Below are 144179 nucleotides of genomic sequence, written 5' to 3' on the forward strand. Positions count from 1 at the left end.
TGTGCCACCCTGTATGTGTGTGAAGGTCAGGGAACAATTTTGGAAGTTGTTACTCTCCTTCTGCTATGTGGGTCCTAGGGATTGAACTCAGTTCATCAAGCATGGCGGCAAGTGTCTTTACCTTCGGAATCATCTCCCTGGCCCTATCCATTTCAAGGGAGACATTCCCAAGGCGAGAATGGCCAAATACCAATGATGGCATTTTAGCTCTGAGTCTGGCTATGGCGCCTGTGAACATGGAGAACATCAGTTACCTTTCCCCTCTGGTTACTTCACGTGCACAGGGAGAAGATGCTTGGTTTACACATGTCACGGATTTGTTCTGAGAATCTCTCGTGGAAAACCACTTTTGCACACAGCAACACACTATCTAAGGGCAGGGTTTTGTCTTTAGGAGACCAGGGTACCTGCCTACCAGAGAGAGCTCCTCATAGGTCTACCAACCCCCACCCAACCCTTACCATTTTGCTGCTCTGTTTAGAGAAACTTGTTTTATGGAAACACAGATACGGACCTGGGGTGTGGGTTTGCTGCTGTGTTTCCATTACGAACACAGGCTCCAGGCTTCAGCCCCTTCCACATGCTGAACCTCATCTGAGCCTCAAGTGTTGAGAGCCTTCTGGAAGAGACCCAACAATTAGAGAGGAGTATACCACACAGACTTGGCCTTTGCATAATTTCAGCCTGAACTTTGTGGGAGGATTGTTGTGGGGTTCCATCTTGCAGTCTTTCATCATGGGAAGCTCTCCTGGGTATGGAAAGTTTGGAAAGTCTTCAGATTTTAGAGGTACAACCTCTCACATTGAACATCAGGAAGGCTCTTCTAACCAAAAGGGAACTCAAATCTCACTTCCTGAGACTGTTTATTTTCTGTTTGTGTGTTTTTCTTTACTTGGAATAAATAAGCAAACCGTACAGTTTTAAATACAGTGGTTCCCACATGCCAGGACTGTCTCCCCCTTTGCTCTTTAACTTGATGGCAGGTCACACAGAGAGAAGCGGATTCAGGTGGCTTTTATAGATCAGCAAAAGCCATGCCAACATGGTTTGCTTTGTGCAGTAAGTGCAATGTAAAGACCTGCCAGAGAAGAGAAGATAGGATCCTGAGTTCATTATGGTTCCTCTTTAACATCAGTAAGTCACAGCTACACCGTTGCCTCAGCACCCAGTGTGACTGTGGAGAAGATGAGGAACTTATACACTGCACCTGCTCAGCAAAAGCAGACACATTGGTGATGTAGAAAGATGAATGGAACCAGAGTTGTGATCTTCAAGTGGGTCACATCTAACTGTAAGCTTCGGATCTTAAACATCAACTAGACTCGTGGGTGTGCTCCTTGGAGGAGGTAGGACTTGTGAGAGGTGACAGAGAGTGTATGAGGCCAGGAGGCTTAGGTCAGAGGGCAGGCCTTCAAAGGGGATTGGACAACCTCACTGCCATCCTTCTCTCTTCCCCTTCTAGTAATGAGTTCACCACATCATGACCCAAGATGTTGGGACCTCAGCACAAGCCCAGAAGCAATGGGTCAAAACCTCAGACACTTTTGTCTAAGTTAGCTAAATCAAGTTTTTGTTACACTCCTAGAAGCTAACAAGCCATGAAACCATCTCTCTGACACACCATGTAGTGACATTTTTCTCTGTTTTTGGAGCTGACACACAGAGACAGGGAAAGGGAAAAAAGACTAATACTCACCAACCTCCGGCAACTTAGAGGCCAGCACCTGGAAGTCAACAGGGATTCCCCGGCCATCCTCCCTATGACAGGATCATTTATGGTGCATTTTCAAGATGCCCACTGTGGCTACCAAAGTGTCTCTGTGCATCATAACCATCCTTGTGTTGTTTTTCTCCCTTTTTTTGAAAAACAAAAAAAACAAAAAAAAATTGTGGTTTAAATATGTAGTTTCCTGAGTGGAACGCTTGTTTTGCTCCTGATGGTGCCATTTTGGAAAGCTCTGGAAACCTTAGGAAGCGGTATATACTCGAAGAAATTAAATCACGGGAGTCAGCCGGCCCTTGCTCTCAGTCTCTCTCCACCTTTTCCCCGTCCGTCATGAAGTAGTGTTCTCTTTTGCCACACACCACTGTCACAATCAGATTCCATCCAAGCATTTGAGGATGAAACATACAGATGGAATGTGTTGGAACTGTGAGCACAAGTCAATCTTCCCTCATTTAAGGTGTTTCTACAGGCGGTTTGGTCTCTGTGATGCTAAGAGGAACAGTAGAAGCACTGAGTAAATAACTTCCATGTGGAAATAATGCGACGACAGTTGACCATAATACTGGAAAGAAAAAATAGGGATGCGCTTGAGAGGAAGGAGGAAATGGGTAACTCAGTTTTATGGGACAATATTTGGAAAAGAATAACAAAAACCTCTGTAAAGTCAGATAATAATTATTTTTGTCTTTGGGGAATCATAAGAGTTATCTCTTGAGAATACTGTATTCTTCCCTGTAGCACAAAATTATCAGTAGTCATATTTAAGCAAACAAGTATGGATTCTTAATCAAACTTTATTTACAAATATAAGCCACGGGCCAGATTTGGCTCACAGGGAATAATTCATCCCCTCTTACTGTGGGTTACTACGCATAATATCTCTGATGTGGGTCCTACACAAGTCGGCAGATAGTAATTAGTGCCTGTTGTGTGCTGCTGTAGATGCAGAAATGAGTTAAAGTTTAGGTACAGACATTGTTTTCTGGTAAGCAGATTCCCTGTTTGGAAAATGCACTCCTCATCGATAAGCCACTGGCTCATCATTTTCCTTTCCCAATGTGATTGTTGGTTCTCTGCTTCATCTGCCAGCTCCACACTGGGGCCAGCAAATGGCAGTTTTCTCCCCGGAACAGTTGCAGATTCATATTGAAGCTACTCACAGAGGCCTTATTTAACCTTCAAAAACAATGCAAAAACCTGGGTTGCTTGCTTTGAAATGAGGTGACACTGGTCTAGGAAGGGCAAGTCTCATCCCTAGTGAATTCTAAAGTAGTCGGGAAGGAGCTTGGGTCCCACCCAGACCGCAAGAATGTCATCACAGATGTCCTACACAATCCAGTTTCCTTAAGCACAGAGTCCAGTTCTCACTGGAAAAGATGGGAGGCACCTCAGATCTGAGGAGGAGCTGGGAGGAGGGCTGCCTGTGGCAAAGGCCATGTTTGGGGTTCTTGTTTGGTTGCTTTTCTCCACACCACCTTTTCAGCTGTGTGCTGGAAAGAACATCACATTCTTCATTCCTTTTTCATTACTTGAGAATTGCTGCAACCATTATGCAAAACCAATAAAAGGAAATGTTTTTTTTTTGTTTTTAAGTCATTTGGCAGGAAATGCCCTGCCCGAGAGCAGCTCTGGTCTCTGGGGACAACAATATGCATTTTGTAAAAAATTCTTAACAGACAATTTATGGTTTCTAGAAAACAAAACAGGAAATTAAATTAAAAGGAGAAACATATTTAAGTAATACATACATGATGATGTATCCAAGCAGATTCCAAAAAGCCTCAACTCTGCAGTAAGACAAGGTCATCTGCAGAAAGGCACTGGCCTTGGCTGCTGGACTTCAGAAATGAAGAAATGTATTACGTTTACCTGATGCCACACTACAGCTCATGAATCCATGAAAACTACCTACTTAAATTGCAACTATTGCCCTAATAGTAGGTCGTTGGCATCTCTTTGCAGTGAACAATAGGCTATGACTTTGATCTTGACCCTATGAATTTTGGTACCTGTCTCTGGGATAACTTTGGGGTAAGCCTAATAGAGAGCTATTCTTGTGTGCTCAATTCCTCTTGAAGAGCAGGAATTTTTAAAAATCAATTATAAGAAACTGGATTTTCTATCTGATGGGGTTGGTCTGGTGATGCTATGTGTTTAAATGCTAAATTCTGTACCCCAAGATCTCATCAAGATCTTACATCAAGATGAGCAAATTCTAACGTACACTAGCTTTTGTTGTGCAACCTTGCTCCCCAAGTTAATTGGTCAATAAAAGGCTAAAGCCTATGATTGACTACTAGAGAGAAGGCAGGACTTCCTGGAAGGGAAAAAGGAACTTTGGGAAGAAGAAAGAGGAAAGACCTTTTCTGATGAGACATGAGGGGAAATGGACTTGACTATGGGCCTAGAAGTTATAGCTAGTCACACGGCTAGATGTAGCTGGGTGATTGGGTTAACTTTCATGAACTAGTTGAAAGTCTGTCCAGCTAAATCCTAAGCTTTGAAATATTAAAGGTCTCTGTGTGGTTATTTGGGGAACTAGCTGGTTAAGGAATAACTGCCACCATATTAATTTCTAGCATCAATTAATATGTATAGAATATTAATAATAACTTTACATCTATCAGAGAGACAACACAGCCATTTGGTACAGTGACTATATACACATAGAAATCTTTTTCATAGTGTATTCATTTAAAAGTTCCTACAAGAGAAAATAGGTCTGCATCTAGCATCAATATACAACTATAATCTGCCTCTATTGACTTGGGTTTTGTTTTCCAGTGCTTTTGAACAGCAGATGGTAGAAAAGGCAAACGGTGGAGACTTGTTTAAAACCTGAATCTTTGAGGTTTCAAAAGCCCATGCTAATTACATTTAATGCTCACACATACTCTACCTCTTGTCCCTGTGCTTCCAACTTGTGAATGAGGGTGTAACCAATTTGTCTTAGTCAGGGTTTCTATTCCTGCACAAACATCAGGACCAAGAAGCAAGTTGGGGAGGAAAGGGTTTATTCAGCTTATACCTCCAAATCACTGTTCATAACTAAAAGAAGTCAGGACTGGAACTCAAGCAGGTCAGGAAGCAGGAGCTGATGCAGAGGCCATGGAGGGATGTTACTTACTGGCTTGATGCTCAGGACCTGCCATGCTCCCTCCATGATGGTCATGTATTCCCTATCTAAAACTGTAATGCCCCAATAAACTCTGCCGTGTGTGTGTGTGTGTGTGTGTGTGTGTGTGTGTGTATTTTTTCTGCCCTGGTTCTGGTGTTTTCTCAAGGCAGTAGAAAATTATGATAGTATCCATAGTCTGTGTCACATAGAAAATGGTCTTTAAAAAACATCAGCTATAGATCTACTGGGGTTCCTGTATGGCTACGGGGGGAATGGCCTCTTCTAGTTCCATATCCCCAGTGAGTTACAGCTAAGTTCAGCTCATTGATTTTTGGGCACCTCCCTTATCCGAGATCTCTGTTTCATCTTGGAGATGCCTTGACCTCCTCACCGCCCCCGCAGTTGTAGATTTTCATTCATTTTCTTGGCCATCGAGTCATCTCTCCTGTCATTCCCCACATCTGATCCCCTCCCTCCCTTCATTTGCCCCATGACTATTGTTCCTCCTTCTAAGTGAGAATCAAGCACCCTCACTTGGTCCTTTCTTCTTGTTTAGCTTCTTTGGGTCTGTGGAGTGTAACATGGTACCTGTGTTTTATGGCTAATATCCACTTATAAGTGAGTACGTACCATGCTTGTCCTTTTGGGTCTGGATGATATTGTCAAGTTCCATCCATTTGCTTGCAAAATTCATGATGTCTTGGTTTTTAATAGCTGAATAGTATTCCATTGTGTATATGTACCACATTTTCTTTATCTATTCTTTCAGTTGAAGGACATCTAGGTTCTTTGCAGTTTCTGGCTCTTATGAATAAAACTGCTATGAACATAGTTGAGTAAATGTCTTTGTGAGATGTTGGAGCACCAACCCACACATAAAACTTTCAACCCAAAATTTATCCTACCTATGAGTAATGCAGGCACAGGCGAGGGAGCAGAGAGAGACTGAGGGAATGGCCAACCAATAACAGGCCCAACTTGAAACCCTTCCCATGGGCAAGCACCAGTTCCTAACACTATTAGTGATACTCTGTTCTGCTTGCAGAGCAAGTTGTCCTCTGAGTGGCTTCACCCAGCAGCTGACTCAGACAGATACTGACACCCACAGTCAAACAGTAGATGGAGCTTGGGGACACTTATGGAAGACTAGGAGGAAGGATTATGGGCCTTGAAGGGGAGATAAACTCCACAGGAAGATCAAGAGAGTCAACTAACCTGGACCCTTGGGGCTCTCAGAGGCTGAACCACCAACCAAAGAACATACACGGGCTGGACCTCGGCCTCCCCACCCATATGCAGCAGATGTGCAGCTTGGATCATGTGGGTTCCAAAAACTGGAGCAGGGGCCATCCCAAAAGCTGTTGCCTATACATGAGATATGTTCTACTAGATGGGCTGCCTTGTCTGGCCTCAGTGGGAGAGGAAGCACCTCACCTCACAGAAACTTGAAATGCCACCGTGAGGTGATACCCAGATGGGCCCCACTCACTCAGATGAGAAGGGGAGGAGGAATGGAGGAAGGGGTAACCGGGAGTAGGGGGCAGTGAGCAGGATGCAAAGTGAATAAGTGAAAAAAGTAAGTTTAATTTTTTTTTTGTTTTGTTTTTGTAAAAAAGCATCAGCTAAGGTCTCCAGAATGTAGGGATAGAAATTAACAAGACCTAATTTGTTTTTACAAAAGATTTTTTTGTTTGTTTGTTTGGTTTTTTCCTGGCTTTCTTTTTTTAAATATTTTTTATTATGTATTTTCCTCAATTACATTTCCAATGCTTCCCCAAAAGTCCCCCATACCCCCCCACTCCCCTTCCCACCCATTCCCACTTTTCGGCCCTGGCGTTCCCCTGTACTGGGGCATATAAAGTTTGCGTGTCCAATGGGCCTCTCTTTCCAGTGATGGCCGACTAGGCCATCCTTTGATACATATGCAGCTAGAGTCAAAAGAAAGATTTTTAGACAAGGGGATTATCTGCAGCACACATAGTGCTGGTGACCTTCACTGACCGGTAGAGGTCAGCATGAATGGAACTGTGTGACCTTAAGTCAGAGAGCTTGTAATTCTGTTCTTGTCCTCTGAGAACCCACGCTCCTTCCTGCTGCACACAGACTGCCTTGATGACAGTGACCAGGAGATATTGCTGGAGTCACAGTAACCTGTAAAGCTACATTGAATCAAGTTTCTGGACCAAGGAGACTTTGTAGAAGATCCCACGTAATGTAAGCAGGAAACCTTCCCAGCCCAGATAGAGGGAGGAGTCACTAAGTTTTGGGATAGTTTTGTGTTCTATGAAATAGTAGAGAGCTGATCTCTTTGAGGTTTTGAAAGGGGAATCCTTTCATCTATCACATCTTGGCTTTCAGACCATCCGGACAACTTAGTCATAAGAAACCAAGGAGAGATGCCCACTGCCCACTTGAAAATCCTCTAAGTAGACACATCTCTGTTGCACCGTGTTCTCAAGAATAACCAGCTGGGGTATCATGATTCTGAGAGCCAAATACCAAATTTGTAAATCATCCTATAATTCAAAGATTTTTTTTTTCTTTTTTTCTTTTTCCCAGACTGAGCACATGTATTTAATTAACCTTTTGGTTTGTATTGGTTGATGATACATTTAGAGAGAAGAAATCCCCTGATAGTGCATTTCTTTGTAACTTGATTTACAACCAAAACAGTTCTGTGATAATAGAACTTGAACTTGAGGACTGGCTATTAAAATAAAAACAAAGCAAGGAGAAAGCCTATAAAGATACAAAAAGATCAGATGATGGGGCTGTGTACAGGAGAAAGAGAAGAGGAGGCTAGATTTACCATTTGAAAGAATCACAGTGCTGTATTGTCTGGGAGCAGGGAGGTCTTGAGCTGTTTGTGCACACAGGAAACTCATGGGCCATGTCCTGGTAGAAGGAAAGGGAGTATTCAGCGATAGGGCTTTATAGGTTTTCTTAAATCTTTAAAGACAGAAAAAAATCAGTCAAATATTAATTATACCATTGGTGCTATATCATCGGTGATTCATACTACCTCAGTTTGACCACAATCATAATGATGGAATTAATAGTGTTATGATTTCTATTTTTTAATGAGTAAGCTGAGGTTTAGGAAGGTTGAACAACTTCATAGGGTCACACAGGTACAAAAGATCAGTTGAGAACTGCAGCTAGGCTGTCTGACCTCAGAGAACCTTCACTGAACCACACTGCTGGATTATTCTATCCTTAAGAATTGGGATATGATGAGATACACCAGGAAGAAACCACGGGGAGCTAGCTACAAGAAACAACCATTGAACAGCAGGCCACTTGAACTCAAGGGTCATCTTATTCAGATCCCTGCCATCATGCAACCTAAACTCGCCCAGATAAAAATGTTACTTGTTCTACAGAGGAAGCTAATCCTTTCTAGTCCCATTTGGTCCCCTCTGTAACACCAATGGGGTAACTTTGGTTAAAAAAAAAACTTTTTTTTTCTTTTCAAACTAAAACAGCATCATTTTCAAGTACGATTTGCCATTGTGTGGAAATACGTTTTGTTCATTGTGTAGACTCTAATCAAGATTGAAACTAATTCAAAAATCTGTCCCCAGGATATTTGTTGACAAGTGCCAACAGACGTGAATTCCCCCCAAAATTTATGACTACAGTCAGCTATTCTTTTTAGTTCCAGTGAATTTGCAAGACCATATATGACAAAGTAAATTTTAAAAATTAACACACGTCCTAAACCATCACCAGTAAGAAAATACAGTTAGGCTGTATATATTTCATTCCTTTTGAACCTCAACTGGGAGGACCTGGGTGTGTGATCTAAAGTCCTTGGAAGGCAGACCACATAAACAGGAAGGAAACACAGAGCTGCTACTTTTGTCAGACATAATGAACTGAGAGGAGAAGCCTGTGAACTCTGTTTATTCCCTACCACATAAAGATTGCACAGCAAGCCGCTGTGGAGATGGTACATGGAGGTGGGGTTGGGGTAGCTAGGAGATACTTTGCACCTATGAGTTGCTTTTTAAGTTGATATTGCCCACAGAAATAGAAAAGGCTTCCAATTAAAAAAAACAATCAGCTGCTAATTGAGACGCTCATGCCCCAACCCGAAGCCCAAGTCTGTTGCAGTAGATCTTAAGATAGGAAATGGTCAGGATGAGCGCTGTTAATTAACAGGTTAAGGGCACCCCAACAGCACAAGGACGCTGACATCTGCTATCCTTTCTTCTTTGTCTTCCTTTTTGAAAGTTTTAATTGCTTCACTGGGGCAAGTGCTGACAACTCTAAGAGGAACAAAGGAGAGCTTGCAACTGGGGCAGGCTCAACCCCTGGAGTTAAGTCACAAAATAACATCTGCATGATTGAGAGGAACCTACATTGCTGGGAGGAGTTCAGTTTACCTTTATAAAATGACATCACAAAGCGTCTCTCAGGCCCAGGTGTGCTCAGCCACCTTGACCACGGAGAATAGGCAAGGACCTCTCAACTTCCAGGTTACTGTCACAACTGGCCTTGGGTTATTAATTTTATTCTCCAATTTTTGGCTTCACTCTGAGTGTTCTTTAATCCCTGCTTGATGTGTTCCCTTCAGAAAGTCATTTATGGGGAAACCCTTTCTCCCGAGCCATTCTGTTTGGTGACTGTTGAATAACGGGTGCAGTAGGCAATGACTCTTCGGGGTGGAGGGATGCTAAAGGTGGGAGAGCAAAGATGGGGTACAAGGGTGTGTGTTCTCTCCAGCATGGGCCCTGAAGCACAGAGGCCACCATTGTCTGTGATATATCTGGACTGGGAATTAGCATGACTGCGTTTGGCTGGGTTAGGAGGAGAAGAACAGCGTTCCTAAAACCCCACTCCATTTTTTTTTTTAATAAACTTGAATCCTTTGCACTGCCTGGGCACAAAATTACTGACTGACATGCTAAACCTATTAAAAAAGTATTTTGCAAATTCTGAAAGAAGGAAAAAGCACTATGAAAAAAAATTACAGATGCTGAGAGGTTGTAATGCGGTTAACATGGGGGACCAGATCCAGCTCTGTTCTGTGGATTGCTATTAGCTTACGCCTTAAATCTCTGCTGGCCATGTAGCTCACGTCGTTTCCCCAAACGCAATCATTCCTCTTTTATCTGATCTCCTACAGTCTCTCTGTTTTATCAATAACTGACAGCAATTCCCAAAGATCCAGTAGAGTCCACTGTAATAGCCTTGCGTGCACTCTTGTCTCCCTTTGAAATCCAATACCTTAGCAATGAAATAATTTATTGTGCTTTGTTTGGGGCTTTTATTTTTTGCATGTGTTTTGATACTATCCGTTTGAAAGGGATTGTTTGGAAATTTAAACCAACTGTTAGACTTGGAGTTATGAAAGCAAGATTAAGAATTTCTCTTTCTCCTAAAATCCCTCATAAGCCTTCATTGCTTAGTGTAGCAAATGTCACAGAGTCTCTGGGTCTAGCAATTATGGGAAAATGAAGAAAAATATGTCTTGGGGTCACAGCTGGTGGATGAAGCCATACAGGGGATCCAGTGAGCCAGAAAGAAAAAAAAACAATCAATGACAGTCCTATTTTTCTCAAAACTTCTGTAATGATATGGTTGTCAGAACCTGGCGATGTGTATTTCTCTGGTTTGACCTTCCGCTGGAGATGGCTAGGGTCCTGCTGTGAGTCCACATCCTGGGTCCTGCATTTCTATTCTTGAATCCTGAAAACTGCCTTTTATAGGCACGATCTGGGAATGTCTTTATGGGCACACCACAGTCTTATATGTGCATTGTGAAATTAAAAAGCAAGACTTGTTCCAGGGAAGCCGTCGGCAGAGAACTATAAATCTTGATGGGTAGGAAAATATGCATTTCAATCAAAAGAAGAGAAGCAGAGATGGGCAGCAGCAGAGTCCTCTGAGGAGGAGCTCCACAGCCTCCAGCCCCTGCCCCATCGCACCATAGCTACCCTTCCCAAGGCTTCTGACCCCATCACCCTCAGACCACCACTGCTCTTCACTGTCTAAAATCTCTGCCTCTTTCTTGGCTGGGCCACAGATTTGAGTCATGAATGAAAAGTGTTTTGTTTTCTTGCTAACCTGTGAAAATGTAGTTTTTGCCAGGGCTCTGACGAGGTTCCTCCTCTTCTTCTTCTCCCTTCATTCTCTTCCTTAGCAATGAAATAATTTATTGCGCTTTGGTTTGGGCTTTTATTTTGGCATGTGTTTTGATACTATCCATTTGAAAGGGACTGCCCTCTTTTTCTTCCTCTTCTTCCCACTCCTCCTTCCCCTCCTTTTCTTCCAGTTCCTCTCCCTCCTCCATTTCTTTCTCCTCCTCCTCTCTTTCTTCTCTTCATTCTTTTCTGCCTCTCTTCTCCCTCCATCATCTCTCCCTCCTTTTTCTCCTTCTCCTCTTCAACCATGCCCTCCTCTTCCTTTTCTTTCTTACATAGGCATACTTCTACCACGATAGACAATGACATGCAGTTGTAACTTCATAGAAGTAAGTCAACTATATTTCTCAGTTGGCATCTTTAAAAACAAAAAACTTCGTATTGTTCTTCTCAGGCAAGGTAGACATGGCTCTGCTTGCTTCTCAAGTTCATGTCTCATCACCAGAGTGGACAGATTAGGGAATAGTCAGGCAAGGGAAACCTCCCTGCTTCCTTAAAACAAGTAGAGGTGAAGCTGGTAGAATAAAGTGTAGGGAGGGTGGGGTATGGAGGTTCTTGCCAAGATGTGCCCCTGAGAAATGACACCATCCTACAGATAAGTGTAAGGTCTATTGGGGGAGGGGAGAGTGAAGCACCCATCTTGGAGTGGGGGCATGAGAGAGAAATAGAGGCAGACAGGAAGGGAAGATGGGAGAAAGAAGAGAGAAGCTAGAGAGAGATGTGTGTGTGTGTGTGTGTGTGTGTGTGAGAGAGAGAGAGAGAGAGAGAGAGAGAGAGAGAGAGAGAGAGATCTGGGGACCTTTTATGTGCAGCACACATCTGGAACACCTGGTGGTAGTGTAAACTGCTGTTAGGTCCCGAGGGCAGGCCAGTGGAAATGCCGGTTTGCTGCCAGAAGCCATCTCTGTCTATCCCATAGAGACAAGGCCACTTTCCTTCTTCCCTTGGGAGCTTGAGTGTCTCCAAGCTAAGGCTTGGAACTCATCAAGACAGCTGCTTTCCTGAAACTAGTCATGTTTTCAAAATATTTGGTCATTTTATTGTTGACCCACCAAGTAATTATTTGATAGTGTTGGCTAAACTTGAATTGTAGGTCATGGTATTCTAGTATATTAGCTGTTAGGAACCAGACTTGTTTCTAATGTTTCATTTTTTTTCTTATTCCTAAAATGCTTTTGATATAAATGCAATTATATCCCTTTTCTCTTTCCTCCCAACTCTTCATACTCAAAAATCTCTCCCATGTTTCCCCACTCTCAGGTTGACAGCCTCTTTTTCTATTTTATTATTATTATTACATGCACACACACACACACACACACACACACACACACACACACACAGAAACATACTCCACCCACACATGTGCACACACACACTCACGCATACACCTATTGAATCTGTCTTTTGTTGGTGGTATATGTATGGTCTCAGGGTTGACCATGATGCCTTGGACAGCCAGTAAGAGGGCTGATTCCCAGGAAAAATTAATTCTTCTCTTAGCAGTCATTGGTTGCCTGTAGTTCCTTGTCTAGGGTGGGACTCTAAATTTTTCCACCTTCCAGGTTAACATATTCACCCACCGGTAAATACCATTGTTCCATAAGTTTTGTTTACACAGCCATTTTCAGAGGAGACTGCTTTACACCAGATTTCCTGGTGTCCTGTCCTTTACATTCTTCTGAGATGTTCCCTGATATGTAGATGTGGGAACTGTGATGTATAGATCTGTGTGGCTCCCCACTGAGTTGTTTTCTCAGAGGGTCTCCTGACACTGTAAAGGGGAGCTTCTTAGATCGCAGGTGGCTGCTACACTTCTCCAGGAAAGATGACCTAGGCACTTTAGTTTCTAATCCTTAAGGCTCTTACCATATGTGAGAGAAGACTGACATCTAAGTCAGTGCATATAAACAATAAGGTATTTACCATAACCAGTCTTTAAGCAGCAGAGTCCTCAAATCCTGATGGTCCACGGAATATAGGTGGCCAGACTTTCTTAATCTGTAGCAGTCTGTATTCTCCCCAGACTTGTCATGTTAAAACCTGACGCTGACTGGATATGGCATCTCCCTTCACGTGTGCTCACCTGCACTCTACAAACTTTACATCATACACTCAAGTTGTTTCTCTACATCAAATTTAATTCATTCTCAGATGCAAACCGCCGGTTTAAATATTGCAGTGTTCCAGACGCCTGCTAGAGTAATTACTTTATTAGAGATTCAAAACGGAACTCTTGATTTGCATACACTAAGGTTTAGCAGCTGCAAAGACGCCTCTTGATAAGTTGTACCAACTACTTTCTATAGCACAAGAGCCGGCAGGCAGAGCCATGCAAGGAAGGGAAGGTCTGCATTGGCTCACAGTTTCAGATAGCTCTCAGTCCACCATGCCCAGGAGGTGAGCTTTCGGAAGCCTGTGATGAAGACACCTTACATGGCAACTTACCAGGACATGTGTTATGCAGGATTATAACCAGACTATAAGCTGTGAACCCCACTTCAGCCAGCCTACTCCACAGTTTACAAACTGGTGCCACAAACTGGTGACCAAGTATTCCAACATGAGCCTGCAGGGGGCACTTCAGATTCAAACCATTACATGGGTGTACATGTAGCCTCAGGAAAGACTGGCATCCTGGAGCCCAGGTTAGCTTTGCTATGTGGGTGGTAGTGTAATTCAGACATAGGATAGATGGGTGCAGTCATGCCTGAGCATAGCAACCAAACAAAACAAACGCCACCACTAGAGTCTGATGATGATAGTTAAAGATCAGCTCTTATGAGGATGCAGATTTTTCTAGAAAGAATGCAGCAGGATCAAGGTTGCTTTTGATCAGGAAATGTTTGGGAGTGCTTCTGGAACGGGTGTCTCGTCTACAAGCTGTCGGGTTCCATGTGTACCCCATACTAGTGCTCATCCCACAGCACTGAACTGGCTTCTGTGGGAATATCTCCCAGCAGTCTGCTAACAGTGAAGAGGTAGCAATATGAGGATAAATTAATTGAGTCAACAAACATTTATTTAGCCTTTACTGTGCACTCAGCACTGGGGTAGATACAGGAAATGGTGTGGTGAAGTCTATGCTTATGGAAACCGCATTCAAATTCAGGAAACAAAACCAAGTTCTTGTCTTTGAACTGGTTCACAGGGACGGTCTAGTCAAATGCTTAGATAGCATTCTGTTAATCTGTATGACAGTTTTGTGGGTATTTTTTTAAATATCAGTAGAAAAGGAAATAAATGGGACCCTGAGATTATCATTATCAGAGAATACTGGAGGTTAAAAGGTCCTGTTAATACTAAGAGAAGATTTAAAGATTTAATATAACTAAATTTGTTCTTATTACGTTCTTTAGCCAAGGCATTCTTTGATTTTAAAAGTCTGTACTGGTTTTGGCACCAGCTTGTCACCGGAAGTACCCCACTACTTCCTATAATCCTTTAAGACATGAAGAAATAACTTGAGCTGTTTGCAGAAGTTGGGAGAAAACGAGGGGTCCCGACATCAGTAGAGGGAGCACCACCTCTCAGCATCCAGTGGAAGGAATCGTGACTTCCTCCAGTAGACCCAAGGACAGAGAAACAAAACTCTTTCCCCGACAGGGTTGTATTTAGTAGTTCTTGAATATTCCATCTTGTCACAGATATGTCCTGGACCCTTAACAAGGCAAACTCAAAAGGGTTTTTGTTTTGTTGTTTTGTTTTTCCTGATAAATAATAGAATTATCCTTTGCTCAACATGGAGCAATATAACTCCCTCCCCTTAAGCTTTTTGATAAGGTAAGACAAAAACACTCTAGGTAGAAAATCTGTTCCGTCCACTAAGAACCATAGGGAAATGAAGACTTAAGTCCTGAATGTGGCCCTCTGCACCCCAGGATGAGGGTCTACTGTGTGGGAGACTTCTCCTGGGGGAGCCACATGCACATATCCTAAATCCAGAAATGGAGTTTGCAAAAGGCCAACATCCAACTTGGTGAACCAATGAGATTTCACTGGGGTTCCTCACAGGGCTGTGGGTCAGGGGTCACTTACGGGAACAGGGATAACTGGAAATTGGCTATAATACCACAAGCCCACCCCAGCATGGAAGCTGTGTCTCCCAGAGCTCTCTGCACAGCTTGCAGGAGCTCACAAGGTCTGAGAAATTGCCCCCACTAGACTTCTCAGAATTTTTCTGCTTGTATAAAACTGAGGAGTTGCCTTGTGGATCTTGCAAGTTTCAGCTTTTCTAGACATGTTTATTTCTCATCCTCTCAGGAACTTCTCCTTCCCTCCTGGACGGATTGTTTCAGTTCAGCATAAACTGCTGTACACCAGGTTTCTACACTAAGTAAAAAGGAGAGGGTGGCTTGACTATTAGTTGTCCGGCTCTGTAAGGATGCAACCAGCTGCCATACTTCTGCTACTACATAGGATGGCCTGTGCTCTCAAACTGTGAGCCACAGTAAAGCCTTCCTTTCTTAAGGAGCTCCAGTGGATGGAGAGACTCTAGCAGCAAAGGCATGGCCCTGGCAGGGCTTGCCCTTCTCCCCCATTCCCTCTGACTTGTTAAAAACTGTTAGATGGCCAGGCAGTGGTGGCACACGCCTTTAATCCCAGCACTTGGAAAGCAAAGGCAGGCGGATTTCTGAGTTCCAAGCCAGCCGGGTCTACAGAGTGAGATACAGGACAGCCAGGGCTACACAGAGAAACCCTGTCTTGAAAAACAAAAAACAAACAAACAAACAAAAACTGTTAGATGACATTCATTTTTTAGATATATAGTTTAAATTATTTTATTTTTACTTATATTTATTCTTTGCACACACTCACACACACACACACAGGATGAAACTGACAAATAACACAGAGACAATTTCTATGTTGGCTCAACCATGAAAGATTAAAAAAAAAAAAAATCAAAGCAGACATGATGTGCCTGCTGACATACGAATGCTTTTCATAAGGTGACTTCTTAGAACACATAAGAAAGTGACAGGAGACATATAAAATGAAGAGTCATATACCCACCTTCCTGCTTGAGCAACAGAACACAGTTGTCTCAGAAGGATTACAGTCTTAAAAGCTAGCGCCCATCGTTTATCACCCTTTTCCTCCCTGTGAGGCTGACCACCAAGGTCCAGCTACCAAAGTCTTGAAGTCCAGCAATCAAAAGCCCCCTTTAGCTCTCCTACTTAAAATTAAACACCTCACCCTAACATGGGCATTCCTCTCTTAACTTTATAAACTGCCATTTGCCTGTGGGGCCACAGTTGTCTCCTCTCTATCCAGAGCCAGTCCTTTGTCCCTCCCTACCCGGGGACACACTCCTCTTCTCAGTCCCATTTCTCCCTTCTCCTCTTTATCCCGTCTTTGTCTCTTATCCTCTGCCTTTTGTCTTTGTGGGACAAATAAATCTCTGTGCTGAGTACTTGGTCTTGCTCCCCCACCCCACTCCCCACTCCACCCCACCCCACCCCCTTGACAGATATCGAGATCTTTTCTCACAGAGATGGGGAAAACAGTCCTGGCTTTCTTTTAGGCTGTGCTGACCAGTGATTTGCACACAGGTCAGAGTGCTGTGTTTTCGTTTTCTCCTCCTTCCATTTATCAGGTTTGATCACACACTGCTGAGGTGATGAGACCATGCACACTCTTGCATAACTCTCAAAGAATAATTAATTAATCTAGGAAGAGGAAAATTTTGTTTTTATCTTACTGATCCCATAGCTCAAGGGCAGACTAGATTCTTGTCTATATCTCTCCACCTAAAAGGACCTCTAATGCCGATTCTTGCAGTAGAGAACCCTGGGAGCAGAATCAGGCAAAGATAATGGAACATCTAGGCATAAGAAATAAAAAACTTGACCGAGGTGGAATAATTAGAGATATGAACTAAAAGGAACAAAGTTTTCAGAACTTTAAATTAGAAGACATTTAAGAAAGAAAAATTAAATTAATAAATTCCCAAGCCCTCCTTAAAGAAAAATAGGGGCTTCTATGTGGGAGCATTCTGCAGTTCAAGGATATCATTGCTGTACAGTGAACTAAAGGTTAGCTGTGCACTAACTTAGAGACCTTGTCTGAAAAACAATGTTCTTTTAAAAAAGACAATAAGACCTAGGGATGTAGCTCACTGGTAGAGCATCTCCTCGGCATGTACAATGTCCTGGCTTCAGTCCCTAGTGCTGATTATATATATATATATATATATATATATATATATATATATATATATACATGTGTATATATACATACATACATATATATACACACGTATATGTATCAGATTTTACATGTATGTGTATCATATATATGTGTGTGTATGTATATGTATATATAATACATATATACATACATGTATATGCATCAGTTTTTCTTTCATACAGAGTCTCAAGTCTGTAATATATATATATTACAGAATCAAGACTTTGAATTGGGGCTCTGAATGAGAGAAAAATCTGAATTCCCTAACATATGTCTTGAGAATTATGTTGTAAGTTAAAGTGCATGACTCCATTTTGACAATTTCCCATGATTTTAGGTTTTGTATTTTATCTTGTAATGGTTTGAGTATTTGAGCCACAGGTGAACTCACCCTCCCTTCCTTAGATAAGAATAAAATGAAGAATTTGTAGGTGGGTGGGGCTCAGTGGTTTTTTTTAATAAATGTTAAATAAATCAGAGATTAAAAGCTGCCTCATTTTGTCCCCTGTTCTGTGGTATCAGGCAAAAGAAGGCAGAATTCTGCACATTATTTTTTTTTATTATATAAAACTTGGGAAGAAACAGTTAACAACATCTTAAAATGAGACAAAATTCTGATTTTTACTGGAGTAGATATGTAAACTTTAAAAACAAATTAGGGAAAGATGCAAAAACCAGAATCATTTTAGTGGTGAGGAAAAACATTGTCCTAAGGTCTTTGTAGACAATAAGGTGTGGTGGTACTGTGCTGATGTCTTAAAAAAAACTCATAATAAAATAATATTCACACTTTACGGGAAATATTTTTTGAAATGTATCATAACTGACAAGAAGTTTGTTTTGAAATATCCGCATGTTAGTACTGAACACTTATGTAAGCTAACAAAATTGACATGGTGATTGCAAACACCTTAAAACACCTCTTCTTCCAGAAAAAAAAAAATCTGAATACTTTGAAAATCTGGCAGTTGACACTGTGCGTTGATCTAAACAGGATATGTTGTGTGGCAGTGACATATTACTTCCCAACACCCAGGATGGACCACAATGGTTATTCCTGAATCACGTTGGTGTGTGGCCTTCTCACTAAAGACAAGTAGCCCCTGTTGGACAAGCCTTCCCTCCTGCAGGCAATATTTAAACAGAATCAAGGCTCTGAGTATAACACACACAAACAAACGCGCGCGCGCGTGCGCAGCCCAGCTGCGGTACCGTCCACAGTAAGCTGGGTTCTCTGAGATTATGTTTTCTCATGGAATGTTCCTTCTTTGCAAATGACTCTATCATTTGCCACAAAACCCACCCAGCACATGGGAGATATTTTCAAGTGTTTAAACAAGCCTAGCTTGCTACTGAGCTCCAGTCTGAGCTCAGAGTAAGAAAACTCAGATGGAAACTTACAAGATATCATGACTTCATGGATCCGACCCTAAGCAGTGTTGCAAAAACCAAAGGCACAGAATGAAATTGCTCTGTATGAGAGACTCAGAGAGTATTGTTTGGGTTCAATCAAGTTTAACTATCGGTCTAAAAAAATATATCAAGCTTCAATTTTTTAAGGAAATAACTGAATCTAGAAACCTTACAACAAAACATCTGTGATATTAAAACAAACTCAAGTGTATTTGATATATATGAAATTAGAAAAGAACTCAAATTTACAACTAACAGGAAAGGATTTCATTAACAGTTACAACTTTGCTTAAAGAAATAAATAAAAGTATGGCCATAATGAATGAAAATGTATAAAATCCTGGCACACACCATTAAGAATGAATAGGCATTCTAAAACAAAAAGCACAATATGGAAATTTTTAAAAAAAAATAATACTATGGGCTTACCACAGAGGAAAAAGATAATGAACAGGACAGTGGTCATCAAAACCATGCAATCTAGAGACAGAAGTTGAGAGCAAGATCTTAACTGTAGCATGCTTGACCACCATATGCAAAGAACTGGGCTCCATCCCACTACAGCAAAGCCCAAACCAAACAAAAAGAATAGGGAAATCAACATGTTTGAAAACAATGAACAATCTTTCAGGGATCTTTGGAACCTTTTAGAAATACCTAACATGTGCAACTGGAAGCCAGTGAGAAGAAGAAAAAAAGATAATAATAGAATTAAAAAGTTGAAGAAATTACTAAAAGTAATAAAAAATAAATCAAGTTTAGATGCAATTTTTTCTCAAAATAAATAAGATATAAAATATAAAAAATGGGCACATCATAGTTGGACTTTACAAACAAGAGAAAAAGTTTTCAAATAGATAATAGGCAGACATTTTATTAAAACTATAAATTATTATCGATCACAACAGATATCATAAAGTAGAATAGCATCTTTAAGGACTGAGTAGAAAGAGCCCTAAAGCTGGAATTTATATTGGATATAAATATTATTCAAATGTGGATTCAAAATGAAAAACATTTTCTGGTGAGCAAGCAAAAGAATCAATCACCAATGGATTTACCCCAATAAAAATATGAATTGGAATTTTTAAAAACAGTGACACAGTTGGAAACTCAGATCTTCAGTAATAATAATGAGCCGAGGACATCACCAATACAGAAGTCTACATTTCCTTTTAACTCAAAAGTCCATACAAACATAAAGCGATCTTTACAATAATAGGTTACAGTTTAGTAGGCTACAGAGATTTAGTGTCTGTGGCTCGTTGAGTTCGTAGAACAACAACAAAAGGCGTGGATGGCCACATGTGACCAGCTTCTTAGACCTGGCGGGAAGTAATACAAACACTAAGTAGACTAAGCAGTTGAAGGTGTTTATTATGATTCTAACCAATAAAACTAATGCAGCGGATATAATTAAAAAGGTAATAGGTAGATTAAAATGAGATATGAAGGATGCTCCTTTACTCTGAAAAGAAGTCAGGAAAGGAGTAACTGAGGGATAAAAACTAAGCTCGTGGAAAACAGTAGCAAGATCAGCTGTTTACAATTATACAAACGCAAGTGTTGTAAGCGCTCTAACTAAAAGGCAGAGGGTTTTTCAGGTAGAAGGATTGAAAAGATGGAAGTACATTTTATCAATAGTACATGATTTTAGATGTAGAAATATGCTCAAATGGAAGCACATCCAAAGACTGGAAGGATGATGGAGGGTGGCTCCAGATGATTGGAGAGAGAGAGAGATATCTGTGTTAGTGACCGTGTATTCCAAGTCATTAGAAAGATGTAAGAGTTTTGGATATGTAGGCACCCACTAACAGGATTTTGAAATCCAAAAAGCAAAAGTTGGAAGATTGAAGTAAACATTTTAATTTGTAGTAGATTTAAGACCCCTTTCCAAGCACTCAATACAACTACTTGGGAAGTCAACATTTAGAACACAAAAGATTACAGTGTGAAAAAATGCTTTCATTATCTTGACCTACTTAGTATCTAAAAACCACTTGGACCAATAGCACAGCCTACACTTTTCTGGCCTAAATGTCTGTACTAAAGGATAAACGTGTCTAAAAGTCAATGTCTCTATTCATCCTGGATAGAGAAAATTTTAAATTCATATCAAATAGATAGAAAATAATGTGATTTAAATAAAAAATAAAGCTAGCAAAATGCCAAGACAATTCACACAGATCCAGTATGAATATGGTGATTGGCACCTGATGAAGCAGATCTCCTGAGATCAACTCCTGAAATAAATACATGATGTGGTTTTCAGCAACATTTTAAAGTCAAGATACCTTTTCTAATAAAGGTACTGCCTGTGTTCATAAAGCATTCCACAAAGATCTAAACAAATGGTCTTCCTCTTGGATGGCTTTGAATGGTATCCCTCAGCCAGGTTCAGGTGAATCTGGGTGTAATCTTTTCCAGGGCTCAACGATGTCTCCACGCACCATCAAGGATATCCCTTGACCTCCAAGGTAGAGAAATTGGACATTGGAAGAGACATTGGATTTCCTTCTCATGGCCTTGTCCAAGAAGTGACTCTCATCCTTTGTACTCACAAATTATTAGGTCATCACATGGCTCCTCTTAGCTTTGAGGGGTCAGACGATGCTGTCTTTAGCATTTCCCAGCAGGAGAACTGTGAAACAGGATCTGGTGAACACTCCTTGGTGTTTGTGACCCAAAAAGTCCTTGCTACCGCCACTTTGAATTAATCAGAAAGTCTGGTGAGGTAAGGAATAATAAAGAATATTGATAACTTAGATGGAACTCTGAAATTTACATACGTTTCCCAACTCTGAACTTCTCCCTACACTGTTGACTCTACAAAATTACTTTTAAAAAGCAAATAAGATTTATGTTAGTTAAGGGTGATTTATTTTGCTGGACTTAGCATTCTAGTTTTTCACGCAAATCCTAAAAGATGTAGTGTAGAACAGCTATTTTCTATTCACAGTTCTCTCAGGGACCCACCCACATAAGGAACGAAATGAGAGCAGAAGACTAAGCAATGATCATTTCTTTCCTCTCCCATTGCTTACAGAAACTGGCTGAAATCCAGCTAGAAGGCACAGTTATAAACATTGGTATCTTGGAGGTACAGTTGGCAAATGCAGCTGGAGGACTGGTGTGGTACTGCAGTGCAGAACTGAAAGATGAACTGGAATTCAGAGTTTGTGTGGTGTCAGGGGTGTTTTCTGAAAGTGCCATCGCATTAGGAAAAGTATGGCAGCCAAATTTTGGAAGGGCTAGCTTGGGCTAGCTCATGTGATTTGGCAACAATCTTTAATCTGAAATATAACCGAAACAAAGCTTTGTAGTCTCTAACATGCATGAAGCATTCACAGAGACCCAGCAGCAGCCCTGGGGCAAGGGAGATGACACAGCATGGGAAGGCACTCTGGCTTCCAAGCTAGACAAACTGTCTGTGATCATGGCTTCTTTCTACCTCTTAGGAAACTTGACCAACTCAACCACTTATTCTGCATTTAGACATTAGCTGCCTTCTCTTCAAAATGATGGTGACCATGCTCATTATGTGACACTGTCAGAAGGGTTGGCTATTGCTACATCTGTGACATCAAGAAATATTTAACAAACCTAGTGTTTATGAGGAAAAAAGTATTAGATTTTTAGTTTTTGCCTTAAAAAAACTATATTAGAAAAAATGGCTGAGGCACTCTAATGACTGGGCTGATTTTATTTTTACTTAATAATGGACATGGCAGAACTAAAACAGGAAGCCTGTATTATTTATATTATTACATTTAAATTTCTACCACCACTGACTTACTTGTATTTTTAATGTGCACGTGTGCATATGTTCATTTATCCCATCTCCATCTTTTTCCTTTCCCGTTGTTGGCTGATGCTTGGCAGAAACGAGACTTGTTGAGACAAAAGGGAGACAGAATGGAGTCCTGAAATCAACAGTGTGAACATCAGTTAATGCTTTAATTTCCATGTTCCGTGGTTATGCAAGCCCACTGATTTGGAATTTCAACATAACCTTGAACCATCACCAACTTTAATTTTCCCCATGCCTCCACCAGTAGTAATTGGGCCTCCCTCCTGCCGCTGCTGTGGCTGCTGGCTTTGTAGTTACTGTCTTTCCTGGGCTTCCAGTGACTTTGTTTAATTCCTCTTGGCAGCTGTAAGGGCTGGATGCCAAACTCCTGTGCTTGTCACATCAGAACCAAGACTCCCACTGGCACACCATGGCTGGCTGAACTGAGCCTCTGAATTCTCAGCAAAGTTCCTTCGGTGAGATTTCTGGGCAGGCCGGGAGCTTTTCTCTCAAGCTAATGTTAAAAGCAGGGCTAATGGGTCAAATGCAACGGAATTCAAACCCTTGGCCATACTCTCACCATTCAATAAATGACTTAAATAACTTATTTGATCAACAGGACCTCAGCTTCCTCTTTGCTAACAAGAGAACAGAAATGCTATTTACTTCAAAGGTTGTTTGGGATTAAACTAATTAGGCTAGATAAGCTGTACCTGGACTCTATTAAGACTACATAAAGTTAGTAACTACTGTTTCACCTTTCCTCGAAGGATCCCCCTCCCCCTGGTGTGTTCCCCCATGAGATAACTAATTATATATTATTAGGCATGGAGTTTATCTAGAAGGGCCCCTCCCTTAAAATCAGAAGTCTGTGAAACTAAAGATTGAAACTGCAGGACTCTGCTGCCTGGCCAGAAGCGTGGGAGCTGTATCTTTACCTCTGGCTCTGGGTGGGGACAAGACATTCTCAACTTCCCAAAATATCATATGATTATTGTGTAGTTATAGTTTTTCTGGTAAAGATCAGGGAATTACATTGTTCTCTCCCTAACAGTCGAGTTTGAGGGGAACGTCAATTACCTGGATGCAAAACCCAGCTCAGGAAAGCCATGTGGTCTAGAGACTTTAGAATTAGTGTAAAACCTGCCTGCGCTACAGAGCCAGACCATGGCCCCTTTGGGCATCTCCTACCTTTACCCTTTAAAGTGTCTCACTTTACAATAAACCCTGTCTTCTACATGGCACTCTCTGCCCTGTCTGAACTCTTTCAGTGGCGATCACAAGGAGCAGGATGCTTGTGGGAGACCTGAGGCAGACCCTGATGAGCTGCAGTGCTTAGACATCCATGAGTTGTGGTCTGTCTGTGGGGCCTAGCAAATTTCTATGCCTAGCACTGTGGTTCCTTCTCAGGCACAAGGTGTATCTACATCTTTCACATCACAGGACAAATGGATTAAATGGATTAATAGATTAAAGCATTAGACATTTACTCTCACAGCTTAGACATCAGTAGCCAGCAAGGCCATGCTGTCTCTGGAAGCTGCAAGGAAAACTCCAGCCTTGCCTTTTCTTAGTTTTGCTCTGTTTCTAGAAACCCTTATGTGTAACTATATTGCTCCAGTGACTACATCCTCTCATGTTATATTTCCCTCTTTCTCTTTCTTTTATAACTATAAAGATACTAAAAATATTACTCTAAATGAGAAACACAACCCAGTTTTTCCATATCGACTAGTTACATGATTAATAACCCTATTTCTATTGTCTTGTTCTGCAATCCCGAGAGTTACAATTTCAATACATTTTTTTGGAAAGACATAGATCCAACCATAAATTTAGGGGCCTTTTGTTTCGTATCAGAACTAGTTATCTGTTTACATTCATGGTCAGCCCATTGCTAGTGGGATCTGCTAGGAGGAGGTAGCTGCGTCTCCCTTGGTTTCCTTGGCTTCCTGTGGCTCTGAGAAAAAAAGTCAGACCACAATGTAGTGTAGAACATAAACAGGATTTATTGTGGAGTTGAAGACATCACACTCTCAAGAGGGCAATTCAAAAGGGACACAACTGAATGGCACAAATTGAAGTTTTAGGCAAGTTTATATTATATTATTTCCAAAATCTCTTGAATAGACAGTTTTCCTGAAGGGTGTTTAGCCACTTGAAAGGGTGACTAGCCACTTGAAATTGGCTCTTGTGGGAGAGGATAATGGTATGCCCCTGTCCTTTATCAAAAATTGTGTGTATGTAGTAATTGTATGAGTGTCTGGGAAGCTCAGGATGTCATATCTTCATCCAGGGCCAGAGATATGACTGAACTAATTATTTTTACCAATAGCCAGAGTCCTGACGTTTCAGCTTCTGGTTTTATAAGTTGCTGACTCTGAGGAAGATGACCTCTAAGGCAACTGCCCTCTAACCAGTTATCTATGGTAGTTAGTATTGTTGCCAGCTCGACCAGCTGAGATGGATCATCTGATGAGATGGATCAGGAGAAGCCTTCAGCCACACCTGCCAGAGATGATCTAGATTAGTTTGGAGTCTCTTGTCTATAAAGGATTATCTAAATCACATTAATTAGGGTATAAAGACCCACTCTCAATGTGGATGGCACCGTTTCATTGGCCAGGGCTGTAGATAAAAGAGAAAGTGTCACTCAGCACTAATGTTCATTTTTCTCTCTTCCTGGAAGCAGATGCAACGGGATCAGTTGACTCAAGCATCCTGTGGCCACGGGTTCCCTGCTTCTGGAATCTTGAAGGGTTGCTTAGTAAACCCTCTCTTCTCTAAGTTCCCCTGTGTCTGGTATTTTATTGTAGCAGAGTAACTAATAAACTACTTAATAGCTGGGATGGACACCTCAGCCCCATTAGAAGGGAATGCCATCAGTGTCACCTGAATAGTTATTTCCCAGCTTCAGCCACTGCTGGAATTGGCTGCTGAACTTAGAAACAATGCCCACCCCTTGTGGTTCAGATTAAACTGTTTGGGGCTAAAGCCTAGCCATTTGTGTTATTAAAACTCCCTGAGTGATTTCAATGCAGAGACATGTTTGAAAGCCACTGGACTAGAGGAACCGAGAGCTCATCTTGGCAGATTTTCTACTTGATTTAGAAAAACCAGCTAAAGGAATAAAGCCGACTTAACTTGTTTATTTAAAACCCCGGGGGCCAGAAGTACTTATGAATTATATTCTAATTGTGCTAAAATTATAAAAAGCAATATAATGCATATATAGTACAGAATATAAAACTTGTGGTATGTTCTGGACTGCACCTATATCAAACAGTATTTCTGTACAGAAGCATGTTGGTCTCTACATTATAGGGAAGTTGATGTCAGTTCTAGCTAGCTTCTGGTAGTCAACATGGATTGATACTAAACTTTAGCCAAGAAAATCTGAGATTTCAGATTTTTACAGATCACTGAGTCGAAGACTACTGGATTGTAAATGGGATTAGAAAGCTCGGTGTTATAGAATCCAGGTTTTATGTATCTGCATTGTGCTCCTGGCCCTACTGTCCTAGACAGAAGAAAATTTGAAGAAGAATGTCGCTGTGGAGTCAGAAAGGTTAGCACCAGGCATCCAGCTCAGTTAAGCAGAACTGACCCCCGAAGCCTCTTCTCCTTTTGTAGAACTGTCTTAGTTATTCACAAACTCCCAGTCTAATAAGGAATACAGTTAAGATGTTGTCTTAGGCCTATTCTCTCAAGAGGAACCAGCACTGGTTTGAGTATTGTCTCCCAAATTCCTGGTTTTTCCTCAGTCTTAGTTCATGAACATAGATGGACATAGAGTTTTCAACCCTTTGGGGTTCTCATAAGAACTGGAAAAAATACACAAGGACAGACACACACAAGAAGGACATGTGGAGTCACTTGATGACAGAGGCAGGGGTTGGAGCTGTACCACACTGCTAGCCAAGGAAGAAGGAAGGGTGTTAATGGCATAGTGACAGCTGTAGGGAAAGCAAAGGTCAGGAAGAGAGGCCAGGTGACTTCAGAGTGAGCACGGTTCTACACTTGGTCTCTTATGTTCTCTAGAACTTCAATAGAGGAACTGTCTATCAGAAGCCTCCAGCGGCTTGTGTGTTAGCCTCCCTACAAAGTGTCTCTTGAACCTGAGCGGCGTCAGTCTTGAGAGCAGAGATACCCGCTGTGTTTTGTTTGACAAGAATCTTCTCCATTGGAATGCTTCCTCTATAGTGTGGGTGAATCCCACGCCATTTCTCAGGTGACTTTCGTTAAGCCATAACTAATGAAACATTGCTGCTGACTCTTGGTTGTTTTAGTAAAGTCACTCTCTGGTTCCTGGTTTTGGAGCTTATCATGGGATGTATGCTTTGCTTGAAGTAAATAATAAATAACCATAGTGAGGAGAAACGATTTCCTGCCTTATCGACTGAGAAGGAGCAATGTTGCCTGAGAAAAGATGTGATCTCAAAGAACCAGGGTGTTTCTGACTTAACTGATGAAATCATTACCTCTGAGTTTCAGGAGGTGTGGTGCACAGCTCCGCACAGGAGGCAGGGGAGAGGGAATTCCAGGAATGTTTGCAAGGTGGAGAACTTCACTTTTGTGCAAACAAAATTATCAGGGTATTTCCAAGGGCAGCTACCCCATCTTGGTCCAGACTGGGGGAAGAAAAATCAGAAGCCAATGGAGAAAGAAGATAAAGTTAGAGTAGTGATAGAGAAGGGAGATACAAAATAAAAGTATTACACAGTTGACGAATATGGGAAATTAAAGGTAATTTAGAGTAAACAGCTAAGGACTTTTCTTTTGAAACCTTAAGACTGTAAGATTTTATTTTTCTTTTTTCCTCCTTCCTCTCTCTCTCTCTCTCTCTCTCTCTCCTTATTCAGTATGGAAGGATAACATGCAGGAGAATTAAAATCTATGACTTGGTTTAGGGAAGAGGGATGGAGAGAAAATGAAAGGAGAGGAAAGAGGAACAGAAGGGATGTAGTTTGGAGGGAAGGGAGAGGGGAGGGAGGAAAAGGAAGGGGAGGAGGAGAAAGGAGAGAGAAGGAAGGAGAGGGGGAGGAAGGAGAGAGAAGGAAGGGCAGGGGAAGGAAGAAGAGAAGGGGAAGGGGGAAGAGGAGGGGAGGGAGGATGAAGAGGGGAAGGAAGAGAGAAAGGGGAGGGAAGAGAGGAAGAGAGGAAGGGGATAGGAGGGAACAGAGAGATGTCTTTTATAATATGTCAGAGGAGGGAGGCATAAATGAAACAACATCTTTATTTTCAACTACGCTTTCAGGGGAAAGCAAGCAAGAAACATTTCTCCAGGGCCATAGGGCCTGTATCAGCAGGAAACAGAGGTGGTTTGGCAACTGGAAGAATGGAAAGCTAATTATGCATTTAAACTGCAATAATCTCTGTTTTCATCTTTCAATTAGAGAGAATAGACCTAAATAATATATTTATCACAGAGAGGTGGGATATGGCTGCAGGCAGCTCTAGGAGGTTTGTCCAAATGTAAATTAGATGCCTCTCTTTAGTGGTCACAGCCCTAGGGACACAGGCTCAGATTGACTAGTTCCTGTAGACATACCACAAAGAAGAGACAAGTTGTCCTTGCCTGGTGTGTGTGTGTGTGTGTGTCTTGTCTGTCTGTATCTGTGTGTCTGTGTGATGGTTAATTTTATGTGCTGCTTTGCTTGGTTAAAGAGCCTTGCTATTGATCAAATACGTGACTAGATATTACTTTGGAGGTCGATTTTGGGTGTGATAAACATTTAAATCAATAGGCTTTGGATAATGCCGGTAACCCAACACAGCAAGGCCAGGCTTCATCTAATTAGTTACAGACCTCAGCAGCAAGGATTGGTGTTTTCCAAAAAAAAAAAAAAAAAAAAAAAATCACTCTGTCTGAGACTGAAATGTGATCCTGCAGGAGCTTGCAGCCTGCCAGCCTGGCCACACATTTCACCTTGCTGGCCCTCAAAATTGCATGAGATAATCCTGTAAAACATTACTTCTACACTATGGTGGGGTGGGGGTGGGCTGAGGGCTGGGATCCCTGATCTGAAAATGTGAAGTCCCAACCCTTTCCAAAGCAAAACCTGAGCACTGAGATGTCACAGATGGGAACATCCCAGGCCTGAATTCACATGGCAGTGTAGATGGCAATGCCTAAGATTTCACTGTGGTTAAGTATAAGGAAGTGCTTCCAATTTTGTTTTTAGCATTTAGAGCCATTTCCCAAGATAGGTCAGTGTATATTAGCAAATATTCTACCCCACCCACCCTAAGCTTTTAGATAAAAGACATTCATTCCAAGCAGAGAGAATGTGAAATGTGTGTGTGTGTGTGTGTGTGTGTTTGGTGTGTGTATGTTGTATGTTTGATGTGTATATTGTGTGCGTGTACATATTTGGTACATGTATGGTTATTTGTGTGTATATTTGGTATATGTGTGTATGGTGAGTGTTTGGTTTGTATATGGTGGGTATGGTATGTGTTTGACGTGAGCGTGCCTCTACTCTTGGTCCTGTTTATCTGAAAAAAAACATAGCACAATGGAAAGCCAGCATCTGTCACCTTGACCCCATGGAAGGCACCTCAGGAATCAAAGCTGTGGCTGTGGGTCACAGTTCTGAAGCACTTGTCAGGCATTCAGCACCTCTGGTTTCTGGCGAGTCATGAGAATGCTGGTTTCTGATCTGGTGAAGGGCACATGCAAAGTCCTCCACCCGTTCCCCTTCATCTGGAGGAAGTGCCCCTTACATCATCCACTCCCCTCAGAGTGTGTGGTAGGGTTTGCTAATGTTTGTTTGTTACTCCCCTCCTGCCAGAGGATCTACTGATAATTTTATCTTAGGTGTGGTGTTAATTTTGCTTGTCAACTTGGCTGGCTTGACGGATATCTAGAGAACTGGGAAGACACATTGGGCACGACCAGAGATGACTGGAAATGGGCAGCAGAGAACAGATATGAGTCCCAGCATGCAACAGGGCAGTGATGGAGTGGGAAAGCAGAGGAACTGGGAAGTTTGCTGTCACCTTAGCCCTGCATTCCCCAGCCTATACCTTTGCCTACAGCTGCCGTCCTGGGGCCTCACTGGGGCCTCACCCTGGTACTAGACCTCACATCTGAGCCACAGCGGTGGCTGGGTGGGGGCTCGGGGCCTTTTGTCGGTGGAGAAGCAGCATCTCTGGCCTCTCTTGCCCTGGAGCTCTGGCTTCTTCTTCCAGGACAGAGCAGTCTTTTGTTTCCCTGACTCTCCAGCCAGTAGGCAGCCAATTTGGGACATTTTAGGCCCTGCTCACATGAGATTATCCAGTTAATCCCCCTTTGTGAATTGAATTCTTAGTTCTGCTGCTCTGGAAGACTCCAGTGTAATAGGAACAGGATGACATAGTGATTACATATTTGAGAATGAAATGAGATGGATTTTTATGATTCAGTACTCTGGGGTAGCCAAGGATTGTGGACGGTAAAGAACAATTAAAGCCGGTGTTTGTGGTTCATTAAGTAGAATATCCCTTGGTCCTGATTTCAGGTGTAAAGAACTATCATCTACCAATTTTAACAAAAGTGAGGAATTTGTCAGGTCATACGAGAAGGAAGAAAAACACATGAGCTTTCAATAGCCTATGGCCTAGAAGTAGGCCTAAAAGGATAATCAGTTTAATGATAATGGGAACTGTCAATCACTCCCCAGGTGACTTGTCTTTTTATTTTGAAATTTACAATTGTTATAAAGACCAGTTGGCTTTTGCTTACCAACTTATTCTATTGTTATTTTTAGATCCTCAAAGTTTATTCTATAAATTCACTCCCTACAGAGAACCAAGGCACTCAGCTATTAATTAACAATCCAGGAGAAAATCAACAACTTCCTCTGAGTCCTTGTGGTTTCCCACTGAATAGGCTTTCTGGTCAACCTACATAGTTGATTTTTCTCTTGTGGCCAACCAAAACTGACTAACTAGTACATCCTTGTATCTTACAAGGGAAGAATACCTCAGAAAGGATGCTCAGACGTGGCAGACCTTCAAAGCCGTGTAGAAAATATACCAAAAGGAGTCAGGTATTTCATACGTTAGGCATGCTTCTAAGTTATCTAGAGATGGGCAGATGGATGTTACCATTTTGGTTGTTCAGGCATAGGCTGAATTTGAGCACAATTAGGATGCTCCCCCACCTACACCAGCCTTTTCTTCAGGATGCCTCTGCTGATCTGAAGGGGTCTTGTGCTATATTTTCTTCTGGGGTCAGCTCTGAATGCAAGCTTCTCACTCTGCCTTGCTCCAGCCAGCTCAGTGGTGCCAATAGTACCAGCCAGGCATCAGCCCATCACAGCCCATAGGTTATAAGGTCTGAATCATAGAAGCCAAACCCCGAGGCATACTTAGGATTATTACCTCTCCGTCTGGAGTCCTGTGGTCACATCCTGCTTTACCCACTCAGTTTTGTCCAAGAAATACCTTGCATTTGCTCTGTAAGGTAAAATGAGCTGCATCTGGGCGAGGGGGATGGGGAGGGCACTAAGAAGCTGGTACTAGGGAGGTGCTACTAACAGACGCCATGCTGAAGCATGTAACTGGAGATTTCTGACATCCATCTGAGGCAGCATGTGAGACAAGGAGCAGTGTGTAACTCCAAACCTATCTTTACTTATAATGCAAAACAAAAGACCACAGTGAGACAGTGAGTGTTGTCACTTCCAATCCTGGTCATGCTAGAAAAAAAAAATTGCATACAAGTGAACAATATCCATAGAAGCTTAGTACCCAAGGAGAGATATCATAAGCAGTCAGGAAAATAGACTTACATAGAGTACAGCACAGACTATATGAATATATATGAATATATAAATCTATAACCCCATTGAATTGTAAGCTATTATTATTAAACATCATTCATAGCTTGAGAATCCCCTAGAATGTAACCCCCTATTGACTTACGGGGGCACACTGGTGGGATACTCACTGTGAATGGGGATCTTCTCTGAGAGTATGTCCACAACATGCTAGAAGAAGTGACAACCCAATTATTCCCCAGACACACAGGTTGGAGAATAACAAGTGCTCAGGCTGTGTTGCCTTTGTTGTTCTTCTTTGTATTTTACAATTGTGAAGTTTACAAAGGCAATGGCAAGTCTCATAGACCTATCTAGTCTAGAGGCACTGACAGAATGCCTGGTGTGTGCTATGCATGAGCTGAACTGAGCTTAGATTCCAGAGAATGCATAGCTTCAGGGGGAGATTAAACAAATAGACCATATACCTTAGAGCTTTAAGTTCTATAACCAAAGAGAGGCTAAAGAAGATAACCCGTGAGTGGGCTGTATATTCTAGTTAATGACCATTTGCTTGCCTTCAATTCCCAGAGTAGAAATTGAAATTTATTAACTATATTGCACTGAAAAAATCTAAATTATAGACAATAAAACCCCAATAAAGGTGCATTTTGTGTCATCCAGAGATGAACATCAAGAACGAATCGTCTGAGGTTGAATGAGATGGTGTTAAACCTGGAGTCAGGAGGCTGTGATGGTTGGTGTTTTAAGAAACAGCAAGAACATAAAGAAAGGTGAACAGAGGTGTTAGGGAAGGGATGGTCATACAGGACCTTGTCAACTGATGTGTATGGATTTCCTTCCACTATAAAGAGGTCTCATTAGGCAGTTTAGACCTCAGGGGGAACACGGCTTGATTTTGTTTTTAGAGGTCCATGGTGACTCGATAGCTGAGTGTGGCCTGGTAAGTATGGCTGGAGCATAGAAGGCAGGAGGCACATGGTTACTGTTCAGGTGACCGAGTATGACAGCTTAGAAGGAGTGAGAAATGATTGGGTTCGCTGTGTACTTTGAAAACAGAGAGTAAACAGATGGTAGGTTCTGTGTGGAAGAGATGGAACTAAAGAATCTAAGATGGTTCCTGGCATCCCAGCTCTGCAAACTAAGAACATGGTGATGGCATGTTCTGAGGTGGGTAAGAATCCAGGAGCAGGTGTGGGGTGCAGAATAGCCCAGCTTGTGCCCTTTAACTGTGAGAGACTTATTAGAGATCCATGTTGTGTGCTGAAAGGCATTTAGGAGATTGATGCCAGAGCTTGTGAGGTCTGGGGGCCATTGCAGTACGTTTCAGGGAAGAACCCCCACCCCAAGACTCATAATGGAATCAACACGGGAAGCTGAAGTGTGAAGTGACTAGGAGAGGTGACCTTAGAAACATGACCAGCCACCTCACCCCAACTACCCTCTTTCCAAGAATTCTTGGAGATATCACAGGTGACGTTATATGGAGTGAAGAGTTCACAAACACACCCCCTTAATTATTAAAGAATTCCAGATGTCTGCCTGTTTGGGGGGGGCACTGAGGTGGCACACACTCGGGCTGGGATCAGAAAAGGAAACCTGGGACATGGGAACACACTTGTGCTTTTGATAAAAGGGACATTACTTAAACAGCTTCACCAAGGTGTTTCCAACGAGGCTCATCTAGACAGACAAGCCATGGATGCTAGAGTACTATATATTCGAAAATAGGTCTCTGGCCCAAGTCACAGTGTGAACTTGGGAATTATTCTTTGTAGGTGTGAGAGATGTGTTGTAATGTCTAGGGAAGAATTGATGGAGAACGAAGACAAGTGACCTTGGAAGGCATGTGGGCCCAGAGCTTAGAAACAGCAGAGATAACACAGATGGGGAAGAATACAGTCGACACACAGCATGTTTTCAATGAGAGGAGGAAGAAAAGATCCCACATTCTACAGGAGCAGCGCTAATGCAAATATACTACACTGGGGTCCTGAGCAAATCTGAATTATGTGCACTTTCAATTATGCTCATATTGTATTTGCAGTCAAAGTGCTGTGTGAGATTACGCCTCCAGATTGTACTTTCACAGGGAGAGCCATAAAGCACACTTTCTGGTCCAGCTTCTGTTTAGGGCTCGCCCACATTTAGAAAAAAAAAGAAGCCAAAAGCCAGCCCTTGCTTCTGGTGACTTTCACAATAGTGTTGAAATGGCATCCGCCCTTGTGATTCCACACAAGTGGTCCAAAATAGAAATGCAAGAAGTTGGGGTCCCACACCCATTCTCCACCCCATTCACATCTCCTTTTGTTTTTATGTGCCTGCTTCTGGGAGTCCTTGATCTACAGAGGGTTTCCATCCTCCTTGGCAACCCCTGACCTCTGGCAGTTTGCCCAGGGCTAAACAATGATCCAGAATCCCTTAGCCGAGAGATGAATAAAATGTGGAGAGGATAACTCACAGGCTGCTCTCTGGATCCTGGACTCCCCATTAGTCAACAAAGCCAGTTCCAGACCTCTGTCCTGGTGTTCTAAAACATACCAGAAGTTTCTACTTAAATGCATCTTCGATATTTCTGCTCTCTCTCTCTCTCTCTCTGTGTGTGCACATGTGTGTGTGTGTGTGTGTGTGTGTGTGTGTGTGTGCGCGCGCGTGCCTGGGCGTGCGTGTGCACTCATGAGCAGTTTCATGGGCATACAAAGGCCAGAGCTCAACATCAAGTGTCTTCCTTAACTTCTCTCCATCTTATTTTCTGAGTCAAGGTCTCTCATTGAACCTGTAGCAAATTGATTCCTCTCTATGGCTGGCCACTGGGCCCCAGAGAGCTCCCTGTCTCCTCTTGCCTGGTGCTGGGATCACAGTTGTAAACGCTGTGGGTTGTTTGGACTCAGGTTCTCGTGCAGTGCATGAGCAGCAAGCACTTAACAAGTGAGTCTCGGCCACCTGTTGCCATGCTGCCCCCTCTCCTGGAACTCAGCCTCTGAAACAGTAGCCAAAATCAACTCTTTCTTCATGAAGTTGCCTCTGGTAGTGGTTTACACAGCAAGAGAAAAGTAACCAAGACAGAAACAATTCAATTTTTGAGTCATCTGACTAGCCAGTTGGCTTCTTTTATCCCAAAGGGACAGGTCCACAGAGTCACAGATGTGCAGGAAACCTTGGACTTGCTGTGAGCATCTCTCAATTTTTTTTTAATCACACTCTCACATTACATGCCTGCTCTACTTCTGTGCAACAACATATTATGTGAACTTCATATAAACTATTTACTTGTATATGAAATATATATACATATATATGTATATATATATATATATATATACATATATAATGTCTGAAGTAGAAAAGAAAAGAAAGCAACTTTCAAAACTATATGCTAATTATGAGAAAACATTTAACCTCACAATTCTCTGGTATGTTTGAGAAAAGAAATGATAAAATGAAACAACCACTTGAACTTTTAAACCCAAACACTGTATTTCTTTGTAAATGTTTGTGCCTGTGGGCATACAGTGTGTGTGTCTGTGTGTGTCTGTGTGTGTGTCTGTGTGTGTGTGTGTGTGTCTGTGTGTATGTGTGCTTAAATTAAAGGGCAGGTACAGAATATTAAATGGGATAATTGTTAATAGCTTGGACCTTAAATATACTAAGTTATGGGAGAAACTGACCTCCATAAGAAAGAATTACAAGTCTGATCATTCATGTCCTTTCTCTAAGGGGCTGGAGTAGTTGGAGTTTATATTGGAACAAGTTTTAGATTTTCTTGTCAAGTCAAATGGATACACTGTTATTCTGTGATTTAAAATTTTTCCAAGGTAACTTAATCCTCACTCAAGTCCAGTGTCATACTTGTGAAAGGTCATAACTTCTATTGAGCATCAGAGCTGGATGTGGTGGCCACAATGACACTCTCCGTTCTCTTGTACTCCAAGCAGGAGGACTATGAGCTCAGGTTCAGCCTGTGTTGCAAAACAAAACAATGTCTCAAAAAAGGAGCAAACAAAACAGCAGCAGCAACAGCCACAGGAATTGTGTTGGGGAAGAAGGGGTCAGACTATTGCATAACTTGTGCACTTTGTCCCAAGAAAGTTTCTTTTCACTCTTAACTTCTGAGTTTCTTCGCATGTAAAATGGAGATTGTGGCTGAAAAGATGGCTCAGCTGCCACACAAACCTAAGGACCTGAGTTTGGATCCCCAACCTCTGTGCAAACAAAGCTGGACACTGGGTCCATACCTGTCATCCTAGCACTGAAGGGGAGGAGCCACGAGATTCCTGGGGCTTGCTAGGCAGCTAGATCTGGTCAACGGGTGAGGATTGCTGGGCATGAGAGATCCTCTTTCAGAAAGCAAATTACAGAAAGGCTAAGGAAGACAACTGCTACAGATCTCCAGCCTTCGCACACGTGCACATTCCTGCACATGCACAGGTGCACACAAACATGAAGATATAAACACATACCATATCCACAACTTAAATAAATATAGGAATAATTGCATAATTTTCACACTCTCCCTGAAAAACATATCAAGGTTAATGCATTGTTGATTAAGGGGCATAGTTTGAGATCTTAGAAGAAGGGGTTTCTGTAGATGAGGTATAGTGATGTCACTATTTCATGTGAGGTTGTGCTGCATGGGTGGGATGGTCCCCTCTTTGAAGGGTCACAGAAATGAGCAAGCCTGGCTTCCAAAATGACAGAACCTAATCCCCCCTACTGAACAAGCTCCCTGGGTTCTGACCATTGTTCCCTGTTTCCTGGCTCTCCACAAGCCCGACCCTTAAACATTGAGCAAGCTTCTGGCTTGGAGAAGAACTAAGTGCATATTTGCCTATATTCCAAAACCAAGATGACGTACACTTCCAATCGAACAGATGTGGTCAGCCGTTGATTAGACCCAGCGGAGGAGTCTGAAACTCAGCCAGAACAGCAGAGAGTAAGGAACGGGGGCGAGCAAAGGTGAACAGATATACAATGTTTCTTCCTTCTGATTACTGGATTTCCTCTCCTCTTCCTCCTCCTCCCGTTTTACTCCTCTTCTGGCTCCTCCCTCCCTCCCTCCCTCCCTCCCTCCCTCCCTCCCTCCCTCCCTCCCTCCCTCCCTTCCTTCTCCTCCTCCTCTTCTGCCTCCAAGTTTTCCCATTTTCTCTGTAAAAAATTTTTCCAAGTGTTTCCCTTCCTGGCTTTCTTTGTGGACATTAGCAAAGGTATGTCCACTGTTAGGGAAATTTTCCTATTACCTTCCAAGTGTTCACAAGTGAGTAGGATTTTTGAATGGAACTCAATAAGTATGGCCAATTTCAATAAATCAGAGACTTATGTATCCATTAATGGGCTCTCCAGGCTCCTTGATATTTCTCCCTTTGCTTCCGGTTGCTTCCTGTCTGTCAGCCATTTCCTGGAAACCTGCCAACCCAACTGCTTTCACAGAACCATGGAATAATTGAGTTGGAATAGGATATGAATCTTTGCTCCAAACTTCCTCTCTTCTTTAGCACAAATGGAAACGCCCCTCACAATATCTCTGCCACATTCCTTGCCGACTCAGCTCTGAAGACTGGGTTCCCATGCCCCAGGTCCCTTTTCATTTTCCTCCATCAGAGCCACATAGCTGCTGACATTTTGCCAGACAGAAGCCCTTCCTTTGCTGGAGGGCAGCCTTGGACTGTCTGAGCCCACATTTCCCATGCTCTTGGAGGCCCTTCCTGGGGACTCCCGAGCCTTCAGTAATGACTTTAGGATGCATAGGACCATAAAGAGTCTGGCTCTTTCATTTTGTGTCAACTGCACGGGGTCTGATAACTGACATCTACTGTTATCAGACCCCGTGTAGGATGAAACAGTAAGAGACTTCATAGATCGTTGTCTGGCATGCTGTTGTCTGGCCTTTCAGAGTATGTACGTGTGTGTAAATTACATAAAAAATTAAACACCCAATGTTTAGCCTGTTTCTGTGTAAGCCCAGAGGGTACAGACTGATCTCCATCTATATCCTTGTATTTGCTTCTCTAGTAATCTCTTTCATCATGTGTGAGGCAGACTTGCCATGTCAGTTCCAAACTAACAGAATTTGCCCAGCATTTTGAACTATATGATACATATGTCCATTCAGTTTTAAGACATTCTCTTTACCAGAGAATACACCAAACATGGAATAAATAAATCCGACCTTTTAAGTGTTTATTTCTTAATATTATAGCACATGCTTCTAGTCTCTAGGCTTGGCTTTTGTTTTGCTTTGAATATTGTTTTAGAGAACATTCCAGATATCAGTTAAGAACTGAAGTCATCACAACATATGCCATTCTTGACTTCTTTTACGACCTGACCTTAAAATGTCCAACAGAGCAAGTATAAGGGTGAGGTATGGGAGTTAACTAGTCCGGCTTCTGATTGTACATGTCTGTATGTACTTCCTCTTCTTCTTTTTTGATAATAACATGCACATTGCTGTATCATCTTCCTTCCCCTGTAGAAGACAAAAGCAACTTAACAAAGAAAGGTCCCACACTAGCTCCTACTTGAAGGGATCTAGTCCTTTGTGGTAGGGAAGTTGGCAGTGGAGTAGCTCACAGCTGTGTCAGCAGGAACATGACATGGCCACACCACAGTTGCTTAGGCCAGGAAGAGGGAGCATGATAGGATAGGCCAGGCTATGAACTTCAAGGCCTATCCCCACTGAGTCACTTCCTTCAGCCTGGTGCCTCCCAGAGCTTCTATATCTTCCCCAACACTATGGGGAATGCTTCACATAATACCTTGATGAAATTAATCTCTATAGTAAGTGCTTTCAATCATTATATTTAATAGTTTCCTTCTTCCTTTCCTACTTCCTTTCCACTTCTGTTGCCATGATTGAACATCCTGACAAAAACCCTTAAGGGAAGTCCTGGAGGCCCTTCCTAGGGACTCCTGATCCTTCAGTAATGACATTGGGATCCACTAGACTATAAAGAGCCTGGCTCTTTCACTTTGTGTAAACTGAAAACAAGGAAAAATGTTTATTTTGGCTCACAATTCTAGCTTTCAGTCCATTACTGTGGAAGAGTTGCAGTAAAAGAGGCTGGGGTCAGCTGGTCACATTATGTTCATTACCAGGAGAGAGAAATGGCTTCATGCACAGCTATTTGCTTGCTTTTGTTAGTCAGCCCAGCTCCTCATTTCTTACACAGTTCAAAACTGTCCTACCTAGGGAATAGGGCTGCCCACAGTGGGTCTGCCTAAGGAATAGTGCTCCTCACAGTGGTCTGGGTCTTCCCACATCAGTTATGACAGTTGAGTCAAGATAATCCTTCACAGACAAACCTACAGGCCAATGTAAGCAATCTCTCTTGAGACTCCCTTCTTGAGTGTTTCTAGAATATGGTGAGTTGACAGTTAAAGCTAACCATTATACTTCCCTATAGAAGATGCTTATATAACTGTTTGCAATAGTTTCTAAGCAATGGAATACAGTTAGCCCCTTCCTCCCTCTAACAGGTTTTCCGGGTTGAATTAGATACACTTCTCTGTTACCATTTGCTATCTCTCAGAATATTCCTGTGTTTTCGTCTTTGTACTTCCAGATAAGATCTGAGGGCTCCTATTTGGTCCCCAGACATTCCTATCTATGCAGTCTGACTCTGTTTTCCCTTAAGATTTCCCATTTCTAGATCACACCACTTACATTTTTATTTTTTTTAAAAAAATGACTTTTTATCTTGTGGTCCCATATAAAACAAAGTAAGTCACTTCAAATTTTCTCAGTGTGATAGAGGTATAAATATACATCTGAATGAATATATGCATGGGAGAGTAGAGAAGTATCGTATCTATGATTTTTAAATCATATCCAGCTTCATAGTGGGAATAAGTTATTTTTGTTTTTAATCAAAATTAAATATTATTGAATAATAGAATTTTAAACCTCAATAATACTTCAGATAAAATTTCACCAAATCCTCCGTATTTTTTCATATAAAATGAGGGAGATATAACATATTCATGTTAACAATTCATTATATTGAGGGGCTTACGTTTAGAATCTGGGGCTGGAGAAATTGCTCAGCAATCAAGAGCATTGGTTTCTCTTGCAAACAACCCAGGTCAATTCCAAGCATTTGACTACTCTAGAATGAAAAGCATAAGAGTTTGTGAGCAAGCTGAACCATTCCTAAGCAGAAATCAACTCTGGGCTTTTTGTCTACTTCCTGACAAATCAACAAATCATTTTTATGAGCCTTATGTGATTCATTGAGCCATTTGGGGAGGGTCAGAGGGTAAGGGTACCATTCACCACAGCAGGTTTAAGCAGGGGAAGGTGAGGTAGGAAATGAATAGAAGCCCTCGTTATTGCACGAGGAACCCGGGGCTAGCTATGTGCCTGCCCTGCTGGGTTAAGCTCACCCTGGATGTTTGTTAGAACACTGAGATGCAGATGTTCTGTGCAATACAGAATCTTCAAAGATCAGCTCATGTGTTTCTATTATTATAAAGATGATTTAAAAGATTTAAAATTATAGCAGACCTGTCTGTTAACCTATTTGCTAACACAGAAGAAAAGGGGTAAGTTATATCAGCCCTGGTACTTAGTGGGGACATGTTTGATAGATAGGTAGATGGAAAGGCAGATAGATGATAGAATAGATAGATAGATGATTGATAAATAGTGATGATAGATTGATACATAATAGATTGATAGATAGATGATTGATAGATATGGAGAGATGAGATAGATAGATAGATAGATAGATAGATAGATAGATAGATAGATAGTTTTCTCTCCTCTTTATCCCTCCTTTCTTCTCTCAGAATAGGGAATGGTTGTACTTCTTCAACTGGAACTCATTAAGAATTCATGGGGCAGAAAATATAAGGGGTTCTGGGAGCAGAGGCTTTGAAAGACCAGTATGAGCTATAAATAAGCCACTGTTGTTATTCTCTTTTTCCTCTGCTGCTTACATATGCTTTTTAAACCAGAGTGCATGCACAAAGGGAAGGGGAGGGGGAGGGGGAGGGGAGGGGAGGGGAGGGGAGGGGAGGGGAGGGGAGGGGAGGGGAGGGGAGGGGAGGGGAGGGGAGAAAGGAAAAAGAAGAAAAAGGAGAAAGGAAAGGAGAAAGGAAAAAAAGGAAAAAAGGAAAAAAGAAAAAAAGGAAAAAAGGGAAAAAAGGAAAAAGGAAAAAGGAAAAAGGAAAAAGGAAAAAGGAAAAAGGAAAAAGGAAAAAGGAAAAAGGAAAAAGGAAAAAGGAAAAAGGAAAGGAAAGGCAAGGAAAGCAGTTGTCCCGATCTAAAAGCCTGCTTTACATGATGAGGCCAAGTGACATAGGTGGACAGACTTAGTGCACATAGGTGGCACAACACATCTCACCCACACTTTGGCCATCCCACAAGGGCTGTAGATATTGACAGACATCACAAAGGCGAGTTTGCAAAGCCAGGCATCTTGAATTATTGGTTGGGAGCCCATGTTACTGCTCATTGTTAATGAGTTTCAAGATCAAATTCCAGTGTCTTTGCTTTAAACTTGGCCTAGTTTCAGTAATGTACCTGTGCTAGGTCTGGTTTCCCCACGAAGCATACTGGTTTGTAGCTAGGTACTCTGAGGGGGCAGGGTTTAGCTTTCTCATTGATCAGAGATTACAATATCCCCCTGGGGGGTATCTAACTCACAAGGCCCTGTGCTTCTGAAATGAGGATAAGAGCAGAACTAAAGCAGACTGGTAAAGAGGTTTGTGCTTACAGAGGCGAAGTGCAAGCAAACAGAAGCACTTGCAGAAGCACTCCCATCTCTTGGTTGCTAGAGTAGCCATGAGTGTGTTGGCTGCCATGCTGGAAGACCTTAGAGGACACGGCTGACGCTTTTGTTTGAATTCCTCATCACATTCTCTTTGTGCCAGGGGGGCAATAGGGCAAATACATTAGGCTCAAGTTGAGAGCATTCAAAGATGAGTTTGGCCAGCTCATTGACACAAGATGTGAGGTGTCCATACTCAGCTCTGAAGTTCAAATTGAACCTGGAGATGAAAAAATCTGGGTAATTTTGAGCAGGGAAATTCTTGATGGTAACAATATACTCAAAGCATTCATTTGGCTTATGTGGACAGACTGGAGACCTGTGAGGAGGGGCTGCAGTCAGGGACTGAGCTGGGAGCCACATCGATAATCAAGGTGTGAGGTGACGGGAACCTGCTCCAGGGTGGGAATATTTGGCGGAGGTGCGTGGGGACATTGTTTCCATCTTAATTGCTTATTTGCAGCGAGTTAAGCTCCCAACCACAGTTTGCTTTGGCCAGTAAATCTTCCTGACTCTGAAATACACACTCCAGTCTTCCAACAGGGAAAGGAAGCAAGAAGGGAGGGGAGAAGAAAAGGAAGGAAGGAGGGAGGGATTATTGAAGCAGGCAGATAGGAGTCTCTGCCATGAAGACCATATTGTGTAGATGCTTATTTGAATGTATTCAGCTTTGAAGTAGCCTCCTTGAAAAGACGCAATGAGAGAGCAGAATGAAAGACTACCTTCTGTTTATGTTGAAGAGTGTTAGTCCACACAGAGCGACACATGGGTTGTACCCTTCTAACTGAGCTTCATTATCATTTGAGTGACAGTTGTCAAACATTTTGAGCAAGTGTATAATTTTAAGAAACTAGTAAGGTCTAGGAATGGAGACACAGCTTGATGGTTAAGAACACTGGCTGGCTGCTCTTGCAGAGGACCCTGGTTCAGTTCCTTTCACCTGCCTGACAGCTCAAAATCATCTCTAACTCCAATTCCAGGGGATGCAGCACCTTTCTCTGGCCTCTGAAGACATCAGGAATGTACATAGTACATACACATAAACATATGTAGGCAGAACATCTATACACATAAAGCAAAATAATTAAAAGTTTACAAGATGAGTTTTATGTTACAAACACACATGTAAGCAAAATGACAGCCCTGTGGGACATCCTTGAGTTGATTTTCTGACCAATAAATGAACACCAAGATGTTCATTATAAAGCATAGACTTCTAAGAACCAGGGACTCAGCACTGGGTTTTGATGTTCATCAATTCACAAATGTAAGGTGTGTGTGTGTGTGTGTGTGTGTGTGTGTGTGTGTGTGTGTGTGTATGTGTATGAGAGAGTGTATGAGTGTGAGAGCATGTATGTGTGAGTATGTGTTTGTGAGTATGTGTATGTGAGAGTGTATGAGAGAGAGAGAGTGTGTGTGTGTGTGTAAGAGTATATGTGAGAGCATGTGTATATCTGTGTGTGTGTGCATTAAACAGTGTATGTGTGAAAGAGTGTGTGTGAGAGTATGTGTTTGTATGTGTGAGTGTGTTTATGAGAGTGTATGTGTCTGTGTGTAAGAGTGTGTGTGAGAGAGCATTGTGTGCCTGTGTGTGTGTCTGTTTCTATATGTGCCTGTGCATGAGCCAGTGGATGTGTGTGTGAGAGAGAGTGTGTGTGTGTGAGAGAGCTTGTGTGCCTATCTGTGTGTGTGTGTGTGTGTGTGTGTGTGTGTGTGTGTGTGTGTACTTGCATGCACAGGTGCATGGGATGGCAAGAGGACAACCTTGGATACCATTCCTTGCTGTCTACCTTATTTGATGAGACAGGGTTGGCCTAGAGCTTGCCAACTAGACTGACTGACTGTTCTCTGAGCCGCAAGGATATGACTATCTTCGCCGTCACAGCATGATAGCTACAGGAGCAGGCCACATCCTGTGCTGTTTCTCTGAGTAGACTTTGGGTCCTTGGGCTTTCAAGGCAAATGCTTTCCCAATGATCCCCTCAGCCCAAGGAACACGTTAATATTTTTCTATTTCCTACTTCATTGCCCCTTCTCTGCCTTTCACATCTCCAGAGTTTTGTGAACTAGGAAGAGCATTGTCTACCAGATAGACATCACTATCCAGGGAAACGGTTGATATCAGATTATGCAGAGCACTGTTTTTCAAAGATCAATGCCTACCACAAAATGCCAGATATCCATTCCTCACAATTTTAGTCATTTCTCAACAGGTGAGCACACAGGTAAGTTAGAACCTCAGAATCGAAATCTTTCTTCAGATTCGCAGATACCATCTGCCAATGCCAGCTGGTTTGCTGGCTCTATGACCCTCTCTTGGGACATAAGCCCACACACAAAGATCCTTCAGTAAGGCTGGCTTGCTAATGAGAGCTGAACCCAGACACAATGGCTGTAATTGGTGCAGACGTTTTAATGTCATAGGTTGGCTTTTTCTATTATCCTTGGCTCTGGTGAATCCAGGCACACACAGTCACATTCTTTACCTGTAGTTAGCTGTAATTTCAAACTAGAAGGAATTCTTTCCTACTTTCAAAACCACAAAATGAAATCAAAGAAATAAGATATTTTGCAGACCCAGGTTCCCCCTTGATGAGAGGGGTGAAAGCCAAGCACTGGCCTCCGGCTGGAAAGAACTTTAAAAACTTCTGATTTTTATCATAGGGCCAAATGACCTGGGCATATGGTAGCCATTACAGCCCCTGGCTCGAAGCCCTCTCATGGGCATGTGTATACCTGTGATTCAGCACCCAGGTGCAGCAGAGGGGGCGGGCGACAAAACAGAGACAGTAAGGAGAACCAAGAAAATGAAGACTGTCCTTGTTTGAGTTGGGTCTCCCTGTGGCCTCGGCTACTTTGGCAATAGTCTAGGAAGGCAAGCTCTGGAGTGTCAGTTCTAGTGGCTATTCATCGAAATGGGAGACACAAGTAACTCTGCCTATTTATTCACCATGGAAACCAAACCAAAACAAAAACAAGGGCTAAGAGATGGATGCCTGGTGTTTCTTAGTGGCCATTCTTCTTTGAGAAACAAGACTCTGAAAGTTTCCCTGGTTATTTGAGTTTATGTGGTAGACAGTGCTTAGTATTTATCAGGGCCCTGGTTTCCTTTATACTCTGAAGAAACTAGTGTCATGGTTTGCTTTCTATGTCTGTGCTCAATACCATGATCTTAAACAATTTAGGAGATGAGCTTGCTTGTCTTATACTTCCACGAGACAGTTCATCACTGGGAAAAGTCAGGGCAGGACTTCATGCAGAAACTTGGGATAGGAGCTGAAGAAGAACTATGGAGGAACCCTACCTACTAGCTCACAGCTTGCTCAGCCTGCTTTCTCAACCATTCTAGGATATTCTGCCCAGCTGTGGCATCACCCACAATATACTGTCCCCTCCCACATCAGTCATTAATCAAGAAAGTGCCTCCATTGACATGCCTACTACAAGTTGCTCTAATGGAGACAATTCCTCAACTGGAATCTCCTCTTCCCAGATGACATCAGCTCATGTTATTTTAGCAACAACAGCAAAACCTAACTAATATAATTGGGTAGCTCTGTCCTGTTCAGTTTCCTAGTCATGCCTCCAGTCAGATAGTTCTAGAACTATGGTGTTTTATCTCTAGAAGGAGTTTCCAAAGGAAAGATGAGTCTCACCACACAAGGGGAGCATTAACGTATGAGGCAGTGGCTACACGCCACAGTAGAAACAATCTTACAGGAATCAGAAGAAAAGCAGAGCAGAAGCACATGGCCTGGAGAAACTGCAAGTTCTAAGCTGTGGAAGATGATAGTATAGTAGTTGATCTGCCCAATCTAGGCACACATCATGTAATCATATTAACTGTGTTGTGTTTTCATTGCTGGGGCATATTTGGGAAGAGATTTATTCTTCAACAAGAACCAACCAGATGTTCCTGTCCAGCAATTGCAGATAGGACACATTCTTTGAATGACCTTGCAGAACCATGATGATCAATCAGACTGCATTTTGATCAAGACTGTTTAGTTATACAGATCTCTTCATCCCTATCCCAATTCCCTCCCTATTTAATCCCAAAGCTTATGCCTATGCCCCAAAGAGACAAGGGACATGAGCATAGTCCCTGAACCCCTTTAGTTGTACTCTCTAATGTGGCCAAACGAACCAAATCTCTTTGCTGAGCCTTTTACTGTTGGTTATGCCTTGGATTGACTTATGGACCTGGGTGGCACTAAAACTCTGAAAATTCAAGTTGATAGCCCCTCATGTCACCCACTTCCTTGCATAGTTTTCCTCTGCTTAATGCACAATGCTTGGTGCTGAAGAATATATTTCCTAGACATTGTTCAATTTGGGATGACTAGAGGGTGCAAATGTCTGGCTTGTGATAAATTCTTTAATTAGTTTAATCTCCCTTGTGACAAAAATAACCTGACCCCTCTTAAGAAATAAAATAAAAACAATACCTTAGGGGAGAAAGGGTTCGTTTCAGTTCACAGTTCCAGGCTATAGATCACCACTGTGAGGATATAACAATGGCATGAGTTTTGACATTATTACCCTTATCACACCCATCGTCAAGAGGAAAGAGTGAGTAAATACATCCTTGCTTGCTTGTGCTTAGCTAGGTTTTCCACTCATACAGTCCAGGACTTTCTGTTTAGGGAATGGTGTCTCCTAGAGTGGGCTGGGTCTTCCCATATCAATGCATTTGATTAAGGCATAGATATGACCACAGGTCAAGGAACTATGAAACATCTCCCACTGACTCTTTCTAGTTGGTTATTGGTTGTCAAATGGATAACTACAGGACTGTAATGGGGCATGCCCCATGGTGTGAGATTGAAACAAGACACCACCCCACCTGATGGCATATACTCATTGACTTCTTACCCATCCTCATCATCTGAGTCCACTCCTCCAATAAATTTCAGAAAAGGAATATTTGCCTTGAGTTCTGCTTTCAGGGAACTGCACTTAAAACAGCAATTGAAAACAGCAATCTTGAAACATCAATTTACTTCCAATGAACCATTACTGTTACTATTGTTATTACTAAGTAAGAAACATCTTTATTCACGGAGTATCTCAGGTAGAAAGCTCTGAGCCCTTTGGAGTCTGAAGACATACCTAAGTAGCAGATGTGCTCCCGAAATGGGTGTGAGCTTCTGGATTCTGTTCCCAGTACTAAAGTAAAATACTGACTCTCAATCTTCATTAACAAATTAAAGCAGCCTGTTCATTTTACTTCCAATGTAGGCACACATCTCTCTATACCTGTGTCTATGTTCTTACTGCTGCCGTCATAATTTCTCACATCCAAGATGGCCTTTACACTCCAGATACATTTCCTATAGTGTAATCAGGGCAGCAGGCTGAGGCTTGGTGGATACTTCTGAACATCCTCTAGCCGTTCCCTCTGAGCTGCTCAGTGGTGCTCAATGAAGCTTCCCTAAAGTTACACAAAGCAAAACATCACAGCTAATGCATAGATAAGAATCTAGAATGTTAGGAGACCTGCAAATCACACAAAGATAATGTTAAGCATTATCCATAAGATAATGTTGTTGCTTGACATATTGCTTATTGACATATTACTATTTGCTTATTTTTGAAAGCATAAAATACTGTTTTATAACAATGTTTATATATAGTGGATTCATGAATTTTTTTGTAAGTAAGCATCTTAAAGTACACGTGTCTCAGTACTAAATCGTAATATAGGGAAGTAACCCAGTGCGTTTCACTTGAGCAGAAGATCTGAAGGATTCATCAATTCTTTGGGTCTTTTGACCCTGGCCAAATTCTTTACCCTATTCTTTTGAGAAACCTGAGACATGCCCATCTGACTGAACCATTCTTGGTTTTCTGCGTCTGTAACTGCATAGCACAAACTCAGTCTGCCTTCTGCAATAACAAAGTCCAGGTCTGGTCCATAGTTGATAGTTAATAAGTAGATATTGCTCTTTTGTCATGAATGGGACACATTTTAGAGCAAATTTACATTTTAGACCAGCTAATTAGGCTAATCTCTTTTTACATGTCTGTATGTATACATATGTGTGTTCACATTTGTACATGTATATAAATATAGTCTACTACATTAAAAAGCGCAAGAACTTGATAGAAATAATTCAGACACAAATATATTTTTCATGGAAACCACTCAGACTTTACACTTTAGTTCTAGCGAGTGAGTACTGCCCCAAGTCTGCAGCCTGTTATTTTTAGTTACATTAAACCCTGACATTTGTAGGAAAATAGACGGAACTGAAAAACCATTATGTTAAATGAAGGAAATCAGACTTAGACTACTTCATGCTTGTTTATCTTCATATGGAAACCTTTGATTCTAATTTTCATGTGTCTGTAAGTAATGAAACTTGAAAGGGTTCACTGGAGGGAAAGGGGATATCTTAAGGGAAAAGGAAAACTAATGAAAGATAGTGATTGTACATAGTACAGTGGTGGGGGGAAGGGAAGAGATTGGGAAGGGAGATGGAGTCGGTGTAGGGGAGGGGCACATGCAAACAAGTAAGCACATAAGAAAATTCTCTGAGGAGACACCTTAATATGTATGCTAAAATTTAAATGATGACAAAAGGGGCCAGAGAAGTGGCTCAGTGGGTAAAGGTGCTTGTTGCCAATCCTGATAACCTGAGTTCAATCCCTGCATGCCACAGGGAAGAGGGAGAGAGCCAACGGCTTCCAAGTTCTCTTCTTCCACGTGCCATGTGGGCCTTGTGTGCACACACATGTGCACACACACAAATAAATATGATTTAAAATTATTTTTAATATATTTAATTGTCTAAGAACCCAGGTTAATTTTCTCATACCACGCTTTATCTAGCAGATTTAGTTACACACAGTGTCCCTTTTGTTTCTGGCCTGCCCAGAATATGAGGACACATGACTCAGCAAATCCTGTGTCTGCTCACCCATCACGACATATATTTTTTTTAAAATAAGATTTATATTTCTCATAGATGTAAAAAAAAATAAGTCAAAATGTTTTTAAGTGATAAAGAGTGAAAACAGAAGTCACAAAGGCTAAAAAGTGGTGTGTGGCTTGACTGAAACTGCTTGCTCTCTGCCTTTATTCTCCACTAGTCATCAGCCGTCCTGCATAGCATGATGGCTGCAGTTAGGCATTCAACTTGCCTGTTGTATGAACTCTTGGTAATTATTCAGTTGTAAATATCAAACACCTTCTATTAAGTTCCAGAACAGAAGCTAGATACGTCTGGCTGAGTGCTTAACTCCTTAACTTTTATTTTCTGATTCATCTGCTTTCTCCACTCTGGTCTATCATATGCCAGAATAAAGGAGAATTTTCCAGTTGAGGTGAGGAAGAAGTAAAGCAGATTCCTTTAGCTTTAATGTTTCATCGCAAACAAGTTCATAATGGTCTCTGTGTGTGTGTGTGTGTGACCGCAGTGTTACGATTTCTGCTGTCTTTGAGGAATTTCAGCTCACACATAGGATACTGCAGAACCAGGAACAGCCTAGAGCATCCTACTCACTGAGCAGCAAGCACACAGGATGTTCCAAAAGAAGACTGGTGTGTGCCTTCACGGGAGCTGCAAGAAGACAATAAACCTATTCTGTGCTACTGGTTGCTTGGTTTCTGGTCTTTCCCCGGGGTAAACAAACGGCAGATCGTTTTTTCTCCATGATGAGAGTCTGAGCTTCGCTCAACTCAGCTTAGTTCACTTAACCATCAATTCTGATAAGAAAACTTGGAGCTAATTCTCCCAAGTTAAAGTTGAATTCCTGCCCCAGCAGGTGATGGCCACTGAGCTGCCTAATTTCTCCATGCCCTTCACCTATGAGAGGGATGTTAAGGAAAGGATCTGCACTAAGGAGTCTAGAATGAAAATTAAATAAATGCTCAAGAAGTACTTAGACCATAGACCTTGGGTTCAGTAAAATTTAGCTGGTGTACTTTCAATAGCAAGGTCCTTATTGCTATTTAATGGTTCCTAGTAAAGTGTCTCTAACTCATGGAAGAATTAGGATGGTCCCTTTCACAGAAAGTCTTTTTCTGTGTGGGATATGAGAGCGCTAAGTCTTCCAACTTCCCTATGGCTTCTACTCGCCAATAAGAAGGTTATGATGAACTTTCTGAGTTTCTCAAGAGTGGGGGGAAGCCCTTTCAATTGTTGTGGATAGGTGAATGGTTATTTCTCCACAGGACATGGAAGCATGGGGCTGTAACCCCAGCCACTTAGAAGGCCAGAGGACTGAAATTCCAAGAGCCAACCTGGGCTATAAATGTTTTTCAAGGCAACCTGCATGGGGATAATGCTCAGTGGTAGAGTGTTTGCCTAGCAAGCAGGCAGCCCTAGGTCCAATCTCCAGCAATATAAAGCAAACCACGAAAATTCTCTGTCCCCAACCCCCAACCTATTTCTCTGGTTTGTTTTTTTTTTGTTGTTGTTTTTGTTTTTTGTTTTTTTGTTTTTTTTTTGCATCAACTGCTTCTTCCAGCTGTTGGAAGAGAACCGACCACCAGGACAGAGAGATCTCGCAGCAATGATCTGCCCACGGTTTCTGTGTGGCATCGCCACCCCACAAAGGGTTGTTATAGTTGTTATTTGAGCTCTGAAATCTGCTCCATGTTCATTGCTCCATTAGTCCATCAGTTGCAGTTAATTAAGAGGGCAGCAGGAAGACTGAGGGAAGGCATCTTCAGTAGGACTGTTCCATTTCCCAGGCAGAAGAGCAACAGAAGCCGCCACCCACTGAAGTCAACACCCTTGCAAATCTTAGGCATTCCCCATGTTTCATAGCACACGGCATCCTCAGGATACTCTCCTAAGTGTGTGTGTGCACTGAGAAGATGAACTATTCTGGAATTGAGGCATCTGCCTTTATACCTTGTCGGTTTGCTAGATTTAGACGATAACACGTAGCCAATTACACATGACGTATTTCTTCCGAGGCCCCTGATGTGATGACGTGTGCCTCTAATTGGTGCTCAGCCACCCTTGTTTGTTAACTATGAATGGCAGATCTCGGCACGCAAAATTTACCAAATTGAGATGCAAATCTCCTCCTGCAGCTTCAAACACGCCAACTGATTAAGACACTTTTCAGCGTTAACAAAATGTCGCAAGAGTCAGAAACTCTACGATTTTACCGTGGGTTTAGCCAGGGAACACGCAGTCATCCTCACTGCCATTGCTATCATCATCATGGTCTGCTTCACGGAATACCGTTTGTTTTGTTTTTCACTGTCTCTATTGTTCAGCTCTTTGACAAATCTGCTCCACAGCCGGTGTGTGTGGAGTGTGTGTGTGCTCCAGGCTAAATTATTACAATGCTTGTTAGTTTGGGAGGTTAATAAATGTTTATTTAAAACCATTATTTCTTTAAATAGACTATGTGTGATTATTTTGTTCTCCCCTAAATTCATTTAAAGCAAAGAGTAAAATCTCATATAGTACAGTAACTTTTCTCACATATTGCAAAGTCTTTTTTTTTAATTTATTTTGATTGCGAGGTCCCTCTATCTGATGCCTCCACTAAAAGAAAAACCAGACAGACACTGTTACTCCAGTCTTTCTTCCTATGGGATTCTATCTACACAGCACTTTAAGGTGTCAAGAGAGCGATGGGGAGACGGGGACTCTTTGAGTAGGTCTTCAGGCTGTAGTGACAGATGTTCTGAGGGGGTTGCCTTTCCCAATACCTGAAAACTAAGCTGCAGTTTCTGGACCCTATCCTGGCCGCAGTGGGCATTCCAGGAGTTACCTGACTGTACTGGCTAGTTTTGTGTCAACTTGACACAGCTGGAGTTATCACAGAGAAAGGAGCTTCAGTTGAGGAAATGCCTCCATGAGATCCAGCTGTAAGGCATTTTCTCAATTAGTGATCAAGGGGGGAGGTCCCCTTGTGGGTGGGACCATCTCTGGGCTGGTAGTCTTGGGTTCTATAAGAGAGTAGGCTGAGCAAGCCAGGGGAAGCAAGCCAGTAAGGAACATCCCTCCATGGCTTCTGCATCAGCTCCTGCTTCCTGACCTGCTTGAGTTCCAGTCCTGACTTCCTTGGTGATGAGCAGCAGTATGGAAGTGTAAGCCAGATAAACCCTTTCCTTCCCAACTGCTTCTTGGTCATGATGTTTGTGCAGGAATAGAAACCCTGACTAAGACACTGACTGACTGAGCATTGGACTATATTCCCGCTACTCCAGCTTCCACACTGGGACCTCTCTCTGTCACCATGCCATTTATACCATCCATAGAGTTGAATACATTCAGTGTCTATGTTTAAAAGCCAGAATATATTCTCTTGTTTCCAATCAAGTCCTTCAATTTTTTTATGTGCTTTTCTATACAGAGGTACACTCTGCTTCACAAGCCAACATGATTATAGCTACATTGCTAACATATTATTCTGCCAGGGAAGTAGTCATTCCCTGATTCATTTGACAAGCAGAAGAATGTATTGAATGGTCATAGTATTGGCCATCACACCGAGCACAGCACAGACAGGCTCTTTCATAACAATGGCCACCTTTGAACTAGAACATCACTTTCTGTAAGTCCTGTAGACTATTTCATGAAAAGACTTTTTCATTCTTCATTCCTTTTTCACCTGGGAATTTTTCTCTTAGCCATAGGTAAGTAGGCACATACAATAGCTATGGGAGTCCAATATATATTGCTGGCAATAAATCATAAAGAAATGTATTCCAAAACAATTCTTATATACCATAACTATACCACTTACTAAAGACTAGGGTGCATATGCATGCTAATGAGATGGATGTGCCTATTGGTTTATTCAAAAAATGAATCATGGCTGAATATTTGATACTGCAAAGCACAGGGAGTCTTCATCATTTTTAATAATTGATTGATATTGATTGCTGTTTTTGATTTTGTAATTATCAGTGCTGAGGAAGTCATTTCATATGAACATACACAGTATAAGATGACCAACGTATATTCACAGCCATTTCAGAAATAATTGGAAATTCTGTCTTGATCCCAAAGCAAACTGTATTAAACTATATTTTTTATGAGACTCAAGTTAGCAACTCAATATCAAGTTCTAAGAAGTCTAACAAAGGGCAAGTCAAGGATAGGCTGATTTACCTCTCATGTGCTCATTGGCTAAGTTGTTATAATCACACCATTATGCTTCTACCAGCAGAAAACTTTACATGTACCATAAAGTCACTGCAGCTCACACCCTGTGTAACCTTGAATGTGACCAGAGTGCTTCAGGCATTGTTTGGTGATGTGATGTGATGTGACAGCCTATGCAGTACCAAGTGTGCATGTGCTGTGTCCAAAACAAAGGCTCTGGTGAAGTCCCACAATGCAACATGGGCAAGTGTTGCCAGAGACATTTTGGATTTGTTAATTGTTTGATTTCAAATTAATATTTGATAGTTGTATTCTGAGAAAACTTTTACTACTATTAGTCTGTTTGTAACCCCCAGATTCAGTTCTGCTTCCCATATGAGTTGTGAGCCACCCAGTTTAAGGAGCTGTGAAAACATCCTGTCACTACTTCAGATCATACGAGAATGACTGTTAAGACAATACTTTGATAGAAAGGAGGTGAGACTATACTACAGATTTAAAAAGTAACAGAAGTTGTATCTTAGTGAATTAGAGGAAAGAACATCTCAATAACCAAAGTTAATTAATGTATGCATTGGATCAGCTATTTTGTACCTAGCTGTGCCACAAGAAGAGTGACAATCATTCAAACTCCAAGTCATTGCTCTGTTACTGAACTTCACGCCACAGTCAAGGAGAGAGTGAGAAAGTATTAAGCTATCAGTAAGAAAATTAGATAGGACACAGGTCATGTTATGCTATGAGAATTTTATACATACAAAAGATGTGAAGTACATGTCTTGTTGAGTAACTGCTCTGTGTCAGTAACTGATTTGGTGGTTGAGGGAGCACAGAGAATGGAAAACCTGCATGTGGAGAGACATCCCTAAAAAGGAAAGAAACAAGTGGGCGGGTATAGTCTTAAGAATTGTGCTGTGGACAAGAGCAACACATGTCTGAGAAGACAGGGAGTGGTGTCAATGGGGTCAGAGTTGGTGGATCTGTGTTGACGGGGGTCAGACTCAGTGGATCTGAAAGGTCCTTCTGAGAAGCTGGCAAGTGAGCAGCCCTGTGAAGAGGCTTGGATGTTGAGGAACATTTCCGGTAGAGAAATCACTGTGCTCAAAAACCCAAAGGAGGAAGACACTGTCATCCAGGGAACAGGAGATGCTCTCTCCTCTCCTCACTGGTATGCCATGATTTGGAAAAAGAAAGTGTGTGTTTTCCAATGGGGACTGTGAGTTGACAGAAAGACACTGTTACCAAAGCTAACTACTTAGGGGCTAGGGAGATGGTTCAATGGGTTCCTACCTAGCAAGTGTGAGGACTTGAGTTTGGACTCCCAGGACCAGACCCAGTGGCTCAATTCTGTAATCTCCAGTACTCCCAGGATGAGATGGCAGGTAGACACAGGCATGCACCTGGATGCGCATGGCTAATCTAATGCACACAGCAGACAAAGAGATCCTGACTTATGGTGGAAAGTGAGAATTGACAACCAGGTTGTCTTCTGACTTCCATTTGTAAAGAGTTGCACCAAAAAATGCACATACACACACACACACACACACACACACACACACACGCATGCACGTGTGCACACAGAGAGAGAGAGAGACAGAGACAGAGACAGACACAGACAGACAGAGACAGGGAGAGAGTAAACCTAATGCTGTTAGTTGTTTCAATCCACTCCATGTCTTAGTGTGGTAATACATTTTAAATAACCTCTCTTTCCATACTGCTGGGGCTACAAGCATGCACCACGGCATATATCTTTGTTATGTGGCTTCTAGAGATCCAATTACAGTCCCCATGCTTGTAAAGCAAGGACTCTACCAAATGAGATAGCTCCTCAGCTCAAGATTTAAGAAGGAATATCTAGTGTTTTCATTAATTCTCTTGACTATATGAAGGGAGGAGTTCTAGCTGAGCCTATTATAAAACTTTATATCGTCATTTAGCTTTCACACACATTGCTTCTGATGCAGAGTTGGGACTCTACAGACTCCAGAATCTCTACTTCCTGCAATTCATGTTTTCTAGTATTATTTTCTTAAAATCATCATCATCATCATCATCATCACCCCAAGCTAAAGTAAGAACAAAAGGCATATTTCCTGTTTATACTGTTTGTGATTTTGCTTTCTGTTCACGTTCAATGGTATCTCAGGAACATCACCTTCCCTCAAAGGTCCCAGTCCTTTCCTAACTCTGGCTCATTTTTGCCTTTGCACACCAGCTCCACCAAGCTCCTCACACAGCAATATCTGCTGGGCAGGACTCATTCCGAGGGTGACTGGACGTCAGTTCACAGGATCCTTTCCCAGGGGAAGGGACTGCTGAAGCCACTTCCTGTAGTGACAAACTCCATGGTGTTTCAGTGTTTGCTTTTCTCTTGCGATGTGTGTGCTTAGCATTCTATGGGTGCGTATGATACAGGAGACCTGATAGTTGTCCTTGGTGTCTTATGGAGAGGTGCGGAGGTGACCAGTGCAGTGGAGCTTTGGAAGTGAAGAGGCTGGCATGACTGGGAACTCTGACTGACAGGGCAACGGCCAAGACAACTTGCCTCCAGAAAGGGCGCCAACAAGTCAAGATGGATTCATCTCCCCTTAGTCATCACTGGTAGCCAGAATGGCTTCTCTGCTGGGAAAGCATGTGAATCCAAGGTCTCAGGCCTTGGTCCTCTGCTTCAACTGAAGTTCAGCACTCCATAGAACTGCCTCATGGGGCATAGAAAGAGGCTGTCTTTCTGTGCTATCAGCATCTGTACACGGACCAGGGGAAGGCTTTGGTTATCCTTTTAAGCCTCACCCTTGGGGGAGGGAGGCTGTGCCACTTTCCTGTGGGGCTGAGGAGCTGGGGTCCTTGACATGATTATGCCCATATCAAAAACACACATTCGTAGAGCGCAGGGTCGGCTGACACCTGCCATCTACCCATGACCCCCGCCACAGGATTTTGAGACTGCTGGTGAGTGGAACACAGCTTCTGCTCCAGTCCAATCACGCGGGACCTGAGACTGCTCTGGTTGGGGAGAGAGAAATCCGGCCTACATAGGGCCACAAGCCTCTTCCGGTCAGAAAAGCACCGGGGTAGCAAGGGCGCAGGGTCGGCTGACACTCGCCAGCTACCCACAACACCCGCCACAGGATCTTAAGACTTCTGGTGAGTGGAACACAGCTTCTGCTCCAATCCAATTGCGCGCGGGACCTGAGACTGCATTAGTTAGGGAAGCAGAAAACCGGCCTGAGTAGGACCACAGGCCTCTTCCGGCTGGACCAGCACCGGGGTACTGCCAGCTACCCACGACCCCCGCCACAGGATTTTGAGACTGCTGGTGAGTGGAACACAGCTTCTGCTCCAATCTTTAAACAGTGACAACGACAACAACTAACCTCAGAGATTACCAGATGGCAAAAGGTAAACGTAATAATCTTACTAACAGAAACCAAGACCACTCACCATCATCAGAACCCAGCACTCCCACTTCGCCCAGTCCAGGGCACCCCAACACACCGGAAAAGCTAGACACGGATCTAAAAGCATATCTCCTGATGATGGTAGAGGACTTCAAGAAGGACTTTAATAACACACTTAAAGAAATACAAAGGAACACTGGTAAACAGGTAGAAGACAATAAAGAGGAAGCACAAAAATCCCTTAAAGAATTGCAGGAGAACACTGCTAAAGAGTTACAAATCCTTAAAGAAAAACAGGATAACCTAATCAAACAGGTAGAAGTCCTTAATGAAAAACAGGAAAACACATCCAAACAGATGATGGAAATGAAAAAAACCATACTAGACCTAAAAAGGGAAGTAGACACAATAAAGAAAACCCAAAATGAGGCAACACTGGAGATAGAAACCCTAGGAAAGAAATCTGGAACCATAGATACGAGCATCAGCAACAGAATACAAGAGATGGAAGAGAGAATCTCAGGTGCAGAAGATTCCATAGAGAACATCTGCACAACAATCAAGGAAAATGGAAAATGCAAAAAGATCCTAACTCAAAACATCCAGGAAATACAGGACACAATGAGAAGACCAAACCTACGGATAATAGGAGTGGATGAGAATGAAGATTTTCAACTCAAAGGACCAGCAAGCATCTTCAAAAAAATTATAGAAGAAAACTTCCCAAATCTAAAGAAAGAGATGCCCATGAACATACAAGAAGCCTACAGAACTCCAAATAGACTGGACCAGAAAAGAAATACCTCCCGACACATAGTAATCAGAACAACAAATGCTCTAAATAAAGATAGAATACTAAAAGCAGTAAGAGAAAAAGGCCAAGTAACATATAAAGGCAAGCCTATCAGAATTACACCAGATTTTTCACCAGAGACTATGAAAGCCAGAAGATCCTGGACGGATGTTATACAGACACTAAAAGAACACAAATTCCAGCCCAGGCTACTATACCCAGCCAAACTCTCAATTAACATAGATGGAGAAACCAAAGTATTCCACGACAAAACCAAATTCACACATTATCTCTCCACGAATCCAGCCCTTCAAAGGATAATAACAGAAAAAAACTAATACAAGGACAGGAACCACGCCCTAGAAACAACAAGAAGGTAATCCCTCAACAAACCTAAAAGAAGACAGCCACAAGAACAGAATGCCAACTTTAACAACAAAAATAACAGGAAACAACAATTACTTTTCCTTAATATCTCTTAATATCAATGGACTCAACTCCCCGATAAAAAGACATAGACTAACAAACTGGCTACACAAACAAGACCCAACATTTTGCTGCTTACAGGAAACTCATCTCAGAGAAAAAGATAGACACTACCTCAGAATGAAAGGCTGGAAAACAATTTTCCAAGCAAATGGTATGAAGAAACAAGCTGGAGTAGCCATTCTAGTATCTGATAAGATTGACTTCCAACCCAAAGTCATTAAAAAAGACAGGGAGGGACACTTCATACTCATCAAAGGTAAAATCCTCCAAGAGGAACTATCAATCCTGAATGTCTATGCTCCAAATACAAAGGCAGCCACATTCATTAAAGAAACTTTAGTAAATCTCAAAGCACACATTGCACCTCATACAATAATAGTGGGAGACTTCAACACACCACTTTCACCAATGGACAGATCATGGAAACAGAAACTAAACAGGGACACAGAGAAACTAAGAGAAATTATGAATCAAATGGATCTGGCAGATATCTACAGAACATTCTATCCTAAAACAAAAGGATATACCTTCTTCTCAGCACCTCATGGTACCTTCTCCAAAATTGACCACATAATTGGTCACAAAACAGGCCTCAACAGATACAAAAATATTGAAATTGTCCCATGCATCCTATCAGATCACCATGGACTAAGGCTGATCTTCAATAACAAAATAAATAATAGAAAGCCAACCTTCACGTGGAAACTGAACAACACTCTTCTCAATGATACCTTGGTCAAGGAAGGAATAAAGAAAGAAATTAAGGACTTTTTAGAGTTCAATGAAAATGAAGCCACAACATACCCAAACTTATGGGACGCAATGAAAGCATTTCTAAGAGGAAAACTCATAGCTCTGAGTGCCTCCAAAAGGAAACTAGAGAGAGCACACATTAGCAGCTTGACAACACACCTAAAAGCACTAGAACAAAAGGAAGCAAATTCACCCAAGAGGAGTAGACGGCAGGAAATAATCAAACTCAGGGGCGAAATCAACCAAGTGGAAACAAGAAAAAACTATTCAAAGAATCAACCAATCAAGGAGCTGGTTCTTTGAGAAAATCAACAAGATAGATAAACCCTTAGCCAGACTCACTAGAGGGCACAGGGAAAGCATCCTAATTAACAAAATCAGAAATGAAAAAGGAGACATAACAACAGATCCTGAAAACATCCAAAACACCATCAGATCCTTCTACCAAAGGCTATACTCAACAAAACTGGAGAACCTGGATGAAATGGAGAAGTTCCTAGACAGATACCAGGTACCAAAGTTGAATCAAGATCAGGTTCATGATCTAAACAGCCCTATATCCCCCAAAGAAATAGAAGCAGTCATTAATAGTCTCCCAACTAAAAAAAAGCCCAGGACCAGATGGGTTTAGTGCAGAGTTCTATCAGACCTTCAAAGAAGATCTAATCCCAGTTCTTCACAAACTATTCCACAAAATAGAAACAGAAGGTACTCTACCCAACTCATTCTATGAAGCCACAATTACTCTGATACCTAAACCACAAAAAGACCCAACAAAGATAGAAAACTTCAGACCAATATCCCTTATGAATATTGATGCAAAAATCCTCAATAAAGTTCTTGCTAACCGAATCCAAGAACACATCAAAACAATCATCCATCCTGACCAAGTAGGTTTCATCCCAGGGATGCAGGGATGGTTCAATATACGGAAATCCATCAACGTAATCCAGTATATAAACAAACTCAAAGACAAAAACCACATGGTCATCTCGTTAGATGCGGAAAAAGCATTTGACAAGATCCAACACCCATTCATGATAAAAATCTTGGAAAGATCAGGAATTCAAGGCCCATACCTAAACATGATAAAAGCAATCTACAGCAAACCAGTAGCCAACATCAAAGTAAATGGTGAGAAGCTTGAAGCAATCCCTCTAAAATCAGGGACTAGACAAGGCTGTCCACTTTCTCCATACCTATTCAACATTGTACTTGAAGTCCTAGCCAGAGCAATTCGACAACAAAAGGAGATCAAAGGGATACAAATTGGAAAAGATGAAGTCAAAATATCACTTTTTGCAGATGATATGATAGTATATATAAGTGACCCTAAAAATTCCACCAGAGAACTCCTAAGCCTGATAAACAGCTTCGGTGAAGTAGCTGGATATAAAATTAACTCAAACACATCAATGGCCTTTCTCTACACAAAGAATAAACAGGCTGAGAAAGAAATTAGGGAAACAACACCCTTCTCAATAGTCACAAATAATATAAAATATCTTGGCGTGACTCTAACTAAGGAAGTGAAAGATCTGTATAATAAAAACTTCAAGTCTCTGAAGAAAGAAATTATAGAAGATCTCAGAAGATGGAAAGATCTCCCATGCTCATGGATTGGCAGGATCAACATTGTAAAAATGGCTATCTTGCCAAAAGCAATCTACAGATTCAATGCAATCCCCATCAAAATTCCAAATCAATTCTTCAACGAATTAGAAAGTGCAATCTGCAAATTCATCTGGAATAACAAAAAACCTAGGATAGCAAAAACTCTTCTCAAGGATAAAAGAACCTCTGGTGGAATCACCATGCCGGACCTAAAGCTCTACTACAGAGCAATTGTGATAAAAACTGCATGGTACTGGTATAGTGACAGACAAATAGACCAATGGAATAGAATTGAAGACCCAGAAATGAACCCACACACCTACGGTCACTTGATCTTCGACAAGGGAGCTAAAAACATCCAGTGGAAGAAAGACAGCATTTTCAACAAATGGTGCTGGCACAACTGGTTGTTAACATGTAGAAGAATGCGAATCGATCCATTCCTATCTCCTTGTACTAAGGTCAAGTCTAAGTGGATCAAGGAACTTCACATAAAACCAGAGACACTGAAACTTATAGAGGAGAAAGTGGGGAAAAGCCTTGAAGATATGGGCACAGGGGAAAAATTCCTGAATAGAACAGTAATGGCTTGTGCTGTAAGATCGAGAATTGACAAGTGGGACCTCATGAAACTACAAAGCTTCTGCAAGGCTAAAGACACCATCAATAAGACAAAAAAACCACCAACAGATTGGGAAAGGATCTTCACCTATCCTAAATCAGATAAGGGACTAATATCCAATATATATAAAGAACTCAAGAAGGTGGACTCCAGAAAGTCAAATAACCCCATTAAAAAATGGGGCTCAGAACTGAACAAAGAATTCTCACCTGAGGAATACCGAATGGCAGAGAAGCACCTGAAAAAATGTTCAACATCCTTAATCATCAGGGAAATGCAAATCAAAACAACCCTGAGATTCCACCTCACACCAGTCAGAATGGCTAAGATCAAAAATTCAGGTGACAGCAGATGCTGGCGAGGATGTGGAGAAAGAGGAACACTCCTCCATTGTTGGTGGGATTGCAAGCTTGTACAACCACTCTGGAAATCAGTCTGGCGGTTCCTCAGAAAATTGGACATAGTACTACCGGAGGATCCAGCAATACCTCTCCTGGGCATATATCCAGAAGATGTCCCAACCGGTAAAAAGGACACATGCTCCACTATGTTCATAGCAGCCCTATTTATAATAGCCAGAAGCTGGAAAGAACCCAGATGTCCCTCAACAGAGGAATGGATACAGAAATTATGGTACATTTACACAATGGAGTACTACTCAGCTATTAAAAAGAATGAATTTATGAAATTCCTAGCCAAATGGATGGACCTGGAGGGCATCATCTTGAGTGAAGTAACACAATCACAAAAGAATTCACACAATATGTATTCACTTTAAGTGGATATTAGCCCAAAACTTAGGATACCCAAGATATAAGATACAATTTGCTAAACGCATGAAACTCAAGAAGAATGAAGACCAAAGTGTGGACACTGTGCACCTTCTTAGAATTGGGAACAAAACACCCAGGGAAGGAGTTACAGAGACAAAGTTCGTAGCTGTGATGAAAGGATGGACCATTTAGAGACTGCCGTATCCAGGGATCCATCCCATAATCAGCTTCTAAACGCTGACACCATTGCATACACTAGCAAGATTTTGCTGAAAGGACCCAAATATAGCTGTCTCTTGTGAGACGATGCCGGGGCCTAGCAAACACAGGAGTGGATGTTCACAGTCAGCTATTGGATGTATCACAGGGCTCCCAATGGAGAAGCTAGAGAAAGTACCCAAGGAGCTAAAGGGATCTGCAACCCTATTGTTGGAACAACATGATGTACTAACCAGAACCCCGGAGCTCTTGTCTCTAGCTGCATATGTATCGAAAGATGACCTAGTTGGCCATCAATGAAAGAGAGGCCCATTGGACTTGCAAACTTTATATGCCCCAATATAGGGGAATGCCAGGGCCAAAAGAATGGGAATGGGTGGGTAGGGAAGTGGGGGGGCGCTATGGGGGACTTTTGGGATAGCATTGGAAATGTAATTGAGGAAAATATGTAATAAAAATATTAAAAATTAAAAAAAACACACATTCACTTCATGACTTCATTCACTCAGCACTTTCTCCATTCTCCACACTTTATTATTATTATTATTATTATTACTTTCTTTCATCTTCTTAACAGATGCTTCCATAGTCAAAAACACCATCACTTCTGGACAGCAGCTGTAGCTTCCTGTTTTCCCGATGATTCTATTCCAGTCTTCTTCAGAATGTTCTTCCTAACATGTAAATAGTACCAATCCCTCCCAAGCTTAAACCCCTGAGTGGACTCTCATTACTCCTGCTGGATTAATGTCTGCTTTTTCCTTTCAGTCTCAACTCTCCATGAAAGATACAGCCATGTCTGTCTTGTTTAAGTGTCTCTCCAGTGTGAGGAGAGTCATGTACATAAAGGATGGTAAATGGATGCTCTTGAATGAATGGAATCCAAATGACTATTGACCTCTGTTGTGGAGCTAGGGATCAAACCTAGGACTGCGCACATGCTAGGCAAGCACTTAGCCCTGGTTCCCTTTAGAAAAATGGATTTTAGTCATTTTAGTGGGGAATAAGAATACATTTGGCTGGGTGTGGTGGTGCACGCCTTCAATCCCAGCACTCGGGAGGCAGAGGCAGGCAGATTTCTGAGCTGGTCTACAAAGTGAGCTCCAGGACAACCAGGGCTATACAGAGGAACCCTGTCTCAAAAGAAAAAAAAGAAAAAGAAAGAAAGAAAGAAAAGAAAAAAAAAGAATGCATTTGGAGGTATGAAAGTGGTTTTGCATAGTTTGTATTCACTGAATCACGTGTTTACTTTTGCTTTAATGTCTCATGCTCATTAAATAATATGCCCCACAAGACAGCAACTAGTCTGTTTTGTTCTCTATTCTATTCTGGTTCTGTGCCAGGTTCATGGGAGGTGCTTAATAAGCAATTTGCTACATGAAAGATTTCAATTGCCAATGGGATTTGTGATGACAAATAGTACAGGTTTGGTCACAATTATAAAAATACAACATTAGGGCTGGAGAGATGGCTCAGCAGTTATTTAAGAGCACTGACTGCTCTTCCAGAGGTCCTGAGTTTAATTCCCAGCAACCATAATATGGTGGCTCACAGCAATCTGTAATGGGATGCACTCTTCTGGTGTGTGTCTGAAGACAGTTGCAGTGTACTCATATAAATAAAAATATCTTTTTAAAAGTACAACATCAGTTATAAAAGCTATGGAGGACAAGATTCTCATACTCATTAAAAAATATTACAAAGTCCCTACCATGTGCCAGATACTGCTAGGTGCAGTCCTACTGTCATGAAGCTTGAAGTCTGCTGATAAACAGGCAATTACATTTAGCTAGATATTTTTTTAAAGAGAGATAAAGAACAGAGCACTTCATGGAATATATAGGACACGTTTAACCCATAGCGGGGGTGTTAAGTGATTTCTAAATTGTTACTAGTTACAAGAAGATGTTGACAGAGCTTTCTTCTTTGTAGCCCAAGGTTCTTTCTTTCTTTCATCCAACATTTTTTTTATGTTGAATTTTTTTAATTAGGTATTTTCTTCATTTACATTTCCAATGCTGTCCCAAAAGTCCCCCATACCCTCCCCCTCCCACTCTCCTACCCACCCACTCCCACTTCTTGGTCCTGGCATTCCCCTGTACTGAGGCATATAAAGTTTGCAAGACCAATGGGCCTCTCTTTCCACTGATGGCTGACTAGGCCATCTTCTGATACATATGCAGCTAGAGACACGAGTACTGGTTAGTTCATATTGGTGTTCCACCTTTAGGGTTGCAGATCCCTTTAGCTCCTTGTGTATTTTCTCTAGCTCCTCCACTGGGGGCCCTGTGATCCATCCAATAGCTGACTGTGGGCATCCACTTCTGTGTTTGCTAGGCCCTGGCATAGCCTCACAAGAGGCAGTTATATCAGGGTCCTTTCAGCAAAATCTTGCTAGTGTATGCAATGGTATCAGTGTTTGGAGGCTGATTATGGGATGGATCCTCAGATATGGCAGTCTCTAGATGGTCCATGCTTTCGTCTCAGCTCCAAACTTTGTCTCTGTAACTTCTTCCATGGGTGTTTTGTTTCCAATTCTAAGAAGGCGCAAAGTGTCCACACTTTGGTCTTCGTTCTTCTTGAATTTCATGTGTTTTGCAAATTGTATCTTATATCTTGGGTATTCTAAGTTTCTGGGCTAATATCCACTTATCAGTGAGCACATATCCCAGATGCCCTTCAACAGAGGAATGGATACAGAAAATGTGGTACATTTACACAATAGAGTGCTACTCAGCTATTAAAAAGAACGAATTTATGAAATTCCTAGGCAAATGGATGGACCTGGAGGGCATCATCTTGAGTGAGGTAACCCAATCACAAAAGAAAATTAATTTTTCTATGAATATTTAAATCTAACATAGTTGGGTCTGGAGAGATGGCTCGGTGCTTAAGGGCACTTGCTGCTCTTACCAAGGACACAGCCAGGTTCCAGTCCCACCAGCCACACAGGACCTGACAGCCATCTGTAAAATCCAGTTTCAGATTCTGATGCCCTTGTCTGGCTTCTGAGGGCACAAAGTACACACTAAGTGTACTTATGTGCCTGCAGGCAAAACACATAGATAAAAAAATTTTTAAAAATGTTTCAAAATTAATAACAGCTGAAAATATTTAAAGCATTTTATCACTATCAATCAATATCTCTGCATTGATTCAAGGCAGATATTTACCCATGACTTGTCTTTAAATTTCCTATCAAGATTTCTAATATCTTGAAGAAAGAAAATCCTGAAAACATCACTTACTACCGGAATGTTCTATTAGCTAAACATAGTGGTGAATACTTGCAATCTCAGCACAATCACAGAAGAGAGACAAACAGAAGGATCAGGAGTTCAAGGCCAGCCTCTGCTATGCAGAGGATTCAAGCCTTGGCTATACGTGACCCTGTCTCAAACTCATCAAGAATGCACTCTCACCTGGCTTCCTCAAGCTACTAAGGGTACAAAAGCTACGTTTTGGTGACTCCTACTGTTTGATAATTCCATGCATACGCATATCTTTATTTCATCCATAAACTTTCACATCTTAAAGGAGCTGTTTAGTGGCTGCATGGTTGTGGCTTTCAGAGCTAAACTAATAGTATTAATATAGCTTGAAATTTCCATTTCTTCACAAGCATATGAAATACCAAGGCTCCTTTTAGACAGCTAATATGCAGTTTATTGATATTTACAACATGTTGTAAAGCTAACCACAAGCAGAAATCCTCTGCATCCCAACAAAAACCAATCAAAAGGAAGATAATGGAGTTAGCCTCTTCGTGACTGAGCACAGCATGTCCACATTAACAAATTTGCTAATGGGGTAGTCATGTGTTGTTCTCAGGACGTGCGGTACTGATTCCACAAAACAGAGTAAAACAGGCACAGTAAGATCAACGACTAACACATGAATAGCTATTCTTGCCAATTGTGTGAAGGAGAGGGGAGAGAGAGAGAGAGAAAGAGAGGAGAGAGAGAGAGAGAGAGAGAGAGAGAGAGAGAGAGAGAGAGAGAGAGAGAGAGAGAGAGAGAGAGAGAGAGAGAGAGAGAGAACAGTGCCTAGAAAGTAGAGTCAGCTGACCTTGAACGGAGTCAGAATATACCTACCTCAGATCTGTGTGACTTGGATAAGCTACTTGCTCTCTGTGACCTTCACTTTATTCAACTGGGCAATAAAAATGATCTCCTGAGGGTTCATGGGAAAGAAAACATGATCGATGTCAGAGGCTTTAAAACACCTCCATAGATGTCAGGATGCTCATAAAAATCTCCCCAGAGAGGAGGAAAAGCTCCCTTGTCTATGGGAAGAAGCGGGGCTCCCTTCATTTCTATTAGATGTGGGTGAGAACTTCTTAACAGAGCTTTAAGCTGTATTGTTTCAAAATGCTGTAAAGCTGTATTTGGTTACAGGCATGGCATGATCTAGTCATGAAATGGGCACTGTCAAGGACAGGTTGACAGTGTCACACAGACAGCCCCTTTCTTCACAAACCATCAAGAAAGTTCTATTATGAGAAAATAGGAAGAGGCTTTTAAGAGTTGAAAAAATATGCAAGGAAATGTTTTCCTCTTTGAGTTGGAAAATATGAGACCATTTAAGCGTCACAAGACTATTCGGTTTTAAACCATAACTGTCTCTTCCCTCCTGACTCAACTTAAAATCTGATTATCATAATGAGTAGTGTCTTTGTGCCTCTCAAGATCTGATTTTCTGGTCGATACAGGGGGACCCCTTCGGGAACGGCACCCAAACCTCCTCTCCTACAAAGCCACATCGATTTCTAGCGCAGCGATGTCCAGCTCTCATCTCTGACCCTGAGCTGCACTGGCTTGCTCCTTAGCCGCTACCGATTACATTTGGTCCGAGAGCTATGATCTATTAGTTATCCGCCCCCACGGTGGCTCTGATAAAATACCCCAAGGAGAAACAGCTTAAAGGAAAACAAGTTGGCTTCTGACTCACAATCCCGGAGGGATAGAGTCCAGGGTGGTGGAGACTAGGAAGAAAAAGAACGGGGTAGAGGGGTGCGGGGGCTCGGACTGGGGCTCGGTTATTCTCATTTCATCTACACACAGGAAGCAGAGAGAGAATGAGAATCAAGACCAGACTGTAAAACCTCAAAGCCAGTGCTCAGTGCTATACTTTCTCTAGCGAGATTCCACTTCCTAAATGTTTCCATTACGTCCCTTTGTAGCTTCCCTCCGCAGCGATGTGGAGGAGAAATGCCACTGTAGTTGTGTGTTTTTAGACACTTACTTGGTCCTCAATGGGTGGTGCTGTTGAGAAGGCTATAGAACATCCATCGCTGATGTGTCTGCTGTAAGTTTGGAACCTGAGAATTAGTCATGGCCAGCCGTTAAACTCAACTTATGCTCAAAGTTGGAACGGACGTCTGATGAAATGAACCTTGAGCTGAACTGCTCATCGTTTACAGAGGAGTAATGCTAACATTTTTCAGTTGTTTTAAAACCCAGTGAGAACTTCTGAACAGAAACCAAACCTATATTTTTGAAAACCACTGACCCGGAATAAAATGAGAGCATTGGAATATTTTCTGGAATAAATTTGAACCAAATTGATATTTTGCTAGATCCAAGTCCCTAGTTAAGATAAAGTGTGTGGTCATGTACCATAACAGAGCTAAGTAGCCCACCCAGAGATTAAATATGTGGCCTTTCTCTCATTAGTTCTATATTTTATAAGTAACACAACGGTCATGTCATGACTTCCACAGAGCACTTCACTATGAAAGGAGAGAGAGGAATAATTTTATATGAGGGAAGAGGAGCAGAGTTTGAATCTAAGAAGTTTCTGTCATTCACGCAGGCTCATGGTGAATACCCTCATAGTGAGGGAGTTTGGACCAGTGTTTTCCTTTGGGCATTGTATGACAAAGAAGAGGAAGATGCAAAACCAAAACTTCAACTGTACGTATTCATTAATTTGAAGATGTCGTACTTTGCGAATAATAGCTATTGTTGGTATTGCTGACTGTCAAGTGCTGAGACTATCAAACAGGCTTGACATTCTCCTTACCAAAGATGTCAATTTAAGATCTAGTTGGTGATATAACCTAGCAGGTAAAGAAACCTGTAACCAAGTCTGAGGACCTGAGTTCTACTCTTGGGAAACACATGGCAGGAAAGAATCGGTCGCCACAGGTTGTACTGGCACCACCGCACCTGTGTTGTGAATGCATGCATGCATGCATGCATGTGCAAGCACATGCACACTAAGTAAATTAATCTAGTGATATATCTAAAAACTCTAATTACTTTTATTCAGTTATGGATTCAAATCAAAGTCATTATTTTTGCTTAAGAACTAAGGAAGTGAGAGGCAATCGCACTTTTCATTTTCTTCATGCTAGGACCTCTGGAAGAAATTTGGATGTTTCCCCAAATATTTCAATAATATTTTCTATTAATTAATTTATTCTATGTGAATGGCTGTTTTGGCTGCATGTATATCTGTGTGTCATGTTTGAGTGTAATGCCTGTAGGGATCAGAAGAGAGCATCAGAGGGTCTGGAACTAGAGTTGCAGACAGACGTGAGTGAGTCATCATGTGTGTGCTGGGAAAGGCCCCTGGGTGCTGAGTCATCTCTCTAGGCCAGGACGTGTTTTCTGTATGTCTGAGTTTGTCATCTTTTCTTCCTTGGAGCCTAGATCAGGTCATCAAGGTTGGCTTAGGCACTGGGTCTGTCCGGGTCAGAGACACCTGAGTAGTAGCTGCACTCACACCTACTCCTGCCATTGATTGAGGAAAAACAGGGTTAGCTCTGTGTGTCCGGTGAGTTACTAATTTTTGTCATGCTCCTTACATAAAATAATTTCAGAACCAAAGAGGTTTATCCTTCTTAGTTGTGTCTCACCTCCTCAAGCCCCACGGCACAATACAAACACACAGCAGTTGCTCTATTAAGAAATCCATTCATGAAAAACAATTGTCCAAATTACTGCAATTAACCAATGTGGTTTTTCTTCTCTGCAACAGCTTGCAAAGTAATAGCAATGGGGTGGCTTCATTTAAGTACTGAACCTTTTGATGTTAAAATTGTTTCCAAGTAGCAGATAATTGTTTTAAACATACAGGACATGGGTGTTTGTGTGTTTTCTCTTTAATAACACACACGCTATTTCCATTCATTCTTCTGGCCCTCTGGGCTTCTCTCCTGTCTTCCTCCCATACCTGATCCTGTCCCCCTTTTCACATATGTTGCTTTCCCAGCCTTACAGTTTCATGCTTCATTTCCAAGGACAACATCCTGTACCACACAAAGTCACAGGAAAGCAACGTCACAGTGGCTCTAGTCAATGCCCACAAGAGGCATGATGTCAGCAGTTCTTCAGGTCCAGTGCATTATATTTAGGACATAGGCACACATGCCTCTTCTTCCTGCCCATCTGAGGGCCAACGATTATTCTAAGAGGGGAGAGGGCATCTTGTATCAATTGTGAAGGGTTGAACACTTCCCTTCTGCTTAGCAGTCATCGTGGTGTGTGCCAGGGTGTGTGCCAATTCTACCCCATCTGCCTCTGCAGAGCAACCATGAGTTCAGGGGTCAATTTTGCCACAAATAGAAGGAGATAAAGAGACTTAGGTCAGTGAAATGAAGCAACCTTTCTCTTATGTATAGACACACATTCTCCCTGGAACCCCCCCCCCTTCCTCCTCCATTTTCCTTCAGAAAAGAACAGGCCTCCCAGGAATATCAACAGAACACAATATAACAAGATGCAACAAGCCTAAAACACAGATCCACACATCAAAGCTGTGTGAGGCAACCCAGAGGGAAGAAAAGGGTCCCGGGAGCAGGAGAAACAGTCAGAGACACCCCCCACTCCCACTGTTAGGAGCCCTACAAAACTCCAAGCTAAACAACTATAACATGTATGCAGAGGACCTAGTGTAGACCCATGCAAGTTCCATGATTGATACTTCAGTCTCTGTGAGCTGCTATATGCCCTGCTTAGTTGGTTCTGTGGGCCATGTTTTCCTGGTGTCCCACAATTCTTCTCCAACCCACTCTACTGCAGGGTTCTTTGAGCTCTGCCTAATGTTTGACTGTGGGTCTCTGCATCTGTTCCCATCAGTTGTGGGAGGAAGTTTCTCTGGTGATGATTGGGCTAGGGACCAATCTATGAATATAGAGGAATATCATTACGGTTTATTTCTTTGATTTTTGCGTGTGTGTGTGTGTGTGTGGGGGGGGGTATTTGTGCTTGGCTCCATCCTAGGTCTCTGGGCCATCCAGCTTCTGGTTTCTGGCCATACAGGCAGTGTTGGCCATGGGCTTTCTCTTGTGGCATGGGTCTCAAGTTAAACCAGTCATTGGTTAATTGGCTTCTAAGGTGAAACATTGAGAAATTTTTATTTGAATGTCTAGTTTAGAAGTTAAAACTTGAAATACAAAAGCTCCCGAAGCTCCCAATCATATTGAATTCTAATGATACATCATGAATGTTTATTATTTCATTAATACCACTTTTTCTTAGAACCCAAACCTGTTTGGTTATACGACTTCCATTTTCTTCTTGTTCCTTCTTAGATTTCTACTTATTTGCAAACACTGGGTGGTAGCATCCACTTGACTTGTAGCAGATTAGCACATCACCCCATTCTTTTTTTTTTTTAAGATTTATTTATTTATTTATCATATGTAAGTACACTGTAGCTGTCTTCAGACACTCCAGAAGAGGGCGCCAGATCTCGTTACGGATGGTTGTGAGCCACCATGTGGTTGCTGGGATTTGAACTCTGGACCTTCAGAAGAGCAGTCGGGTGCTCTTACCCACTGAGCCATCTCACCAGCCCACATCACCCCATTCTTGTTCCTCCTCTTCTTCCTCTCCTCTCTCCTTTCCTTCTCTCCCATCTTCCTCTCCTCTCCTCTCCTCTCCTCTCCTCTCCTCTCCTCTCCTCTCCTCTCCTCTCCTCTCCTCTCCTCTCCTCTCCTCTCCTCTCCTCTCCTCCCCTCCCCTCCCCTCCCCTCCCCTCCCCTCCCCTCCCCTCCCCTCCCCTCCCCTTCTCTCTCTGCACCCTCTCCTCATTCTCAATAGAGATGCATGGAAATTGTAAAATCAGAGACAAAGAGCTCAAGGTTCTAACATCCAAGAGTCACACCTCTGGCATTATGCCCTCCCCTTCAGCAGCTCACACCTGCACATGGGTGCTATCTGAGCTGTGCTTTCACATGCAGATTAACATGAAGAAAATTAAAAATATTGTCCTTGTCTTAGTCAGGGTTTCTATTCCTGCACAAACATCATGACCAAGAAGCAAGTTGGGGAGGAAAGGGTTTATTCGGCTTACACTTCCATGCTGCTGTTCATCACCAAAGGAAGTCAGAACTGGAACTCAGACAGGTCAGGGAGCAGGAGCTGATACAGAGGCCATGGAGGGATGTTCTTTACTGGCTTGCCTCCCCTGGCTTGCTCAGCCTACTCTCTTATAGAACCCAAGACTACCAGCCCAGAGATGACACCACCCACAAGGGGCCTTTCTCCCTTGATCACTAATTGAGAAAATGCCTTACAGTTGGATCTCATGGAGGCACTTCCTCAACTGAAGCTCCTTTCTCTGTGATAACTCCAGCTGTGTCAAGTTGACACAAAAATAGCCAGTACAATTGACCCCTTGTCAACTTGACACACAAACACATCACTAGTAAGCCTCAACTCTTACATTCTTATTCATCCCCAAGATCTAAATAACTTTAAAAGTCCCACAGTCTTTACATATTCTTAAATTTTCAATCTCTTTAAAATATCCATCTCTTAAAATCCAAAGTCTCTTCACAATTAAAAGTCTCTTAACTGTGGGCTCCACTAAAACAGTGTCTTCCTTCAAGAGGGAAAATATCAGGGCACAGTCACAATCAAAAGCAAAAGTCAATCTCCAACCGTCCAATGTCTGGGATCCAACTCACGATCTTCTGGGCTCCTCCAAGGGCTTGGGTCACTTCTCCAGCCATGCCCTTTGTAGCACACGCGTCATCCTCTAGGCTCCAGATACCTGTACTCCACTGCTGCTGCTGCTCTTGGTGGTCATCTCATGGTACTGGCATCTCCAAAACACTACATGACCCCTTCAGTCCTGGGCCTTCAATTGCAACTGAGGCTGCACCTTCACCAATGGCCTTCCATGGCCTCTCACAGTGCCGAGCCTCAGCTGCTCTGCGTGACCCCTTCATGCCTTCAAAACCAGAACCACCTGGGTGACCCTTACACATTACCAAGTCCCGCTGCAGCAGGAGTACAACCTTGGCCATCTCTGGAACACAGCCTCTTTGTGCTTTCAGAAAACACTTCCCAGAAGATGTCACCTCAATGATGCTGGTCTCTTCTTAATCACCGCTAATTTCTTAGCTCCAGCTAACCAGCATCAATAGTCCCAGTAATGCAAAGTTTTTGCTTTAGTAGTTCTGGTATCTTGTTAATCACAGCTGATTCTTCAGCCCCAGCTAACCAGAACTACAAAATCTTCACAATAAAAACAGCAATGGCCCTGAAGAGAGTCTTTAATTTTCCCTCTGAAATTTCACAAACCAGGCCTCCTTCTTCTGCACTGTTCTCAGCATTATCTTCCAAGCTCCTACACAACATCTGACAGAGCTCTTAACAACGAATGGATCTTCAAGCCCAAAGTTCCAAAGTCCTTCCACAGTCCTCCCCAAAACATGGTCAGGTTGTCACAGGAATACCCCACTCTGCTGGTACCAATTTGTCTTAGTCAGGGTTTCTATTCCTGCACAAACATCATGACCAAGAAGCAAGTTGGGGAGGAAAGGGTTTATTCGGCTTACACTTCCATGCTGCTGTTCATCACCAAAGGAAGTCAGAACTGGAACTCAGACAGGTCAGGGAGCAGGAGCTGATACAGAGGCCATGGAGGGATGTTCTTTACTGGCTTGCCTCCCCTGGCTTGCTCAGCCTACTCTCTTATAGAACCCAAGACTACCAGCCCAGAGATGACACCACCCACAAGGGGCCTTTCTCCCTTGATCACTAATTGAGAAAATGCCTTACAGTTGGATCTCATGGAGGCACTTCCTCAACTGAAGCTCCTTTCTCTGTGATAACTCCAGCTGTGTCAAGTTGACACAAAAATAGCCAGTACAGTCCTCATTTGTGGTCACCTTTGGAATTCTTCAGCCCTTCTGGTCTTTGTTGCACAAGTGAAGTGACCAACAGCAGACACTCACTTTACTGCAGACAACTTCTTTGAACTTGACACAAATTGTCTGTTTCCATTAAATTTATTTTTGAATTGATCCTCTCCTATCATCTTATTTAATAATAGTTGTAACAGAACCATATACACTGGGACATGGTCATGGGTCCTCACATACATGATCATGTGCACATTTGCATACACACATAGAAACATATGGCATGTCTTGATCAAGTGCATCAAAATTACCCATAATCTGATTTCCTGTTATTGGGCAATGGTGGGGGAGAGATGTAAGTCCTCTTCTTTTAACTCTCATTCTAAAGTTCTGCCCATTCTTAGAGTGTAAGTTTTAAGATCAATTTTCAGAAGCAGCATCAGTAGAAACATATAGAAGGATGTGCAGTTACGCCAAATCCACTAAAATGTGTGTACAATCCTACAAAGCTATGTGTTATTTATAATGTACTTACTAAATTTACAATGAAAATTTCTTTTGAAATGTAAATACTTTCTCCATAGTTTATATTTTGTAACCAAAAGCTAAGTTTTCTTTATTTTTTTTTACATAAGGGTAATTCATATTTATATTCTTCTCAATTTCACAAACCAAAAATGAGTCGCAGGCTAATATAATTATGAAAGTATTTAGAAGAAAAACCAAAGCATATTGATTTTCTTTATGACTGTTCCTACTATTCTTAATTTTGTGCTGGAAATTCTTCCATCTGCTAAAGATTCTTTAAATTGTCCCACTTTATTATCGAATCATTTTGTAGGGATTAGAAGTTAATGTGAAAATCAGAGAACTCTATAAGATGCCTAAGTAATTTACCCCAAAGGAGGGCAGTAGGAGCCCGTTATCCTTTATTTGAGGTGGTTGCAGCTGCCACCATCACCAGGCAGTGTTCGCACATGAATGGCATCCGTCTCTCCCCAAACCTGGGATTTGGCTTCAAAATCTTCTGATTACATAGAACACTCCAGGGAGTTACCAGAAAGCTGGCAGCCTGGATGCTCAGGTCCCAAAGCATGGTCTGAAGGGGGCAGCAACCCCCAGAGGCTGCCGAACACTTAATGTCCTCAGTCGTTCACCTCTGGTTGATGATGATTGAGGATTTCAAAATGACTGATAGAAAGGTAGATAATCAATATACCATTCAATACTTGATCACAGTGCCACATTGGCATCCACTGAAATTGCACATATGTCTCTGATTACATGCAATTCTCAGGTGTGAATTAAAATCTTTACATGTGAAATCCCTACTAAATATATTTCTTTAAAGTATTTTTCCTTATTTGTTTTTAATTATGTCGATGTTTGGGGTATGGTATGTGCACATAGTGTAGATATCTATGGGAAGCAGAGGAGTGCACTGAATCCCCTGGAGCTGGGGTTACAGGTGGATACTGGGAACTGACCCCCAGTCCTCTCCGAATGCCCTCTCCAAGTGGTTGACTCGTCTCTTAAAGTCTTTAATTAGCATCCTTATAAAGATAAGCAGACTCCCCAGATGTGCATGGAGGCTTGAGAAGCACTTGGTGACATATTTGTTCCATTCTAGATCCTCTTTTAACAATGTATCAGTGGAGGCTGATCTGCAGAGGTAGCTCAACAACAGCTAATAGCACTTGTTGCTCTTGCAGAGAGCCTGAGTTTGGTTCCCTGAACCCAGATGGCAGTTCACAGCCATCTGTAACTCCAGCTCCAGGAAATGACATTCTTTACTGAACCTTGAGGGCACCAGGCACATGTGTGGCATACATGTGGACATGAAGGGAGAACATTCATACACACAAAATAGAAATAAATAAATCTTTTAAAAAGTATGTCAGTTGGGGATAAAAGGAACTGTTTGCTTGGACGGGATGTGGAGGTAGACATTCCCCACGAGTCCCATGGCGTCTCTGTTTAAGTTCGATAAAAAGAAAAGAAGAAAGAGTTGTTCTTTGTGCCTCTTTCCTGGAGCTCTTTAACCCAGGCCTCAGAGCTGATACGGAGGAAGCCACGGTGCCTGCTCTGTGGGCAGTTTGGGTTTCCTTTGTTCTGTTCAGAAACACTAATGTTTAAAAATCACAAACATCTTCAAAATAAGGAATTCTGGTACAAGATAAAATATGATCTAAACTTAGCTCCAAATGGGATTAAAACTGGGGTGTTTCTTCTCAAGCCGTCAGCTTGTTTATGTGATGTGTGGTATCACCTTCAAAGAGAAAAGTGCTTCTGGCCCAGCCCCGCCAGCTCCCATGACATGCCTCTGGCGTGTAGGATACCCCAGGTCCTGTTTTGTTTGTATGGTGTAAACTTCGTGTGTGAAGAAACACAGCAGAATGCAAACCTGGTATTTTCCATTCACTTACAAAGTCAAATGGCTTTAAGAACTTTTTCAGATACATTTCCTTTCCAACCCATTTATAAAATTGTAAACACAAGCGTGGGCTCACAGTATCTTCTTATAAATTCTGGAAACTTTCTGAATGGGAGAGTGCTTCAAAACCCAATCACTGTCTGGGCAGACTTCCCTTAGGACAAGGGCTCAATGACTAATCCACCAGGACGGAGACAAAATTTAAGTCTAAGGCAGTGAGAAGGCCAAGTAGATAACAAGACTTGCCCACAAGCCTGATTACCTCAGTTTGTTAGCTAGATCTCTAAGAGCCACATTCTGGAGTGAGGGGTCGGGGATACGGCTCATGACAGAATGCCTGCAAGCTGTCCTCTAATTTAGTGATATGACATCACCACCCTTACTTTCCCAGAGCTGGAGAGATGACTCATTGGTTAAGAGCACTGGCTGGTCTTTCAGGGGATCCAAGTGATTTCCAGTACCCAATAGAATGGCTCACAACCCTCTGAAACTGTAGTTCTATACCTCCAGTACCTCGGGACCCAATACTCCCTTCTCTGTAGATACCAGGGGCGCACACACAGTGAAGGCAAAATGCCCATACACATAATAAAAATAAACCAATCTTGAAAGAAGCATTTTGTCAGCAATGGACAATGTAGTTATCATCTCTCCGCACAGGAGCACACGTTCAGGTGTTTTCATAATTCTTTGCCATGTGTGTAGGGGCAAATGAACACGGTGTAGCAGTCTCCAGGTGGGTGTCTTGCAAATATTATGGCACCTGACCAATAATATTAATGGCCAAGTCCTTTGTTCCCATCAGTCCTCACTCTCCCTGTCACAATGCCATGAAGTCCATCAGAAGCATGTATCAACTGACCTGGAAACTTCTTGTTCAGCTTGGTTTGGTTTAGGGAATGAGAACTTTGTACCCTGCATTTCATTAGCAACTTACAGTTCGAAAGCAAATTGGTTAGGTTCCAGCCAGTTCACTAGCAAGCAAGGGCATCACTGACGTTAACTGCTTCATTTCCAGTGTGTCTGGAAAAGACATGAGAACAGACACAGAGAAGAATCCTCAAAACTCTAGCTCTGTTCTCACTCTCGACACTGGGATGCTTTCTATATGGTTTTAGATGTCCAAAATGGGAAGCAATAGCACACGTACAACTCAATCCCGGTTTTTCCGAGAAACACAGTACAAATACCATAAACATCTCTAGATGATATTAAGCTGTATCATAACCAGCTTGATCTTGGTCTTGAGATTCCTGGTTGCAGACTGATAGCTTGAATTTCTTGACTGACATCTAAGAGTAGTGGGAATCAGAAGAACACACCTTCCTCTTTATGTATGTAATGACCAAGGGGGGGGGTCATTCATGAGCACGTACGTTTGTGCCAGCATAAGGAGACTACAGACAATGCTTGGTCACACTTTGTGGCTCCTTGCCTGTCTTACTCTAACAAATCTCTAGGTGAAACGTGTCATGTGAGGTCCTCACACTGGTCAGTGTAGGGTGGTCTCCGTGTGAAGAATCTGGAGCATGTCTAGAAGACACTACCTCACAGCTTGCACACTGGTTGTCTGGTACTGAATGGCCACAGTAGTATTGGGCAGTAATTCACAAGGCCCTCTTTCAATGAAGAACAATCAATGGTGGCCGAGGAAGGGGGAATCCGTTTTATTGAGAGATAAGCATCCTGATAGGCTAGCCAATTCCCAAGTGGTCAGCCCAAAACACCAGAGAGGGAGATGTTGGAGGGGCTGAGGGAGGAGTGGAAATGGCATAAACATGGGACTCATAGATAAAATTTTTAAAAATAAAAAATATAAAAGTATAATGTATTGTGTGAAAATTATGTGCTTCTTGATTTCTATGGAAACAGAATGGAATAAAATACACCAAAATTCACCTAAATTGAATTTACTCATTGTCTAGTCAAACATCACAGAAGAATCAAAACTTACTAAGTATAATGTGTTTCCCATTTAAACCTCACATGTTTTATGCTTCTCTATATGAGGAAATGAGAGGTAAGCCAGCATTTTCTGTAGTTCCTGCAGCTGCTGTGTACAGCTATCCCTCAATTCTAACAGACTTTTAGACAAGCACTTGATTCCTATAAGCCAATTAAGAGAAACACATGTAGATTATTTTATTCAAGCACCGATTATAAACTCATCTACAATAATGACACTGTTACTTCACTGGAAATAAAATATTCTAGGCCCAGTAATTATAAAGTAACAGAAATTGTGCCCCCCCTTCAAGATGGATCAAAAATGAACAAAAATTAAATAAATAAGGTGAAATTCAAAGGGCAGGTGATTGTTAATTTGGCTTGTATTTTTCTCTTGATTTAGGGTTGATAGGTTTTACACATGCAGATGACATTTTCTGGTAAAGGAATTTAATTTTATGTGTCTTGAGTCTCCATGCCTTCATCCAAATTGTACTTATCACATACATCTGGAAAGCTGAGAGATCAGAGGAAGCATCTCACGATGTCCAAAAATGTTCCCATTTCTGAGAAAATGCAAGGCAATCTCTCCCTAATGGCTTATAATTAAAATCTTCCAGGTAATTATGCCTGATGAATAATTCATCTCTCTACCTCAAGGCATCTTGAGTGAGTTGGAATGGAAAATCTCTGCTGAAGATAAATGAGCATCTCTCCATCCACTCTGTCCTTTTCCTCCCTCCTCTTTAAGAAAGAGAAAGTTTCATAATTGGGAGGATAGAGACCTACCTCTTCGAGTCAAGACACAGAGGTCCAGTTAACAGGGGTCCTGTCTGGTCGGTCGTCAGAGGCCGGACTGTGTCTATTAGATCACTTGCCCTGATATGACTCTGAGACATGCCTCTGCATGCTAAGCTGTGAATTCTGGCCCTTTACATGTGGACGACCGTCTTCTGAGCATGCCCTTGAGCCCAGATTCTTTCCTGATGACCCCACTTCTTTCATTACTACTTTAACACATGAGGATCCATCACCCACCAGATAACACATTTTCTGTATAAAACCCAACAGAAGGAAAATGGACAAGAGATAGAGAGCAGGTATGGTTTTTTGGATCCCACTGGATAATCTTATTAGGGTTCTGGTGGATTTCTTTGAGGTTGACATCGATGCTTGCCTGTGCTTAAAATTCTTGCCAGTGCCTCTGGCCCTTTCCAAATGCAGGCACTGTGCTTCTCCCACTGAAAGAAGAGGCTTTCTGGAGGGGTCTCAACTGTCTCTTTCTAAAACTTTGAACCCCAGATGTTCTCGTGGGCCATGCTGTTCTCTGAAGTCAAACTCACGCTGGTACTTTCCCAGAGCTGGATGGTGGCCAGCATCTCGAGACTCATGTGGTGAAGTTCACTGCTTTGTGATTTATAAAATGTCCCCAGTAAAAGTTAGTAAAATAAAATAATCTGTTCCTTATTTACCCTACCCAGTGGAAAAGAAACAGCATAATTCATCTCTAAGAATGCTTAATTTTATGTGCATGATGATAATTACTTAAACACTCGCTTACATTTTCCCAGGGCTCCCTTCCCTTCAGAGAAGTCATCACATCAGCCCCATGCTCACTCACTGTCACAAGCAAAACACAAAGACGACGACTTTCTACTACTCGTGCCTGAAGGCCATTTAATTAGGAGGCGTGCAGAAAGCTGATCCTTCTTTCTTGATGCTTTCCAAGACAATGCAAAAACAGATCCCGTCTACATTGATACTGGAAATTGAGATTTGGGTAATGAAAAAGAGAAATGTGTGTTTGCCTTTCTCCCAATCTTCACCTATAAATAACTGGATTTTTTTTATTATGAAGAGAGTTATATATCAATTCATTGGGAGGTATTAACTGTTCTTGGGCATCCAGTTACTATGCTAGGTACCCACTAGAAGCAAATAATTTGGATCAAGGCAGGGGCAGCAAAGGAAACTCTTTGCACCCACCTTGGCCTTCTCTGTGATTGGCCCAGGTCCTTTGTATGGGAGAATGCACAGCCACTGAGTCCTTGAGTGTGAACTTGACCATCAAGCTAAGGTAAACTAGAACTTTAAAAATCTTCAAGAGGTGATAATGGTAACCACAGGCCCTATTGCAGCCCTCACCAAACAACCCAGCACCGGTTCTCAGCATTTAATTATAAGCAATTATTAACTCTCCTTCTCTGTCTCTTTGTCTTATAGGTAATCAAAATGCCCCACATTTGGGGGGACATGTGAAGAAATTTATGCACAAGAGTAGAAAACCATGTGCTTATACTTGAGATGGTAGACATCAGTGGCTAGCAGTGTGCCTCAGAACTTAAGAAATACCTGGAACAGTGGTTTTCAAGTGTTTTCCTACCACTGGGACATTGGCTGTCATCCAGCAAATATCATGATTTGCAGTTGCTACTAGCATCTAGTGTATGGAGACCAGGAATAACTTTAGCTATCATAAAATAGGCATGAAAGCTTTCCCTGAAACAGAGACCTGTCCAGGCCCAAATACCAAAGATACAGCCTTGACCTTGGAGGACAAAAAAGATAGTAATGCCAACGATTGGTTCTACTTGCAAGGTAAAGGTTGGGAATTTGTTAACTATCCTTTCCCTAGAAATGAACCCATCATGACTAGCAAAGGCTAAGGTCTGAAATGAAGCTACCGTCTATCAACACAGGAGAAGGTGAGGAAAATGTAGTGGAGCCACATGTGGACTATTCAGCCCAGAAACAAAGAAATCCTGTTACTTACAAAAGTGCTGGGAACCTAGAGGACACTGTGTCAATTGTCCCTAAGAAAGATGGTGTAAAATCTCAGTCATTGCAGAATCTAAAAACCAAGAAATAACTCACAGAAATAAAGAGCAGATGGGAAGTGGTAGCTGCCATGTTAGGAAGATAGAGTGAGAAAATGTTCAAAAATAACCAGACAAACAAATATCCCCACCGTTAGTCTGGTTGACGACAGCCAATGACAATAAACTCTTTCCTTTTCTCTTTTGTGCTTCTGTTTATTAAAACTTTTGTTACTATTTCTAGTAAGGATAGAAAATAACGCTTTTATTTTCATATGGTGCCCCCAGCATGCCTTGCTCTTATTTGCTCTCTCTCTCAGTCTTTCCAGCTTTTCTCCATGCCTCTTGTTAAGGCTCTTCATTATCACAAGCTGTCCTCTGCTTTAATGATACATTTGATTTTCCTGTCCCCCTTGCATCCTCTTTCCTCTCCTCTTATAGTCCCCTTATGCTTTCAAGTCCTATAAATAACATTGTATGATTATTTGATTATATGGAGTATTATATGATTAAAGGTAGTATTTGAGTTTATGAGTCAGGCAAAATTTTAACATGGTGATCTATAATGCAATCCACTCTTCCTACATTGTAATTTTGCTCTTCATTAAGACTAAATAATATTCTATTTTATATATAAAGATCACATTTTCTTTTTATTTTATTTAATCTTTTTTTACAGTTCAGATTTTATCTCCCTCCTGGTCCACCCTCTGACTGTTTCTTTTTCTTTCTTTTTTTATGAAAATAAAAATGACATTATTTGTATTATTATCTATACATATAGGAGTTGATCTGCACTTGTGGGTGGTTGCAGGAAGAGACCAGAGGAGCATGTATGATCCACTGAGGCTGGAGTTATAGGTGGTTCTGAACATGTGGGTCCTGGCAACTGAACTTGGTCCTCTAGAAGCGCAGTGTGTGCTTCCTCATCTTTTTCCCACATTTTTTATTAGATATTTTACACATTTACATTTCAAATGCTATCCCCAAAGTCCCCTATACCCTCCCCCCACCCTGCTCCCCTACCCACTTACTCCCACTTCTTGGCCCTGGTGTTCCCCTGTACTGGGGCATATAAAGTTTGCTAGACTAAGGGGCCACTCTTCCCAGTGATGGCTGACTAGGCCATCTTCTGCTACATTTGCAGCTAGAGACATGAGCTCTGGGGGTACTGATTAGTTCATATTATTGTTCCATCTATATGGGTTGCAGACCCCTTCAGCTCTTGGGTACTTTCTCTAGCTCCTATATTGGGGGCCCTGTGTTCCATCCTATAGATGACTATGAGCATCCACTTCTGTATTTGGCAGGCACTGGCAAAGCCTCACAGGAGACAGCTATATCAGGCTCCCTTCAGCAAAATCTTGATGTCATATGCAATAGTGTCTGCGTTTGGTGGCTGATTATGTGATGGACAGCCGGGTGGGGCAGTCTCTGGATGGTCCATCCTTTCGTCTTAGCTCCAAACTTTGTCTCTGCAACTCCTTCCATGGATAATTTGTTTCCTATTCTAGGGAGGAATGAAGTATCCATGCATTGGTCTTCCTTCTTGATTTTCTAGTGTTTTGGAAGTTGTATCTTGGGTATTCTAGATTTCTGGGCTAATATCCACTTATCAGTGAGTGCATATCAAGTGACTTCTTTTGTGGTTGGGTTACCTCACTCAGGATGATGCCCTCCAGGTCCATCCACTTGCTCAAGAATTTCATAAATCCATTCTTTTTAATAGCTGAGTAGTACTCCATTGTATAAATGTTCCACATTTTCTGTATCCATTCCTCTGTTGAGGGGCATCTGGGTTCTTTCCAGCTTCTGGCTATTATAAATAAGGCTGCTATGAACATAGTGGAGCATGTGTCCTTCTTACCGGTTGGAACATCTTCTGGATATACATCCAGGAGAGGTATTGCGGGATCCTCCGGTAGTACTATGTCCAATTTTCTGAGGAAACCGCAGACTGATTTCCAGAGTAGTTGTACCAGCTTGCAATCCCACCAGCAATGGAGGAGTGTTCCTCTTTCTCCACATCCTCGCCAGCATCTGCTGTCACCTGAATTTTTGATCCTAGCCATTCTGACTAGTGTGAGGTGGAATCTCAGGGTTGTTTTGATTTGCAATTCCCTAATGATTAAGGATGTTAAACATTTTTTTTTCAAGTGCTTTTCAGCCCTCTGGTATTCCTCAGTTGAGAATTCTTTGTTTTAGCTCTGTACCCCATTTTTAACGGGTTTATATGAATTTGTGGTGTTCAGCTTCTTGAGCTCTTTGTATATATTGGATATTAGTCCCCTATCAGATTTAGGATTGGTAAAAATTCTTTCCCAACCTATTGGTGGCCTTTTTGTCTTATTGACAGTATCTTTTGCCCTACTATTTGCATTGCAATTTTATGAGGTCCCGTTTGTTGATTCTTGATCTTACAGTACAGACCATTGCTGTTCTATTTAGGAATTTTTCCCCTGTGTCCATATCTTTGAGTGTTTTCCCCACTTTCTCCTCTATAAATTTCAGTGTCTCTAGTTTTATGTGGAGTTCTTTGATCCACTTAGACCTGAGCTTTGTATAAGAAGATAAGAATGGATCAACTCTCATTCTTCTACAGAATAACCACCAGTTGTGCCAGCACCATTTGTTGAAAATGCTGTCTTTTTTCCACTGGCTGGTTTTAGCTCCCTTGTCAAAGATCAAGTGACTATAGGTGTGTGGACTCATTTCTGGGTCTTCAATTTTATTCCATTGATCTATCTGTCTGTTGCTGTACCAGTACCATGCAGTTTTTATCAAAGTTGCTTTGTAGTTCAGCTTGAGGACAGGCATGGTGATTCCCCCAAGAGGTTCTTTTATTGTTGAGAATAGGGTTTTTTTTTTTTTTTTTGTTATTCCAGATGAATTTTCAAATTGCCCTTTCTAAGTCAGTGAAGAATTGATTTGGACTTCTGATGGGTATTGCATTGTATCTGTTGATTGCTTTTGGCAGGATAGTCATTTTTACTATATTAATCCTGCCAATCAATGAGCATGGGAGATCTTTCCATCTTCTGAGATCTTCTTTAATTTCTTTCTTCAGAGATTTGAAGTACTTGTCATACAGATCTTTCACTTCCTTAGTTAGAGTCACATCAAGGTATTTTATATTATTTGTGACTATTGTGAAGGGTGTTTTCCTAATTTCTTTCTCATCCTGTTTATCCTTTGTGTAGAGAAAGGCTACTGATTTGTTTGAGTTAATTTATATCCAGCTACTTCATTGAAGCTGTTTATCAGGTTTAGGAGTACTCTAGTGGAATTTTTAGGGTCACTTATATATACTATCATGTCATCTGCAAAAAGTGATATTTTGACTTCTTCCTTTCCAATTTGTATCCCCTTGAACTCCTTTTGTTGTCGAATTTCTCTGGCTAGGACTTCAAGTACAATGTTGAATAGGTAGGGAGAAAGTTGGCAGCCTTGTCTAGTCCCTGATTTTAGTGGGATTGCTTCCAGCTTCTCAGCATTTACTTTGATGTTGGCTACTGTTTTGCTGTAGATTGCTTTTATCATGTTTAGGTATGGGCCTTGAATTGCTGTTCTTTCCAAGACTTTTATCATGAATGGGTGTTGGATCTTGTCAAATTCTTTCTCCGCATCTAAAGAGATGATCATGTGGTTTTTGTCTTTGAGTTTGTATATATAAGGGATTACCTTGATGGATTTCCATATATTAAACCATCCCTGCATCCCTGGAATAAAATCTACTTGGTCAGGATGGATGATTGTTTTAATGTGTTCTTGGATTTGGTTAGCGAGAATTTTATTGAGTATTTTTGCATCGATATTTCATAAGGGAAATTGGTCTGAAGTTCTGTATCTTTATTGGGTCTTTCTGTGGTTTAGGTATCAGAGTAATTGTGGCTTCATAGAATGAATTGGGTAGAGTACCTTCTGTTTCTATTTTGTGGAATAGTTTGAGTAGAGTTGGAATTAAGTCTTCTATGAAGGTCTGAGAGAACTCTGCACTAAACCCATCTGGTTCTGGGCTTTTTTGTTTGGGAGACTATTAATGATTGCTTCTATCTTTAGGGGAAATGGGATGGTTAAGATCGTTAATCTGATCCTGATTTAATTTTGGGACCTGGTATCTGTCTAGGAAGTTGTCCATTCTATCCAGGTTTTCCAGTTTTATTGAGTATAGCCTTTTGTAGTAGGATCTGATGATGTTTTGGATTTCCTCAGGATCTGTTGTTATGTCTCATTTTTCATTTCTGATTTTGTTAATTAGGATACTGTCCCTGTGCCCTCTAGTTAGTCTGGCTAAGGATTTATCTATCTTGTTGATTTTCTCAAAAACCAGCTCCTGGTTTGGTTGACTCTTTGAATAGTTCTTTTTTTTGCACTTGGTTAATTTCAACCCTAAGTTTGATTATTTCCTGCTGTCTACTCCTCTTGGGTGAATTTGCTTCCTTTCATTCTAGAGCTTCTAGGTGTGCTGTAAGGCTGCTAGTGTATGCTTTCTCTAGTTTTCTTGGAGGCACTCAGGGACTGCTTTCATTGTGTTCCATAAGAATGGGTATGTTGTGGCTTCATTTTCATTAAACTCTAAAAAGTCTTTAATTTCTTTATTTCTTCCTTGACCAAGGTATCATTGAGTAGAGTGTTGTTCAGTTTCCACGTGAATGTTGGCTTCTTATTATTTATGCTCTTATTGAAGATCAGCCTTGGTCTGTGGTGATCTGAGGTCCTGGGTGTGCTAGGAGTCCTGCGGCGTGGAGAGTCCTCTGGTGACCTATATGGCCTCAGCCAGGTTCACACAGAAGATGGTGGGGCTGGCCCCCACCTGAATGGATCCCAGCCTCTGGTCGGGTGGGGTTCCTTTGTCTCTGTTCCTGCTGGCACAAGACCCTTTGCAATTCTTTGGAGCTAATGTTGTGTTCTACTCACCTGTGATCCCCAGGTGATCCCGAGGTCCTGCAAGGTCCTGCAGTGTGGAGAGCACTCTGGATCCCTTAGTGGCCTCCGTTGGGTTCAGAAAGAAGATGGTGAGGGTGGCTCCGACCAGATTGGATCCCAGCCTCTGGTTGGGTGGGGTTCCTTTGTCCTTGTTCCCAACAGCATAAGACCCTCTGAGATTCTTGAAGCTGTTGTTGCTTTTAACTCACCCGTGATCCCGAGGTGATCCTGAGGTCCTGTGGCATGGAGAGCACTCTGGAGCCCTTCCTGACTGTTTCTTTATCTGTAGAATATTCTTGAAGACTACTAAGACAGTAGACTTTAGACATTCTACCACAAAAAAGAACAAGTAATTGTAACACTATGTATAAACTCTAATGAGCTTTTTAACTACTTCACAATGAATTCATATTTTAAAATATCATTTTATATAACAATTATATGACATTTTAACTGTATTAATTTAGAGATAACTTCAAGAAAAAGAAGTAACCTTATAGAGAGTAACAAAGACCTGGGAGGTAAGAGACTCTCAGAACCCAAAGGGTGGGACCTTAGTTGAAATGCCCTATAGTAAGGAGAGGGAACTTGTAGAGTCTATCTCCAGTGGAAAAACAGGGCATCAAGCGGAGGGATAGAGTTACCACCCCACAGTTTAAAACTCCGACCCAGAATTGTTCCTGTCTAAATGAACTTCAGGGCCAAAAATGGAGAAGAGCCTGAGGGATAGGAGGTCCAGTGACCAGCCCAAATTGAGATCCAGCTCAAGGTGACACTGATACTGATGCTATGGGGTACTTACAGACAGGAGCCTAGAATGGCTACCTCCAAGAGGGCCAACAAACAGCTGAGTCAGATGCATATACTTACACCCAACCAATAGACAGAAGCTGGGAACTCCTGTGGTAGAATTGGGGAAAAGCTGGAGGAAGCTGAAGAGGAGGGTGGCCCCATAGGAAGACCAGCAGTCTTAACTCACCTGGATCCCTGTGATCTCTCAGACACTGAGCCACCAACCAGACAGTATACACTAGCTGGTCTGAGGCCCCCAACACATATATAGCAAAGGACTACCTGGTTTGGCCTCAGTGAGAGAAGAGACACCTAACCCTCAAGAGACTTGAGACCCCAGAGAGTGGGGAGGTCTGGTGGGATGGGGAGTTGGGGACATCCTCTTGGATATTGGGGAGGAGGTACATGATGTGGACAGTCAGAGGGCAGCAGAACAGGAGGGGGATAATTACTGGACTGTAAAAAAAAATTAAAGAATAAAAAAAGGAAGAAAAAAGAAGTGGTGAAAAAATTTTGAAGTATGTGTATGTATACTATGAAAAAAAAGTATTTGTCAGGAGGAAAGATTCTTGGAAACATAATAATGAAGTCTGAAAAAGACACAGGGTTAGAGCATCGGGTGAGGTTAGCACCAAAGTCGGAACTTCATATCTGTAGTAAACCCTTGAGGTCATTTGCCGAAGTGCTAGAGTAGAAGTATGCGCCACAGAGGGGTCCAGTCATGTGAAGAAGCCCACTATGAATACACAGTGAGCTTTATATTGCACCTCCCCATAAGTCTAGTGTTGAGTTCTCACCACTGAATTATGCTTAGTCTTAAAGAGCTTGGTGTTCACTGTGGCTCTCTATGGTATACATGTCTTCAACTCTGTGTAGTCTCTGTACAGTTGGAGAAGTGGAAACTCATGTCTGTTGAGTTTGCCAACAACCAATATGTAGGAAGGTTGAAACACTGTTAGCACCTGTCACTTCTCCAACACTGAGAGAGCCAACATCTCTACCTGTCAGTTTTCCCTCAGTCCCTCGAACTACAAGTTACTAGGATGCTGCTCACCTTCATAAAGAGACCAGGGCAGCACATGGTATAAACATCATGGCGTATCAGTTAAGTCATTCCTTTGGCACCACAGCAAATTTTCTTGTGCCACAAATTTTGTATTTGGCATCTGAAGCATAATCAAGGCAACTGCTGGTGTCACAGATCAAAGAGAATTGTTCTCTGTTTTTATCAATGTTAAGAACATCTTAAGAACATCAAAGTCAAACAGCACTTCATCCCTTATAAATGGGCATAAAGAACTGCTTCATGGAGGTCCTCACTCCATCGACTCTCAAACGTAATAAGTCTGTTCTTAGGAAAATGTTGGAAAGAGAATCTCTCGCTTTGGGTGAACTAGTGCATGGATCAAGGATCAAGCTGCCTAGCCAATGGTCTAATATCTAATATTAGGGAACATGCATTGTGAAGTCTCCAGCCAGATCTAGGCCAGGTACAGCAGGAGCTTGGGGAATTTCAATCAGTCTTTGGGGAAACTATTGAAGAAGAAAAGGAGGAGGAAGAGGTAGAGGAAATATCATGCCCAAAGTTCTACCAGAAGCAGTTGCCTGGTTGATAATACGGTAGCCAGGGTGAAATAAGAGTTCCAGCCAAAGAAGTAAAGATGATTGTAGACCCCTCTCACCTGAGGATGAGAGGAGCCCTATCTTGGCCAGACGGGTTTGTTTAAATCTTAGCTGAGAACACTAAGCATTTATAAAGCAGCAAAGTGTACCCAAAGCATTTGTATGAGAGTCAGATAAGGTAGGAACTACATTTGATCTGAGTAGCCAAAAATGTTACTGTGAGATTTCTATGTGATGGTTCATATGAATCGCATATTTAATAATTATCTATTATGCTCTCTTGACTTTGCTTTTAAAAGTTCTGTTCATAATTCTTAAATTTTCTCCTCTTCTTTGAAAAGGAAATGAAACTATTTTTTGTCACAGGAAGTATTCAATTTTGATATTAAGAAAGGCAATTCTCACTATATTTTTATTAATAATAAAATGGAAAATATTAGTTAATCTATCCTTAATCTTCAATGGCCACATTACTAATTAAAATCTCCTAAACATACAGACTTTAAATATGAGGATTATTTATTGGCTAATAGAATGAGGCTCCTTAAAACTGTCTGACTGCACATTTATTACTTCCCACCACAAAAGCTAAATATAGCGTTTCCTTACTACTATAGGAAAAAGTAAGGGATATTTCAGACCACACAGGAAGAATAACTTTTGCTGTGGTTTTAAAGGTATATTCCCACATTTAATGATAAAAACAGAAATTAGTTTTAAGAAACATTTTCCATATGTGTCCAAAATTGAAAGGACAACATTCTTATTACAGAAAAATGCAGGAGTTGCTCATGTCTCCAGTTATCCATCCTCAAGTGTTTCTGGACTCACATATGAACCATCACAATAAAAAATACACATACACTTAGCAACCCAGACAGTCAATATCATTTTCATATGGGCAGTTTCCTAAAATACAACGTATTCCAGTATTTCAGAACCGTTGTCTTCATGGTTTCAGCAGACAGAGCTCTTCAATTCCTCCCAAGGGATGGACGGAAAGTGATCAAAAGTTCAGGTGCCCAGCCTCACGTGTGTTCTCCAGCACTGTGAGCAACCCATGAGGAAGCCCTAAAACAATCACAGCCTGACCATCTCACTGAACACTGTGAATGGCATTCAGAAGCCATGAAATACCAAGGAGAGACCAGATAGATGTCCAGTGCATGACTGCTCCTAGTTGGTGATAATCAGGTATCTCTCTGCTGTAGAGCTGCAGTTATATTTATGCCTCAGCAAGTCTATACAGTTTGACTGTGGATCTAGGTACTACTCTCAAGACAATCTCTTTTTTTTGGGGGGGGGAAGAGCATCAGTATGTACCCTTCCACATAATTCTTCTTCACTGTCGTTGTTAAGGAACAGGGCTACAAAGCATCGGATCAGGGAATGTAATGTATTGCATTATTGTTTATCATAAATGGAGGTTAGTTTTGTGCTTACCCAACTCAGCAATGAGATGAGCAATGAGATGATTTTCCTGGTTTTGTCCAGCTTTCTTATTTGTTTTGACCTTCAAGGTGTAATAGGAGGACTGCAAAAACAACCTTTCCAGAAGAATATTAAAAAAAAAAAATACTTTCACAAAAGCCTAAAGTATAAAAGCAAAGTTAGATCAAAACAAATAAGGGACAGGTGGGATGGTCTGAAAACGCAGCTCAGAACTGTGACCACCTAAGAGCTGCTTCAGAGGGTGGGCTTGATGCTGGCAAGAAGCTCTCAGTGTGTAAAAGAGCAAATAAATGTTTTGCAGACAGGTGCTGTTGGCTGGTGGGTTTGGTTAGGCATTTGTCCACTCTCCCATGAAATGATCCTAGGAGCTCTCAAGATGTGAGAGATGATATGTTATTTTAATGTTGAAGCAACGTCTGATTTATTAGAGAGTATAGGTTGGGAAAATGACCACCCATGTTTTCTTCATCATCTTTTCTTCCAGATGTAATTTGCCTTTGTATCCTGCTTCTCCCATGAAGTAGACTGTCCTTTAGTAAATATCCCCATAACTATGTACAGCCTTTATATGAAATTATTTCTCTAACTTCCTTAGACATTCTTATAGATATCAAATTGTAAAATTGCATCAAATCTATTTAGGGAGGTTTGGTCTCTTGTCAGTAAATAAAAACACAGAATATTCACAGTCAAGTATTATTATGTCTTAGTGCTGGTTAGTATAGCGCATTTGAATTTTCTTCTATGACAGGTATTTAAAAAGCCATAACTGCCTATGCAAAAAAATAATAAGAAGAAAGCTGGACAAAACCAGGAAAATCACTTAATCGCTGACTTGGGTAAGCACAAAAATAACCTTCACTTATGATTAAACAATCATGTAATGCTTATGTAAGTTCAAATAAGGCTAAATTCATGTGAAGTTTGGTCAATTTGATATTTGGCTACCGGTCAACTTAGATGAAACCAGAGTTATCACTGAAGTGTTCGCTTGTGTAACTCATCCTGCTGAAAAATGTTGGTCTCTCCCATGCCACACAAGTAGAGCTGGCTGGACTCTTCAACGAGCTTGTGTGCTCTGGAGGTAACATGAGCAGAGTCAAGTAGGAGGATGACAACCCTACCTTGGAATGTGCCACGGGAACAAAGGCCTGGTTCCTTAGAACTTTCTCTGAACATGCGATTGGCTGCTGAATTACTGAAAGCTGGTGAGGTGGTGAGTTTCGAAGCACCTTAGACACAGTTTTGTTTTGTTTTGTTTTGTTTTGTTTTGTTTTGTTTTAAGATTTATTTAGGTGAGTACACTGTAGCTGTACAGATGGTTGTGAGCCTTCCTGTGGTTGTTGGGAATTGAAATTTTTTTTTTTTGAACTCTGCTTACTTGGGCCAACCCTGCTCGCTCTGGTCAACTCTGCTTGCTCAGTCCCTGCTTGCTCTGGTCCAAAGATTTATTTATTATTATACATAAGTACACTGAAGCTGTCTTTAGACACACCAGAAGAGGACGTCAGATCTCATTATAGGTGGTTGTGAGCCACCATGTGGTTGCTGGGATTTGAATTCAGGACTTTTAGAGAAGCAGTCTGTGTGCTCTTACCCACTGATCCATCTTGCCAGCCCTAAACACAGTTTTTTTTTTAATGCATTCTAAATACTCTTTGGCTCATTAAAATATCATTGTCACGGTAAACATATTCCAATAATAAATCTGACTAATTCTGAATGACAAATCTTTAGAGTAGAAGCAAAATTAAATTTTCTCTATAATTACATTGAATCTAACAAGTAGGGCTGGGTATTCAAACATGGGTACTTTCAAGGATTAGAGATATTAAACTTCCCAGCTTCCATTCAAGGTGTATTTTAAACTACTAAAATGCTTTCTGACTATGAGATTCATCCTCATTATTCCATGAAATAATGTCTTTGTCCTTGAACTGTGCATATGCCACAATGTATCTGTCAGTTCTATAATGATCTACACAGCAATGTCTCCAATTTAGGGTTTTGATGGAGAATGTGATTATGAACACTCTTAATTTGCATTTCAGTGGCCATGTTCATGCCTGTAGGTTTGGGTTCTACCTTGGAAGAAGCACAAGGAAGATTTCTATGTGTCTTCAGAAGATGATCCAGTCTCATAAAACGCTTGCAGCTATGTGCACAGTGTGCATGAAAAAAAGATGCAAGCACAAAGTTTCCATTCAGCACAATTCCACTTCAGCTCATCTCAAAGCCACACGCAACCAAACAAGTCGCAGAAGTCAGCGAACTAGTGACCTCCAGGTGGTCGTGACCAAGCATGGAGCTGGGGGTACTTCTGGGAGAGTTCATAGCTTGAGTGTTCACTCGTATATAGAATATTTTCCGTGAATATCTTCCCACAATCAAATTCTATTTGAAGTATTTTGTTTTGTGGACATCCTTACTAGGAAGGAAATTCTAAGGAAGAAAGACTTTCACTCCCAGGGCTCTTTAATATCAGGAGGGCAGTCGATGGAAGCACACGTTACAGCTAGATCCACTGACTCTTGAGTCTTTCTTGTGCTCTGCTACATGCCTCCTTCTCTTTATTGCATATGCTTGTGTACAATGGATGTGTATCCATGTTTGCACATGTGCATACATGTATGCATGAGCATATGTGGGAACAGGGTAATATATCTCCAGTTTATGTTTTTCTGATGCTAGTCTAACCGGTCCCATCATCCTCAGTCCTCCTCATGTCCAGCCTCCCTTCTGACTGATGTGCTCTGGATACAGGCACTGCCCCAAGAGTGACCTTCAGGAATTTGCCTTCTTAATTGGTACAGGCTGTCTTGATGGTTGATGGGATTTTAAGTGTTCTTGTTACATCTGCTCTCGTTCTTCTGTGGGGCCATTCTTAGCAGCAGAGACAGCCCTGTTCACACTTTGCGGTGCCTGCTCCTACCCTTCATTTTCCAGTTGGACTAACTGTTCAATATGTTGGGCTGCTGTTGACGTGCTTGCTATTTCCATCCTTCTGGGCTTCTGTGGAAGAATTACTAATTAAAATGAGAAACAAATGGGTGACAAAAAGGAAAGAAGACCGAATACAAATGTAGGCGGGGGAGAAAGTTCTCTTTCTTTGGAAGTAAAATTAGAAGTAATTTACTGAGAGAAGCCACAGCACAAAATTAAGCTGGTCATACTGGAGAGAGAGAATACGGTGAGTATGTATCAGCAGACCTGAGTCAATGCTCTTAGTAAGCTGCAGGTTGGAGCAAAGTTAAATTGTAATGTTTTGGTTGGAAGATGCAAAGGAAAACTAAACTATGAGCAATCCATATAACAAAGGAAGTAGACCAGAATCTAGGCATCTTGCTGAAGGTTTAACTAGAGATGAAAAGAAAAGATGGTGCCTCTCATCTTCTCACACTGAGCAGTGAGAATTCTGCTCTGGGTTCTAACACTGTTGACTTCTGTGGTCACAGTCTGCCCCTCTCCTCAATATCCACACAGTTGTCCAAGCGTTTGCCTTAAATGGATTTCTTACTTTGATTCTCACAACCCAAAGAAAACTAGCACTTAAACTGACCATGGCTATACAAACAAAACCCAAAACAGACACTTTGGGGAACAATTTATTTGTTCATATACAGTATTTGTTCATATACAGTTCATATAACAGAAACTTGTAATAACTCCTCAATTTCTCTCTAAGGAACAGACGCGCTCCTTAGGGGTAGAAGGTGTCAAATTTGATAGCAAACTCTGCGTGTCAACTCTTGCTGAGTTTTTCTCATAGCCACCCCTGACCTACTGTAAAAGAACAGTAAGTGCCCATTAAAGGTGATGTCAATGAAAAATGGACTCAGTAGCAACTAAGAAGTTTATTGAAGGAAAATTCTAAACTGTCTATGGTCAGAATATTATCAACTCATTCTGAGCTACAAAATTTGTCAAAAGCTTGCCAAAAGCCCTAGCTTCTGGTGCTGAATATAAGGACAAACTATGGTTTGAAAAGGGAGTGGAGACACACATAGAGGTGAGCCAGGGATCTCTGATTTTATGTCTTCTCTTACCCAACAGAGCACTTCCTGCTAAGTGCTCCCGTGTACAGTCATGATTAGACCTTAACCTTGGCTTAAATTCACTAGATCTGTGCTGTCCAATGTGGTAGTCATTAGCCACATGTGGCTTCATAAATTTAAATTAAATTAAACTCAAATCCAGTTCCTTATTGGCTCTAGCCATGTTGCATGCTCAGTAGCCAGGTGTACCTAGTGCCAACCATATTGAATAGTACAAAATGACGAATTTTTTTTTAAACCAGGAAGTTTTATTGAACAGTTCTCATCCAGAACAAATTCATTTCTGAGGGAAACTACTAGCTGCTCTAGTCCAGCCTACCATGCTTTTCTGCTCCAGGACAGATGACTTAAGCAGTTAGCAGACTGTGAAATGGTTTGAGGTTGTAGTTCAGTCCTGGGTAGACTATAAAATAGCTGACACTGCTGATTAGCACAGTGGGTCTTTGACAGTGGCATCAGGTAGCAGCTTCAGAAGCACATGTTCGTAGACATGTGAAAATTATTCTCTGACCTGCAAGATAGAAATGGACTGCGTTTCTCTGACTCATGTTACTCAGTTACCAACAGGGGCACTAAGAGGACTAACTCAATAAGTTAGTGTGGTCCAAGGAGAGTCTCCAGTGCCCCGTTCATATCTGGTCCTAAGAGGCCCAGAGTCTTAGAGGGGTGCTCCTGGGAGCTGGTCATGGAAGTTGATGCTGACCAACGAAGGCGTTGTCAGTTGCCCACCAAATGGGCACCTTGCTCTCTCCGTCTAGAAAGCCTCTGATGTGTCGTATCTACTTTCATGAATGCTTTCACCTCTGCTCTTCACTGGTGTATATGGGACAGCATTAGAAAGGAAAGTGGCCTAAGGTCTAATTAGCATGTGGCCCTGGAAGCTTAAAAGTTGGTGCCAGGTAGAGGTATAATTGAGCCATCTGGAGAAGGAATCTTGAGTTGCTGAATTAGTACAGTCACCCTCCTTCCAGAATATGGACAAGATGCCACCTTAGCTTGTTTTCCTTAAATTGGAGTGAGTAGACTTGAATTTTGTTTGGGATAGTTGGATCACGTCGAACTTAGCTCCTCAGGAGCTGTGTGTGAAAATGAGAAAGTGTGTGTGTGTTAGGAATTAGTCATGAAACATGTGTGGAAGATAACTCTCTGTTTGGGCTATCTCCAGATTTGTGGAAACATCTTTGCTCCATCTGCTACATTTTTGGTTTTATACAACCTAACCTCAAATTTCTGGCCCATCTCCTTACAGTAGAGGCAAGCACTTATTCCAAGGCTTCTGCCAACCCCTGTCCTATGGGCAGAGCTGATCAGCTAGGGATGAGCTCAGTCCAAGGATGAGCAACCTGACCCTGAGGTGAGTTGGGGTGAGGAGGTGATGCAGATAAAAAGCAAGCATCCGGTCCTGACAATCCTTCGAAGAAACAACAGATCATCAGGTTGGAAGCCAAGAAACACAAGCTCTACTCGTAATTACCCAACACGCTCAGCCTGAGACTAAGTCACTTTATCTCTCTCTCTCCCGACCTAAGTTTCTTCCCATGTGAAAGTGAAGGGTTGCTACTAAAATAGCAGAATTTTCCAGTGTGTGTTTTATGCATGCTAATGAGCTCCCTGTGAGGGGAAGGAAAACTTTATAGTTCCAAGCTGAGTTCCCAAAGTTTCTATGCCATAAAACTTGTGAGAACGTTCAACATAATCATGCGTTTTGTGAACCTTCTAGAAAGGCATAAGTATGCAGTATTTCTTTAAGTTCTTTGATCCTAGACCCTTTTCATCACAACTCTCACAGCATTCCACAGAGCCTATTCTCAGAAACTGTGTGAGAGAAGTCTCTAAGCCTCATTTGGAGAGAACAGGGAAGAGTGGGCTTCGTGAACACAGCTGCTGGATTCTGGCGGAGCTCAGAGACGGAGGGAAGTCACTTCTATGTTATACTTACACCTGTTTCAAAAAAAAAAAACCCTTGCCTCCCCTGGGAATCTCACAAGGCTCCCCCAGAGGCACTGCTAGCACAGGGCCAAGAGGGCAGCTTGACTGGATTTTTGTTCGGATCAGGCAAGTGTGCTGGCATTGAGCAGAGCCAGAGAGAACGTGCATTCCTGGTCCTCTCTGCCATTGGCCACGCAGCAGCTGCAGCCTAGGACTAAACTGTTCTTCAGTGTCCCCAAGGCACACTGTGGAGTGAAAGCCAAGGGAGGACTGAGAGACTCCCTTTCAGGATCTGAAGGACACCAATCTACTGCCTTGTCTTTAGCCAGAGGCATCCTACATTGTGTCCCCAGCATTCCAGAATTTGAGACAATTGGGCAGACATTTCATCTAGCTATACTGTGGCTTTACTGCTGTCTTTTACATTTTCATCTGTAAGAAACTCATTCATTATCAATGCTCACCAGTGTACCTGCAAAGATCTACTAGGTAGGAGAGTGTACTGGCTGGTTTTGTGTGTCAACTTGACACAGCTGGAGTTATCACAGAGAAAGGAGCTTCAGTTGAGGAAATGCCTCTGTGAGATCCAGCTGTAAGGCATTTTCTCAATTAGTGATCGAGGGGGCAGGGCCCATTTTGGGTAGTGCCATCCCTGTGCTGGTAGTCTTGGGTTCTATAAGAAAGCAGGCTGAGCAAGGCAGAGGAAGCAAGCTAATAAGTAACATCCCTCCATGGCCTCTGCATCAGCTCCTGCCTCCAGGTTCCTGCCCTGTGTGAGTTCCTGTCTTGACTTCCTTTGGCGATGAACCGAGATGTGGAAGTATAAGCTGAATAAACTCTTCCCCAACTTGCTTCTTGGTCATGTTGCTTTGTGCAGGAATAGAAACCCTGACTAAGACAGAGTTTCCTTCATTTTTGGTTTAAATGTAGCTATCAGGGCAAGCAATATGGCTCTGTGGGTAAATATACTTGCCATCAAATCTGATGACCTGAGTTTGATTCCTGAGACCCATCACAGTAAGAGAGAACTAAGTCCCATCATGTTGTCTGACCTTCACAGGCACACTGTGGCATCTCCCATCCCTTAAATAAAGAAATGCAATAAAAAGATTTTAAAAGTTGACTGCCTAAGGATTTCATCTCCTGGTTTAGTTTTGCCTTCTGGAGTCATACAGATGCGCTTACCCCTGTCACATGATAGCCCTAGTAATCAGAGGACTCCCTGAAAGGCTGAAGGTCTTGTAAAATAAAAACAGCCAGTCTGCTTTGAGCATGTTCCTAACATAATAGACAACAGAATTTGATGTGCAGCATGTGGAGACCCTTGAGTGCCATCCCCCTCTATCAAAGTCAGAGAGCATCTACAGTTCTCCCTTAGGCTACTGGATGACAATATTTAAAAACTAAATCTATAGGACTGAAGCACGCCATCCCTGTCACATAACATTTCTGTAAGTACTGGAGCAAGCACTCAAGCTGACATTGAGCCATCAGGCCAGAATCCCCAAATGCATGGGCAGCAGCTGCAGTCAGAGCATCTACTGGCAATGAGATGTTATGTGACGGAAGACATACGATGGGTTCTGCAATGGCTGTGGGCAAGAGACCAGAGGGATTAATGTTGGTGCACTGTTTGATCTGGGGCCCATGTGCACACGGATATCAGTTACAGTGAATTCTAGAGGTATGTATAGCCTTAGCTTAGGAACATAATACTTCGGTCTTGGTGCTTTTTCTCTTAAGTGTATAATGTGGCTGACATGAGCTTCCCCCAGTGGGAAAGATTTTGATAGGTGAATCACCCCAAAGTGGCTGGGGGTGGGGTGGAAAATAAATTGCTTTTAAATGTCTTAACTACAGAAACTAGATCTGCACTTATCAAATACTTTGGGAATTTCTCATGGTCACTATATGCCCCAATTGACTAGATCATATCTCAGTTTAAATGCTCATAGTTACTTTGAAAAGTTAATTGTTTGATTAACATAAAATTGAAGGCTCCAAATACTATTAGAGTAGCAAATTGAATGCATCTAGAATCCTGGGATTAACAGTCGGTGGTTTCTGCTGTTGAAATGAAAATTGGGCATAATTTGAGCTGCTAGTGAGGAAATCTTAGGCCAAATGATTCTTTTCCTGTACCAAACAGTTGAAGAGATTTCCTTCATGAAACAATTCGTTTTGTCTCAGAGAGGAAAGCTTTTGTTATCTGTGTTAAATAATGTGCCTCAGATCACTTGCCTCGACTGAGAGGATCTCTTTCATTTTTATTGGAGGTAAGCTACAGGTCGTTATGGTGGACAAGTCACAAATGCTCTTAAAGATACTTTTTAAAAATATGGTTACATTTTGATTTTTTTTCTTACAGATTGAATTTTTGTTTGGTTGATTTGTTGACTTTGGACTCAACACATCACCTAAAATTACAGAGCTTAGTGTGGAACCATGATAGTATATGTATACATGCAGGGCAGCAGGTGTCTAAAGGAACTTTCTGCACTACCTGGTGAAATGCTCTATCCAATGCAGGATAAAACAAATTCCCAATACATACCTATACAATCTTTCCCTCTCGGCTGCCTCCCTCCTTTCTTCCCTCCCTTCTTCCTCTCTCTTTCCCGCCCACTGCTGTTCCCCCTTCCCTCCTTTCCTGACTTCCTTAGAACTTTCTGGTAGGTACCAGGTGTCTGAAGCAGAGATAACTGTTCATGGATTATCCCAGCATTGGTTTCCTGCCTCTACAGGAGACAGTTCCTAACTAGGAGACAAGATCTGGGATTAGAAGCGTTCACAAAGACTGGGCCCATTACTTCCCTTTGCTCCAGAAAGAGAAAGTCCTTTGTTCTAGGAAGAAAACAGATCTTCTCTGAGGACCAGGTGAGAAAAGATGGTATTTTCTAACTTTAGTAACCCAGCAAGCAGCTGCAAGCCAGACAGCCTCTAAGACTCTTCTCCATGCTCTCTCTAACTTCATTGAATCCTCCTTTAACTAAGATAGCTGGTGTTTGCTCTCAGAGCCTGAGCCCTGCAGAAGCGTGCAGACATTCACAGATGTCTCTACATCCAACCAGGGTTCCCCTGAGCCCTTTGTTGGAGTTTGTCTTCTACAAGCAAACATATTTGCGTGTTAGCAGCACAGGGAGGAACAGATGAGCTCATTGTCTGTTGGACAGTCACCGTGGGGAGCTTATATTCCACCTTTGATAAAGGGTTTGCTAAGATGGAGTGGTTCAGCAAGGTTTGAAATGCTTACATTATTAATATATTCAATAATATATTAATAATTAATATATTAATAATAAGCCAAATTCTATGTGATTTCAACTTACTTATTGGCTAGAACAACCTAAAATAATTATATTCTACTCTAGGGATTTCTTAAAATTAATAAACACCATCAATCAGTTTTATTATAGCATATTTACTAAATAGATCACCATCCAATATATAATCTAGCTTATCAACAAAGCACCTAAAGTTTTCTTTTTTAATCTTCCAGGCAGGTCTATTTTTTTTTAATCTATGACACAAGTGATTTGACATTTCATTACAATAAAGTTGTTTTTTTCAAAACTATCATTCATCTATATGTAGATATCTAATAAGCTATTTATAATAATAAAATACTACAGTTGCAAAATGAGAAAATATTACTCAGAATTTTTATTCTGTAAGGCTGCCCTTGCAGCTAAGCACATAACTAGAAGAAAGCCTTCCACGTTCCCACCAGTCCACTGCTAAACTGTCAGGGAGGGGGAGTTGAATTTTGAGCCAAATTTTACTACTCAAAAACTGGACAAACCCATTATTTTAGGGAAGAAAGCTGTGTTACATTTACTCATGGTAACAAATACATACACTTTAGGAGCTTGAATTTATCTTCCCTATACTCACTCTTATGTTGTTGATAGAAACTGTTTTAAGTTAAATCTGAATCTAATTTTCTACGCATAGTAGAAGTATAAGATGTATTTAAGATAAACTGAATAGGGAAATTGACTGTTACTATGGTCCTACAGAAATAACTCATATGTAATGCTTTCCCATTAGCATAGAGGTTTTTTTTTTCTTTTTCGGTGCTGGAGATAGAGTCCAGGGCCTCAAACATGGTGGGCAAGTGCTCTACCACTGAACTACACCCCTGACCCTTAAGATAGATAGATAGATAGATAGATAGATAGATAGATAGATAGATAGATAGATAGATAGATTCATAGTTTATTCAATAACAAATATTGTTGGAGTATTTCTATGTTCCGCACACTTTGTAAAAATGTTTTTAAGATTATAATTTCATCATTTCCCACCTTCTACCTATGTAGCCAAACCTTTCCTTGTATCCCTCCCCAACTCTTTCTCAAATTCATGGGCTTTTATCTTTAATTGTAGTGTGTGTGTCTGTGTGTGTCTGTGTATTCCTAAATATATAAATAAAGCCCTCCCTAGGAAAGGCTGTTTTCCTTGCTCTCAGCATTCCTGAAGTTGCCTGAAGTTCTCTGTCTGGGGGGGTGGGAGGGGGAGGCCAGGGCTCTCCTCCCTTACCCACTCCGAAGGTTACCATGACCTCATTCACATCATATTTTGGTAGCCACTTTGTTGAGACACCTTTATGGATATAGCTTCTGACAATCACAGTGACAGCCACCCAGCAAACTCCCTGCTCCTCTGGCTCTCACAGTATTTGTTCTCCTTCCACAATGATCCCTGAACTTTAGGTACAGGGGTTGAGGCATGCTCATTTGAACAGTCTCATAAACAACAGTCTCTCAATTTGCAAGCAAAATTTCAGTGTTTGCCACCTATTACCAATGAAATGTACATACTATAAAATAGACAAAGTATATGATAGGTCAAAAATAGCAAGGGTTCAGGAGAAAAACCCAAGCACAGAAGAGAGGGAAATAAACAGTAGAGCAAGGAGAACTGTTAGATCCAGTTAGAGCTGCCCAGTCAAGGGTCATCAGAATGCTGCCCATTGGCTCCAGCAATGTGTCTGCTTGAAATCACAGAGAGTTTTTAGGGAACTTTTGTAGCAACTTAGTTTGATGTCAATACTGCTTTTGTAGTCTGAAATCCTCTGTTTTTCTTCAATCTTCACTTTTCTCCCCCTTCTCCCAGATTTCCCACTCAAAGAGGGAGACTGAGTGGGAAAAATGTAAGGTCTCCACTTGATGGGAATTCTTAACAATTTTTAAGTGGCCACAAATCACATTAGAGAAGGGAAATCTCAGCCCAACAGCCCAATCCCAAGAATGTGTGCAAATATGGCAACTTGGGATTAAACTGAGGAGAGCCCAGATGCCAGGCTGTTTGTGCTTAGCCAAGAGGACATGAAATTGATTCAGAAATGCTTTTCCCTTTTCATCCTGCCTTCCTTCCCTCACCCCCAGCAGCAGTAAAACCCTGCTCTGTGTTAAGTGCTCAGGGAATGCAAGCATGTTCGAACATTCTCCCAAAGACACCAGTGAGGACAAACAGACCTTGTAGGAATATTACACATCGGATTCTGACTTCAGAGAAAGTTATTTGTTGTTGTTTCCTTCTTTCCCATGGGCATTATAAAGAAATTAAAGGTAGCTTTGCTTTCAAGTGATAAACTCTACATGTGAAGTTCTTTGGGATATGGGTGGACCTTCATCTGAAAATGACCTCTTATAAGGTCTACATATTTGCCTCTAGTAGCTCTGCCCAGGGCTTCATCTGTTAGATACACCAGTGCTCTCTCAGAGTGCCTTTATTGACTGTGTCTGCCTACCTTAAAAGCTCTTGCTTGTAGCATTTATTATCCATGCCTGATTTGTTCAATATTCATATAATTCTTTTGTTTTGTTTTTTTTTTGTTTTTCAAGACAGGGTTTCTCTGTGTAGCCTTGACGGTCCTGGAATTCACTCTGTAGACCAGGCTGGCCTTGAACTCAGAAATCTGCCTGTCTGTCCCTCCCAAGTTCTGGAATTAAAAGCATGTACTACCACTGCCTGGCAAATATTTCTTTATGACTTCATTGCAAATCTTAAACAAAAAACTTTCCTCACCAAATTCTACTGAGTTTTACCTGGAGACTCTATCTTGACTCCATATACTGAATCTCTGCTTCTTTCCCCATCTCTAAATTTTTAAAGAAAAAATGCTTATGTTGGAAGAAGAACCTTAATGTGTTCAGTTTCTAAAAGGATTCTATCCACAGCCATCCTTCTAGCCCAATTCCCTCGTTGTTGTATTGTCAGTCTTTGTGTCTCTTTAAATTCTTATGTCTTGGCTTCAATTAAGTGGTATTTATCCTATTGAAATCTCAGATCATCTTTCTCCTCTTCCTAACGAAGTCCCTCTTTTTGACTTCTTCTAAAATGTCAGGAAAAGGGCCACTAATTCCTGCTTGAGCCCCATCCTTCCTTATCCTTCTGATCTATTCCCATTGCTTTTAATCCTAATTTCTGTGATTATCTTCCCCCTGACACTTCTTTCTCCACCACTTACAAATGCTCTAATATTACCTATAAAATATAATAAATCCCTAAACTTTATGTCACCCACTAGCCACTGCCTGAAGACTGACTTCCTTCTATTCAAACACTTGAACAATTGACATTGTTTCTGCCTCAGTCTCCCTTTTTAAAATTTAATTTCTAAGATTTAATGTGTGTGTGTGTGTGTGTGTGTGTATGAAATAGAGAGAGGGGGAGGAAAGAAGGAGTGAGTCATGTGTGTGTAGATGCTGGTGAAAGTCAGAAGAGAGCATTGGATCTCTTGAAGCTAGCCTTACATGCAGTTGTGGGCCATCCCATGTTGGTCCTAGGAGTTGAATTCTGGTTCTCTGGAAGATAAACAAGCATTATTACCACTCAGGCTTCTCCCCAGACCATCAGTATATATTTTAAATAATTTAGCTAAACATATATGTGCAGACCACACAAATTCTAAATATACAGATTAATAGAAGTTCATAAACAATCTCTACCAGTAACTGACAAGTCCCCTTTGCAGCTACTGGTGATCAGCACACTTCCTTGCAAATCTTTCCTTTTGAAACATTTTTTATTATGAAATATAAAGTTATGTTAAAATATATAACTGTACAATTTAGTGAAATACTGTGATGTGAATTAGTACCAGGCTAACATCTTAGGTATATAAATGAAATATGGTTAGCTCCCAGAGACAGTTAAACATTATCTCACCCCATACTCTGCCTCTGAGTCACAAGTCGTCTACAGAGAATCATTATCTTGGCTTTTACAGCAGTCATTTCTGTGACTTGGTAGTGTAGGTACCATGCATTTATTCCTAAATAGTATAAAAGGATTGATTGTGCACAGCATATATGGGAGTATCCATGAAGTTATATTTAAGAGGGATATTAATGCATGCTCTTGCTGTTCGCGACATTGTTGTGTGGTATCCTGAACATATAAGCAGCATTTCCATAGGGTCTATATCTAGGAGTAATGATGCTAAGACATGTCACACAAAAGTCCAGCTTTACTAGGAAATGACAAACTTGTCCCTGATGATTTGACAGATCTATGTCATTTACAGCAGGGCAGTGGCTTGAAAGCTGCCGAGCATCCTGACTGAGCATCTCTCTGATTTGCTTATTATTTTAGCTTATCTGACTTGAACATGCCTCCCTGTGCAAGCTTGTTCGTCTCCTTCCCTGTCTCTCCAAGCCATGTTTGTCCTCCTTCATCTGACACTCACATGTTTATCTTGCTGCTTTATAAGTTCCAGCTATGACCCTTCCATCAGTTCCTTTTTAACTATTTTCCATAGCTCAACATTGTACCTTCTCATGATATCATTGGATAAATCATTTTTTTCATACTTTAATATCATAAATGTAAGATAATCCTTTATTTATGGTGGAGTTGCATCCCAATAAACCCACAGAAATTTGAAAATACTTTAAGTCAAAAATGCATTAAATGTACCTTCTACACACCACAGCTTAGCTCAGTCTGATGTATTCATGCCCAGAACACTTAAATTAGTTTACAGTTGGGCAAAAGCATAGAACACAAAGCCCATTTTATAATCAAGCGTGGAATGTCTCCTGTATTTTTTGGATGTCACACTAAAGTGGAAAACAGAAGGATGGAATTGATTCTTGTCCTGAATACCCACAGCTGAGAACAGTCAGAGAACTGAACTAAATTTAATTCCAGGTTGATAAACACGCAGTGAGGAGAAAGCCCTCAGGTCTTTCTACTGAGGCCCAAGAATAGCTGGGAGAGAGCACCAGGGCCCGAAACTTCATGAGTAGCAGCCGTGGCACTTGTAGGCACAAAAGAAGTGGTTCCTATACAGTGTGCTTCCTTTTCATGTTTATCTGTGACCATCAGGAGCACCCTGTATCTGCCGGTCAGCTTATATGCCTTTCACCTAATGGACATCCATTTTTGCTGATGCCCAGATACTGCTTCTAAAAGTACAAAACAGCTCTACCACTGTCTTTGATGTTAGTCTCCCAGGTCCAGCTCCCTCCATCCCAGAGCCCACCATTCTCTGTAGTTCCAGTTTGATCATCTCCTCATCTTTACCATCCCCCAAGCACTGAGAGCTTGTGATTTACTGTTTTATCTCTATAATCTACTTAGAGCCTTTGGGAGTCATTTATTCCTGGTTGTGTGACCCCCTTTTCATGATGGAAACTGTGTTTAAATCATCCCAGAGCCTTCTGATCACTGGGCTAAGCTTAGCAGCTTCATTGACCTATATAAAAATGTGGTAGAAAAAAAGCATGATTTGAAGGTTCCTTTGTTCCTTTGGTTTTGAGGCAGGCCTCACTGTGTAGTCTCAGGTGGCCTTAAGCTCCTCATACTCCCATTGAAGGAAGAATATTGGGGTCACAAACAGGTGCTGTGGCACATGGATAAACAATATTCTTTGAACATACCCATTGTGCTTTGGTCCTTTGGTTGAACACCTGTGGTTTTGTTCAGCGCAAGTACACATCTTTTTATCAGCATGCATGGTGCCATATGTTTGGGATGACTTGGGGCACTGTTTATATCAAAAAGATTACTGCATGGGTCATTGTTTTGTCTCTGACATTGTCTTTCATTCAGAATAAAACAATTCCAAAGCCAGTCTGAAAACATTCTGATGCCACCCAGGCATCCTTGCCTTGGTGAGAGTAAACAGGAGCTGTTTGCTTGTTCACATTCCTGAATGCTCAGGGACCTCAGATGGAGTATTAGGGAAAGGTTTCATTTGGGTTTGGTAACACTTCCATCCTAAAGCAGCTTTGTATATTGCTTACTGCCTTAAATTCTGCTCTGCTTAGCCTCACGGTGAATAGCTGTCTGTTCTGGCAAACAACTCCCGAACAAGCTTACCTCATTAATGCTAAATGTTTGTTCTGACATACATTTCTCATGTGTGATTATCTATTGCAGTTCTTTCCAAACTCTGTCCTTGGCTGCATTGCTGCTGATACTGACATTCTCAGAATGATACCTGTTGAGGTTGGCTCAATAGTACACACTGTATCTGGTCCTCCATCCACACAACAATTTTTTTTCCATGTCATGACTGTTGTGATTATAAAAAGATAAAGAGATATTAAGGTATGTTCTATGGGGGTGTGGTGATGTATGGGGGAAGCAGGTCCCTCAGTGGGCCCATGTCAAGGCATCCATTCCCCTTGAAGGACCAGCTACAGGACGGTATAATATAGAATAGAGTTTATTCAGGGCAATAGAGGCAGAGAAAGGAAGAAAGAGGGAGAGAGTAGAGAAGTAGAGGCTAGCCATGACCATGTGGAGAGATGGGGGGAAAGGGAATGGAGAGAGAGGGGAGCAAGAGGGCAAGAGGCAGGAGAGAGGCAAGAGAAAGAGGAGGAGGCAAGCAGCCCCTTTTATAGTGAGCCAGGCCTACCTGGCTGTTGCCAGGTAACTGTGGGGTGGAACTTAGGCAGAACGATAACAATGACTCGGCCACCTCTTTTCTTTCTGATAATATTGGGTCTAATCTATGCTTGTATTGTCCCTACATCCCTGATGCATGCCTTATTCTTTAAGACAGTCAAAATCATTGAGTATCATAGTTCTAAGCCTGGACTACTGCTGGCTTCCATTTTTTAAGTTGAAGTATAATATTACTTCATCAAAGGAATCATTCCCCCTCTGCAATAAAATCAAGACAAAAAGATGGGCATTTAGCCCATGGAATGGGGTATGATGGTTCAAAACATCCTAAAACTTCAGGTAACCCATTTACCATACTGATTATTTATTTTTATGATAGAATGACCACTGCTTAGCATCATGGGACACTATCAATGTTCATATAACTCACCTGGGCAAAGATCAAAATTTAAAATGCTAGAGTTTATGTGGAATTATTTTCTCTTGTGATATATTAAACTTGAAAAACCTCAGGTCAACGCAATGGTCAACCGGACCTAGACACATACAGAATCAGTTAGGAAGAGGGTTTCAATGAGGGGTTGTCTTCACTGAGTTGGCCTGTGGGTATATCTGTAGGGAGTTGTCTTATTAAGTTCATTGCTATGGGAAGACCCAGCCCACTGTGGGCACAACCATTCCCTATGAGGGTTCTGAACTGTACAATATTGAAGCTGTAAAGCTGAGCACATATAAGCAAGTGATCCACTCATTTCTCTTTGCTCTTGACTGTGGCTGTGATAGGATTGACTGCTTGAATTTCCTGCCTTGATGGACTGTACCCTGGAAATGTAAGCAGAAATAAGCCCTTTCTTCCCAAAGTTGATTTTTGTTAGGGTGTTTCATCTCAGCAATAGAAATGATACTAAGACAGCTAGGACCAGTCTATGTGTTAGTTTTTGAGTTTTTAAAAACAGCTTATGAATGGGAAAGTTTAATTTTTACCCGGAGTTTCAATACTGTTGGTTTTGGGCCTATGACAGAGCAGTTCATCATTGCAGAGAGCCAAGGCACCCAGGGAACAAATAAATAAACAAATAAGCTAAAAAGCCAAAGAAAAGTAGCTGAGATCCCAATGCCTCTTTGAAGGACACATCTACAGTGACTTAACTTCCCCACAGTAGGAACTATTTTGAGGATTCTATCCTTCCAACAATACTGTAGGCTAGTGACCATGTCTTGAACACATTAAATCATGCAGATACATTTATCCAAACCTCAGCAATCTATATTGTGCATCAAGTACACTTCCTTTCTTTCTCGTGTTGATGGTCACGGACTGGATTAGAAATAGCTGGATAGCTTGTAAAGTGCTTTTTCTGGGTGTGTTTGTGTTTTCCAGATGAGTTCAGCACTTAGTAGGATAGAACCACCTTCAAAGTGGGCATTCACTATCTAAGCAATTTGGGCTCTGGGTGGACCAAAGGCAAAGAAAATATTTCATTTCTGTGTCTTGAAACTTGCATTCCTCTCCTGCTCCCAAGACATTGGAACTCAAGGCTTTTCAGCCTTTGGACTCCTTTACGCGGGAGCACCTGCAGTTCTCAAACCTTTGGCAGACAGAGAATGATGCTGTTCACTTCCATAGTTCAGAGGCTTTTGGATAGAGCTGAGTTAGACTATTGGTGTTCTATTAGCTCATAAATAGCATGTTACTTCACAGACTCCATAATTGAATGAGCTAATTTCTCTGATAAAAGTCTTCATGTGTGTGTGTGCCTGTGTGTGTGTGTGTGTGTGTGCATTTAACTATCTGTAATCTAGCTATCCACCTATCACCTATTATCACATATCTATGTGAATGTTTGTAAACTTCATGTTACTTATTATCTGTCTGTTACCTATCATTGCCTATTAATCTACAGGCCTATATATGTATTTGTCAACTACAGATCATTTGCTACCTATGATTATCTATCTATCAAACTGATATCTATTGGTTCTGTCTCTTTGAAGAGCCCTGACTAATATTATTATCCATGGTTCTTAAATCTTAAATTATTTTAGTGTGTGTACATATGAGTATGTGCATGTGTGTGTATGCTTGCACATATGTGATGTGTGTGTTTGTGTGTATGTGTATGTGTGTGCATGTGTGAATGTTGGTTTGCACACAAGTGAGTGCTCTCAGAAGACAGATAAGGGCTTTGGATGCCCTAGAGCTAGAGTTCCAGTGCTTGTGTGCTGCTCAATATAGGTTCTGAGAGCTGAAGTCCAGCCCTCTGCAAGTGCAGCAAGTACTCGTTCTTACCCAGTGATGTACCTCGCCATCCCTGTAGTTCTTCTACCTTGTTTGGGGTATTTTCTGCTCCAGATCATGAAGACTCTCCCCTTAGTGCCTTCTTAGACAATTCTTCACAGGGTTGGGATCATAACTCAGTTGGTAAAATGCTTATCCACAAGCAGGATCCATATAAGAAGCTGGGTGACACAGCATGTCCTTATAATCCCAGTGACAGGGGATGGAAAGAAGAGGGCCCCAAGGGCTCATTGACCAGCCATTGTAGCCTACTTTGAGAGCCAATGAGAAGCCCCATCTCAAAATAAATAAATAAATGAATGAATGAATGAATGAATGAATAAGTAAATAAATAAATAAATAAATAAATAAATTTGAAGTATCATGTGTGCACACAAAGATGATTCACAGGCATCTCCCTCTGGCACACATTCACGTGCTTTCACATGCGCATGCATGCAAACTCATATAAAATGCTTTCTTATTTGTTTCACGTCTAGACTTTTCCTATGGCACTTGACTGAGTTTCTGTGTTACAATGCCAACTCCAGTGTCCATAAAACTGCCTGGTTCACCATGATCTCTTCTTTGCTGTTTGTTTGTTTGGAGGCAGACTTTCTCTGTGATGTGATGTCAGCATGACTTCTGAGAACTGAACTCTGGTCTTCTACAAAGCTGTAAAGTCCTCTTAACCGCTGAGCCCTCTATCCAGCACCTGGACTTTGGTGATTTCACTGTTCCTCATTTCCTAGAATTTCAGAAAGTCGGGTTTAGATGTGTAACTGTTATTTTTAGTTCTTGGGATTTGTCTATAGATTATCAGCTACCCTTAGTTCAGGAGGATCTTCTGCCATTATGTTATCAAAGTGTCATTCTCTGGAATTACTACTAAACTTATACTAGAACTTGTCAGTCTATTTGATTAGGGTCTCCTCCTTCTTTCACCTTTAAATTTTTCTGGTTTTTGCATACTAACTCACTTCAGTTTTTCCATACATACACACCTTGTGCTCTGAGTATATCAACTTAGCCTTCGGTCACCCAGGTCCTAACCACCCTTCTCAGAACCCTTCCTGGGGTCCTGTGCCTTGTTCTACTTACCCCTCGTCTGTTTGTTTAGTTAGTTACTTAATTTTCTCTATACCATGATTGAAACCTCCCCCCTCCACAGTCCCTCTCACCCTGCCTCCCCATATTGCTCCCTCCCTTTTTTCCCTAAACAAGGGGAGGCAGGCAACGAAGTCAGAGACATCCCCTGCTCCTGTTGTTGGGTTTCTTTATTTGACTTCTCAAACTACTTTATGATAATGGTTTCACCTCATATTTTTAATACTGTCTTTTCTTGGCAGAAAGAGTGAGTCGATGGCCTCTATTCCTTGTAAACAGCAGGTCAGGTCATCATTTTTAGTGTCTACACTTGACATATGATCTGTGATGTACAAGGACACTCTTACCTCATCTTGTCCTGGTTCTTTTGGCAATCTCATAAATTAGTATAGTTTAATCTCTACATCTTGTGTTATGGCTATAAGCAAGAAATATAATCTATTTAAAAAATAATCACTGTTTCTTGTTCTGTATTATCTAAGTTTTTATCATTTATATACTATTTTTAAATTGGCAATGGTTATCTTAAAAATAAAGAAGTACATTTATATTTTCTTCCAAATTTTCTGATTTCCAAAATTTCCAAGTCTTCTGATTTTCTTTAGTTTCCCAGGAATAATACATCTTAATTATTTTGAAGTTGCATTAAGTGATATGATTTACATGGCTGTTGTATTTAAGTTATATGAATAAAGGGCTTTCATATTGCTGAGATTACAAAACTCTTTCCCCCTTCTTTAATAGTATATTCTTGCAATGAGTTCAACCTTCTTGTATTACTCTTGAATGGTGTGATATGAATCTTTTTATCCAGATGGCTTCTCCATTGTCGATCACATGTTGAACCATCTCTTTCTCCACGAATATAGGATATATGATATAATGCCACACATATTACACAGTAATCCCCAAGACTTTCAGTCTCTGTCTAGACTTCACATTCTGTTCCACTTATTTGTCTATCTGCTCATGCCCTAACTCTGTTTCATTTTTGCTTGTTGAGCATTTTAAATATTTGAATGGCTCACCCTCCAGACCCTTCTCTATTTCCTCTTTAAATTTTCCATATGAAGTTGGAAACTAGTTTCATGGAAACACCCATGTCTTGTTTTTATTGGAATGAAGTTTTACATATAGATGAATTTGGAGGGAATTTATCTTAATAATGTTAACTTTCCCGTCTAAGAACATGATCTGCTTTTCTGTTTTTACAAAGCTTTCTTCTCCCCACTGGTAGCACTTGCAGGCTTCCTTCTTAATAGATTTTGAATGTGTTTTTATTAAGTATATTCCTGTGTAATTCCTTACAAATTTTGTTTCTTAGAGAAACTACATCTCATGGGAGCAAAGGCCACAGCCCGTGAATGAAGCTTCTCCAGATAGAAATCGCAGCCTGCACTTAACTAACTGGAAAAACATAAATGAATTTTTTAAAACTCGGTGCTTCCATGTGTTCATGGATTTCTGTGGGCTCCGGTGAGAATGTGACGAATAAGCCTTGGAAGGCTCTCAGGAAGAGACAACCCTGTGCGCACTCATTTTAACTCACTGTTGCTATTGCAGATTATCTTTCCCGTAAACATTCCAGGTACTTATTGTTTATGTAACTGCATCTTATTGTTTTGTAGATTCTGTGTCTGGACAACTTATTAGCCTTGATTCTTAGTAAGAGCATATTTCCCAAAGGACCTTTTCAGGCTATGATTATGGACTTTAATAATGCTACTTCATTCTCACACATACACACACAATATTTATGTATGACTTACGTATTTAGCCTATTTGTGTATGTGTGTGTATGTATATATGTACCTGGTCATGTGTGGTGTAGATGGGCACATGACCATGGCAGACTTTCAGAGTCCAGAAACGACCCTTGCCTTCTATGTTGTTTAGGACCTAGTGTCTTGCTTTACTCTTGCATCCATCAGGCTGATGGCGATTGAGTTTTAGCAGTCCCCTGTCTCTGCCTCTCATCTCATCATGAGAACACTGGGATTATAGACTTCACACTATTACAGTGTGCTTTACTGTGGTCTTGGCATGGTAAATACTGTACCCACCAAGCTGTAGCCCCAGCTCCTTTAATTCGTTGTTCTTTTGTGACAGAGTCCTTTGTAGCCCAGGGTGGGTTTGAATGTACATTTATAGACTATGACCTGATCTTCCTGCCTCCACCTCCTAAGGGCTGGGATTACAGTCATGCTCCACCATACTTCCTTAGTACAGTTCTAGGGGACCAGGGGTAGGAGGAAGCCCAGGGCTTCATGGATACTTAACAAGCACTCTACCAAGCAAGCAACATTCCAGGCCCTCTCCTGGAGGAATGCTTCTTGGTTTTGTTTGGTTGGTTTTATTCAGTACTGTTGAAAAGCAAATAAACTTTAAAAGATCTAGATAATGACCACAGAGGATCCCAAATCTACAATTTCCCTTTGTAATCTCCTCATTACTTTGAGCAGAATTTTGTTCACATCCTTGGAGGATCTGCTACTTATGGATGTCCTTAAACCATACATACATCCTACCTACAGTAGTGTACACCTCCACTACTCATGTGCATTTCACTTCAGAATAATCTCAATACCCACATTTCAGTGACTCCTAAATTTACATGTCTATCCTAGATGTACGTTTTATCATTCCAAACTCTATTTTCACTTCCCATGGTGTATTTCAATCACAATGTCTCCACCATGCTTACTGACTCTGCTTCATGACAACTGAAGAACTCTGGCAGCAAGAGCTGCCGATGAGTAGTCATGCTTGCCTCATCCACTGCCCTGTCCTGTGGGTTCTCACTCTTGGGGTCACCCTTATCATCTAGCTGGCATTGCTTATTTAATTTCACACTGACTCTTGCTGCCGTTATCTGACTCCCTACTAGGAAGAACAACCACACTTCCTAGCCACATCAATGGTAATGCTATTCTCCTAAGCATCTTCCTTTGGGTCCACTCCTCCTGGTGTAAACATGGATTAGTATAGCTCACTCTGAAGACGCACACCCTTCCCGTGGCATTCTTTATCTCCTGAGAAAGATAGTTTTCCAAGCGTTTTTCTCTGAAAATATGTCAAGGCTGCAAATTTTGGATCCTCAGCACTTAGCACAGTTTCCTAGTTGACCAATTCATGACTGTTGAGTGAAATAAATATGACATGAATAAAGGGACCACATTACTTGTGGCCCTGTAATTAATACTTTATATTTTTTGCTGAAAATGTGTCTATTTTTAACAAAGAGTGTATGAATTCACTTAATATCATGGCTCTCAACTTTTCATCAATGTAGTCACATGGGATGCCAAATATTTTTTTATGATTTTAGAGCTTTATTGTAGAAAGGCAAGGGAAAAGAGAGAAGGTAGAAAGAGAGAAGCCTGCCATGGCCACGTGGAGAGGGGGAAAAGGAGAGAGAGAGAGAGAGAGAGAGAGAGAGAGAGAGAGAGGACTAGAGGGTAAGAAAGGTGAGAGCTTAAAAGAGCAATGCCAAATATCTTTGTATTAACATCCTCTACATTAGAAAGAAAATTACAATGCTTCACCAAGCTCTCATTTATAAACTGTAGCAAGACTTCTCTGGAAATCTAGTATATTGGCTTAAGAATAAGCTGTAATTCAAATAGTTTGCAAATAAATGCTGAGATGGATCACAGTCAGTGGAAAAGTAGTAATTTCTGCACTGAAGAACTTCATTCAGTGTTTCACACTTGTTCTTGTAATAATCTGATATTTATATTTTGTCAAAATTGAAGGGTATTTTTTAACAAAAAGTGGGGAAATGAATATATCTGATATTTAAGTCTGGACTTTATGCACTTCAAAAGCAAATCCTGTGTAAGCACGTGTCTGATTTTGAATGTGTTTTTATTAATAGTTATACCACCATGGTTTTTGAAGTACTTATAGCCTCTGTCTGTTAAATGCAAATGGAGCTGAGTCTGCAATGGTCTTCCAGTGAGTTCATCAATGCTGCTTTCAGTCTGGTGGGAACTGTTAAGATCTGCTAGCAACCTACATACCTACTTGCTATTTACTTTTTAAGATTTATTTTTATTTTCATTTTATTTATGTAACTGCTTGTCTGCATGTATATACATGCACTAAATGCGTGCCTAGTGCCATAAAGGCCAGAAAAAGGTATCAGAGGAGTTACACATGCTTGTGGGCCACACCATGTAAGTGCTGGGAATTGAAATCAGAAAGTGTTCTAAGCCACCTAGTCATCTCTTCAGGCCCTGGTTTCTCTCTCTTGTTTGATTAAATCCCTTCCCCTTTGCTTACTGATAACAAAACATGTTGCAAAGTAATTAATTATCAGCCCAGCTTAGTTCCATAATGGTTCAGTTTTGCTCCATGGCTATCATACCTCTCTCCAAGTATACAAGTAAGGGATGCTTAGCAGTGTGGATACAGGGAACTTTCATTCACTGTGTCTGTCCTTTCCCATAATGCAACTGATTCTAATGGTATGAACACCCAGTTGTGCATAGGATAAGATGGCAAATAAGGGCTTCTATGTGAAAGTTTACTATGAGCCTTATTCCACATGTACCTAAAACTATTCTAGGTCAGATCTGCTATTGTGCCTAGTTGCTGGCTTATGTTTCTGGGTGTGTTTGAATAGACCATGGGCGGTATCAAGGAGTAGTAAGGGGAGTGTCTTGTTTCCATTGCTTAAAGGACGTTTTTCTGCAGCTTGATGCAGATGGGGGTGCTAAGTCCCTAACACATTGCTAGGTGCATTGTTCCAAGAGGATGTGTACAACCCAAGCCCAGGGAAGTCCCAGGTTACTGAACTATTTCTGTGCTTTCTTGAAATCTTGGCCTCAACTCCTGAAGGTTCATGGCCTCCCCCAACATTGCCAGCAACTGGAGTGTGAACATTTGAAGCATGAACCAATGCAGGTTCAAGTCATCAAGTACCATTGTCTGGACTGTTTCTTAATACAGTCGTGCAAAATAGTCCCTGTCTCGGGAGCTCGGAGTCCCACAGCTATGCCTCACACAGATTTACTTACCCAACAACTTTTTTTTTAATCCCATTGTAATTATTTAAGAAAAGAAAACTGTGAAATGGGAATGGGCGGTGTTGTTTTACTCACTTTGAAAATAGTAAGGTTTCCTTTTGAAACCAGGTGTGATGGTGAAATTTGCAATTGTATCACTAGGGGTGTGGGGCAGGAGGATTCTCATGACTTCAAGTCTGTCTTGGACTTCAGAGTAAGACACTGGATGGTTTTCTTTGTCAACTTGACACAAGCTGGAGTTATCACAGAGAAAGGAGCCTCCCTTAAGGAAATGCCTCACATCAGATCAACCTGTAAGGCAATTTCTCAATTAGTGATCAAAGGTGGGAGGGCCCATTGTGGGTGGTGCCATCCCTGGTCTTGGGATCTATATGAAATCAAGCTGAGCAAGCCAGGGGAAGCAAGCCAGTAAGTAACATCCCCCTCCCTGCCCCATGGCACTGCATCAGCTCCTGTTCCTGACCTGCTTGAGTTCCAGTCCTGACTCCTTTGGTATTGACAACAATATGGAAATATGAGCTGAATAAACCCTTTCCTCCCCAACTTGCTTCTTGATCATGATGTTTGTGCAGGAATACAAACCCTGACTAAAACAAATTGATAGCAGCATAGTGGGGTACTCCTATCACAACCTGCCCATGTTTAGGGGAGGAATGTGGAATGACTTTGGAACTTTGGGCTGGGAGAGTCTTTGGGATGTTAAGAGCTTTGTGGCATGTGTTGTCTGAGCTTAGAAGATAATGTTGAGAACAGTGAAGAAGATGGAAATCTGGCTTGTGAAATTTCAGAGGGATGATTAAAAACTTTTATCAGGGCTATTGCTATTTTAATTGTGAAGTTTCTGTGGTTTTGGTTAGCTGGGCTGAAGAAGCAGCTGTGATTAACAAGATACCAGAACTACTAAAGTGAACTCTTACATTACTGAACTACTGATGCTTGTTAGCTGGAGCTAAGAAATTAGTGGTGATTAAGAAGATACCAGCATCATTGAGGTGAAATATTCTGGGATGTGTTTTCTGAGAGAACAAAGAAGCTATGTTCCAGACATAGCCAACTTTGTACTTCCTGCTGCAGCTGTACTTGGTAATGTGTAAGAGTCACACAGGTGGTACTGATTTTGAAGGCATGAAGGAGTCATGAAGAGCAGCTGAGACGGTACTGTGAGAGGCCATGGAAGGCCACTCGTGAAGGTACAGCCTCAGTTGCAATTGATGGCCCTGAAGTGGTCATGCAAAGAAGTTGAGGCTTGCCACCATAAAGAGAGCCTACGAGAAGCTATTGGTGAAGCCTAGTTGCAGTAGAAGTCAGCAGTTTTGGAGATGCCAGTAGTATGAGATGACCAAGAACAGCAGCAGCAGTGGAGTACAGGCAGATGGAGCCTAGAAGACAAGGTGTGTGCTACAAAGGGCAGAGCTGGAGAAGTGACCCAAGCCCTTGAAGGAGTCCAGAAGATCGTGAGTGGATCCTAGACATTGGACAGTTCGAGTTTGATTTTGATTTTGTTGGTGACTGTGCCCGGATATTTTTCTCTCTTGAAGGAAGAAAGTATTTTAGTGGAGCCCACAGTTAAGAGACCATGAATTGTAAAAAGACTTTCAAAGAGATTGGATATTTTAAAAGGATTGGAATTTTAATATGTAAGAATTTGTAGACTACTGATTTGTTTGAGTTAATTTTATATCCCTCGACTTTGCTGAAGTAGTTTATCAGCTGCAGAAGTTCTCTGGTAGAATTTTTGGGGTTGCTTATGTATACTATCATATCATCTGCAAATAGTGATACCTTGACTACTTCTTTGCCAATTTGTATCCCCTTGATCTCCTTTTGTTGTCTTATTGCTCTAGCTAGAACTTCAAGTACTATATTGAATAGGTATTAGGAGAGTGGGCAGCCTTGGCTTGTCCCTGATTTTAGTGGGATTGCTTCAAGTATCTCTTCATTTAATTTGATATAGGCTGTTGGTTTGCTGTATATTGCTTTTATTATGTTTAGGTATGGGCCTTGAATTCCTGATCTCTCCAATAGTTTTAAGATGAAGGGGAGTTGTATTTTGTCAAATGCCTTTTCAGCATCTAATGAGATGATCATGTGATTTTTTAATTTGAGTTTGTTTATATAGTGGATTATGTATTAATAGATCTTTGTATATTGAGCCAACCTTGCATCCCTGAAATGAAGCCTACTTGGTCTTGGTGGATGATGATTTTGATATGTTCTTGGATTCAGTTTGTGAGACTTTTATTGAGTATTTTTGTATTGATATTCATAATTGAAATGGGTCATTATGTGGTGTAGGTATCAAAGTATTTGTGGCTACCACTCTATACCTATACATCTATACGTAAAAGATGCCCCACCATGCCACAGGGCACGTGTTCCACTATGTTCATAGTGGCCTTATTTGTGATAACTAGATGCTGGAAACAACTCAGATGTCCCAAAATGGAAGAATAGATACAGAACATGCGGTTCATTTACACAATAGAATACTACTCCACTATTAAGAATGAGGACATCATGAGTTTTGCAGGCAAATGAATGGGACTAGAATATATCATCCTGAGTGAGGTAACTCAGACCCTAAAGGACATGCATGGTATGTACTCACTAATAAGTGGATATTAGCCAAAAAAAAAGTACAGATTACCCAGGACACAACCCACAGGACTCAAGAAGATTAACAAGCTGAAGGTTCCAAGTGAGGACGCCTTAATCCCACTTGAGAGGGAGAAGAAAGTGGTCATGGGAAACAGAGGAAGGGAGGGACCAGGGTGGGAGAAGGGGGGAGGAGGAACATGATCATGTATAGGGGAGAAGGACAGAAACCCTGAGGGTTAGCAGAAAGAATAAAAACAGGCAACCTGGAAGGTAGGAGATAGGGGACTCTCTAGAGTGGTACCTTGCTCTGTGACTTCTGTACTAAACATAGCAGTGTACAGACAAAAAAAATTATTAATTGGGACAGAAATCAAGATAATTTCTTATCATCTAGATTGTTTAGAAATGTTTGTTCTCACTTCTATTGAAATGATTTTTAACACACTATTCAGTTTGTTCAGTGACACACTCAGATCAAGCAGGACTGAGTCTTTTTGTGACTGTTGGTTGGGAGTCTGATTGGCTTAGCAATGGGTACACAACAAAGAGTTTTCCCATCTTCCAGAGACTATCAGTAGCCAAGAGTTCAGAGGGAAGGGGTAGGGCCTGTGTGCTCCTCTACCTTTTTTGAGTTGGTGTTGATAGGACCTAAAGCATCCTAGACACACACAATGGAACACGATGTTTGTATGACCATTTTTAAATTACATGTATTTTATTTTAAAAAATCTTAATATAAATGTGAACTTGATTCATCTGATAACTGAATACTCAGATACCAGACACGGTATTAAGTATTTTCAAATGTTCTTAAAGTACCCTGTTTTCACACACACACACACACACACACACACACACACACACAACCTCTTTATCTCTTTACCTTTTAGGTGTCCAGGTCACCCTGTCCCATGGAAACCCTGTGGCCTGTCTTATCATGTGGTTTTCCTCTCTCAGTTCAGAGCATAGGAGGGTGGGTGGTTCATCGTTTGTATGTTTTGAGTTTTGTTTTATTTTTTCCAGTAAGTTCTCTCTAAACTAAGACCCAATTTTGTTCTCTTTTTCCATTTTCACTGGCATGAGCATTGTGACAGTAAGTCTTGTATGGAACAATTTTAGTCAAATTCACTTGAGTTAAAAATTTTGTGAATTCTCTAAGGAACACAAGCTCAAAGCCATTTTTTGGGAACACTGAAGCAAGAAGTTGTCTGCTTCAATGGTGTGTGAGATTTAAGTAGAAATCCAAAGATAATAAAAAGAACATTTGACTGTCCAATTCCCCTGTGACAAGCCTAGCCTGTGCAGTGGCTCAGTTACTCCCTCCCCACTTCCCCACTTCTCAGTTTTCCTTTCCTGTTCTTCCTCGAATCCCACCATCCCTTCACTTCCTCCTTCCCTTTCCCCCATCCATTTAATTTTCTTCTCTTTTATCTCCCCCTATGCAGGAGTTTTCTCAATGCTTCTGGCCAGGCTTTGTCTGGAGTAGTGGCCAGCCTGCCACAGGACAGGTGGTTTTAAGCACTCAAATCTTATCAGGTGAGATTCAGAATGAAGACAAAAGAGGAAGGGAAGGTAGAGGCATGAGATCCTGAGTATAGAATGTACTGAGAAGTATCAAAAGATGAGAAAACAAGCATGAGATTAGACTGTGTTTGTTATGGATGGAGTTGATGTTGTGGACCATATACTTCTTGCAATAAGATGTTACTCATTAGCATCAATTAGTTAGCTTTGCAACCACTTGCTCGTATAGGAACCAACTGAATCCTAACAGAAATGCACTAATCCTTTCCGAAGGTAGTCCTCTAAGGGGCCAACTGCATTTCTGAATCTCTTTAAGGTTCCCTCAGCTCAACACACCCATCCTGGTGTCCATCCTTTGAAAGCACACTCAAACTGAGTACAAACAGTGTAGACCTGAATAATGCCTCTCTCTCAGAATAGGTTGAAGTCCAAAATCCAGTATCTCAAATATAACTGTACTTAAAGCCTGAATCTAAAGGGAGGTGATTAAGTTCCATGAGGTCATAGGAATTTATCATAAGGGAGTAGGGCTGATGCTCTTAGGAGAATAGCAAATCTGGACACAGTTGTTAAAGACCATCATAATTCAAGGATGGAGACCATTAGAAAGAGCCAGTTCTACCAGGTCTTCTATCTGACACCTCTATTCTCAGAAGACATGAGAAAACAATTTCCTGTTGCTTAGGCCCCTTAACACATAGTCTTTTATTTTTTGCCATACCTAGTGCACAGGAATCTCCAGGTATTGACTACCCTGGGATTCTAACTTGTCTGCTTCCAAAAGCTATCTTACACTTACCTCAGTCTTCTGAGAAGATTACCTGATCCACTGCCACACAGTGACTATGAGCTGAATCAGTGTCTCAGAGGAACAGGGTGTGGATAATGCCAAGAAAGTCTCTCCTGTAAAGAGTAAGCTATTCTCATCTTATTGCGATCTCTTTATTTATGACATTGGGGATGGTAGAGAGAAAGGATTTTAAATGTTATACTACATTAGGGGAAGAAGATTAGAATTTCATGATGACATGTCAAAGCGTTTGAATTCCAGCTTCTGTGGATGACTGCTGACTTGATCAAAGGCTGACGATGGTGTTCTTCTAGACCCAACCGATAGAGAAAGAAAAACGGCTATTTGACCCTGACAAAGCTTTGTGATGAGCTAAAAGAAGAAAAGAACAAAGTTAGGTATTAACCACATCAGTTTCTCTAAGCCTGGTTCTGGTGATGGAATGAACATCCCATTTCTTATGTAGATAACATGATTTTTGCAACCTTTTAAATTGACATAATAGCTTTTCCTAATTACTTAAGTCACTAAAACAAAATGAAGACAATGACATTGCAAACCAACTTAGTGTACCTACCTAGAGCTCTTAACACCTTCCTTGTATATATGAACTTTCAATTAGCTAGCATTTCTGAAATGGAAGTGTATGTGACCTCTTCATGTTCCCTGTTTTCCAATGCCCTCTTCTATTAAAATAATTATTATATTATTTCTGGTTACAAATCAAATTATCAGGAAAATGACATTTTATGGATATTGCAAAACTTCACTTAGCTGGGTGAACATCTATTTTCTTATTAAAGAAGATACTAGAAGGAAAAGTATCACCCCTTCATTATACATATATTTAATCTTTGAAAGAGTTTTTGTGCTATGACAAATTCATATGTTTTGACTTAATTTTAGAAATATATATATACATACATATATATATATCTACATCATTCATGTATATATATATAGTATATATATATATGTATATATATATATATATATATATACATGAATGATGTAGATGTAGCAAATGAGCAATAGTTTGCCAACCTTGCTGGAACTGGAGAAACAAGGAGTATGTCTTAGAGTTCTCAGAGAGATAGAGAGATATTTTCTTTCTTTTTTTTTTTGAGTGTATTCTTTTTTATTATTATTACGTATTTTCCTCAATTACATTTCCAATGCTAGCCCAAAAGTCTCCCATGCCCTCCCCCCTTTGTGATAATACAGTTGATAACAGACAGAAAGATGGAGGAAGGGAAGAAGGGAGGGAGAAACGGTGGAAAGAACTTATTTTTCAAACCACATAAACTGTATGATAGCATACATTGTAATTGCAGCACTTGGAAAGCTGCGACAGGAAAGCTACACATTTGAAAACAATATGGGCTGTATAGTGAGAACATTTCTCCAAACACTGAAACAATATGATACATAAGCAGCTAGAGTCAAGAGCTCCGGGGTACTGGTTAGTTCATAATGCTGTTCCACCTATAGGGTTGCAGATCCCTTTAGCTCCTTGGGTATTTTCTCTAGCTCCTCCATTCGGGGTCCTGTGATCCATCCCACAAGACCCGCCACGGGATCTTAAGACCTCTGGCGAGTCTAGGATTTTTGTATGAAATGTCCCCGGAGTAGGTGCATGTGTTTGAAAGCTTGGCCCTCAGCTTATGGTGCATTCTGGGAGGCTCTAGGACATTTGGAAGGTAAAGGCTGGTCAGAAGGGATGAATCTGGAGGTGGCTAGTTGAGGTTTGTAGCCTGAGCAGGCTATGAAGGAATTTATGTCACGCTAGCCAGCTGCCTCTGCCCATTCCCTCCAGGATGGAGTTTATCCCCTCAAACCCAAAGCCGGAAAAAAAAAATTACTTCCTCTCTTAGGTCTCCTTTTGTCAGGTTTTAGTTGCTGCTGCTGCTGGATGCAGCTAATAGAGAAGGGTAAGAGCACGCATACAAGTTACACATCCGTGCGGGAGTTGGAAGGAGCGGGTGATGTTCCATGGGAATCGTGCCACACCTCAGTCCCGCCAGCCTCACTTCGAGCCACTCTCCTCTTGTTGCAGTGCCACAAGGAAGGGTGACTGGCTTTTTGCCTACCTGTCCTATGCCTTAAATGCCAGCCAAGTCTAGCCTCAAGCTTAGTGACATTCTGTCTTGAAGAAAAAAAAAATTCTAGAAAAGGACAAAGGCATAATTTTTTTTCAGCAAACTCGTCGCCTGTACCCTCTGAAGTTCAAAGAGAAACTTCTGTCTCATTAAAAATCACGTCTGACTTTGCCCAAGGGCTTTCCAGATTTTCACAGTTAACTTTTCTAGAGTTATAGCTCTTTATGCATTTCTCTTGTTTATTGGGTAGACACTATGATTGGTTTTACAAGCAAAATAAACAGCTTAGGAACAAATGAAAGGCTTTTTTATTTCTCTTTTAACTGTAAATTTAAGAGCTTGAAATGAATTTGGCAAATAACTCATAAAGCCAAGAAGCATTGTGGCCGAAAGGCAAGACTTCCAAAAATTCTTGGAAATCCAAGTAATACCAGGAATAAACCGCAATCTCAACTTGCTGAGTCCTGTGTTTCTTTCAGAACACTTATTTGCTCCATCCCCTTGGGAAAAATAAAGATGGAACCAATCATGGAACTCTTGATCAACTGGGCTCTGTCCTGGGGCCTGCTGGGCTCAATACAGCCACAGGAAGTAGGCGAGGGTAGGTTTCCTGCGGAGCTGCTTCCGCCAGAACGGAGGAAGTGACTCCTTCAGGGGTGAGCCAGTGACTCCTACAGCTTCTCAATTTTTTCTTTCGACATCTCGAATTACTTTTTTCTTTTTCTTCTAGTTAACCTGGAATGTTGGATTCAGTTGATGAACTTGGTTCGAACTTTTAAATAGTAATGAATTATTTCAACTTAGTCATTGCTTTAAAGTTATGTAGTCAGTACCAGGTAAATAGTACGAGAGCATTCTCTCATTGAAGGTGTAGTTATAACCCTGTAAGTGAGCAGTAGGCTGAAAACGTGGCATGATCGAAGAAAGCCCTGAGTGCAAGAAGAAAAAAGGAGGGAGGGAGGGAGGGAGGGAGGGAGGGAGGGAGGGAGGGAAGGGAGGGAGGGAGGGAGGGAGGGAGGGAGGGAGGGAGGAAGGAAGGAAGGAAGGAAGGAAGGAAGGAAGGAAGGAAGGAAGGAAGGAAGGAAGGAAGGCAGGCAGGCAGAAGGGGAGGAAGGGAGAAAAGCAGGGATGAATGGAGCAAGGGAGGGATGAATGGAGCAAGGGAGGGAGGGAGGGAGGGAAAAAAACAAGGGGAGGGAGGGAGAAAAGAAGGGATGAATGATAGAGGGAGGGAGGGAGGAAGGAGGAAAGAAGGAAGGGAGGGAGAGAAGGAGGGAAGGAAGAAGGAAGGAAGGAAGGGAGTAGAGAAAAGAAGGGATCGGTGAAGGAGGAAATGAAACAGGAAGAATAGTTAGGAGAGGTTTTTGAGAAATGTTATCCCAATATGATACTTAAGGAAAGAAAGAAAGAATAAGTAGCCAATAAGTATAAAATAACGTGCTTGAAATAACACATGATACAGTCTAAATTTTTTATTTTATTTTTTTACATTTCTGTGTACACTTTGGTATGTGAGTGAGATGTAAATGTGCTATATATGGTGTGTGTGTGTGTGTGTGTGTGTGTGTGTGTGTGTAAGTGTGTAAGTGTGTGCCTCTACACAATTACAGAGGCCAGTTAATGACCTCCAGTGCTCTGCTCCATTGCTCACCAGGTTATTGCCTTGAGAAAGGGACTCACATTGAGCCCGGAGCTTTGCTGACAGACAGCAGGGCCCAGTGAGTTTCCTGCACCCACCACTCTCTAGCACTGGGGTAGTGGGGGCTTGCGGCCATGCCAGGCTTTCTATGGCCTCTGGGGATCTAAAGACAGTGTTCATCATCTTCAAAATAATTTTATGTTTATGTGCTGGATGTTCTGCATTAAGTCACACGTGTGCCTGGAGTCTGCAAAGGCCATAAGAGGGTGTCAGATCCCCTGAAATGGGGGCTACAGAAGAATGTGAGCACCATGTGGGTACTGGGAATCGAACCCAGAACCTCTGCAGAGCAGCCTCCTCACACAGATTCCAATTGGGTCCTTAATAGGTACATTTTGTGGGGAATTTTTTTCCAGTAACAAAATTCTAATGTTGTCCCGATGCATAGTGTGTGTGTGTTGTCATAAGGTGTACCACTAGTTTTTGTTAAAAAGACAATATCATCTTATTCAGTTATGATAATGCTATCATGTAACTTAACAAATGCTTCCAATAAATACATTAGTGATGGATTACAGAAAACTAGGAAAACGTTGTCAAGATAATGTGACAATCTGGCTAATCTCATTTCAGTGTGTTAACATCTTGTTCCAAATAGTGACAGAAACAGAGTGACTCTATCCCAGAGAATCTAGCTGCAGCAAGGGGCTGACAGAAACATGAGGTCCTCCCAACCCACTCTCCCTGCGTTCCTCCTCAGTTTGGCCATATGTCGTGTGCTCTGCTTTTAACCCATGTCTTAAACAGCTCAGCATCCTTCTCCATAATCTCTCCCTGCATATTTCTTCCATCCAGCTCCTTTTTAACTTATTTATCAAGTTCATTATTTCTCATGGTATCTATTTTGCACACGATTCAAGACATCTTTAAGCTCTTCTTCTGATCAAAGTGGCTTGGTGAGAAATCTATTCACAAAAGGAGCCTAAGTTTTTAATGCTAGCCTATCTTCTCACAAAAAGAGCTACTTGGTAAAGCAGAGGTGGTTTTTGGCATGTGTCTACTACACTGGAGAGGGAAGAGCTGCATGGGCATCTACACAGGCCAGCCAGATCTCAGCAAAAGGATAAAGAATAAGACTAATGTCTTGGTTGAATCCTGGCTGCACTTGTGTCATCTGTACATGGGGGAATCCGTGTGCACTTGGTGGTCATCAGTTGTAGCAGCTCATGAATGAGGTCATTCTTTCCATTGTGCATCTGAGCATCTAGCTGATAGTCTCTCTTCCACAGTCCCTCTGGACTGAGGAGCATATGCTGTGTCTCACATTCCTGTCCCCCACCCCCACCCCCAATTCAGTACGTTGGTGCAAAGGCAGAAAAGTGGGTGAACAGAACTTTAGGAGGTGGGAACGGAGCCTGTGATGGTTTATATATGCTCAGTCCAGGGAGTGGTACTACTAGAGGGTGTGGCCTTGTTGACATAGGTGTGTCACTGTGGGTATGGGCTTTAAGACCCTCCTCCAGGCTGCCTAGAAGTGAGTATTCTGCTAGCAGCCTTCAGATGAAGATGTTGAACTCTCAGCTCTTCCTGCACCATGCCTGCCTGGATGCTGCCACGCTTTGATGATAATGGACTGAACCCCTGAACCTGTAAGCCAGCCCCAATTCAATGTTGTCCTTATATGACTTGCCTTAGTCATGGTGTCTGTTCACAGCAGTAAAACCCTAACAAAGACAGAATAATTCATCTGTTCATCACAACAGGACAGAATGTCTGCAGTATACCAGGAGAGAGGCACAAAGAGAAAGCGATCTTTAGTTTAAACAGTGGAATTCTAGCTCCATCAAAGCATGATAAAAGCCCACTCCTAACGACCTTGTGCTATTGTAACAAAACTGCCATGGCTCTGGGCCAAGAAAGCACTCAGCTGTTCTCAAATATTACCATTCTGGAGGAGGGTGTCTAATCTACTGTAAAAGTATTTTGAACAAGATGGTGATTATTTGAAAGCTTTGAAGCATGAATTTGAGACCCTACTGTCTGCAAGTTCTCTCTTGAAGAGCCTGTGTGCCTCCCCTCCCATTGATGTCCAGCAAGGCCATCCTCTGCTTCATATGTGGCGGGAGTCATGGGTCCCTCCATGTGTACTCTTTGGTTGGTGGTTTAGTCCCTAGGAGCTCTGGGGTTACTGGTTGGTTCATATTGTTGTTCCTCCTATGGGGCTGCAAACCCCTTCAGCTCCTTCAGTCCTTTCTTTAGCTCCTCCATTCAGGATCCTGTGCTCAGTCCAATGGTTGGCTGAGAACATCCACCTCTGGATATGTCAGGCACTGGCAGAGCCTCTCAGGAGAGAGCCATACTGGGCTCCTGTCAACAAGCACTTCTCAGCATCCTCAACAGCATCCAGGTTTGGTGACTGTATATGGAATGGATCCCCAGTTGTGAGCATCCAAATCTGTATTAATCAGGATCTGGCAGAGCCTCTCAGGAGACAGCTGTATCAGGCTTTTGTCAGCAAGTATTTGTTGGCATCCACAATAGTGTCTGGGTTTGGTGACTGTATATGGGATGGATCCCCAGGTCGGGCAGTCTCTGGATGGAATAGGGAGTTTTTGGAGGGGCAACCAGGAAAGGGGATAACATCTGAAATGTAAATAAAGAAAATATCTAATAAAAGAAAGAGAGAGCCTGTGTGCCTCTTTAGATTCTATGATCTTGATCTCAAAACTGACAATATCAACTCAAAATTTTTGAGCAAAAATAAAAAAAATGACCCTGGGGTTACAATGAAGTCATGCATAATTGTTAATAGGCTGTGGCTATTACTGATCTCCTTAGAGAAAAGAATGATGAAAAGAAATGGAAGTTATGCTCAAACAAAAGCTAGAGTGTCCTTGATTAGGAAAGTGCCTTACCTTTCCACAGAAATAAATACCAATAGGGGACCACTCTATTCAGAGAGCACTGGTTCAAGAGCTTCTTTGGTTCTCACTGCACTAGTTTCTACTTCTGATAACTCATTTAATAACTAACCCCCTTATCTTTAAGTGACAAATTCTAAATCAGGACTATGTTGTATGTCAACCAAGGATTACAGAGCTGACCCTGTGTGGCAGCTAGGTAAGCCACAGCTGTGATTAAAAGCTTAATAGACATGTCCGATCTGGGCTTTCCCTGCCCACCAGTCCTGGAACTCAGGCTGTTTATTTAAAACCTCTGGCTCATTATCCTCCTCTCCTGCCCAATGGAATTAAGGTGGACTATCTTCTAGAGCTGTTTAGAAGACTGTACTTTAAATGTGTATAACCAAATAAGGACCTGACACAAAATGACTCTTCCATAAATTACAATCCATTTTGTACACACATAGACTAAAACTCACAGTCCTCAAAAGGAGCTAATAAGGAGATAAGTATATGCATGTTATTTGTTGCTTCTGTATTTTTAATACTATTTTACTTGTATTGAACATTGCACACATTTATATAATGTACTTTATCCGTACCCATTCACCATTGTCTCCCTCTAGTTCCTAGTATCTCCCAGTCTACTTCCCAACTTTATGTCATCACTTCATTCATGGCACCCTGGAGACAGTCAGCACTGCACATCTGGTGCTGTATCCTGGGGCCCACCAATGGTTACAGCCCCAAAGGAGGTTAACATTACTAATAACTCCTTGGCTAGGGGTGAGGCTTTGGGATCCCCTCTCCCTATCCACAGAAGAATTTTGGTTTGATCTTCTGTAGACCTTGTACAGGTTACTGGTGCCTCTGGGTTGCAATGTTACATATTATCTCCAAGAGAAAAATATATGGAGGCATGGCTGAAAGAAGACAGACTAGAGTACAACTTACATCTGAATAATAATGTTTAATCATACTGCATATCTCAAAAATATTTAAAATAAAAACAGTGACATAGCACTATTTTAGATTTCTATTAATACAAAAGATGAATTTGATATATGGGTTTATAAGATTTCATAATAAATAGCAAAATTTTATAGTAAATAGTAACATTTTTAGAACTATACATTATTTATATTTCTTTAAGCACTTTAACATTTAAGACACACAATAATTATGCACATTTGTGGGGCACTGTGTGATATTTTGATACATATATGTGATACGTGATGAATGGCCAGCTCAGAGACACAGTCACAGCCATCATTCCAAGTGAGGATGCACCTTCTCTTCTGTGGGAAACATTCCTTGTCCTCTGTATGAGCTATTTTTTTAAAGCATATGTCAATTAACCTTTTACGCAATTAACCAAGGTTAAATAAAGATATTTTCAATTAAAACTTATATTCTTCTTTGTATATATAAATTCTGAGATGTTATTTATCATTATATTTGGCTAGCATCATTGCTTCATAAAAGGACTTTTGCTTCATGTCACGTGTGCAGGACTTTATTTAGTCTTCTTAACATTTCAGTCAGCCATCTCAAGTTAAAAATACACCATTTGGATTATTTGACTCCATATAGATTATTAGATAACTGTTTGTCGAACTTTCAATTCAGGTCTCATATCTTAATTAAATTCTCAAGAACAACTTGGCCTTCACTGTTTGATAGCTCAGAAACCACAGTTCTTCTTTAATGTTAATATAGTATTTCCAAATGGGAAAAGTGCAATGTGCTGTTTCTTTAGAGTTTCTGGTACTCTTAGTAAAACAATCTTGTGAACTAAACTCATGTCTCTTGAAGTACAGTTTAAGTGGTTTGCTAAATACCAGGGTTACTACATATCACAAGGAGTTGCCATCACATAACCTTGCTTTCAACACTACTGAGAAATAGCTTTGTTTAAAACAAAACAAAACAAAACAAAACAAAAAAAAACACTGACACACCAATGATAAATGCAAGAATTAAATGGTCCTCTCCCATGACAAGGTATATTATGGCTTCCTTTGGATGCTCTGAGGAGGGAAGAGTGTTTTGATTGTGTGGGGGAAGAAATGAAAGACTCAGTAAATAATTGCTTTTCTCACTCATCTCAAGACCAGACCTGAATCTCAGACAGTTGGGATTTCCGGATGGTACATCAAAGGACAGTTTAGCCTTTGTTAGATCTAAGAAACTGGATTTAAGGATGAAGAATGTCTCAAATGCTGATCTGAGTAAACTGATCAAAAATAGAACATTACCTAAATGTTGAGGAGCTCAGATTTATAAAAGATAGAGACATTCACATGTAGAACCAAAGCATTTGGGCCTTTGAGAAGAAAGGTTGTGACCTGGCTTCTGGCCTGTCTCCATCCTTAACCCCTTTCCTTTTGAATTCAAAGAGATTAAATCAACTTCCCTGGGCCAGTCATGGATGAGAACATCAAGAGCATGTTGGCTGTGAGAAGGAGAAGGGACTGTGAGATCATAGGTCTTTTCCATCTTTGCATCCTGGGTTTCTGCCATTCCTTCCCACACAACTCAAACTGCAGCCACACTGGCTCGCTTGCCATTCCCTAAACACACCCCACACTTAAGTCGGAACAGCCTTGCACTTACTGTTCTCCTGCTCTCATGCCACCTCCTCATTTCTGCCCTGCAAGCTCCTACGCATGTGCAAGAGTCCTACCCCACTTTTTGAAATCTACCTCGATTCACAAGAGGTAAACTGTGTCTCCCACTGGCTTCCATGCTTGCCTGTTTCTCCCCCACTCTGACTCTGTGTAACTGAAATGTACGTAGCTGAAATGCCTTTATTCCTCTTATGGAATAAGCTGAGCTCCTAAATCACTTTTTGTTCAGTCCTTGACAGAGAGCTCAACCCTGGAGAGCAGGGTTGATAACCGTGTGCATTGTTTTAGATAAGCCATACTTCAGACACAAGAGTGACAAACACAAGGAGAGGCTGCTAGAGGTAAAGATCTAGGTCAGGGTGAGAACTGAGGTAAAGACAGAGGTAGGGATAGAGATGGGGTGGGCAGTGGTCCTAAGAAGAAGAACTGGGGTGGGGATAAGGCTGTGAATATGGACAGGGGCAAGGACAGAGGTAGTGATAGGGAAAGAAATGGGGATGGTGGAGGATGGGGTTTGAGATGGAGATGAGGAGGGGGATAGAGCTAGGGGGAGGCAAAGAATAAAGACAGAGACGGAGGGGGAAATGAGGATAAGGAGAGATGGGGTGGTGTTGGGCTATACATAGGGGTATAAGGAAGAAGGTGAGATGAAGACAGATAAAGGAGCAGGAGCTGAATGGAGACTGCGGTGGCGGTAGATGGCATGAGATGGAAGAGGCAGAGATAGAAATTGTGTGCTGCTTGTTTCAGTTACCAAAGGGGGCAAACCTCAGGAACAGAGAGGCACAGAACCTCTGTGCGAATGTTTACTCCAAGGGCTGTAATTTGGATAAGTAGAGGGAAAGCAGACTTCATTAAATTTGCAATGAAACTGCCGGGTACATCAGGATGCAGAACAGAGGATAGTAGAGTTCCACTATACTTTGGGTTATTTTATTTAGATTGAGTTTGATTGTCTTTAATACTGAATTCTGAGTCTCAGGAAGCATAGACTGTGTGTATTTTTTAAGTATATGCAAAACAAAAAACAACAACAAAAACAAAACAAATATCTTCAACAAATAAAAAGCTGTTTTTGAATGAAGTATCTGGGAAGTGTATCATGGGAATCTCCATCACAATTACACTAAATAAATATCCCTATTAAGAGAGTGAGCTTCCACAGTCAGCTATTGGATGGATCACAGGACCCCCAATGGAGGAACTAGAGAAAGTACCCAAGGAGCTAAAGGGATCTGCAACCCTATAGGTGGAACAACATTATGAACTAACCAGTACCCCAGAGCTCTTGACTCTAGCTGCATATGTATCAAAAGATGGCCTAGTTGGCCATCAGTGGAAAGAGAGGCCCATTGGACTTGCAAACTTTATATGCCCCAATACAGGGGAACGCCAGGGCCAAAAAGTGGGAGTGGGTGGGTAGGGGAATGGGGGAGAGGGTATGGGGGACTTTTGGGATAACATTGGAAGTGTAAATGAGGAAAATACCTAATTAAAAAAATCTCTAAAAAAAAAAAGAGAGAGAGAGAGTGAGCTTCACAAACAATTGAAAAGGAAAGCAATGCAAAAACACCTCTTTTTATACATTAGCCACCCTGCTATAAACATCAAGGCAGAGTGAGATGCCTCATGCACAGGTGGAGTATGTGGTGTCAAAATAAATAAATAGATAGATAGATAGATAGATAGATAGATACATACATACATACATACATACATACATACATACATACATACTCAGGAAGCACCTTTTATGACCAGAGATGCTTTTAAGAATGAAAAATTAAGACACAGTTAACACACAGCACCAATACACCACACCATAGAACATAACCTAGATGAGCTAATCTGCAAGAGTGGAGTAAAAAAATGAGGTAATGCTGTTGAGGGGATTATATTCAAAATATGGCAAGACATCAATAGCGACCGAGAGGAGGAGGGAAGGCGTCTCAGCTGTTAGCAATAAGGCAACCGCAAATTTGCAAGATGTATTAACTGCTTCAGTAACTGGTAGTTCAAGAAGTTTAATCCCCAAGACTTCATGCGACCGTCTGTGATAGGGCTGCCCAGGCTATACATCTTTTTCTTGGCTGTGATTACTGAAATTCTTCCTCCCTTCTGTCTTCCCTTGAGGGTCAGTTCAGGAAGAAAGAGTAGTGGGTGGAGAGCTGACTTCTTGTCTTTCCTCATTCTGCAAAGACTGCCTCCATCACGGACAAGAGGAATGTGTAATGTTGCTCAGACGGGCAGAGGAACTGACACCACATTTTCTATATCACCCAATGTGCTGAAGGGTGCAAATCATTTGTAAAAGCATTAAGTTGGTTATATTGGCTAAGCAATTGAAATTGTAAGCTGTTGAATGTCAAGTGCTGACCCTGTGGGGTGGGGGAGGTTGAAGTGGAATGGTGTGGTGGAGGGCAGGCTTTGGGTCATGTTTTATACTGGAAGTTTAATTGTCCTGGCGAGGATGTTGAAGTGACTCATTGAGCTGAAGTGGTTTCTATCTTCCAGCACAGATTTGAAATGGGGGAGGATAGCGCAGCAATAGTATCTTTAAAAGAATTGGCTTAGTTTGCCTCAGCCCCTAACTACTTCCATGCAGATTCATTTATTTTGGACACCAATGTTGAAAGCAAGCCAATGATAGCAAAAATAGTGTCTATGTCGCCCCTTTTGAACCCACACAAACCTTTTCACTGTGTTTAAGCCAGGAATTTTTTTTTTTTTTTTTGCCAAAGAAAATTACATGTTCTTTGGTCCTTTCCGATCTTTTATTGAAGAACGTTAAATAGTTTATAGCTAGAAAGAATTATAAAGTCATCATGACACCAAGCTTGTGCAATGGTGTTTTCCAAATGTGTTTTGATTATTCTCACAGAAACTCTCATCCCACTCAGAGATGAGTGTTTCTAACTTGGCATTGTAAGGTTAGTCATTCTGTCTGTTTATCCCTAGAATATAGGTGCTGGATTTACCTTGCTTTAAAGGAATGCTATCTGCATGGGTTTTATAATCCTTTGCTAGTCAGTGGCCAACCCCCTGAGATGCTCCTTGTGTCACTGAAAATAGTGAACTCGAAACTCCAGCACAGAGCAACCCTTTACTATCAGCTGGTGAAATTTTCTGCTGGAAGACTGTTGCATATGCTTGCAGAAATGCTGCCTCTTAAATCCCCACCCCTAAGAGTGTAATCAGAGTTATTCCAAAGGCAAGTAGGACCAAGTAGTCTCCATCCAGAGGGTGTCACAGAAAACCTGTGGATGCTATTGCTGGGCTGGGAAGGGAAATTAGGGAAGGATGAGGAGAACAGGGACATTTTGTTCCCAGAAAACCTTTACTAAGAGACTCTTAAGATGAAGCTAGTAGTCACTGCATGATAAATGAGTTTTGAATAGTGTGGAAGCTTAGGGGAGGGAGTGGCATTTTGATCACCCAGATTCAAATCAGACCAAGGAGAGTAGAAAGGGGTTAATTTCTTAGAAATCTCAGAAGCAGAATGAACAGGCTCCAGTCATAAAATAAAATGAGCAGTAATGAAGCAGCCGAGTGATAGAATTTCTTTCAGTCTACGAAGTGGGAAGTGTAGTGATGAATTCTGTTGGTCCAGGTGAACTTAGGTCACCTACATGAAGCTCTGTTGGAGACAAAAGAAACATAAACTTGCAGCCCTGGTAAGGTCATTGTTAGAGGAGTCAGAAACCATCACTGTGGGAGTGACCACTGAAGGCTGGGGAAAGTATGATCTCTAATCTAGGAAAGAATGGAAAGATAAAGCTAGAATCCGTGTTTCTAGTCAGGCAGGGTAAGTAGAAAAGGTGCAGCCCTTCTGTTTATGGAAAGACCACCAAAAAGCATCAAGGTGGCATAGAAGAATAGTTGAAAAGAAAATGAGATATAACAAGAACATTTTATAAGCTAGAAGAACAGGGAAATGTGGAGTAAGTGAGGAAACATCACAGCAAAAGGGAAGGCTGTACTGATGAAGCCTAAGAGCAGCCAAGTTGATGTGTAGTGTTATTCTGGCAGAAATAGAGGTGGGTGCATAGATAGGAGCTATTCAATATTGGAGGTAACATATCTTCAGAGATTTAAACTCATTTAGATTCAGAAAAACAAATAAAACATCACATTTCTTTATGCCTTCCTCAGTTCTGCACAGCCAAGAGTCATGTGCTCTTTACAGTGAGGTGGGAGATTATATAGCTGACTATCCAAGGTGAGGAAGCTAGAAAATTTGTGGCTCAGGGTTCCCTAAAAGAGCAGTGAGCATGGAATAACTCCCCAAGTAAGAGGTTATATGGGAGCATCCTAAAAACTAGCAAGCAATCTATTCCCCTCCTTTTTAGCCCCCTGAACACAGCTGGCAATGTTGACTTCTGCTGAGGTTGGATGCTCCCTTAGGCAACGGGCCTGGGGTGGGGCATTGCCCAGGAGAATAGATTCATGGTTAGCAATGTTCAGAATCCTCTCAATTAATAATGCTATCCTCAACAATATTAATACTCAATTGTTCCATCATAGCGCAACATACCCTTAACAAAATACCTTGCTAATTCAAGGTGCAATTCATAAGCACACAAATTGTCAATATTGAGTTAATGACAAAATGAAAACTTACTGCAATTGTCCCTCACGCTACTAAGTGTAAAGCAGTACAAACGTCCACATCCGATTATTTTAGCCGATTCCTTTCAGCTGGGCTTGCCATCTTTACCTCACTGAATGGATTCATGGGTTCCTAGTGCTGAAAGGAGAGCAAGTTTGTCACTGGTACATTGAATGTCGGGTGAGGTGGGGCCCATGGTTGGGTGCATTGCCCTAGGGCAAATGAACAGGTTCAGGTTGGAGTGGAGTTTGAGGCCAATACAAGGAGGATTAATTGCTATGACTGACCGCCCCCGAAGCCCCTTTCTTCTTTAATTCCTGTTTGATTAAGCTATTAGTCCTTTCCTATTCAGAGCAGAAAAGTCTACATGGGATGAGCTCCCGGTCTCATTTCTTCCATTTTTTCATCCCTTAACCTCCCAAGAGCCAAATCTTTGGCCTTAGAAAGACCAATGGAATGGGCCCACCCATTCCCAGAAGGAACTTGATGTTCTAGCCCTGAAGCTTCCTCCTCTCCCATCTTCTGTGTTTCCAGAGAATAACTCTGGCTCTATAGTTACTCTGACTCCCTGAAGCACCCGCCATCTGCCCTCTGCCCCCTCCACACCCCACCAATGACTGCAGCAAGAGACAGCTAGTGATGAGTGTTTTGTTTCCAGTACTGAGCTTTCAGCCCAGCTATCTTCCCTTTCCAGTCCATGTGCCCCAGAGTCTGGGGAAGGACGCAAGCCTGGGCCTCAGCTGCAGATCTTCTCGAGCAGCAGCAGCATAACTGCAGTCCCTGTGTGTGCTAGACTTTGTACAAGTGTGCACAGTTTATACCCTGGGGTTCAGCCAACAGTCCCATCAGCTTTGCATACAGAAACTTCAGAAGAAGCAGCAGAATTACCAAGAGTAGAACAGGTAAGCAAGGCATCTAGGAGTCTTGTCTTGAGGCCCCAGTTCCCTGCACTGAAGTGTCTAATGTGCACTGTCTGCACATTAGAGAAAATCATGCTCTGGCTGGCACACAGTATAATTTGAAAATGTTCAGGAGTCTTTAAAGGGGCCTCTACAAACACTATCTTTGTGTCTAGTTTTTCCTGAACTCAAGCTTTGGGTCCAAGAGCAAAGAAAGTTCCCGACTTGGCCAAAACTTCAGCTGTATAGGATCTGAAGGCAGAGCTTTCTAGATCAAGTTCTAGAAGGTAGGCATGTTGTTCTATGATATAAAGCATCTCCCTCTTAACAAACTGATTTACCAAGGAATGAGCAAGAATAAAAGTTGCATAAACCCTAGAGAGACATGGACCCTTGACCTAGGGATGGGCTTTGTTTGTGGAACCATGAATGACTGTAACTTCTAGGGGAGTGAAAAAGTCAAGGAATTGGCCCAATAATAGAGAGAGGGCCAAAGAGAAGGGTGGACAAGACTTTGAAAGTTCTGCTTTGGTCTAGAAGAGTTGGAGAGGTGATACGGTGAATGTCACCAATCGCAGGAATACTGTCACACACAAGCTACTATTCTGCATCTCTACCAAATAAGGATAAAAGTCTGGGGACAGAGAGATGAAATAACGGTAAGATAAATTTGGATGCCAGAACAATGAAAAACTTATGTGGCCCAAGGGAAAGTCTGCATCCTTAAGGACCTAGCTTCCCAAAGAAAATGACAGTAAAATGCATTCATCCAGGGAGAAAATAACAACAAAACAAAGAACAAAACAAAAATACCCAAAAAGCAATCTCCAAATGATCCAAAAAGATCGATTGCAACCAAGAAGAAAAAAAGTTCAAAGAAAATCTCTGAAACTGAAGAGCCTAGAGTTGCAAATTCCCAAAGCTTACGAGATTCCCAAACAAGGAAGGGCAGAAAGGTTATTGTAAGGTACTTTACTGTAAAGTTTGCAGACATGATGCACAAAGACACGTTCCAACACCTTCAGAAAATAAGTTTGACATTCGCACAAAGGACTCAAAGGTTGCAATGAGGCTTGGCTTCTTAACAGCAACAACAGAAACTTCATACCAAGGAAAAGCACCTGTGAAAATGGAAGGGGAATGTCACAACCTGCAACTCTCTAGACCATTAAACTCCATCCCACTGGAAGGGTAAATGAAGGTTGTAAAGCTTAGAATATGAAAGACCCCCCCCCCCCCGCCCAGGCTCGTGGGTCTGAACACTTGCCCCACTTGTGGATGGCCCTGATTTGGGAATCTGTTAGTGTTGTACCTAGTTGTTAGATTAGGCCTCTAGGGGACAGATTTGCAGGTTGCACCCTAGGCCTCTAGGGAATAGATTTGCAGGTTGCCCCATGGCCCTCTTTATAGTCCTGTGCTTTTTACTTCCTAATCCATGAGGATGTGAACAGGCCTCAACACAAGTTCCCACTGGTATAACCCATGTCTCCTCATTGCCACACTTTCCCCACTAGACGCACTGTACTTTCTAAACTGTGAGCCAACGTAAACCCCTCCTCCCTTAAGTTACTTCTGTCAGAAACTTTGTCATATCCACTCAGAAAATCACTGATATGGTAGATTAAAATGTCTCTGTTACACACTGTCCTCGTTTTAGGAAATTGTCGGAAGAAAAGTCCATATTATAGACAGTGGTGACTCCTTAAGTTCTCCCTTTTGTCCATGTACGTTTCAGAGTGCTTCACATGTTCCATGTATTCAACTCAGCTTTCTATGATAGAAATGCTCTCTCCAGTTTATGGTCACAGCACTTCAGTAATATAACTAGTCAAGAAGCTATTAAGTAGTCAGACCTCAGAACTCCACCTCTAGAGTTTGTGGTCTTTCACACCCAGCAGGAGACTGACTTGAGAATCTGAGACTAGAATACAGAACAGTAGAGATGACAAGCACACCTCCAGCTGACCAGAGAATGTAATGACTGTAGCATGGTGTGATCCGAGACCCAGATGGCCAACCAGACTCACAGGAGACAGGAGCATTAGTAAAGATTGTCGAAGAGCATAGGAAATGAGCCAAAGCTTTTATCTTCTTAATATCTGAGGATCCAGGAGAGACAGCTGCTTAATTGTACATACACGTTGCCAAGACTAAATCTGGATGATAGAAGCTAAGATTGGAAGCTGCTAACAGTTTTGGGGTCTCTCAGTTTATAAATCTTATTTTCCTATCATAACTGTATTTTGACTATATGTCTATTTTTCCTTTGTCAATGCAGCTGAAGCCAGTAAATATCTAAATTACAGAGTCACTTGCCATGAAATCTCTAGGTACAACGTTTTGGAAGTATTTGTAGGTTGATGATATTTACTGAATTTTCTGAACAGTGAACAATAGAGATACAGGGAGAAGACAGCATGGTGGGTTGCCAGGTAGGAAACAGCACCGAGGCACCAAACAGTAAAAGAGCAAGGACCAATGAAAAGAAACTGTCTTAGTTAGGGCTCCAGTGCTATGAAGACACCATGACCAAGGCAATTCTTAAGTATGCAAGCAGACGTGGTGCTGGAGGAGCTGAGGGTTCTACATCTTGATCCAAAGACAGCCAGGGGGAGACTCTCTTCTGCACTGGGTGGAGCTTGAGCATAGGAGACCTCAAAGCCTGCTGACATAGTAACACACTTCCTACAACAAGGCAAACTTCCTCCAATAAGGCCACACCTCCTAATAGTGCCACTCTCCTACGACCAAGTGTTGATAGACATGAATTAATGAGAAGCAAACCTATTCAAATCTCCACAGAAATAAAAAAACAAAATACAAGCAAGGGCATGAAAATAAGCAAGGGCTTTGTGTGACATATGGCACAGTACTGAGGGGATAGGAGTCGAGACTGGAAAGCTGTCTAGCATATATGGTAATAATGAGCCATGTTAGAACCTGACTCAGTAAATATCGATGGCAAACATAGATACAGTGTGGGCACTGCATGGCCTCTTGATTTCTGGTTACCTCTAAAAACACTGGTGTGCAAGACAAAGCTGTGCAGAACAATAGCAGAGAAACAGGAAGTGTTAAGGTGAGGAAGTAGGGGGAGGAGTGGGATACTGATCACAAAGACCTAAATGTTTTATAGAGAAGGGATGGTTAGTAGATGGTGTCTCTCTTTGCTGACAGCTGAGATTGCCTTTCCCCTTTATTCTCATTCTGTGGATATGCCTCAGGCCAATGTAACACACACACACACACACACACACACAATGCACAAACCAACCACACACAACATGCACAAATAAACACACACAGACCACACTACACACTATACAGTACACACACCACATACTATGCATATACCCAGACACAACACACACACACTCATACACCAACACACACACACACACACCTATCACACACAAACCACATACTACATGCATATCCAGACTCATCACACCACACACACACATACCCAGATATCACACACACACATTTTCATACCCCACACACCTACCACATACCACACATGCACATACCACATACCACATACAAACCCAGGCACATCATTCCATACACATACAAACACATACTACACACACACTCCATAGATACCACACACACATTCTCAAACACATGGCAACACACGTATACACACACCACACAACTCATACTTGACTTCTGCTAAGTGTGGAAGAAGATCTATGTGCCCCACCTCGAGCCTCCAACCTCCCTTCCACTTTTATCCTCTCCCATAGTCCGGGGCTCCAGGAATGTCATCTTTTTCCTTGAACCCATTCCTCTCACTTCATGACTTATGAAGTAAAGAGCTTGCCTTTATTTCCTGTGCATTACAATACTAGACATAAAACCACTATAGTTTTCTGTTTTGTTTTATTTTCTTTGCACATGCTAGCACCCGAAGGGGATGGGAGGGATAGAAGTGGGTGTCTTTGAAGAACCCCCCCAAGACACTCTTGCTCCCTTCCACACACACAAAACAATGACAGCTAAGAGTTAAGTGCAACCCAATCTTTATAAACTGCCTCCATGTGACTGGCAGTATCTGCCAGAGACGTTACAAAGATGAATAAGGCATGAAACCCACTTGCAAGAGCTCCTGGATCTCTTGGGAAAAATGGGACCATAAAAGGAAAACACAATGAATCATGATAAGTACTGTGGCTTGAAGAGCATATGTGGGTCTATAGAAACTCGAGGCCTGGGGCAGAAAGAGCTCTTTGTCTAGTTGCCAGGTGTGTGTGTGTGTGTGTGTGTGTGTGTGTGTGTGTGTGTGTACACATGGGCGCTTGTATGTGTGATTTTGGGAACAAGAGACCACAAAGCATGATGGAAAAATTTGGATTTGGGTTTGAATCTACCCTGCCGTAATCTGAGTAATGAGGGGAAAGTTACGTCAATGCCTCAAGCATCCATTTTCTTTCCTGTGAGCCAGGGATGGTAGCATCCTCTATATACCTTATGGTTTTGAAGATTAATGTAGAAGATGGGGATAAATATCCAAAACAATTTCTCAGACCGAGTTGGAGGCTCATAAATATCTGCTAAATTCATGGGCACTTTGAAAATATTTGCTTAAAATAAATCTGTTGATAGAAATATTAATATTTGTGCTTAGCCAGAAAGAACAACTATAGGGGAATTATTGTCTATTATTTATGACTTAAGTAGAGCTATTGAGTGGCCTATGGGTACATTTACAACTACTTTAATGTGTTTACTATGTGGTTTTGTCTCAGTTAACTATTTTGAAGCAAGTTTTTTATTTAAAAAGATATATAAGTCTTGCAGAAAGCATAAAGGGATTCCTTAAAATAAGCAGGCACTATAGATTGCTCAGTGGTACAGCCCTAGCCTAGCATGAACCCTCAGTTTAATCTTTAATACATGAAAGTCTGTAACATTGTTTCCAAATATGTTATTGCATACTTAAGGTACGGATTACAAAAACAAAAAGTCCATGTGCCCTCTCTTTGAACACAAATGACTCAATTATGAATGGGATTAATAAGTTGTCACCTCTCAGAAAGGAGAGAAATCAATCAATAAATAGGCAGGTGGACAGGTATATTTATATCTCCTATTGATTATAGAATATTTACCTGAAACCTACACAATTTTGAGAAATATATTTTCCATGTCATATGTCAATGTTTTAAACAGGATAGATAATTATATGGACAGGGTAGGGTGTCAAGGTCTAAAGCATGGAGTTTCCTTCCTTCCATCCACAAGGCATTGACAAACAAGTTTAAAACTAGCATCATCATTGGTTAAGAGTTTCCAACTTACTTAAGAAATTGGAGTTAATCTTTCAAAAAGTTAGTAAATGAGGTGGGTAGGTTTGGATATAGAGTTTTGATATGCAATCCTCCTGCCTCAGTCATCTGGTATTACTTGGGCACACCACCACAAAGGCTTCTTTCAGAGCCTTGTAACATATGCTGTGCAGAGTCCATTTAAGAACTGTTTAACTCTTCAGACATTTCTTTGTTTTTACATTCCTCCTTTAATTAAGTTTAGGAAATAATGAATTTATTACTATGATAAATGGCATATATGTACATTATGTGAAATTATCTATCATTTGTTTATCATATATCCATCATCTTTCTGTCTATCCAACTACCTACCTACCTATCATCTATCTATTTATCTATCTACCTACCTATCTATCTCTGTGTATCATCTATCCATCTATATCTTATCATGTATCTGTAATCTATATATTAATCTACTAATTATTTATTTAGTATATATCATATATCTCTATATAATCTATTATCTACCTACCTGCCTGCCTATTACATATCATCTGTCTGTCATCTATCTATTTACGTAGTATCAATTGATCATCTACCTGCAATTCATCTATGTATCTATATCCATCTATGCATACATCTATTATCTATCTTCTATCTATTATCTATCCATCCATTCATCTGTTATCTATCTTCTATCTACTATTTTTCTATCATCTACATATCTTTCTGTCATTACATCTTTCCATATATCTGTCTGTGGTGATGTCTATTAGATGTAAATAGTGATTACATTGGCAAAGAGGCATTTAGGCAACTGTATTTTCCTCCTATATATGTGTCGTGCATTTGCATGCTGCATGTGAATCAGATTTACAGAATTGGGATTATTTTTAAAGATGTTATTAAGCTGATCAATAAGCAAACTAGATAGTCTAACCCCTACAGCAAGTGACAAGTATGTGGACTGAACTATGTGTCCGTGCAACTAAAGGCTGGAGTTGAGCCTATAAATATGGATGTATCTGGAAGCCAGACCTTGAAAGAGGTAATGAAAGACAAGAGCAGAGGCCTGTTCCTATAGACACCAGGCTGTGTGCAGCAACGAAAGCCACTGAAGACACCACAGCAACACTATCCACAGTCCATGCCTGGGCTGCTCTTGTACTCAGTCCATAATCTAGTATCTCATGATCTTGCCAATCTCCTGCTTCAGCCTTCTGAGTAGCAGAGAGGACTATTCTATTTAACCTATCTATTGTCATGATTCTACCACAATCTATCTATTACTCTTTGATAGGTGCTTCTAATATTCCAATGGGGTCCAGTGAGGTGAATCGGTGGTTAAAGCGCTTTCTACTAAACCTGATAACATGAATCCAATCTCCAAGATACATATTGGTGCAAGGACAGAACCAACTTTTGAAAGTTAACCCATAACTTCCACATGTAAGCCATTGCATGCACACACATACAAATGTAATAAAATAAAAATTATTTCTACAGAGTTGTTTCTTTGCTTGTGGGTGAAAGTAACATGAAGTTCTTCCTGTGTTCTTGACAGCAATGCTCTCCTCACCTGACCATTTCTGTGGTCTCCAGGAATTTTCTACATTAGCCACTGTAAGCTCTGGGTGTTTAGGTATATACTTGCATACATGTAGTCACGTAGTTCACTGCATAAGTTAAATGGGTGGGTCATAGATTTATTTTGTTGTTGTTATATGTTAACTCAAGAGTTGGGAATGGAGAAAATAAAATAATGTAGAGTTTCCCCTGTTTGGGAACTGTCAGAGGGTCTGTTTTGTGTTATATTCGCTTCATTGCCTAATTGTGAGTAGCAATTGCATTAAACTCCCATAAACTCATTTAAAATGAGAAGGGGAAGTGGTAAAATATTACTGATGTGGACTTTTCTTCTTTGCTGTTCAAAATTCCCAGTCTGGGGAACTGGAGACTTACCTAAAACCAGGTTGATGAAATAGGTCAGGAAGCATTCAGGCCCGAATCCCAGCCCGTAGAAGGCAAGATGGAATTTATCAAGTCAAACAGGAGCAGGAGGTCACAGGGCCGAGAATGAAAAGCAAACGCAGATCCACAAACTGTTATTTTAAGCCAAAGAAAAGCAGGTTACACAAGCCACTTCCATTTTTAAATGCCACCCCTCGGTGGCGTGGGGGCGACAGGGGAGACCTTTGCCCACTTGTCCTTTTTGCTAGAGATGCTGTTTTTCCACAGAGGCAAAGAGTAATATTTGAGAAAGAGGTTTTACAGATGCAATTACGGCGGGACACTGGGGCTTGGGTCTGCACGTGGGTAAACACGTGCTTTCAAACCCAGGGAAAAGTTTGGCTTGGCAGCCTTCGCTACAGAGTGTGGCTCTGATCCTAGAGAAAGCTGAAGCTGCAGAAACTGAAGCCATCTCCAAAGACAACAGTTCAGTTAGGGTCTCAGAAGGCTTCACGCTCGTCACGCTGGGATGATGCTTCGCAGGACTGCAGAGCTACCAAGTCCTCTGTGTCCCCGTGGGTTGTCTTTAGGATCCCAGCCTTTAGGAAAACCTACGGTCAGGACTTCAGTTTCGGGTGTCACGTGTTCAACTGCAGATACTAAGATACTTCTAGAAGCTTCTAGAAAAAAATAAATATGACAGTTTTTTTTTTTTTAGATTTTTATTTCAAATTTTCTACAGAGCAAATGTTACAGTAAGTTTTGTCAAAATATGACGAATTTTGTGCTTTTAAGCAATACCTTGAAGGGGCAGAGGTGGTAGATCAGTAAAACCCATGCCGTACACTCAGTCATGAGTGCCTAAGGACAGATCCTAGCACAATCACAGAACACAAAGCATCGCAGTGTAGTCTATAATCCCAGCACTGAGGCAGCAGAGATAGGCCAGTCCCCAGAGCTCACTGACCAAACAGCTCAATCAAATTAACCAGTACCAGCTTCAGTGAGAGCCATAGTCTCAGAACAAAAGGTCGAGATCCAGGGAGAAAATACTTTATGATAACCTCTGGCCTCAGTATACACATGCACACACACACATACACACACACACACACACACACATACACACATACAAGACCTCACAGCATGTTTGTGTGTGCACACACAGACACACATGCACACACATATATACAGACAACTGCTTATAGTGCATACACACGTACACATACATGCACACATGCATAGAGACTACTCTTAATAAGACAGAAAAATTCTGGCCACAAGATACAAGAAGGTCTTTGTAATGCATGTATGTAAATTATCACTTATAGATATAAAACATGAACTATTAAAAATCTTAAGTTGCTAAAAAGAAACAAATTTTTAACATAATAGGTAAAGTACATGATAAAATGGCTCAGGATCATCAGGGAATTGTGAAGTAAAACCCCACTAAGACATCACTGAGCTTAGGTTGGCATTCCCTGGCAAAGCCCTTGCCTAGCATGGGAAAAACCAAGGGTTTGATTCTCAGCACTGCTAAGAAAAAAAAAAAAAAAGAGTCTGGGTTGGCGTGATGTTGAGGGATTGAGAGTGAGTATGGGAACCCGAGTTCGGTTCCCAGCATCCATGTTGAAAGGCACACAACTTCCCATTACCCCAGCTACTGAGAACCTGCCTGCTTTTCTGGAGTCCATAGGCACCTTGCCCTCATTTGCACAGAATCCCACACACATGTAAACACGTAATTGAAAATACAATAAATCTTTAAAACACAGTGTTACTTGGCACCTACAAAGACAGTGAATGGACAGAAAGAACAAATCTTGGGTTAGGTTAAAGAGAGCTCTGGTTGGGTCGTGTGTGAGCAAGGGGAGCTCTGGTTGGGTCGTGTGTGAGCAGGGGAGCTCTGGTTGGGTCGTGTGTGAGCAGGGGAGCTCTGGTTGGGTCGTGTGTGAGCAGGGGAGCTCTGGTTGGGTCGTGTGTGAGCAGGGGAGCTCTGGTTGGGTCGTGTGTGAGCAGGGGAGCTCTGGTTGGGTCGTGTGTGAGCAAGGGGAGCTCTGGTTGGGTCGTGTGTGAGCAGGGGAGCTCTGGTTGGGTCGTGTGTGAGCAGGGGAGCTCTGGTTGGGTCGTGTGTGAGCAAGGGGAGCTCTGGTTGGGTCGTGTGTGAGCAGGGGAGCTCTGGTTGGGTCGTGTGTGAGCAATGAGTGTTCTAGTCATTGCTGACAGCTTTTTAACAACACAAGTACTCTAAGCCAGTGATTTCACCTACAGAAATTCAAATGAAGGTTTGCGTGCTAGTGTTTGTATTTATAAGAGCTTTCTTCATAATAACAAAACAAAACAGAAACCAGACCAACCCAGCCATCAGTAAGAAAATAAGTAACAAATCCCAGACTGGAATACAGGAATAAATCTCAAAAATACTGCAGGGTAGAGGTAGATAGGTGTAAAAGAACACACGGTATATAATCATGTTTCTATGAAGTTGTAGAACGGGTAGATTATTTCTGATGCCAAGCAGTGTTTATCTATCGTGGGGTTGGAGTCAGTTGGAATGAGGTATTTGCAAGTTTCTGGAAGATTGAAATTGCACCCTGCTTTGGATATTTTGTACATACGTATATAATTGTCCTAAACATATAGTCATCTGACTTTTACATTACAATTGTGCCTCAACTTGAATCACTGAATACCTTGCCTTACTGTCCGATGTAACTATTTTAGAAAATCTCAGTTTGCATTCAGAGCACAGAGGCAGGCTAAATGAAAGGCAATGTGGGCACTAATTTCCTTTAAGAATATTATTCTATTTTCCACAAAGATCAAGAGTTTTCAAGAAACATAATTTTTTTTTAAATCCTTAAATAAAACAAGTGTTCTGTTTTCTAGATTGACATATGACAGCAACACAGGGATTCACCAAGCTGCCTGGTAATTACTATTTAACATTAACTGTTGGTCGAGACACTACAGAAGCTACCTAAATATATAGGCATCCATCTCATCCAAGCCCTTAAGATATAAAGCAATGTGTGACAAATGGGGAGCAAGGTGTTGAGGTCAGGCAACTCTGGCAAGTCCCCCAAGAGCAGCCATTTCTCTGGTGTTCAGCCTGGGCACCCTAGAACACTCCACCTGCTTGCCAGCTTTCATAAGTATCGCAAAATTGGTATGACTATGCCTCAATCAGAGTCAATCTTTCTTTTCCAGTGGCCCATTTCAGCAAGTGATGTGACCTATTTTTAATAATATATGTATGCATCCTTCAAATTTTCTCACACATAAACATGTAAATCTTGCTTATATATTGTCTCCCTCCCCCTCCTTCGCACCTCCAGGGCATCTCCCTCCCAACTTTGTCATAGTTAGGGTTCCTACTATGGTAATAAAATACCATGATCAGAAGCAAGTTGAAGAAAGGATTTATTTCAGCCTATAACTCTCAGATCACACACGATTACTAAGGGAATAAGAAAGAGTTGAAGGACAGGAGCTTGGAGGTAAGAGTAGAAACAGAGACCTTGGAGAAGTCTACATGCTAACTTGCTTCTCCTGCTCAGTTTATTTTCTTCAACCCAGGACCCCCTACCCAGGTGTAGCATCACTCACAATTACTGGCATCTTTCCACAGCAGTCTTTAATCAAGAAAATGCTCCACAGGCTTGCCCATACCCAGTATTATTCAGGCAATTTGCTCAATTGAGGCTCCTTGTTCTCAGACGACTCTTGCTTGTGTCAAGATGACAAAAACCAAGCCAGCACCTCATGTCCCTGTTTTAAATTGTCCAATTCATTGTCCTTGTTTTAAATTGTCCAATTCATTATGTCTATATACACATGGATATGGGACCATCCGCAGGAGCATGGGAAACCTACCGGTCACAACACCCCAATATAAAGTTACTCTACCTTGGGACCGAACAGCCACTAATAGCTTCTCAGCTAGAAGTGGGACCGTGGAAGCCCCTCTCCTACCATGCTGGAAATTTGACTAGCTTGATCTTGCACCAGTCTTGTGCAGATGGCCTAAGAGGCTGTGAGTTCCTAAGTACAAGAGCTCATCGTGTTCAGAAGACAACATCTCATAGCCCTCCTGGTTTCAGCTTTCACACTCTTTCTGTCCCATCTTCCACAGTTGAAAGGGGGGGAGGAGATTCTGCAAACTATTAATTAAGCATCGACAATAATTCAGCCGTGGTAGAAATTATTGTATTACTCCAATGACTAAGGAGTCTGACTTCCTGGGGCTGGTTCCTTCCCTTCCTAACTAAATGCCAACTGTCTGATGTTGGGAGAAGGTCCTGAGCTTTGACAAGCATATTCGGTGGGTGGGACTTGCTCAGGTGTGCAGCAGAGTTGGTGCCTGTGATCAGTGGGACTACTCAGTACACTACCCTACTTCCCAGTCCTCATGGAGCCCCAGGCACTCCTTTGCACTCAACTGCTCAGTCATTTCTGCCAGAGTCACACTGTCCATTTAAAGAAAGAGTGGAGAACAGAAGCTTGTGCATTTCTCAAGAGAAACTTTTACCTAACCCTGGGATTACAGAAGCTTTTCTGTTTCCACAAATAGAATCCCTTGCCAGGCCCTGGGGGGCCAAGATTCAAATCCACAAGCACATTCATCATGGAATTAAAAACAAAATTGGGAATGATGGGGCACGCACATGATGGACTCATGGCCGAGCAGCAATTTCAGTCAATACTGGAGAGTGCTACCTTAGGAACCCTTACGACTGAGTGGGCTGAATAGAGACCAAGAATGGCTTCGGAAATTCCACTCCATGCCCTGTGATGAGTGATATGTCCTTCATCCTGGTCCACAAAACCAACACTTGAGGAAAGTCTGCCACACACATGAATTCACCTCTGTGAACTCCCCCAATGCTAACATTCAATTCTCAGAATACAAGGCAGATGTTTGCAATGCTGATGATAATCCAAAGACCGGGTATCTACCTGGGAAACATATGAGACCATGAGACAAAGATTCAGAAAGTCTATCCAGTCACAAAAAAAGGCCAGCCCCGAGGGAGGGGAGTAAGTAGGTTCTGGAATCCATGGGGATATGGACTGTCCTTGAACTCAGGGGAATGAGGGTGTGTGTTACAGTTGTCTAGCAAACAGAATCTAGAGAATGGACATAGATAAGAAAGGAGATGTATTAGCTTGACTTACATACTACAGCTTTGTCCAACAATGGCTTTTTGTGCTCTGGAGAGGCTGGGAAC

General features: G+C 41.5%; 1 long non-coding RNA gene across 1 annotated transcript; it reads right to left on the minus strand.

Moving 5' to 3' along the window:
* Window positions 1–37326: 37326 nt before the first annotated feature.
* LOC110304649 (uncharacterized) lies at window positions 37327–65982 on the minus strand. The gene is made up of 4 exons (XR_002379094.1): window positions 65922–65982; window positions 64772–64850; window positions 39172–39264; window positions 37327–37625 (listed from the first exon to the last, which is right to left on the minus strand). It is a non-coding gene; the product is annotated as an uncharacterized LOC110304649 (long non-coding RNA).
* Between the last annotated feature and the right edge of the window lie 78197 nt (window positions 65983–144179).

Source organism: Mus caroli, unplaced genomic scaffold (assembly GCF_978045245.1).
Source record: "Mus caroli unplaced genomic scaffold, Mus_caroli_1 scaffold_1, whole genome shotgun sequence".
NCBI lineage: Eukaryota > Metazoa > Chordata > Mammalia > Rodentia > Muridae > Mus > Mus caroli.